Source organism: Melanerpes formicivorus, unplaced genomic scaffold, assembly GCF_026170545.1.
Source record: "Melanerpes formicivorus ecotype bairdi unplaced genomic scaffold, bMelFor1.0.p_v2 SCAF_12, whole genome shotgun sequence".
NCBI classification, from domain to species: Eukaryota; Metazoa; Chordata; class Aves; order Piciformes; family Picidae; genus Melanerpes; species Melanerpes formicivorus.
Window position 1 is genome coordinate 18,251,708 of NW_027142364.1, and position 144,179 is coordinate 18,395,886.

A 144,179-nucleotide genomic window follows, 5' to 3' on the forward strand; every position below is an offset into this window, starting at 1 on the left:
GGGACTGGCGGAGCGCGCAGCGCCCTCCCGTCAGCGGGAGCGCCCCGAACCCCGCAGCCGCTCGCAGCACCCCGCGCTCTGTCCTCAGGTGGCACAGCGGGAGTGTTTGTCCTGCTCATGAAAGAACTCAGTGTCACCATTGGTGCAATCGTGTACAGCTTCACCGATGCTTGACAAACAGTAATGCTACTTTAAAATTTCATCTTTATTTAAATTCTAAGGTAAACTTGAAATGCTTGATTTTGTTTACCAGTTGGTACTCTTGACCCATTTTAGTAGCCTTTTCATTCTGCCTGTGAAAGATACTCTTTAAAAGGGCTGTGGCAGAGCTCACAGTAACAAGCTCAATACTTGTGTGTTTGTAGGAGCTGGGCCAAAGTTGTTTGAGAAAAGAAATGAGAAGTCAGTATTCTTATTGACTGCAAGACAAATTGACATTTTAATAAATGTTTACAGAAGCCACGTTGCCAGCGCTGTTGGATGATGACACACAGATTATCACGTCAATAAAAGACAATTTGTCTTTTAAGGATTGTTTTAAGAGGTGTCTGCCCCTCTTGCATTGTGTGGCTCTTCCTCTCTACCCCTCTTGCAGAAGGCAGGTCTGTAGTAAAGTGTTCAGGCACAGCCAACTGAAGCAAAGACTGGAGGAACTAAACAGAAATTCTGCTGCATGCAAGGCAGAATATAAATCTAATCTCTTTGTTTATTTATTAAGTACTTAGTATTCCTGTTCTTGCAGTCCCTCTCCCAGGGCTTTAAAGAAGTGCTGTAGATTAGAGGATTAAACAGAAAGGGGGATGCTGCAATTTATTAGGCGTAAGAGCTGTACTCTCCACAGTGCTGGATGAAGAAAGCAGTCAAATCACCATGGATCCATGCTTGCTGAATTTACAAGATTTGTGTGGGAGAGATGTGGCTCCTGTTGGGACGTCCCAGATTTTTGGAGGCAGCCTGCAATATGGCTGGTAGGAGGTGTCAACAGCCTTCCTGTGTGCACAGAGGCAATGGAAGGGCAGAGGCTGATGTGGGTGTGGGTTTTGCAGAGGCCCAGGCTTTGGGCGAATGCAGGTCTGGTAGCAGGCAGGTGAGAGTGCCTGCCCTGTGGCCCTGAGGATGAGTAGCCCTGAATTCCCTTGTGTAGCTTGAGGAAGGAGACAACACATCTGAGCAAGGGTTGAGAAAGGACTGGGACAGGGAGCCCAGCCCACAAAAAGGGGGCAGTGGAAACAGAGAAGATCATAAAGTGGTCAGAGCAGAGATGATATTTACAGCTGTGTTTTGAACTGATTTGAAATGACAGAAATGGGAAATAGGAAAACTAAAAAAGAGGCACTTCATGATCAGCAGGGCTCTGTTTAGCAGCTAAAAGTTTAACCACTACTACTAGGTATGCTGGTTTTAGTCTTGAAGGTAAAGTAATGTTAATAAAATCTGCTAGATGTGGAAGTCATTGTATATGACAGAGTTGTGTAACCCTCACACCACAGATACATGGTGTGCTCCTGCTCCTCTTCTCTGAATATCAACATTTGTTAAGTCTAGAGAAGACCCACTATTTAAAAACACAAAAGTATTTCAGGCCTTATATCCACTGAAGAGCTGGCATCCATGCAAACCCACCAACAAAACCTGTTAGTTCCCATGGATTACATGTTGAAAGACTATTTTACATGTGACTGCTGCAGACTTTCAACCTTTTCCAAAGGTAGTTTTAAACTTCTGAACAGTTAACAGGTTCTGCATGGCCACCTAAGAATATCTACAGAGCTGTCAGCAAAGAAAGAATTCAGGCCAAATGAGCAAACCAAAGCAGAGAACAGGCTGCTGGGAAAGCCCCCCACGCCTGTACGCAGCATGTGCAGCCTGGCTCTTCCACCTTTGCCATATCAGGAACAACAGCAGCAGCATTCCTTGACACTGGCTATCAGGGAACACACCCTAAATTACAGGCTACAAACAAGGCACTCAATCTAAATTAAACTGTGTTTACCAAATATAAATTATATTGCTACAGAAAATTCACCCACGAACTAAACCAGACACCTGGCTGCTTTCCATCAATAGCTAAAGAAGGAACAGTAAAATAAAAGACCAGTAAGTAGTTGCCCATAAATGAAGGTGCTAGCGTTGACATTAACCTTAAGCTAAATTACTGTCTCAGGAACACAAAAATGGAAGTGACCTTTCTTCTTCACCAAGCCCAGTCCCCTACTGTTACAGAGAACTAAATCAAAGAAAGCCTTTCATGAACTGGTGCTACTTCATTTTGAAGTCAGGGAGCTGCTCAGTGGTATCTATTAGAGTCCTTGTCTTTGCAGGATAGAACTGTGAAATGCATCGTTAGGAACTGAATGTAGGAAATGAATATAAATTAAGCTATAAAAGTTTTAAGCTCAAAACCAAGAGATGACAGATTTACAGTCTCATGCATTCTTAATTATGCTGCTTTGTGTGTGTATTCTTTGCATAAATGATGCATAGCTTATGCGACAAAAATAGTGTGGAGCTGCACAAGCAGAGTCTGTATTAATGTGCACACAAAATGTCTCACTTTTGACAGCTGGCTTTGAACACACATAACTTCTCTTTCTTTTCTACCTTTTCAAAGGCAGAGCAAAAGCCTTTATTGTTACGTGGCCCTGATGCATGGCATCTACAGACGTGGAATGATGAATCTTCAGTGATAAACTATTTAGGATTTAAACCACAGAGTTGTGCCATAGCAATTATTAACAATGCCCCCTCCCTTAGGGTGACATTGTCTCCTGTTGTGGTCTAGCAGAAATGCTTTCCTGGACTGTGCTAGTGATGCTGGTGATCCAAGGGTGAGTACTTCTCCCCATCATTCACTGAAGAAAGATATTTCATACACAAATCTAATGAGACAGTTTTCCTAATGAATGTCTGGCAAGTGTGACCTTGTCTGCCTGAAGATGAGACAACTGCTGAAGTGGAAACTTCTACCTGTAACATAACCTTGGGTGGCAGTCTGTCACTGAGATGTTCTTTGAAAAGCCTGTGAAAATGATTGTGCTAGGAGTGGAGATGGTCCTGTTCTTCCACATGTCCCTCTATGCATCCCTGATGTATTTCCTGTGACAAATCTAATAATTATTTTGCTATGCAGCAGCTAGAACTGCCTGGTGCTCTGACTATAACTGAGCTCTCCACCTAAAAGCTTGCTTTGTTAATATTTATGCTCCACCTTTCAGACTTCTCATCAAATCTTTTTCTCTGTGGAGTCACCTGTAAAAAAATCCCTTATATTATGACAAGACATGAGACCTTTAGTAGTCTGTGTTTCTGCACAAGTCCTGTTTGCTGGCACTGCAAAAGGATTTGAATGCAAATGTTAATGCTGTCAACAACAGCTCTTTATTTCATTTGAATCATAGAATTATAGAATGGTTTGCACTGGAAGAAACTTTTAAAGGTCAAATGGAATGAGTAGGGACATCTTCTACAAATGAGGTTTCTTGAAGCCCCATCCAACTCAAGCTTGAATGTTTCTAGGGAAGGGAAGGGGCACCTACCACTTCTCTGGGCAACATTTTCCAGTGTGTCCCCACCCTTTTAAAAAAGTTTTCTTCCTTATATCTAGTCTGAATCTACACTCCTGTAGCTTAAAACCTTTGCCCTTTGTCTTATCACAACAGGCCCTATTAAAAAGTCTCTCCCTACCATTGTAGTAAGTCCTCTAAGTAGTGAAAGTCTGCAATAAGGTTGGTCCAGAGACTTCTTTTCTTCAGGCTAAACAATCCAAATTTTCTCATTGTGGTCTTGAGTGCCAAAACCTTGGTATTTTCAGTTCTGAAAGAACTTTGGTATTTCCTGGAATTGCAAGTTGTTCCCTTTCAGAATACCACTAGATAGCATGCAATAAAGAGGACAGACATATCCCTATTTTCTTCATAATCCTACCACCTGATATGACTCTTACAAACTGATATACCCACCCAGTTCCTAGGATTCCCAAATTTTCTTTGGTCTGCAAGCAAGGATTTGTCCATATTATGTCTATAACTGAATCTGCTACTTAACAGAAACAAAAAAATACCACATAATAATTGTCCCTGGAAACTTGCAGAACCTCCACCCTTCTCTGAGCTGGAATTCCCACTCTTCTCTTTGTTTTTTTCTTAAGTAAAGCTTCACCCTCAGCTCATTTACCTAAAGACAATGAGGTTTCTGGCTTTATATAAAAAAATGGCTATGATGAGTCATAGACCTCCTCCTCCCTTGCTTTCTTTTTATATGGAGATACTAAGTTGTATTGGCAGTATTAGGAACTTCATAGAATCAACCAGATTGGAAGAGACCTCCAAGATCATCCAGTCTAACCTATCACCCATATCCATTCACCTAGACCATGGCAGTAAGTGCTTCATCCAGTCTTTTCTTGAAGATCTCCAGGGACAGCAACTCCACCACCTCCCTGGGCAGCCCTTTCCAATGACAAATCAATCCTTCTATGAAGAACTTCCTCCTAATACCCAGCCTGAACCTCCCCTGGTGCAGCTTGAGACTGTGTCCTCCCATTCTGTTGCTGGTTGCCTGGGAGAACAGACTGATCCCACCTGACTACAACCTCCCTTCAGGTAGTTATAGATGCAATGAGGTCTCTCCTGAGCTTTCTCTTCTCCAGGCTAAACAATCCCAGCTCCCTCAGCCTCTTCCTATAGGGCTTGTGCTTGAGACCCCTCACCAGTTTTGTTGCCCTTCTCTGGACATGTTCCAGTACCTCAACATATCTCTTGAATTGAGTGGCCCAGAACTAGACACAGGACTCAAGGTGTGGCCTGACCAGTGCAGGGGAAGAATAATCTCCCATGTCCTGCTGGGCATACTGTTCCTGATACAAGCCAGGATGCCATTGGCTCATTGGGCACACTGCTGGCTCATGTTCAGACTTCTTAGGAACAGAGCTTACCTTCCTTTTTTGTTTTTTTGGCTCTTTGCTAGCGTTACCTCAAGCAATAACATATTTAATAGAGTTGCAGAACTTTATAATTCATATTATCAATTAGCAGAGAGACCAGATGTAGTGCATTAATCATAAAAGTGGTAGCTTTTCAATATGGCCTCTCTAAATTACTGATGTCTGATCCTTTCATTTGTCAGTTTGGGCAATTCTTTTGTTAGGTTTGCTTGCCTCTTCTCTGCATAGAAATATAAGCTGATACCTAATTAATCTATTTTTTTTTAAGTGGGTTAATTCCTAGTGTTCAGTCAATTGCTTATTTGCAACTGACTATAAGAAAATATTGAGGAGAATGCTGATGATTTATCAGTTAGCTGAATAGGTTTTCATCATAAGTTAAAAGTGGTAAATTGGTCAACTGTAGCTAAACTGCTGGTATTCCTGTAACCAAAGAGATGTAAGAATTGTTAACCAGAGTGTCTGCTGTCAAGCAGGATACTTGAAACATTCATAATGCTGGGAACAGCTGCTCCATCACAGTGCATGCCTCATAAAGGATTGTGTCAACATTTCCAATGAAACGTCCAAGGGACCATTAACCAAAAGCACCTACTTACTATGGTCGTATCACAAAGCAGGTGAAGAAATTGCTAAAGTACTGATCAAACAAATGGATTCTAAATCAATATTTTAAAGCAAGAACTGTTTGCCTAATAGTGCATTTTGAACACATCAGTCCAAGGAAAATATTCAGTACATGAAAGGAACAGGAACATAAACCACAGAGTAGAGTAGAGGCTGAGGGAGCTGGGATTGTTTAGCCTGGAGAAGAGGAGGCTCAGGGGAGACCTCATTGCCCTCTACAACTACCTGAAAGGTGGTTGTAGCCAGGAAGGGCTTGGTCTCTTCTCCCAGGCAACCAACACCAGAACAAGAGGACACAGTCTCAAGCTGTGCCAGGGGAAGTTTAGGCTCGAGGTGAGGAGAAAGTTCTTCACCGAGAGAGTCATTCGTCATCGGAATGTGCTGCCCAGGGAGGTGGTGGAGTCCCCATCCCTGGAGGTGTTCAAGAGGGGATTGGACGTGGCACTTGGTGTCATGGGGTCTGTGGTGACAGGTTGGACTCGATGATCCTCGAGGTCTCTTCCAACCTTGATGATACTGTGGTACTGTGAGTAGAAGGCTATAAAATCAAAACGACAGAATCCCTGGAGTACCTGCAGGTACCGGTGAGCCAGGCAGTCCCACAGCTGAATCTTGCAGCAGCAGACAGAGAGGAACAAAACATTTCAGTTTCTGCAGGACAGCTTCCAATCCCCAGCACAGAGCAGGGCATCATCAAGTATCAGTAAATGTTGTTCTTATCTAGAGAACTGTAAAACCAAAGCCACATCAGCTCCCCAGTCAGTCATTATCCCAGGCTCAATGTAATCTAAATCAGCAAGTATTCAAGTAGGTAATATTATGAAAGGAAATTCCAAAGCAGATTCTCTTCACTTTGGCTGATACAGGAAAGAAACATGAGAGCATTAATTATGTTTGTGCAGATGGAAGGAAGTATAAGAGAAGTTAGAAAATTGTGTCATTAAAATAGAAAAGAAAAAAAAAGATTTTCTGTTACTGGTTATAAAATAGAATTACTTTTATGAGAGTTGTATCACACAAAAAAAATCATCCTTGGATCCATTGTCCTCATGTAAAGACAAGATTTGCTCACATCTGGATGTGAACAAGTTTCTTGAGACTCAGAGCAAAGCCTGCTTTATAGATTGAGGAATGAAAAGAGCTTGTATTCTGAGCACTCTACAGCACGGCAGTATCTTCCCCCCTCTGAAAACACCACTGCCACCAGAGGCTTTTAAGTTAAGCCCCGACCTGAATGAAAGAACTTGAGTGAAAGTGTGGAGTCATTGTGTTACATGACACGCTGGGTGGTGCTAACAAACCGGGGATGGTGACAGCCATCTTCCACTTGGCTCCAAGTGACACTGGAGGTGTAACGTAGAGGTGCATGTGACTCCACTCTGAAGTGGGAGGCTGTCAGGATCTGGAAGTGCTGAAGCAGGGAAAGAAAAGCTGGAAAAGGTATCGAGGCTTTTTCAGGCTGAGAGTGTGCTTTTGGGATGAACACTGTTACAGAAACAACCACCCTGAAACCATGAGCAAAGAAGCTGCCTAATTTGTGTGTGTGCTTTAATTTTCTGGTATTCAAGAAAGAGAAAATTTTGCATCCTCTATAAATAAGCAAGTTTGTATTAAGGCAGCTAGCTTCAATTTCTTGGGTTTCTTCCATTCTGTCTTCTGACTCTTGTAGTTGGAAAATAGAGGTATTTTTTTTAAGAGCATCAACTGTGTTCTTCTGCCATAATGCTATTGCACAGGTGATACCTGGGACCTGAGGCTCAGCTTGCAGTTTCACATGCTGTAATTAATTAACTGTTGCTGGCAATAGAGGCTGGAAATCAGACATTAGCCCTGTGAGGAAAGATTTAAAGCCAATAATCTCATGGCTTTTCCTGTAAGGCTATGCATAAAAATGAGAACAGTTTGATTTAATTTCTCTACAGCGAATGTCCTTAGGAAGAAAAGTGTTGTTTTAGTTCAGCCAACTAAAATACTGTTCTCCTACTGATAAGAAAATTCACTATCTGCTTCCAAATACCAAAAACTCTTGGGGAGGGGACAATGAGGAAAGAACTTTTACAAATTGTGCCAATGCTATGGCAGCCTATGCAACAAGAGATGGCAGAAAGAAAGGAAATTACCATCAGATGTCATAATTCCTGCCCTTGATCTCATGACTTGAAGAGGAAGCCCTCACTTAACTGAGAAGCTCAACAGCTACATCTGAATGATAAAATGGAGAAGGTTAAATCTGAAATAATTTCTTCAAAGATTAAGATCTAGAACAGGGGAATAGCCTTTCTTGGACAGTCCAGTTAGATCAAATCAAGACAGCTGAGGGAGGGAACATCTTGATACAGTCGTTCTCGGGTACAGCATCATATTGATGATACAGAAAGACTCACTGGATTATTCTTGTTATTTATGTTGTATCTTTGTCCTTATTCAGTCTTTGGAGCATGGAGTCCTTAGCAAGAATGAGAGTTTTGCACCACTGATGTAAACTGTAAATGAATTATTGTCATAGGTGAATCACTTCTGAAGGGAACAGAAGGCCTAATATGCAGACCAGACCCATTTCTTAGGGAAATCTCCCTGGCACCTGGGTTAATAATGTAAGGATATAGCCCTCAGATTACTATCCATTATTGATATTTCATGTAGACAATTTTGAAGTAGCAACAGGAGGACTAAGGAGAATCTCTGTCCTTTATTGGATGCAGGGGGGAATGTAGTGATCAAGAATGAGGAAAAGACTGAGATGATATTCAATACTTTCTTTCCCTCAGTGTTTAGTAATAGGACCTGTTAATTGTTGGATGTCCAGGCCCTGAGCTGGAAGATAGGGCTGGGGAGCAGAATGGAGCCCTGTAATCCAAAAGGGATGGTTCATGACCTTCTGCACCACTTAGACCCACACAAGTCTATGGGGCCAGATGGCATACACCGTAGGATACTGAGAGAAGTAGCAGAAGTGCTTACCAAGCCATCTCCCAGAATTTACCATCAGTCTTGGCTAAGCAGGGAGGTCCTAGCTGACTGGAGATTGGCAAATGTACCACCCACCTACAAGGAGGAGGATCTGTGGAGCTACAGGCCTGACCTCAATGCCACAGAAGGTTATAGAGCAAATCATCTTAAGTGCCATTGTGTAACACATACATCAGAACAAGATGATCAGCCCAGTCAGTGTGGATTTATGAGAGGCAGTTCCTGCTTGACAAACCTGATCTCCTTCTACAGCAAGGTGACCCAGTCAGTGGATGAAGGAAAGCGTGTGGATGTTGCCTTTGACACTCTCTCCCACAGCATCCTGCTGGAGATACTGTCTGCTCATGGCTTAGATGGGTGGATGCTTGACTGGATAAAAACTGGCTGGATGGCTGGGCCCAAAGAGTGCTGGTGACTGGAGTTAAACCCAGCTGGCAGCTCCTCACAAATAGAGTTCCCAGGGCTCAGTGTTAGGGCCAGTTCTCTTCAATACCTGTCAGTGATCTGAGTGAGGGGATTCAGGACACCCTTAGACAGTTCTCAGATGACACTAAGCTGGGAAGGAGTGCTGATCTGCTTGAGGGCAGGGACCTGGACAGGCTGGATCAATGGGTTGAAGCCAGTTGTTTGAGATTCAACAAGGCCAAGTGCCAGGTCCTGGACTTGGGTCACAATAACCCCATGCAATACTACAGGTTTGGGAAAGAGTGTCTGGAAAGCTGCTCACTAGAGAAAGACCTGCAGGGTGTTGATCAGCCAGCTGAATATGAGCAGTGTGCCCAGGTGGCCAAGAAGGCCAACAGCATTCTGGTCCTGTATCAGGAATAGTGTGACAGGCAGGACCAGGGAAGTGACTGTCCCCCTGTACTTGGCACTGATGAGCCAACACCTTGGACACTGGGTTCAGTTTGGGGGCCCTGACTACAGGAAAGACTTTGAGGTGCTGCAATGTGTCCAGAGAAGGGCAATGAAGCTTTTGAAGTGAAGTGAGACCTTTTTGTTCTCTCCAGCTCCCTGAAAGGAGGTTGTAGTGATAGCCCTAGTACAAGTGATAGAATGAGAGGAAGTGGCCTCAAGTTGCACCAGGGGAGGTTCAGATTGGGCATCAGAAGAAACATTTTCACTGAAAGGGTTATCAAACACTGGAATAAGTTCCCCAGGGAGGTTGAATCCCCATCCCCGGTGGTGTTTAAAAGATGCAGAGATGCAGTGCTAAGGCACGTGGTTTAGCACTAGACTTGGTAGAGTTAGGTAATGGTTGGACTTGATGATTTTGAAGGTCTTTACAACCAAAACAATTCTATGATTCTATGACTCTAAATTAGGACTGTCCCTGTGCAACAGTAAATTGTACCAGGGCTGGGCAGTTCTGACAAGGAGAATTACAGTCAGCCTCTCTGACCTCTGTCCCATCAGAATACAGGGGTCATGGAATGCAAAACTGAGGCCAGATTATTTCACTGGTGGCTGGAACTCAGCTATCTGCCACATGCATTACAATGGTACGTTTACTTCTTCTAAATGCTGAATTACTGCCCTGGGAGATGCACACTTGCATTCCAGGATGGAGTATGGACTTTAGCCTAATATTTTGTTTTTTAAAACACATCTGGGATCTGTTATGTTGCTGGGTAATGATTTTCACAGAATCATCATTGCTTAATATATAAAGAAATGCCCCTGCCAGTATCAGTGTCAACTGCAGAGTAGCACAGTGCTTCTTGCTGTGAACAAAATACTATAGGTCATCAAAATGATAAAGCATTAAGGCCAAGAGTTATAAAAAATGCATGGAACCTATATGGAAATTCGAGGAGCCAAGTCCAGAGATTTCCAAAAAGTAGCAGTCTTGTTTAGAAACTGTATCACAAAAGTAACCTAAACACTGGAAAGCTTTCTTATCTTATGTACTTGATATACAAATCCTTCTGTGGTTTTAGTGTTATGGAAACAACTGTGTGAAACTTCTGTGCAGCTCTAAATCAGCAGCAGTCCTGCAGTACTTTAGGAATCGAAAGCACAGGGCCAGAATCAAAACACTTCATGCTTTTTGTTTTCCAGGAGTTACTTGTTTTAATCTTTTCAAGAGCCTCACTCAGACTATTTTGGTTTTAACAGTCTCTGAGGAAGTTTCCCATATCCACCAAATAAAATAAAGGCCAGACTGAGTCAGTAATATTGTTGCTTAATTCTGGTGCCTCTCAACTAAACTTCAGTTTGGAGCTGGACAGTTGAGCCCAGGCAGCTGTTTTGAGAGAATCTCTATGTTCAAGTGCTTCAACCCACTTGTTGGAAGGATACTTTGGGAAAAGACATTCTAGATTCTAAGTCTGGTCTTTGACTAATGTTTCTTTTAATGCTTGCAGGGAAGGAACCAAGAATGCCTACCTCTACCACAGAATGTTTTCTAGTGAATGTATAGCATCTCTGAATGAGGAAGAGCATCTTTAAATGAGGAATCAGAGAACTTGCAAGGATTAGTAAGTATTCATTTAAATTTCTATTGTTACCTGTTCTACATTTTAAGAGCTGTACCACTGTAACTCCTCCCTTCAATGAAAAGTATGCCTGGCTTTCACTGTGTATGAAAGACCAATCTGGCTCTGTGTATGCTATTATTCTTTAAGAGGTGCAATACTTTGCCTGAGGTATGCTGAGCCAGTGTTCCCTTTTACTTCCAGATGCACTGCAGTGCACTGAAAATAATTACTCTGCACAACGTCAAATAGTAAGAAATGATTTGCTGTAAATAGGTACAGATGCAGATACATGATGATAGGTATGCAGATTCTTGAAAGGGAGTGAGAGGAACAGCTTTATATGGAGCCCAAGTTATGAATGCAACCAATAGATGATGATTATTATACTATCCATCCAGGACAACAATTTTGTATTCAGTTTTCCAGCTAAGTTTACAAAGCTCTTGGTTCTTAGGCTCTTAAACTCTGCTATTATTTCTCTCTGCCTTGACACCACCCTAAATATGCCTAGCATGTTTGCTGGCCTGTCTCTTGGTTATCACCCTGTCATCATTGCAGCTTTTACCCAAGTGAAATTGTGCTTTTATAGATTCCTGAATAATTTTCTGCTATTACTAACCCCAGAGTCTCTTCTTAAGTACCATTATTCAATTATCTGCCTGAAATGAAATGAAATTCAAACACATCTAATTAAACTAAGTGGATTCTAAACTCAGTGTATCTTCTGAAGCACTTCTATGTCTCTGATCTGCTCTGGATTTTTAATTGATGGATTTACAGCTGTAGTATCACTTCTGAATTTTCTGTAATGTAGAAGGAGACTCCAACATAGATTCCCAGGCAAGTTCTAGTGCAAGACATACACAAAAGGTTATCGCTATCAAAAAATGATCATAAGTCCGATCCAAAGACAAAATGTTTTGAACAGGTGGTTTGATCATATTACATCCTTACTGTGTTCAAATTTGACACATTTTGGCAATTTGACTCCATTTCAGAATCTTTCAGATACTTTGTATTCATATAAGAAATGAGTTAAACATGCCATTCAGATTCGGGTAGTTTGGCGATCCATTCCACTCCTAATCCCAGTTTGTCTCTTTGAGTTTAGTGTTTGAATTGCCCCCAAACTATTAATCTATTTGTTAACTCACAGGCTGTATTTAAGTTGTGAATATTCCTAAAAGGGATGAAGTCAGTCTAAACACAGTACAAAACGTGAAGGCAAGCTCAATAGTTATTAGGAGCACAGGTGTACAAAACACAACTGAAAATAGAGAGCCTCTATTATTTGTTAAAAAGCAATTGTTAAGTTTGGTGAAAAACTTCAACAGACCCAAGCAAAAGCAACCAACCAACTCTTGTTTCTCAGAAAAAGCACTCTGTCTCTTTTCCTTTTTTCTTTCTTTTTTCCTTTTTTTCACTTTTCATATCCAGCATCTAAGTCCAGAAAAGATCAAACCAAACAGACCTTGTGTCCTCTTCTCTCCAAATTCATATTAGTGTTCTGCCTCACAGCAGCGACCTGACCACCAGCCCCTTTGACTGAAACAGTCCTACTTTGTAAAATACATTTAAATATTCATGGAGCCAGCTGGTGAGAGAGAAAACAATGTTCTAGTTTGGTGGTTCAGTAACCCTCCTGGAGAAGGTGAGGGTGTTAGTCCCAGTCCCAGTGAGTGTGTAACTATTTGTACAAAATAGAGCAGTGTCAACAGGAGAAGTGACAAGTCCTGCCCCCCCCCCCCCCCCCCCCCCAAATTCCTTGCAGTAATGAAGAAAGCTAAAAAACCAATAATGCATTGGTCAGAAATCTGCCAGATATAGTTAACAAGAGTTTAAACAAACTCTTAAAATAATTTACACATTATTCCTGAAATAGCAAAGCTCTTGGATGAATAGCTGTTCTTCCACATCTTCGAAAGATGTGGAAAGAAGAAGAACCTTGTTTTCATATTAAGTGAACAGACCTTTCATCCTCCAAAGCAAAACAGCTCTTAAAATAGAAATAATTCAGAGCATATTTTAAGAACTTAGCATCTCATAACATCATACCTCTAGCCTTGCTCCTATTGACATCAATGGAAGGAAAAACAGTATTTATATGTTCCACAAGCAGATCAGTCTCTTGGAGAATACTGCTCTATAATAGTTTGTGTCTGACAGGAATAAAGAACTCTTGAGACCTGCCTGCCAGTTGAATAGTCATGGCTGTATGGGGCTCTGGTAAGTAATATTTTTGCAGCATGATTACCAAAGACATCAAGGAAGCCAAAAATCTTAGGCAGAGATGAGTTTTCATTGGATCAGCTAAAAAGACAGACAATGTTTCAGAGAGCAAAAAAAGACAGGAGGAGCATGCTACATGCAGGCTGAGAAGAACTGCTCTCTGTCTCGATTTGTGAATTAGACAATGTGACACTTCTCTAACATTTCTTCACAGCTCATACAAGTTAGCATTAGAGAACTCACAAAAAAGCATAGGTAGTTCCAGTGCATTGCTGTGATTTCACTAATGTCTAAACCTTAGAGAGATATTTTGCATGTAGACATTTAACTGTTACTGACACAAAGATGGGGTCTTACTGTTTGGTTGGATAGTTCTGTATTTCTCTTCCAGACTTGTGTGTAAGGTGTCCCCTAAGCCAAAATTGTCCTGATGGTGAGCATACAACAGAAGTAGCTGTATGATGGGAGCAATGAGTAGGATAAGGGTACAATCCGAACCACTGATTTGCACTTTAAGAAGGTTGGTCCCTTTGACACCTCTTCCACCACTGCATTTGTGAAACCCAGTGCTGAATGGCTGAGAAGCCATGGGTTTTCCAGTAGTGTGTCTCTGCTGAAGTCAGGCATCAGATCCATCAGCCTGGCTTTTATGGCAGTGGTGTTACAACTACTAGCAGAGGAAGGGGAGACAGACATCACTTCTCTTTTTGGCCTCAGGCAACAAGGCCTTCAGAGATTTTAGAGAAGCAGTAGCAAGCTAGGATGGGAAGTGTGCTGAGGGCTCTTCATTGTTCACAGCAAAGAGAGATTTTTTTATCCAGAGATGGGGAGGTGGTCACCTCTGAGTGCCCCAGCCTGAAGTCCTTGGTGCTGGCATCTTGTTTGTCACCCTACCTTTAATGTCCTGCAGATCTCTGCTACCTTTTAGTTGGGCTGTCAGGCTCCACGTGCTGGCTTTGGGCAGCTGGACACCAGATGCAAACAATGCAGGGTATAGCACAAACACCATATCTGGTGCCCCTCTGTTCGCCTTCTCCCAGTTGGATCATTGCCAAAAACATCTGAAGGCCTGTACTGGGTGACATTTGGCTGCATGTTAAATTTATCCTGGCAAAAAGAGCCACTGTTACTGCAGTGAGCTATTCAAGTCTGATATAAGCTAATTTCTTAAGCCATCAAAGCAAGGAACTTGAAATGGGCACTTTTCTTAGGGCTTCCAAGCAGTGAGTTTCACTTTATATGTCTCGCCTACAGACCTCCATGCTCAGTCTGACAAAAATTGGCATCAGGAATTAGAAATTCATCACCACAAGCTTTAAGGATGGAGTAAAGAAGTCCTAAGAGGTTTAAAGCTTTAGTCACCAAACCCAGAGCTGTCTGGAAATTGTTTTTAAAGCTCAGCAGTAAGTGGTGTAATAACTCATGTAACATTAAGCATAGAGTCATATCCCTTTTGTTAGTCATATATTTTGCCAGTAAAAGTACTCCTAAAACAAAACCCTCCCACATCACAGAGTGTGGAAGGTCTTCCAGGCACAATATTGTGTGATACCTGGAAGGAAATTCTTGTCTGCAGAACAATACCATTAAAAACCTTTTCAAAAATATTTTTTTCAGGTAAAGCACTTTCCATGACACTTTTGAAGGAAAGATGCTGTAAAAGTAGAGAAGTTTCTGTCTTGAAACCTAGAGATGGAAGGGACTGAACAGATTTCAACCTCTGTACAACTTATGTAAAATCTATGAAAGCACAAGCATCTGCCATCAAGATGTAAGACCCCACCCAATGATATTGTGATGAAAGTTAAGGAGTTAAATCTTCCATAGCTCTGGCAGATGGAGGTAGAATAACTGAGCAGCAAGATCTGCATAGAACCTGGTATATGTAGCTGATAGAACAGATGAGCAAGTTAAAATTGGTGCATGATCTATGTTAAGACAAAAGGACATGCACTGTGGAGACATTAACCATGAGAACCAGCTTGTAGAGTATCCCAGTATGTCTGTCCAGATTTTGAGCTAAAGAGATGCAAAACATAGATGATTACAACAAATGTATAAGTATTAATACATCTAAAACCATGGCAAAGAGGTGCAGAATTACTGAATCTGCTGACATCTTTCCTGTGTTGAAAGGCCTTTTTCTCCAGGAAGAAATCACAAATTCAGTCAAAGAGGGACTGCAGCAATTGCAGTGGTCATGAAACTAGATGGTACACATTTTTCCAGAACCACATTCCTGTTGAAATTCAGTGTGAAACTGGCACACAGCTGTAGCTGGTGTCTTTTGAAAATGCTCCAGTGCCTCTCTATTAACTTACTAAATTCCTTGAAACAGGGGCACACAATTTACCCAGGGTTACAGAGAAATGGAGGCACAGTGGCACACACCTATTCTGAATATAGCACACTTTACTTTTGCAGTCTGAAGCATGGAAAAAGTTAATTGCAGACATGACAATATGTACAAAAATGCAGTGAGCAAGTGTACTGGCTGCATGTGTTTGTGGAGGAAGCGTTTCTCTGTTGCTCTTGCTGCTCTGCTGTGTTTATCATAGCACCTTCCACAAAGCCCAGCCTAGACCATGAAACAGACTTTGGGCTAAGGGGATGAGAGCACCTGAACTTCAGAAAGGAGTGTAGTGTGTCACTGCCACCTGTCAAATCATTGTTCAGCCTGGCTGTCACTGGCCAAGTGCTGCAGAAAACAAACTCCTCTCCTGGTCCAGGTCCCTGGCGTGCAGGTACCGCAGATTTAAATCCCTGCAAGTCTGCAGATTGGGTTTGGGTTTCTGACAGGAGTTTTCAACCACAACCTCCTAACTCTTCAGCGCTGCTCCTGACTGTGGGCTGTGACTGCAGCATAGATTTAACCTGCCCCAGCTGGTTCTGGTGGTAGAGGACACAAACTGGGATGATGGGGCCGCACAGCAGAAAGCATGAGGCTAGGATATGGGAGGATGCCATGAGGCCTAGCACCCCTACATCAATTATTTTTCTTCCTGTAAGTCTCTGGTGTCACACACATTCTGTGCAGGCTTAAAACTACTATTTAAATGAGCACTGGTGAGAACATTGCACTGTAATGCCAGCTGGACCAGAGAATTAATCTGGAATACTACCTGCAGTAGTCCAAGCTGAGCAACAGCTTCAAACTGTTTTGGTTTGTTTTGGTTTGGTTTGGTTTTTATTTTATTTTTTATTTTTTACTTTTATTGTATTTTATTTTGTTAACAGCTAGTCCCAAAGCAACTGATGCTTCCAAGAGTTGATCTTTGCATGAAAGTAATTTAAGGGCCTGTGGACATTTTCAAGACAATTCTTTGAGTTAAGGGATAGTGTTGGAAAAGCTGCATTCCCCCATTAGCCCCCATTCCTTCCATTATGCTTCCATCATAAAATAAAAATCTTTGCACAGTTACAAGTGAGGTCTGAAACTCAAAACATAGCATCAACACACCCTGTAGAGGATTGTCCTTCCTGCTTACAAAGGGCCATATGAAACCCCCAGTGTTCAGTGCATGCTGTGCTAACGTGTGGAAGAGGAATTGTAAATCTGTCACTGAAACTCATCCTGCTAAATCCTCCAGAAGACTGGTAGATGAGAAAACTTTCCAACATGTGAATTCTTTCTCTTCTTACCTTGTCACCAGAAAGAGTCAGTGTTTACTGCATTAAGTCACTGCTTGCTGCATTAGCTGTAATCTAACGAGAAGCTTCCTGCAGCAAATCCAGGGCTGGAATAGCTTGAACAGATTGTGGCTGTTCTATTATTAGAAACCTGTTATGTTTGACATTGAACATAAAAGATTAGAGCATTTTTCACGCTCTTAGTTGAGGACAAATCCCTGCAATTGTTATCAGAAAATATGGTTAGGCCTCTGGAGTCTCATTGATCAGACTTGCAAGTCAGTCATGTTGAGATATGTAAAATCTGTTGGAAAAAAAATAGATGACTGATAATCCTAAGGACAAAATCTGATGAGAAAAGATGTTATTACCAAAGCAAATTCTATGGAGTCTAGAATTTCACCCTCAAGGACATTTTGTATGTAGACTTAGTTTGTATAGTTTGTCTGAAACAGCCAGAAAACTTTTACCTGTAGATGATCTGCATGAGGAAGTCCATTCAGTTTTCAATGGCATGTCAGAATAAACTAATTGTTATGTTATTACTGGCTTCAGGTAAACTTTCAGGCAAGACTGCATGATGCCACATTTTGACCATCCTTCAGGTGGGATGTAGAGTTCTTTACTCTTCTTTAGTGCTAATACAACCACTCATGTAAGAGAATAAAAAAAAACTATTGAAAGGCCACATTAGGTAGGTAGTTGTATGTCATCTGCATGACAGCTGTACACATAGCTACACAATGTTAACAAGACTCAGGCAGGACATTGGTATGGCAGTGGCAGAGGGAGAAATGTCAGTTATACAGCATGGACACTCTTGCTATCTGCTTCACTTTGTTTTTTCTTGGAGTACTTCTACCTATATTTGAGGCAGTTGTTAGGGTTGCCCTGAAGGAGTCAGAGCTAAAGAAATATTGCATCCATCTTCAAATTTGCAAAAAGAAAGTAATGGCCTAGTGAACTGGGGTTAGAAAGCATGAAGAAATAAATAGCTGGGGAAACAGTTTTGAAAGAAAGAAACTGGCATAGTAAAGAAATTCAGAAATACTTTGATGACGTGCGAGCCGTGCAGCAGGGCTGCTCACACAGCTTGTGCCAGCACAAGATGCAGGGGTCATTGGGCAGCTCACACAGGAGCTCACACTGTAAACCACTTTCCTGTCTGTTAAATGAGAAAGGAGCTGACCTGGCTCACTCATATCCTAGCTTTGACAAGGACTGTGCAGATCATCTGACAGCTTCAGGCTCTGGCTTGTGCCTGTGCCCAGAACAAGATTATTCAAAGGATAAATAGTGGACAGAAGAGCACGGCTGTCTCAGAGGTGCTGTGTGACGTTGGCTGCAGACTGGGAGTGAAGTCTTGCTGGCCAAAAGGAGTTTAGTGGCCAAAATGGTTTTGAACTTTTTTGGTTTAGGTGTTGAAAATTGTAGCACAGGACCTATGTGCATTGTTTGACATTAGCTGGGATTATGGTAGGTGGGCTGTACAAACATGGACCGGGCTGAAAACTGAATGGCAGAATAAAAAAGCTGCTCACATCCAGTAGGTGACAGGTCAACTGTGGCAGAGTAGATGTGGCATCATGCCAACCACGTGTGTGCCTTATGACTAACTTGGGCTTTACTGGGGCTGGTCCCACACACTTGTCCCAAATTTGTCCTGAGAAATCATCACAGAAAGCTCTGGGCCAAGACGGAGATATTTCTGAACTGATGACTTTGAAATTCTCAGCCTCGCAGCCCTCCAGGTGCTGGAGGATGAAATCCTGCACAAGGGGGTACTTTCAGAATTTTTTTTGACCTGCTGTCTCTTTTGTTTCTTTGCTTGTTTAGCACACACTGGCTTTAAACTGATATGTAACTCTCACAGGTATGTTAATCTCTATCTGCTATGGTATGTATGTGGCAAAGGAAATAGAGCAAATAAACTTATTTCAGTCAAAATGTTGAAGTAAAAAGTCAACACACATACTCTTGCTCTGACTGACTCACTCTTGGTTTAAGTTCCAGGAATGCCTAAGTGGGCAGCGTCATCCCTTCCAAAACAGCTTTCCTTTTCATATGGGATTATATCAGCAAGCAGCTGCCTCTAAGACATTATTTTTGCCAGACTATCAGGCTATTTGTGCCAGCTTCTCCCTTAAAGCATTATATGGATGGAGCATCGCTTCCAAATAAGCCTGGGGGCAGTGGAGATGTCCAGTAGTGGGGAACCCACAAAGGGCAGTGCTTTCATCAGCTGTACAGCATCCAGGGAAAACAGGCCAGGGGGCAAAGGCATCTAGTGAGTATTTCTGTATTCCCCTGTGCGAGCTACAAATGAGAAACACAGCAGCCAGCTACCATGGAAAAAATGTGTCCTTGCTGGAGCCATACAGCTTCCCTCTGGCTTTGCTGCAGGGACATCCCTGCACCCCGGAGCGGTCTGCGTGCTCCTCCTGGTGGCTCTGCTGCCCAGCCTCTGGCCTCACTGCAACTGTCAGACCCACTGCCATGCCAGCTGGCTTCCAAAATTCACTGCAGCCAGTTTTGTTTTGTTGTTTTGGTTTTTTTTAAATAGACACTGTGGCACACTTGATTTAATCTTCACACACACTGCTGTGCAGGTCTGTGCACTGACTGGGGCAGATAAAAATAATCCGAATTAACTTACATTTTCCAATATATGTGAATAATTAATTTTGCCTTGTTTGAATGGCAGGCTGGTGAAATACAGGGGTTCAAACAAATTCTGAGATTTTGGAGCACATGGCTGAGTTTGAAAATTGAGGCTTGTTTTCTTAAAACTGAGTGAGACCAAACCTTGTCTAGGAAACTCGGGTTGGTTGACCTCAGTGTCCCCCACAGGTCTCCTGGGCAAAGGCTAAAGTTGCAAAATGTGCTTTGGAATAGCAGGTCTGAATCTCTTTATTCTGAGGTTCAGTTGGCACAGTAGGCAGGCAGGGCTGTAACTGCCTGGTTCTCAGGCTGCTTGGACTCATGTGTGAAGGGGCAACCCTGGTGGGATCACTGGGGGCACTATGCTATATATGGACTAGTGCAGCACAGAGGAGATGTGCTGCGTCACTCTGCATTCCTACTGCATCCTCTGTGCCAGTAAGGGAGTGATGTGATAAGGGATTAAGTAGGGTCGGAGGGCTGTTTACCAGACAGAATTATTCTCCAGCCTGTTTGTGCCTTCCACACAAAATGCAAAGGGAAGAGAATTGAGTCTGGTGCTTGTTTGTGAAGTTAGCTCCTGAGTCACTCCCACTAATCTGTTATAGAAGGAAGTTTTCACTTCAGAGGCTTCATTTACCAGACTGATTTTGCAGGCTGTTTCATTCAAGAGATACTGAGTGACTGAAATCTTTTTTAAAACAAAGAGAGCTTACTGTTGAGTAACAAGCTCGAAGCCACTCATATCCAAGACATATTTGGCAGTTCTATCCTGACACTGAAGCTAGGAATCAAGACACAGCCTGAAAATCCGAAGTATTTATTAGCCAACACATCAACAACTAACTGCATTTTATACTACTGGGTGGACATCCAATACTTTCCCCAGAAGAGAGGCACTCCAAGCCACAACTGCTGTAAAGGTGAGACAGGCAGATTCCTTGTGGGTCTTCAGTAACTCTGCTTGGAGAAAGTCACTGTGACTTTCCTAAGACAGTGTAGTGATTGCTTCACTTTTTAATATTTGTAAGTCCACCAGTTCATTTGCTTTGTGCAAACCTATGCAGCAAGTTTGCCAGCAAAAGTCAAACCCGGCAATTCTTTTCAACTCTCTAAGATTAGTATTTCCATTTTCTTCCTTTAATAAGTAAAACTTAAAATTTCTTGTTGCTAACAGCTGGAGACCTCAACTGAAGTATGTAGAGCACTGCTCTTTTATAAATATTGCTGTCTGAACACATTTACCATGTAAGTAATTGGGCCTTAAGTTTGACTACAGGAACATACTCTTCACATTGCTGAGCTAAACGTGACTTTGTGATCTTGCATTTGAGATTTTCCACTCTTGTATACCCTCAGTTCCCCATTTTTCTGTTGTCCAAATGTAACTGAAAAAAAAGGGGGGGTGGGGGGACATCCTTCTGTTGGAGTGGAGTACTCAAAGCTGAAGGAAAGTGATATTCTGCACAGAATATTTGGCTTCTGTGTTTACTCTTTGAGACTATGCAATACAGAAATTAACCAGGTTGGCTAGTGAATGTATTGTGTAGTGTTCAGTGAGCCTGATTGCTGTTCCAGACTGGTTTACTCTAAGCTATGGTTTTCTACCAGACCACAAACCCCAGAATTTTGTTATTCTAACTGCTGCAGCTGGAAAAGTTGTGGCTTTATTTCATGACTTGGTGCATTTCTAGCTTTTACATGTGTAATTTACTCTTTGTTTCCTATTAAAATCTTTCAGACAATGGTCTGAAAGGAGGACTCTTCAAAGGACTACAGCAAAGGAGAGAATGTGAGTCCTGGGTGTTGGGGGGTAGGTCCCTGCCTTTGGGCTGAATGACACGATTTGCTGTGCCAGACTCTTGCTGGCAGCATTTCCCTGGCACTGTCTGCTCATTAGGGCTCTGCTTCTATAGCACACTTAAACACAAGGAAAAGTTCACCCCTGTGAATGAACAAAGACAAACATATATTCATATTGAAGTGAAGCATGTGCTTATGAGCTGTGCTAAATTTGGGATTACAAAAGAGTGAGAATGCCTGTGTGTACAAAAGCATCAGAGAAGCTATCCCAGGGACCTGCTCATTATTTACAGGATTTCTGAGTGATTCAGATATTGGTTCTTGTTATCCAGCCCACTGACATTTCATAGTTGTCTTTCCAAGTGCTGCTGAAAAGCTGAGATTTTGGGACACTACTGTGTGCCAGTGATTGAATTCTGTAGCCCCAGGACTGCGGATGCAGAGAGCTCAGCATATAAAGAGGAAAACGTTAGAGGTTTTCTTCTTGTACAAGTGGCATTGCCCAGTTCCTCAGGACAACAGAGGAGACTGAGAATAGATGCTTAATATCAGAAATTAAGGAAACTTGTATTTTCGTATTTCATGACTTGTGAGGAACACAAAAGGATTAGAACCTAGGGGCAGAAGAGACTCAAAGTAGTCTATAAAATTCTTTACTTCCCAAAAAGATTGTGTGATGTTGTTGTCATTCTCCTGCTAAGTATATATTATATACCTAAGGGCTGTGTTCCCTGGCAAGAGAAGTATTTCTAGCTCCCCAGTAACAGAAGTGTACTGCCACTCCTGATGAGAAATCTGTCTTGCAATACAAGGCTTTCTGATGCAGTAGAGTGCATCTCTAGTGTCTGCCCCAGAGGCTCTCCTTACCAAAACCAAAGACTTAGCCTTAGCATTAATTTGCATTTGCTTTTCATTTTTACCAGTTTTTTATTTTTCAAATGAGTTTCATCTCCACTCATAGATCTTACTAACCAGGCATTACCCTGCAACAACAGAATAGAATCTAAAGGGTAAAGCTGTGTATTGCATGTCCCTTTCTTCCTCCACAAATAACAGTTTTAGAGCCTTTTGTCAAAGAAGTGATGTCACAGTAATAAAACCCAGATTACCTTCAGATTTCCAGTTGGTTATCAGAATAACTATGGTGGCATCTCAATTAAGGCCGAGGCACTGACCTCAGTAGATTACCTGTCCTAGCAGTGACTCCTGTTGCTTTCCATTCTGCTCAGTATTTTGCCATCCCCAATATTCCATCAGTGTGGTGATGTTTGTGTCAGCAGTCAGATCCAGAGTCCACTGATAACTTTATGCAAGGTCTAAAATGTCAACAGCAGGACAGAGTTTTCTGAAGCATTTGCAGGACGCAGTCTGTTTGTGTGGTGGATGTTTTTGCTGGGCTCATCAGACACTTTATTACCATATTTCAAACAGGCTGTACAAACTCTGCAAATAAAAGCTCTCAATGATTTTAGAACTTCTGAAGGAATTGTAGGAACCTCATCTACAATACCCTACAGTTTTCCATTGTGTCCAGCCTTAGCAGTAGCAGACAGTGCCTGCAGTTACATTGGGATACACCATGTCCTGCTGAATTTTGACACAGAAGGCTTAAAGCAGATACTTTATACAATTGCAGTACATTGAGAGCTTTCTGGTGCCTGACTTGGACTGAAAACAATATTCTCCCACTTGGAACATTCCCAGTCTGCCAAACAGGAGGTTTTATTTGATGCCAAATAGACCTCTTCATTTTGCAGTCAATATTTTGCTGTGATTCTTGCCATAGTTGTTGCTACCAATTTAATGACTTTTACAGTGAGCACTGTAAGCAGAGCACTGATCTCCTTATACACACTAATGAATTTTAACATAACAGGGATGCCTATCATTAATTAGCATATACTGGAGAACTAAAAAGGCAATGATGCTGTTTTATTGCTTTAAAACATAAAAGGCAATAAAATGACAACACTTTTGCTGTGCTATAGTTTTCAGAAATACCAACACCACTGTACAAGAAGTGGAAGCTCCTGTACTTGTGCTAACAGCATCTGTGTTTGAAGAGAACTACATTCAACACATTTCTGAGCCTACAGATGTACACTGATTTATATGATGAGAAAAAAAAAGAAATCCCTTTATAAACACATTTCTGCAAAAATGTACTCAGAATCAACTTTATTTATAGCTCACACCCTTTTTGCTAAAAATGCATAGTCATTACATATACAGTAGTCAGCATCCAAAAGTGTACAAAGAGTAAATTTTCAAACCCTCCCAACAGAACTAAAGAAAATTCACACTTTTTGTTCAGAACCAGACAAAATTCACACTTTTTTGTTCATTGCATGCACAGACCCTTAAATGTGCTATCTCTTACTAAAGCATGCTTTAATCTCTAGCAGACAGAACTGACTGGCTATAAACTGTTTCTCCATACTATTAATTCCTAGCTACAACCACAAATCCTAAGGCGTTCACGTGAAATAGCGAAGCCCTACTTCAGAGCCCTCAATGTTCTGAGCATGGACCAGGAAACAATTGCCCTGAAAGCAGAAGTCTGCTGGTGGTTTTTCCTTAGAGGGGACTTTGAGCAAAAGCCTGCTTCTTTTGTCTGGGTTGTTAATTTATTACTGAATTCAGTGGAATGAAGCAGCATCTAAATAAGTTGTGAAAATAACTTAACTTTATTCCACGCCCAGCTCCAAGACACTAAATGTCTTGAAAGGAGGTCTGTGTCCTTCAGTGCACGTGACATTTCCTCAGCCTCTTACATCTCATCTGAGGAGAAGGTAATGTCTCAGCTGTAACTTGGGTGTTGGTTGTGTATCCCTGACTTGCAGGTGTCTAACAGAAACTAGGGATACGCTTGGATAGGGTGAATTTCTAATGGCAGATGTTTAGACTTAATGAACCCCTCAAACCCTTTGATGTCTGTGTTTTGTCTGTCTCTGCTACTGCTACTCATTAGAAAAGCTCTTAAAAACATTGTCCTCTACTCAATGGTACTGTTTGTATCAGTCCTTCCAAGAAAAGGCAAGAGTGGGTTAGCAGTATGCTTAGTCAGGGCTCCATGGCAAAGGAAGTGTAAACATATGTGATAAGAAGATCCAAGTTCAGTTTTCTGTCAAGAATAGGATTGGCCCTGTGTTGTTTGTTTTGGGGAATGGGAGGGGAAAAGACAAACTTTGTCTGATCAATATAATTTTATGTTCCCAAATGATTACACAGGTTTACATAAGAGATTCATTTATTTAAGGTCTTTTTGCTCTGATAAGAAGGAGGTTGAAGTAGGTTAAAATTCCCATTGGCGACTGAGACATAATCATAATCTTATGGACACTGATGGGAAATCCTGCTCCATTGTTTCATGGTACCTGAAGTACAGTCCATGGTTAAAAGAACAACAAGGCCTCATGTCAGCATTACAACTCTCCTCAGTACAAGTCACCAGTGAGAATTTCTGAAGAATACTTAACTCATGGATGTTTTCTCTTTATCCTGACCCTCAAACATTTAGTCAGCCTGTTTATTACTGCTTAGGTCTTGGAAATTTTGCCATCCACTCCAAAGGACAAACCTCCTAGGAGCATGGCAATGACAAGGGTTTGTCTTAAGAGTTCATGATCTAAAACTGTTCATGTTCCTCTTTCTGTGAGATGAAGAGCTATGGAAAAATGTAACATTCTCTCTGCCGGAGTTCAGTAATATTTCTCGTAGCACCTAGGAAGGTCTTTGCATTTTTAAGTGCTTTACAAACATTAGCTAGTCTTCAGAGCAACCCTGCGAGGTAGGTAAGGTATATTCTCCCCATCTTACAGATGTGGAAACTGAGACACCAAGGGTCAAATTCAACCCTGGTACAATTCCAGTGTTTTACATGAGTTAAATTCATTCGAGATGGACAGAGTTTAAACAACTTGCCCAACATTACAGAGCAGATAGTGGCAAAGCAGGGACAAGGACCCAGGAGTGCCTGACTCCTCAGTTTGTTAGCAGCCACTTGGTCATTTTTACTCTCATAGACAATGAAAAATGGTATAATCTGGGCAATTATTACAGGTATGATTTGCTTCTGTAAGACATGTGGATGGTAATCTACTGAGTTAAGTGCAATAATACTTTATGAATGTGCTACCTCAGAGAGTTTACTTAAACAGGAAGTAAAACTTTCATACTGTCATTTTTTGCAGGTGCACTGTTGACAAAGTCCCAACAGAGCAGCTGGATTCAGCAAATAAATAATAAACACAACACTTGGACAACTAACCCAAACTATCTTTTTACCAAACCCCAATGTGCTTCTACTTCTAATTGCTAAATTTCTACGAGTGCGCATGCAGATGAAACCTTTCCCTTTGCTTCCAGATTGCAGACTCCAGTCTTGACAACAAAGCAGCTGAGAGCTGCGTGGGTATCCTGGATGGTGACATTCAAATGAATACACTACAGAAGAAGCAATAGTGCATCACCACAGAACACAGGATAATTGCTGCAGACCAGGCATGCTGATCTGACACGAAGGTAAGCTTGAAGCTTACAGGTTACTTGGAAATGCCCAGAAGCTGGGCTTACTGAATACATGCCAATGAGCAGACTGCAGTTCTAAGCACGTGTTGATTGCAAAGGGGAGCATCCGTACCACCAATACTCTGGGAACTGGCCCCATCAGCAGTTAGTTCACATTGGCACAGGTATGTCAGACTGAAGATCAGTGCTGGACAAAGATGGAAAGGCCCAGAGGCATTTTCAGTCCTTACCTTGTCCTCTTCCACACAGACTCACACACACACACAAACACAGAAGGCCTGAAAAATCTTCTAGGTTTTAAAGAGGAGCTGTGGAATCCCCAGTGTAGACCTTATGGCAGATACCCAGGCAATAAAAATGTTATCACAGGTACTTAGGCAAACATTTTGTTTTCTAGGGGGTTCTTATGCATCTAGCCTGCAGGTTAGGCCTTGTTTTTAAGCTCTGGACATACTTACAGATGTTCAGCCAGATGTGCTTTCATACCACAAAGAGATCTCACTCCCTTACAAGCCACGTCAATGTTGACATTCACTTCTACACAAAGTCAAGCACTATAATTATAGATCTATTGTTCCAGTTTTAAACTCAGTTTTGTTCTGTCTGTGTTTACAGAGACAGACTAGTGGACATGGAAAACAGAGCAATTATCTGCATACATGTCCTTCACTGGGTAAACACAGGCACTCAGGCATTTCCCTAGATATTCTCCACACTTACTGTAACTTTTTGATTTGTAGCCACATTTTAAGCAAGCAAACAAACAAACACACATAAATTAGAACTCTTACATTCTCATCACATCGCCCTGTACCCATTCGCTCCTGATTCACATAGCCTGCTTACAGTGGCTCAGAGAGCAGTACTTACAAATAGCATTGACAAATAATTCCACAAAGTGCTCAGGCCCATACATGTGCCTCAACATTTTGCCAGTAGAAACTTGTAAATGAAGAAATATTCTTAACATCAGAGCCAGGTGCCAAATCTGCAGCACGACTGGGGCTTACAGGCAACAGCAGTAAGAGTCCACTAAAACTGCAGTTGCTTGCAATCTAACCTTTACACTGTTATCTGTTGTTGAGATATATATATAGATGACCCTGTGTGGCCTAACTGCAAATATCAAATGTATTTTTGTAAGTTACCAACAGCCTTTTTTAACACTGCCTCTTGAAATGCCCTCTACATCGTGAATGACAAGCACTAACATAATTCATTATACAGTGTGCTTTAAAAGCCCTTTCTTTTTTTTTTGCATTTGGCTTTTGCTGTTTCTTTTCTCTCCCTGGCCTTTTTGATTTCTTCCTTACTTTTTAATTGCTAGTTGGATGTGCTAGTGGCATCTCCCTGGCAAACACTTTCTACATAATTAGTTTTGAAACTTGGATGAGTCATGGAGCTCTACTTTGCCTCTATTATTTTAACTTGAATACAGCACATCTCAAAGACTGTGACCTCTTTTTGCAGTTGTCAAAATTCACAGGATGACACTGTTACAGGTCTTGATCCATTTGCTTTCTGTTATGAGTTTCCAGTGCTTTTTCACAATCTAGAGCACATTTCAAAGCACAACAGTGTTGTGAACCAGCCTCCTCTTCCAGTAGCGCAGATAATTTTCTGCTTTATTGGTGGCTGAATAAAGTAATGCCATATTTGCAACTCAAGTTAATTAAAAGATGTGAAGTTTAAAAGGTTTAATTTTCTTTTAATGCAGGTTGGCAAATGAAAATAGACCAGTGACAGCCACAAGGGGCCATGCTGGTTTTCATGGCCTATCAGTGGTAACTCAAAGAGGCCACAGTTTGAGAATTGCTGTTTCAGAAAGAACTTGCCAGTGTCTGTAAGAGACCACATGTGACCCTACCACAAATTATATACTGTCAGAATTGTGCCTGGAAAAGGGTGTTATTGTTAGGCCATTCTCACAATTCACTAAGAATCTCAAAGGCACAAACCATCCTAGTTAAAATGGGTTGTGATAAACCCAAGTGGGTGTAGTTTCTGTAGTTTCCTTTTAGGTTATGCTTTTTCATGAGCAAGTTTCCACAAAACTGATATTGGTACAGGAGGTATCAGTTACTGGTTTCTGTGATTATTCTAACCTAGATTAAGGATTTAACTGAGTCATCTCTAGATATGGTCCTTCCCATATTCACATTATAAACAAAGGGGGCTTTGCCTTACAGAAGACTGGGGGACTGGGCTCAAAATATTTTCTTGGGGTTTGGATGCCATATGCATGAAAATGGGAAAGGCCCAAGCAGAAATCCCTTTCAACTATATGGGCAAAAAGGCTGAGTTAAAGAGCCAACACACTACTGTGCAGTACGATGCCAGTGTTTCCTAGAGGAAGTATCACCCTTATTTTTTTTTGGAAAATGGGGCATACAAGTAGTTTCTCTCCAAAACTTCAAGTTGTAACCCTCTTGTGTAATGCTATTGCACATTTGTCACTTGTTCTGTCAGAGAAAAATCATAATACACGTTTAAAATTTGCAAGTAATTTACACAAATGTCTCTGATCTCTAGAGACAAAATTCAATCTATAGTTAACTGTTTGTCATGTGAGAAGGACAATACCTGGCTCAGTGTGAAAAGATTTGGAAAATATCTCATAATTCTTGCCTTTGAACTCCCTCAAAACTTCTGAATGAGGTCTTCAAACTCAGCTGCAGCCACAACTAATCCAAAGAAGAATAGGTGGGGAATGATGAGAAAGTGCCAGTATTGGGTACTCGTACAGAGAGATTTCAGGTCCAGAACTCAGATTAAGTGGTACCTTATTCTGCGACTAATTTTAGAATGGTAAATCTGAGAGCATTCTAATTAAAGAGCAGAGAAACCAGTTCCATGTCATTCTTTAAAAGATCCCGAATGAGACCCCATGCATCAGCTCCTCTCTTTACATCCACAAAACTCCTACTGAGCTTGGCAGGGGCTTATAGAAAGTCTGGCATCTGACTTTGACGCTAAAGGGCCGATTTGAGAGTGATTTACCGGGGAAGATAAAAGGGCCCCTTAGCAACCTCCTTAACACAACAGATGTTCCTGACGTGCTGGGAGAAGAGCTATGCCATTATGCAGTGCCCTTCTCCCCCCTGCCTCCACTCCAAAGTAGTTTGGCCCCTTTCTGGTTCAGTTATTTTACCTATCCCTTTATATTATTTTAGTATCTGAGTGGCTACACCAACCACTCACTGTCTAATTAAAGTCTCTCCATCAGCTGGCAATTTTGTAATAATTCACAGCTGTTTTTCCTCTCTCTGCTAAATCTATTGTTCCCTGGCTCAAAAGGCTGCAAGACCTTAAAAACTATAGATAGCTATTGATTTGTTTGCATTTATAATCCAGTATGTGGCTGCAAAGGCTTGTTGAAGTATCACAGAGGAAGATAAATGCCAGTGCATAATCTGCTAGGAAATTTGACGTAGGAGTTGATTAATCAAGTCTGAGTAATCATTGCACAAGTGTCTTCAGGTGTGTATATATACACACATATATATGTAGCTAATAAATATATAGCTAGATATATAAATATATATATGTATATCCAAGAGCTACTGTAAATCTAATTCTTACAAAATTAGTAAGTGGCATTCACAGTCCATGCATTCTTCCTCGTGGCAGAGCTAAATTATTTCAGCTTCTACTCTAAGCAGTAACGTACCAGTAAGTGTTTACTTCCCTTGGTAACCTAGTAGTTTAAAGAGCACAAGCAGTTTCACCATGGTCATTTCCTCTGGTAACATCCTGCAAAAGGGACGTGGCTCTTCCACAGGTGCATTTCCCCGAGGCTTCACAGCATCTTTCAGGACATGACAGGGCCAGTCTGAGGGTTGCTAGTCTGAGGGTCGCCAGTCTGAGGGTCATCAGTTCGAGGGTCTCCAGCCCAAGGATGAATGGTATGGCGGTTGCTGTCCTGAGGGTTGCCAACCTAGCTAGTCTTGCTTGCAGAGATCTGCAACATTGAGGAACCTCCTGACGACCATGGCCAGGCAGATCGTCAGGAGCAGCATATATCCCACAGTGCCCAGATAGGTAGGGGCAGCCTGGGGTGCCTTGAGGAACTCAGCCAGACCATCCTCCACATAGTGCATCTGGTCATATATGCTGAGAAAGGTAAAGATGTGGAAAAGTTGATGGCTATGCCCCACAATGTCAAAAAGCCCTGGCTGGATGCGCTCAGGGATTTTGCTGACGTTGAAGAAGGCGGCCACCAGCAGCCAGAAGTAGCGTCGGTAGAAGTAGATGAAGAGAGTGGGGTTGCGGGTGCGAAGGTCAAAGAAGAGGCTCTCCAGCATGATGGGGCAGGCCATGCTCAGTGGCATGGCGAAGACAAAGGTGCGCACAGCAAAGGGGTAGGCACAGCAGGCAGTACGGCTGCGGCAGCAGGCAGCTGTGCAGCCCACGGCCAGCACCAGGGCCACGGGCAGCACCAGGGCACGGAAGGCCGCAATGGGCAGGCTGCAGTCCAGCTGCCAGCCCAGCTGCTGCTGCACGTAGTGGCTCATGGCGTGGGCATCCAGCAGGCTCAGGCCTGGCAGCAGGTAGTAGGAGTAGGCCACGGTGCTGGCAAAGCCATAGTAGCTGATGGAGGCATAGTCCAGGTAGAAGAAAGTGGCGCGGAGGCGCGGGGAGAGGCAGCTGAAGAGGTGGGCCGTGCAGCTCATGGCAAAGGTGAGCAGCACCCCCGAGGCATAGCACCAGAGGGGCAGCAGGGCCGGGTGATGGAAGGGCACATCCCCAGCGCCCCGCAGCAGCAGCCGCCCGAAGCGGTTGAGGAAGAGCAGCAGCGGAATGAAGTGGGTCCAGAAGTTAAGAGTCTCGTTGGTAGGCTGCAGCACCGAGGCCAAGCACTCCTGCGCCGAGCAGTGCAGCCGCCGGTAGCCCGAAAGGATGAAGCACTCCACGAAGTCCTCAGGCACCTCGTCCCACCGCAGCAGGGCGGCAGAGCGAGGAGGTGGCAACGCCTCTTCCTTGTCCCTTTCCCCCGCCGGCATGCTGCCGGCTCCGGGCCCCTTGTCCGCCCGCAGCCTGCCGCCCGTCGTCGCGCCCTGCCGCCGCTGCCCGGCCGAGGTACAGCCGCTGCTCCCGCAGCCACCGGCGGAGAAGCCGCGGCGGCTCTGCGCTTCTCCTCCTCCGCCACCGCCCCCGGCAGCATCACTCATTGCAGCAGGGGTAGTGGCAGCGCTACCGCGGCTCCTCCCGCCCTACCGCCCGACATCGCCGTAACTGGAAACCGGCGGTGCATCCAGGGGGAGCGGGGAGAGACTCCTCCGCCGCCCCGGTTAGGGTGTCTCGGGGAGGGAGGTGGTGGACACCCGAGCCGCCGTTAATTATTGATAAGGCCGCAGGGCGGTGCGGCCGGGCGGGCCGGACTAGAGACAGCCCCGCGGCTGCCCTGGCCGAGCCACCCCGGCAGCGGCCCCGGGGGCAGGCACAGCCGGCACGAGGATGCGCGAGCAGACCTCCTCGGGGTGGCGGTTTGCTGTCAGAAGCACAAAGGATGCGTCCGCACCGGCTGTAAGCTGGGCTGCGGAGCCTGCTGCCCAGCCCTGCGCAGCGGCTGCGCCAGCGCGGGTAGCAGCAGAACCGAGAAAGGGCAGGGTGAGGCCGCTGGGTCCCCAGCAGGCGGGACAGACCTGAGAGCCCCAGACAGGGGACGTCTGGCAGCTGGGTGCGTTTCTGCCGTGCGTGCTTCAGCGAGGCTGTCTAAGATCTGGTTTCTTTGGTGACATTCTACGCAATGAAGGCAAACATTACCATAGGCTGAACGTTCCCGGCCGGGCTGCAAAGGGTGGGCGTCACCAACACTACAGCACCCGGCTTATCTCCGTGCTTCAGGAAGGTGGCTGGGAGGGAGACTCGGTAACGGGCTGACAGGAGCTGGTCTGTATTGATGCTTAGGTAAATCCTACATTTAACGGCGGTGCGGTTATGCAAGCAGCAGAGTTACATAATTGGGATATAAAAATACTGGGAAAAGCACTGTGCGGGTGTTACTGTACCGTAACGCATCTGAAGTAAACAATAGGCAGAGCAGAGAGGTGAGTAACTGTTGCAGGCACAGGTAAGAGCCAGAGTGAGGGACTGCTCTCTGCTGTTTCAAGGAATTTCCTTTTTGTTTGCTTTCAGATGGTCTTAAACATCTGACAGCTCTGGGTTTTCAAATGTACGTATCACATAATGATATTCATGTATACATGTATAAACCAAGGTCCAGTATAATTAGGACATTCTGCCCAAAGCTTTTTACTTAAAAATCATGCCAATAACGAATCATGAGAACATGAAAAATCTGAACAAGGTAATCAGATAGGTTTTTAGACATTGGTACCAAAAAAGTAGTTGAAGTATGTGGCAGAAAATGATTTTTTTTTCAATTGATTTTTCATTACAGTAAAAATATTGATTTTATGGAACTGTCAAAAGTGGGGCAGGCTGGGGACACTGTTTATAATGGTTACAAAAGTTACACAGGAATCCTGCTAGGAAAGTAAACACCACTACACAGTGCTGAAAAGCCAAGAAGAAAAGTAAAATATTAAGATAAGAGACTTAATTTTTAGATAATGTACTGTGAATTTTAGAGGCGGTACCTGGTGGTGTGGAGGGACATACCAATCAGACTCTCCTCGAGGAGTGAGACTTCAGTCAGTTCACTTCAGGGGTGAGCCAGAAAGCTTTGTAGAACCTCTCTGCAGTGCACTCTGGCTACACCAGGACCAAGCCAGGCACGACTTGCCACGGGCTGTGCAGTTTGTGCCTTAGGGATTTTTGGGATTAGTGAAAATTACTCGGGCTCTAGTAGAGGTGAGGCTTCTCATGGGGCTGCTCTGTACAGAGAGGCCACCGTGGAAATAGTCCAGATGTTGGGAGTGTTTCCTGCATCACCATAGACATAACTGGTAATGAGGGGACTGTTAGCTAGAAGATACTGCATTCCCTGCCCTGCTCACACCGCACAAACAGGCACTCCCAGGGCTGTGGTGACCCTAGTCCCTATGTAACAGGGTGGTCAGTGTCCTTGCAGGCCTGTTGAAGAGGACAAAAGTGACTGTGATCTTTGCCCTCCTTTGTCAAGGTTAGATAAGGAGAAGTAGTTGACTGGTTTTAGACCTGCACTAAAGAGCCTATTGGAAAGCCACCAGCAGCTGTTCGAACAGATGGTGTCTGAAGAACAACAGCATCCCCCACTGACTGGGAAGTGCTGGCCTTGCACTGGCAGCAGGGCTCGTTTGACACGTTCTGACTTTCCTGCAACCTCCAGACTTTCAGTGGTGTGGGAGGCATTCAGCCCTTTTGCCTCAGGGACTACTGGGGTATTGCCTGGCTTCCTGGGACATAGGCCAACCGGGACTGTAGTTTTTTGGGGGCAGCCCAGGTTGGGAGGAGCAGGTGGGGTTTATTTGTTGCTTGACAGAGTTCTGGTGGTCGCTGAACGGCCTGGGTATTAGTGGAGATCTGTACTAATGCTGCACAGATGATAACTGTCTGGAAATTTCTCCCTATTATTGATGTCTTCCTGTAATAGTTAAAGATATCTTACAATAATATTTAGAGGGATGAGGGCTCTACAGAGCTAAGAATCACCTGAGAGGCTTGTCCATACTAGTTTCTCTGGAGGAAGCGCAGGCTCATGGTAGCAATCTATTTTTGTTTGCTTTGTCCCTGGTGGGGATCTGTAAACACTGTGTTACCAATAAATACAAGCAGTATAAAATAAATAAACATTTCCTCTTCACTGCCTCTTTGTGAGGATTCACCTTTGGCTTGTCTAAAGTGCTCTGCTTATGTCACACACATAACATGCGTCGTGCCAGAAAGATCTGAGAGCGTTTAAGTATCGTGTTTCACATCATTGCCAAGTGACAGCAATGACACTTCAGCAGCCACATTAACGAAACTCATTACTAGCAATCTGGTTCTTTGGCTTTTTTAATGACTGTCTTCTCACAGGGAAGAACAGTCTTGGGAGGACAGGTTGGACTTTCATACAGGCAGACATCTTACACCAAGTTGATTATTCTGTTCCCAAGCCACCTGTGGAGTAGTGTACTGGGACCCCGACAATTTAAAGCACTTGAAACCTCAGAACAGCTTCTTATTCATATGTAGTCCTTCCAGGTTAGTACTACATGACAGGTGGTAGGACAGGGAAAATCACGGCATTTGGAGGTCACAGAGGAGTCCATGAAGAACTCCTCTGCATTTGTCCAGAGTTTATATTTAGAAGGCCATGGTCAGCATATACCAGGATTTCCTCTAGCAAGTGTAAAATTTTATTCAGGTTTCATCTCCAAATAACCTTTGAGAAGACTCTCAAAACACTGATGAAGTCACTGTCTAATGAGGTAAGTAATGGAAGATAATTAATGCTCACCGAAGACTCAAGAGAAAAAGGTGTGCTAAAATATATGTATTGTTTTATTAATTGTTGAAGTCCTTTCACAAGGTATGTATTTTTTGTTTCTTAAGTATCAACCCCCCTATAAGATATTCTGAATTACTTCAACACTCTTGACTGAAATGATGTGTTTGGTTAGGGAAGAAAAGCTAATTTTATCTTTTGCACTCTAACGTACTCAGCACACTAGGGAAGCGGTCACACTTAGCCATTGCCTTTCTGAGTGAATAAAAAAAAAGTAACTTAAATCTGCCACTAGAGAGAAAGTTCTCTTGTGAACAAGAAACAGTGGGTGTGGAAGATTTAAGGTTCTTTTGAAGGCAAACCTTTAGCCTCACCAAATTCAACCCATTCACACTGACAAACATCAATCTTAGGAGCTCTTGCTTGACAGTCCTTTACCATACAACTCTCATTTCTTCTTCCTTTCTATATCTTCACCCTCAGGACAGACTTTACTGATTTCTTTTTTAGTAAGAAGTTTTATCTGAGTTAAAACATTTAACCTCTTTGTTTGCTCTGGGATTTTTTTGTTTGTTTGTGGGGTTGGGTTTTTTCCCTTTTGTCAGTAAAATCTCTTCAGTAAATCTGATTCTGTTTTGACATCTTCCCTGGAACCCCACTGACCGTAAGTGAGGGTAGAACTTGGCTACAATTTAGAAAGAGTGGGGGTTAGATAAACTTCAGCCTCAGCACACACTTGCACTTTCTCTGGAAGAACATCCTAAGGGATGCAGAGACATACACACATGGTCTTTCTGTTCTTTGTGATTATTATTTTTTTAACCCTTTCTCAAGTGTATAACAATCCTGTGAAAACAGCATCTTGCTCTATAATTTTCTACTGCAGCCATTACAATATTTTCTAATAATTTCAGCAGGCACAGTGTTTTGATCTACTATTGAAGAGATTAATTTCCCTTTAAGAGATTCTACCCCATTATATTTTTCGGACCGGGTAAGCAAGAATCCTTGCATCATTTTCTCCTTCTCATGTAACTAATTAAGGACAACTATACTTTGAAAACATAATTCCTTAACACATAAAGAAAAAATGAGGGATACTTTAATTTTCAAAGCCTCACCTGAAGGTGAGAAACTCTAGTCAATAAAAGTCAATAACTGTTATGCAATGTTAATTTTAACCTCTCATTCACCAGGAGCTTCCATTTCTGCCCTTTTTGCCTTCAAACTGAGTATTTTCTGGTTTGTTGTCTATATGCTTTAAAACACAGCAGTAAAACCAATCTGAAATAATCTGAAGACTAAACATAGCAAGCATGTTTTTCCTAAATATAGGAAAAAATACTGCACATTTTTCTGCATGTTTGTTTTTTGTCTTTTTAAAAACTCTTGTTCTTGAATGATTAGGGTTAGAAGTTGTTTTCATGGACAGCAGCAACTCTCTATTCGCTGTTGTAAAGGACAGCATATTGTGTGTGTGTTTCATATGTTTTCTATAGAATCCTTACTTACCGGGGACTCACAGCAAAAGCAGAATACAACTTGCCATTTACACAGGGTCCAGGACCAAACCCTCACTTACACATTGTTTTGTTTGTCTATGTTGAGTGAGAGTGCTTTCCAGAGCAGTACTTGCTACTCACTGTAAGTAAGCTGAAAGAGAGACTCTGGGTATGGACAAAAGAAAGGTTGGTTGGTGGTGTACTCATCTTGAACTTCCATGCCTTTAAACAGCTGAAAAATTTGCCCAGATGGGTTCCAGCCATGTAGGGTAATTGACAAGAAGCTACAGGGGAACTTCCAGAATTAAACCTTCATTTGATAATTGCACAAATGCCTGGAAAAGAACATTACAAAGTACTGATTTTTCTCAGCCAGACAGTTGTTACTGGGTGCTTCAAACCCCCCTTCCCCCGTCTCCATCACCGGAGGTTTGATGGGGGAAGACGAAGGCTCGAAATTGCCTTCCCCTTCCCCTGGGGGACAGGTAAAAAGCCTCCATTCTTCCCGCCAGGAGATGAAGTTCCTTACATGTATTCACCTGTGTGGGGAAGCCCGCAATGGGATTTGAAACTGATTGGCTGGGTTCTCCATGGCCAGTACATATTGGCACTGGACACATTGTCTAGGAAAATCATAGAGTGACCAGAAAGTGATCTGCGCTCTAATGTTTGGTCTAATTTTTGGGTAAGTTTTGGCATCATTTTGGACTTGCTCTGGATTTGTGGCTAAATTGGAGAGATCAGCACTCAGACCTGGCTTCTCCCCAGACCTGCCCACCCTGGGATCCTGCTCCCTGCCTGCTGCTGTACACTCAGCCAGCTACACTTCTGATCAACTCCTGATCTCCCTGCTTCCTGCTCTCAAGCATGCTTCCTTTGCTATAGAGCAGGGAACTTCCACAGCACTTTAAATCTTTCCTATTTCCTCACACCCACCTTTGCAAAAAAAGACTGCAGCAGTTCAGCTGTGTTTTGGTCTGGGAGAAGAGCAAGGGAGAGATCTCCCAAACTGGGGAAAAAACAGCCATAGAAAGACAAGGGTAATGCATTGCAGCATGTCATGTACTTAAGTGTTAATTAATTTGTTATTATTTTTCCTAGTATATTGCCTAATAATAGCTCTCATTGTAACAGCAGTTAATAAACAGGTCTACATGCAATGAGGCCAACTGCATTACAATGGAAAATACCTAGTATTTCCTTTTAAATATTATTATTAGCCTACCCTTTCTGTCATTAACTCTCCATAGATTTTTGCATCTTCCTCTCCTTCTGCACCTTCCCTCTCCTCTCCCACCCCTTTTAATTTGGTGTAGTTCATTAATTACAGAAGAGTGTAGAGGCTGAGGAGTAAGCAGAGGATTTAAACAATGAGGTGGATGATTAAAAAACATTAACGAGGTGGATTAAATAAAGGGATTGAGGCCAAATAGAGAATAAATTTTCTAAACATTAGTGGCCCCAGAACTCTATCAATCTCATTCTGAAACAGTACAGTCCTACTTAATCAGTCTCTAAAGCTCCTTGACCAACACTACTCCTGTGGAAGGGCTCCTCTATGGGCAAATTTGGGGCTTAAAAAATTCAACAAGGACTGATGAAATTGTCCCCAAATCCTGCAGTCGAGATGTGAGTTTTAGTTCTCCCTCCTTTTCTTCCGTTTTAAATCTGTGCAATGCCTTGGGGTGCTCACAGAAATCTGTGCAGGCATTTGCAGAACTGGAGAGCTCCAGAGTGGAAAGGTTAGATCCTATGGTGTTGGCTGTGCTTTAATTGCTTACTGCTGAAGGGAGCTCAACAAACATCTGATATGGCTCGATCCTTAGCTGCTAATCCATTACCAGTAGTTTTCCATACTATTTTGAAGACGCAGGAGCGAAGCTTGAAAGGCGAGGAGCAATGCAGTGTTTCTGCCATGCCTCCTTCACCTTTACCATAGCTGTACGAGCCGTCCGCTCAGCCCCTCATATATAGTTGCCACGTAAAGCGGAGCGATTATTATTGTACTATTTTGTGTGACTTAGGAAGTAGAAACCACGTAACGCAGGAACCTTACCGCCAATCGCGCCGAGGGAAGAGAGGCCGACCCCCGGCTGGCGGGCGGGCGCGAAGGCCCTGCCCTCTGCTGGAGCCTGCGCACACCGCGCTGGGCGGCCTGCGCCCGCCTCCTGCTGTCCGCCGCCTCCTGTCCACCTCCTACTGCCCTTGGCAGCACGCTCGACGCTGGAGGCATATGGAGTGGTCCTGCTTTGTACTTTTGACAGCGCTACTAATCTGGGCTATCGATCCGTGCTTCCCAGCTGTGAAGGAGACTTTGCTCCCGAGTCATTGTGAAACTGTAGAATTGCTTCCACCAGCTGCCTGCTTAGTCCTATTGCGACAGCCAGCGTCGGGACGTGTACAGTAGCCATGAACAGATAGCTCCAGGCAGAGCAGCACACTTTCGTTGGACTATGTCCCCCATGCAGCTGGATGCACACCTGCAGCAGGCAAGGTTTCCTGAGGGGTTTGCCCTCCTCTGTAAACTTCTAATGCTCAGCAGTTGCCCCTGCCCTCTTCACCCACTCCTTTTGCCTTTCTTTTGCCTTTCTGGGAGCTCCCATTTCATCCTATGCTAAGAAATGTGGGAGACTCTGTTAGTATAGGCTCTTGCACCCTCCTGTTGCTCGCAGGGCTTAGGGAATTGGTGGATTTAGAACTTCAATAAATAAATTTCTGTGTATCTACTGCCTTTTCCTTAAGTATTATCTCAGCATCTTTAATATTATGATGAGAACCTGTAAAAGCATGGAAATGTGAGACTCATTATAAATGTAATGTGACCTCTGGTTATAATTTCTAGTTATGCACTGTTCAATAAAGCTGCTTTAGCCATGTGCTCTCAAAATCAATAGCTGAGAATTTGCTGTTGTATCATTTTCACTACTTATTCCTGGGCTTTACTGGATTTCATGTAGCACTTCCACATTGTTCAAAACATCACTGTATTTCATTTTGCTAGGTGTTTAAGAGCAAGCCCTGCCTCCAAATTGTGTGACAGTGCACTTGTTCAGCGTCTGTGGCCATGGGAGCAGTGGATGAGAAGAGCTGAGCAGAATGTCTGAAGCACAGGAGTCTGCAGCAGAGCAACACAGCGTCTGTCCTGCCCAGACTGGTCCTGGGTGATGGTTTCCCATCTAAAACACATTTCAGGCCCTTGGTATGCACCAAGAGCACTCCAGGCATTTCCACATGCATAGCCTGCAGGACATGTACACCATCCACTTCACAGATCCCAGCACCCTCAGATAAGTCCTGATACTGCTCATCTCTCCTCTGCTTACAGTGATGAGGTTAATGAGCTGTTCTTAATCTTCACCTGCTGATGTCTTGTAGGAAAACATCTGGTGATTTAAAAGGCCTCTGTATGACCTGAATGACCCTCTGCCTTCCAAAGGACTCAAGCAGCGTTGGTCACTGCTTTGTGTTTGAATGCCGTTCGAGTTTCCCTATCGGGACCGCGACCTCCTCACATGGGTTTAAATGGTGATGCCGCCTCAGCGCAGGGCTCAGCACCATGGCCCGTGCCTGGGTTCAGCCTCAGGCCGGCCACCGAGGGACCGAGGGGTTGTCAGGCTTGCCGTAACGCAGCTGGTTGTTAGGCAGATTTGGGATGCCTAGCGCCTTCATTTGGGTTTTCTTCTGCTAATGTAAGAAGAAGACGCCCCGAGGAGATACAGACGCGGCCCGAGCTGGTCCCGCCTCTCCGCTGAGCAGACAGTGGCGGGCTCCACCCCGTCCAGGCGGAGGCCGCCCCATCGGTGGCTCGGCCATCGGCTTCCCGCCTTCCGCTCGCGGGCTCGGTGGGATCGGTGATCGCTTTCTCCCCTCCAGGGCTGAGCGAGAGGGAAGGCAAGATGGCGGACAAGGCGCCCAGCAGCTCGCAGAAGGCCAGTGGGAAGGTGAGGCCGTTTTGCGGGGCGGTTTGCCGGCCTGCTCCGCCACCCTGGAGCATGGCCGCCGCCTGTCAGCGCAGCGACGGGGCCCGCAAGTGGCGGGGTGGTGAGGCGCGGGCAGCGCGGCCTGCTCTGTCCCTGCTCTGCCCGGGTTGACTGCGGGCCCCTGGAGGGTGTGGGGAGGCGGGAAGGGGGCGGTGCGGCGGGGCTGCGGACCCCGGACCCCTCGCTGGGCATCCCAACTCCCTGAAACCGCCTTGGGCACATCTGTACCCCGGCCGGCGGTAGCAGCCTCCTCGTGTCGCCGGCGAAGGGACGCATGGGCGGGCAGTGCGGGAGACCGGACTGTAACTGTAGGCTCGGGTCGTACAGTTTTGGTCGGTCCCTCCCCGGTTTCGAATGCAGGCGGTTAGTTAGCCCCAAGCTTACTCGTGCCCATGTACGTATTTAATTTCTTCTGAGCTGGGAGTGCTGGTTTCCCCGTGGCCTGAAGCCTGCGTGGAGTCACTTTCCAGTTTCAGTGTTTGAAGGAAAACCATAATCTGAGATGAGATCCCTTCATTTCTTTGCGACGGAATTACACATTTCACGAAGTCGGCGTGGCATTCCCCGCTCTTCTCGCTGTATCCGGTCTATTTCCTGTAGTTACTGTTTGTTGGATTTGTAGACCAGAAATCCAGGTAGTGCAGGAGTTGTAGAAAACTTGTCCAGAACTGTGTGCTGAAGCCAGTGCTTGGTTGGCTGCGGGTAGTAACAGCACAGAGCTGCCTGCTCTCCAAGCGTCCTCTCCTGCCAAGAGTAGAGAGCAAGATGTGTTTTGGGGTATGCACAGGCAGCTCGACGGTTTGAGAGGTAGTGATTAGTGGCACTTCTTTCACTCGGATTTATGGCCGGTTTTGGGCCAGAAAAGTATCTAGATCCTCAGGTTGTGGGATTTGTGTGTGTGTGTATGTGTAAATCAAGTCAAGGGAGAAACCACGTTTTGGTTCAGGAACTTCCAGTGCATATAGAACATCTATATAAGGTATTTTTAATGCATTTTTGTATTCAGCTAATGCAGGACTTACTATTTTTGCTGCTAGGAAACTAGCTGAAATATAAAGGCTGAGAGCCTTTGCTCATTTACCCAGTTGGTGTTACTAGAGTAGGAGAGTTCTTTTTTTGTTTCCTTTTTATGATCTATTTCAAATATTACCAGTAAACTTTTCTTTTTGTGTCATGCTTGGAACTGCCAGTGAGAGCTGGACAGAAAACTTCAGTGGGTCTTACTTTATGGAGAGTGGCTTCCAGGGAATATGACGTTTTGAGATTTCGAGTAACATTAGATGGAGACTAATAATTTATTTTTGGGTACTGTGACCGGTACAAAAAAATCAACCCAGATATGAGCCATTTATTTTCTATTACATCATAGACATTTTTGGTTTATTATTATTATTTCTATACTGACGATGTTCTGTTTTTTTCAAACCATAGGATAATAATTTGATGGGTTGGACACGATGATCTTGAAGGTCTCTTCCAACCTGGTTTGGTTTATTCTATTCTAATAATGGTTTATTCTAATTAATTTGTAAGAATTGTTTTCTGTCCTGGATTTCAGTTCTGCAGAGGTATATGCAGACATCTGACTCTTCATACTGTCATCTGTCCCATTGAATTCAGTGGGACTACTAGAGAATGTAAGGTTAAATGTGCATTAATCTGTTGAGCCCTGCTGAGGAGGTCCTGTATCTTACCATCTTCATGCAGTTCCCTCTCAACCCTTAATTTCCCATTGCTCATGGGATGTGTTTCCAGTAGCCTTTTCCCATTCTAGATCTTACTTGTTTTGTGCTGTCAATTTTTATTTTGTATACCAAAGAAATGAGTGATAGTATGTACCTGGATCTATGAGCATGTTTTGTGCTGAAAAGTGAAGTTTTCCTTCAACCTCAACTTTCTTTGGGAATACTGAGGTGTGTTTTGCCATTTCATGAGTGCTTGTAATGTATGTATCCATAGAGATAGTTTTTAGACATTTGCAGAAACAAGTATGACATAATGCTAATGAAGTTTGTAATATTTATACTTAATTATTCATGCACAGATAAAAATATGCGTTTTTGGTTGAGCCTCTATGAAAATATTCATTCAGTGGCAATACCAAGATGTGCTTTTGTTGCTTTCTAGTCTACCTTCTGGGAAGACAGAGTGACTTTCTATTTACTGTGTTCTGTGGAGAGCTGTGGCCTAGCAGTTGAAGGCTTTAATGCTTATAGTAAGACACAGATTCTCCTCTTCAGAACTTACAGTATTTGTTCTTCAACTTTAGTGCTCAAGTACTGATTTTGAACATCTAGCCAGTTATTTTGTTTCACAGTGTAAAATCAAGGTTGTTTCAGTCAGGCATTATCTGTTTGGTTTACTGTTTGAAAATCATTGCTGGAACGGTCACAGTTCCAGGAGAACCCATTGCCTGTGTCTCTGTGGTGGTAGTCAGTTATCAACTTCTGCATAAATTTGATAGTCTCGGATGTGGAATGTGTTGCCAAAGCATTATCTATTCCTTTGTCACTTTGAGATTAGCATAGCAAGAGAGATGCCTGAGATTTCCAGAAGTATAGATAGGAAAGAAGGATGAAATTAAGGAAGGGAAAATAGAGATTCCCTGAGACTGCACAGCAGGCCAGTGTGGGATATGATTCTGAAATGGCAGGTATTAATTATGTTCACTTGTCTTTGTGATTTAATGAAATATTAGCTGCTCAGTGACTCTACCATTTTCTTATTTTATGGGAATAGTGATTATATCACTGCTCTTTCATATAATACTATATTAATTTGGTACAATGTGGACAATGTGGACCGAGTGGGTTTCCCTATTTCATTCTTAAAAAAAAAGTGTTTTAACAACATTCATTGATCTTAAATGCATTTGTCAGGCTTTTGAGTAAGTTAGGTTTTAATTACATGTTGAAGTATGCTAATTACTTGCTTGTGAAGGGACAGCTTTCCTTGGTAACTTAAAGTCTAAGATGAGCGGCAATGTAAAATCTGTATGTGTTGAATTCCAGTTAGATGATGAAACTCATCATCTTTAACTTCCCTGTAATACTGTTCAGTGGATGATCAGAAGCATAAGAAAGTTTGATAGAGAAAGGAAGAATTAAGTAGACAGGCAGTGCTGGAAGCTCTCTGCCTTTACTGGATACTAATATCTTAATTTAAGTTGATTCTGTTTGTTTTTCCTTCATGTCAATGCTGACACAAACCAGCCCTACTCTTGATACTTTTCCCTTCCCAAATATTGTCCTCTTCAATTGATTTGGTATGATTTTTTTGGCGTGGAGGAGCCTGCTATGACCTGGAACTGGCTTGTCTGAACCTCCCCAGCTCTTCTTCCTAGATGGTCAGTTAGATTGGGAATAGTGATTTAGGTTCATGTGACCAGTGGTCAAGTATGGGGGCAGAATGAGTGGAAGGTGTTGAAACAGAGCAAGAATCTTACATTAGAGTTTCTTCTAAGCACTCTACCCTGAGGCTGTTAGGTTTTGCAAGGGAATGTTTAAGTTGTAGCCATTACAGTTGTAAAAGTGGCATTCAGCATTTGGAAGGCCTTGGGATTGTCTTCTGGGCTTCATTGGCAGCTTTTGTTGTTTTTTTGTTTCACTAAATGGCACTGGTATGATTAAAAAAAAAAAGTTATATACTGTATTTTAAATATTTATTAAATAATATGATCATACCAGTTTTGCTCAGAGATTGATACATTTGGAGAAACTTCTGAAAAATTGGAATTTTGGGCACTTGCACTGCTGACAGGAAGGAGAGCAGTTAGAGTAAGTGATAGAATGGAATAGAATAGAATAGAATAGACCAGACCAGGCTGGAAGAGACCTTCAAGATCATTGCGTCCAACCCTTCAACCAATCCAACCCACCTAAACAACTAACCCATGGCACCAAGCACCCCATCAAGTCTCCTCCTGAAAACCTCCAATGACGGCGACTCCACCACCTCCCCAGGCAGCCCATTCCAATGGGCAATCACTCTTTCTGTACAGAACTTCTTCCTAACATCCAACCTAAACCTCCCCTGGTGCAGCCTGAGACTGTGTCCTCTTGTTCTGGTACTGGCTGCCTGGCAGAAGAGACCATCATCTCTCTGTCTACAACCTCCCTTCAGGTAGTTGTAGAGAGTGATAAGGTCACCCCTGAGCCTCCTCTTCTCCAGGCTAAGCAATCCCAGCTCCCTCAGTCTTTCCTCATAGGGCTTGTGTTCCAAACCCCTCCCCAACTTTGTTGCCCTTCTCTGGACTCGTTCCAGCAAGTCAACCTCCTTCCTAAACTGAGGGGCCCAGAACTGGACACAGGACTCGAGGTGCAGCCTAACCAGTGCAGTGTACAGGGGCAGAATGACCTCCCTGCTCCTGCTGGCCTTCTGTTTTCTTTGAGAACTGCCATGAAACTGGAAGGAAATTTAAACATCAGAATCTGAAAGAGGGCTGTCTGCTTTGGCTCTCTGATAACAATTTTTCATAAATCTCATTTGTATGGTCCTTTGGGGATTTCATAAAATTAGTGTTTTTTCTTTTTTTTCCCCCTTTTTTTTCTTTTCTTGAGGATGGGGTAAACTTGGATAGACTAAGTAATGGAGCTTCGAGTGACCTAACCTTTAAGACCGTGACTGTATTTTACTGCAATGCTGTTTCAGCAGCCTGCATTGCTACTTGGTTATTCTGGCAAAATTCTTTGAGGGACCTGTGTAGTGAAAGCCATCCAACGGGAAAATAGTCTGATTAAAACAAAAAAGACAACAAGAAAGATAGGTTTCATGCAGAGTGGTAGAGGCAGTGAATTGGGAGCATAGACTGTTTATGCTGGCAATGACTGAAATATGAACTCATCACATTTTTTCTGTCAGTGTTTTGAGCATGAAGGAGCTATCATATCTCCGACATCATTGGGTGCAGGACAGAGCGTTGGGTATGCTTCTTTCAACAGTTCAGCTGAGCTACTTAACATGATGAGAAGAGATAAAAATAATCCTGTTCCAGTTTTCAACACAGATGGGCAACATCTTCTGAAATGCTCCTCTCTGTGCCTGTTAGAAAGACACTGTGATTCCATGAAGTCAGCTCAGCTGGTGTAACGCTTAAGGAAACAAAATTGCTCCTTTTTTTCAAGGCAGATAGCAATGGATGCAAAGTGCAGTGCTGAGAGAATTACTTTTTTGTTTTAATAACTGCCTTAAACGCTGGCAGATAGCAATGTATAATTTTGTCAAGAATCTTCATCTTGTGATTTGTGGGTACAGTTGCTTGGATGGTCAGAAGCAGTACCAAGTATATGACACAAACTTATGGATAAGAGAAGGAGACCTTAAAAATGGTAGAAATTCTGTTGTTCAGCTAGCGCTTGCAGTGGCTTGCTTTACAGTGCTGTTGGTGGTTTGGAGAGCACTGCTGTACTGCTGGCTCAGTGACTTAGCCCACAGAATCTCTGTGTGCCAACATGTATTGAAAGCCTTTCTGAGCAGTATCATCTGCTCTGGTGCTGGAAAAAACTTTTATGTTCCTCTTCAGGGTATTGAGTGTTGGTACTGTTTGTTACCCTGTGTAATGCTTGCTTTGTTGTCCTTCAGCACCCATCCTTGTTGGAGGGTGTTGCTTTCCCAAACTTCTGTAAATGAAACAGATGTGGAGAAGTGAGAAACTAATTTCATCCTGCAGTTGCCAAACAACCTCCTATCCCCATGCAGTGCTAGATCTTAACACATTTAGTACACTAAACCAAGACTTCATTTTATTGGCCCACCTTTGAGATTTATTTTTTTAGCTGCAGGTCTGAAATCTATTTTTTGAAGGTGGAATAGTAACTGATGTGTTAGTTGCCACAGGGTGGCAGCTGGCAGGAAGCAGACTGCAGTTGTCAGGCTCTGAAATTCTTTTGCACAGTGTCTTTCTTTTATCTGTGTGATAAAAGATTATCTATCTGTGTGATACATCATAAACTCTGAGGGAGCACAGGCTTTGATGAGTTCACTTTCTGCATACGTAGAACTGTGGATGACAGGTTACTGTTACTGATGAGTGCCACAGGCATTTCTGAAGCACAGAAAGTTTGACATGAAATAGAGGAAAAGTGCAGTCAGTGATATTAGTAAAAAATTACTGTGATACTTGCTTTCACGTGTATTTTAATGAACTCTACTGGTACATGTAAACAAAAAAGTATCAACTTCTGTGCAAGGATACACCTTGTGAGTAATGTATAGTGTTGTAGATAAGTAGATAGGGGAGGTTATTGAGAGTAAGACATAATTGCCGTGGTTCTGTTTGAGGTTTCTCCCTCCCTTTGTCTTAAAATGCCAAATATATTCCTACATTGTTTTTGCTTCTGCCTTTTAAGAGTTCTGTCTTTGTGTCTGTCTTTACATTTGTGGACTTAGTGGACTTATCCATAGGTAAATATCTCTGTCTTTGTTGATGAAAAAGCATGAAAACAAGAAAACAAGGTCTAGTAAATTGTCTTCTTGAGTAGCACTTGGTGCTTGTCCCTTTCAGAAGACTGGAGATGAGCACTGTCTATTATTATTTCTGGTAGAAAAGTACTGATGTTCTGTAACTAAAGAACAGATTTGAGCTAATGGAAGTGTTCTGTTTTGACTTAAATTTCAATTTAGATATGAATTGTTTCTCTGGCAATTATGTCTTAGTAGTAGTTACTGTGGAATTTGGTCATTAAGTCATTTAAAAATGCATTCAGTCCTGCTTGTTGGAACGTTCTCTGTCACTTAAACTCATTTAAAACCTGACTTTAAAAAAGCCTGTGCAAATTTTGTATGTATGCTAGCTTATACGTGTGAAGTAATGAAATTAATCAGGAAATACAAATTGGACTTAGTGTGGTTGAAGTGACCAGCTTCCATCTATGCCCAACATATTAAAAGCAGTTTTGGAAATGATTTTTTAGTAAGGCAAGTATAGTCAAGCACTTCATGTAATCTTTAACAACCTTTACTGATAACTAGTGCAGATTAAGTGTAATGAACATGTCTTTTTTGTTTTTTTTTTTTTCCCCTTGCAGTGGTGTTAGCAGAATGTTTATAACATCCAGCTGTGGAAATTTAAACGTGCTTAATGGTAGCAAGAACAGTCTCTCTTTAATCTCTTATTTCCCATGTATTGACAGTGATAATGCTGTGCCCTTGTTCATATGTATCATTAAAATGCATGACGTATCTTTGTTCTTGTATGCTTGGACATTGAAGTTGAAATGAAAGTCACGTTCGGAGAACTGGTTGAAAAACCCCTGAGACTTTGTGCCTCACCTCCGTTTCATTCTCTCTTCAGGTCAGAGCGCCAGATGCAGTACACACCACTGGATCTACTGATGCACATGTAAGTCCACAATATTTTAACAGCAGCAAGAACAAGAAACCAAAACTCAAGGAAAAATACAACCAATCACCAAAAAATCCAGCAAACCCACATGCTCAAAATAGGCCTGTTCTCTAAAGAAAACTTGTTGCTGCAGGTTGGCTCTGGTGCATTTGGGTGTCTAATCTGTAGGAGTTTGTAAATGAACCATTGATTTTCATGTTTAAAAATACTCCTTGAAACTTTGAAACAACGAGTAGTGTAGGAAGCTCTGCTACGTGATACTGCTTTCAGAATAGATACGTGAACAGGAGAAGCTGTAAGGAGTCTGGATATGTTTATCTTTTCTACTGAGGTGATTAATTGTAAGAGTCATTGTATATTAAAGTGTATGTTTTTCTCTACTTTTGTCTTCTCAAAAATAAGATAGTGTGGCCCTGATTTCATCCTTCTCCTTCCCTTTCTTTTTTTCTCTAACAGAATAATTACCTAGTTTCCCCCTCCAGCCTCTGCAGGAGGCTTTGCCTAGTCATGTGGTTGGTACCGTACTTGGAGGCCTACCTGTGTCTGAGCTAAAATGAAAACAAACAGAAAGAACCAACCAGTGCTAATACCAGACAATTCATTCTATGTTTTGGAATTTATTCCTGATTTTTATTTGGTTTTTGTATATCAAAAAGTCAATTACCAGCTGTTAAATTGTTTGTAAGCTGAAATTGAAGTTGTGATAGCAGGAACTTTTTATAAAGAAATAGGTTCTTTTATTGATTTGATTACTTGATACAATTTAGAAAATTACTCTCAAGTCATTGGAATGTGTTGTTAATGGAACTAGGATTTCAGTGCTTTGTGCCTTCTTCTAGTTAATGCAACATTACATTTAGTCTGCTTTCATACAGTGATGATACCTCAGCTAGAAGTTTGCTCTTTGCTTTCAGCATTTGCATTAACCTTTTCACTGTATTATTTTCCACTTTTTGAAGGAGGAAGGCCTTCAGGTCAAAACCCATAGCTGTCACAAATTCTGTGAAGCTGCATAAGGTTAAATAGAATGTTATAATAAGGTACTGGAATGTAAATGTACCCCACAGCCTGATCTAGTGTGGGGTGTCCCTGCCCATGGCAGGGGGGTTGGAACTAGATGATTCTTGTGGTCCCTTCCAACCCTGAATGATACTATGATAAATAAGAGGCACAGATCAGTCCTATTGACTTTATATTACCCCAACCACCCTGAAGGTGGTTTTTTTTTTTCCCTTTTTTATTTCCTGAGACCCTTTTTAAACTGGAGGAGATCTTAGTGCTAGAAGTCATGTTATTTTATAGTTGCTTCCCATATGCCACTAGGACATGTATATTCATGTGGTTGAACTGTGGGTATCCTGTAACATTACTGTGAGAGGCTGTTTTCTGATGACAAGATAAGCCTTGGGCAGGAGTGTGGTATTTGTTTTGTCCGAATTGCTGTGCCGTAGCAATATGGCTGTGTTTTGCCTATGTTGTATGTTGTCTATCATACCACAATACAAGCTGATGTATTTCAAAGAACAGGAAAACCGGTTTCTATCAACTTAAACATACAGATGCATGAAAAGCTCCTGGTAAACCGATTGCAGCAGCTTATGTTGACATTGTGTCTTAAACCAGATAAATCCACTGACAACACTGCATTAATTTGTAACTGATAGTTTCCCTTTTAATGATGGAAGGAACATTTTTCAAAGACCTACGAGTTACTTCAGTGCTATACCTGGCACAGGTGTAAGAGATGTTTGTGATACTAATCAAGGATTACAAACTGAAGGTGTTTCAAACAGTTGTTTCTCTCAGTGCTTTTTTGGGTAAACATTCTGAAGCTGATAGGAGAAATAAAACTCTTGACAAAATTATTCCTAGAGGAATCTCCTTCTGTAGCTGATATGTGGATTGAATTTATTTTAATAATATGGCAACTGATTTGTTCACCTTGTTTGTCTTGATGCTTTATTAAATTGAAGGGTTGTATTGGTTGGTTGGTTTTGTTTGTTTTGGGTTTTTTGGGTAGTTTTTAAAGAGCTGTCATCACAGCAGTGAAGTGTTAGTTTTAGGCATCACTGTGTAATACCATCAAAAATATTTTGAAGATGAAGGTTAATAGGTTTTTCTTTGTTCTTGTTATGCTTTTCTGTGAATTACTGCGTTAAACTGGGAGTTGTTTCCTTCCCATTGCCCTTCTCCTTTCCTTCCCATTGCCCACGTCTTTTGAACATGTATTTCCTATCTCTGTGCTTTACTGTCTGTTAGCTACCTAAAGAGAATCTTACGAATTCTAATTCTGTACTCTTCAGGGATGACTGTTACACGGAGTCCTTCCTACAGGATTTCAAGAAGTGAGGAATGGAGGTTAAGCTACCTAAAATACAAGCTTCATGTGAGGTCTTTCCCTTAACTAGTAGTTGAAGACCTTAGGAGCATGTTGTCTTTCCCAAGCAAAAATACTACATTTAACTTTGAAGTACAACTGAAAATTAGCATCACCTTTTGTTCTTCAGTTACGCTTCTCAATCTTGCACAAACATTCTTCTCACCAAAAATAGTCAGAAGAGCTTTCAGAACCTTTCTTTGGTTTTCTCCCCGCCAAAATTACAGTGATCAAGAAAGAGCTGTAGTGCAAAGCATGTATTTCCAAAGGTTTAGAAACTGTGTTCTACAGTGATAAGATCTCCAGGTTCTTTCAGCAGGTACACTTCAGATTTCAGCTGTATTTGAATGGTGCATTTAAAACCTAATTAAACCAAGGGTGATTTAAGAAACCATACATTTAATTTTGTTGTGTTAGATAATAGCAAGTTCAGAAAGAAGTATGGAAAACCTTTTGTTTGGATTAAATAATTTCAGGCAGAAAGTTTTTTTGTCTAGACCAAGGTAAAAAGGAAGCATTTTAATTGTTTTGTAAACAGTTTAATTTTTGCTCTTTTTGCAGCCTGTAATGGAAAGCAAACTCAAAGCATTCAGTATTGGCAAAATGAGTGCTGCCAAACGGACTCTGAGCAAGAAGGAGCAAGAAGAATTAAAAAAGAAGGTAATGGTATATGGTGAAAATTGTATGCAGAGCTGAAACAAATTTGGTGTTAGATTGCAAGCAGCTTTACCACCAAATTTCTTTGTTTTGGTAATGTAGCTTTCTATGAGTGGAAGTGAATTATCTTTTAAATGTTTGATTTGTTCTTGATATCTGTGGCGTTAAGATAGAGAGGCTTGCTTCTCTTTTGCTTCTGTGTGAGAAATCAAGTTCTCTGGGCTCCTGAAATACTGGATTACAACAGTCCATTGATGTTCTGTTGCTGGAAATGAAGGCAGCTATCTTTCAGCTCTCTATACCTAGCATTAAAGTAGTTTCTCTTCCTCCTTTGCTCTCTGGTAGTTCAGTAATCAGAAAGTGTACCTGTCATCTCTGAAATTGTTTCAGTACACATCCATGTTATCTTGTAAAACATACCTTTGTCTAATGACTTGTTTTAATTAATAAAAACATTAACATTTGATACTGAGTTTTGGGATACTCAGAGGTGTCAAGTTTTAGCAAATATGTTGCTTATCATTTGTAAAGTGGAAATTTAAAAAGTATTGGTCTTTGAACTCTGCATACAACTTTGACTGTGTTTCAGTGGGCTACCTCTTCCTAAGTTGTTGGAAATGCTATCCTAAAGAAACACAGTAGTGCTAAATTTAGTCTCTCCCTCATTTTTATTAAGTGGTTGCATTAACTTCTCTGGGAAGTACATAAGGGTGATCCTGTTATTAATATCCTTCAGGCATGTGGGCTGATTGTAATGGGTAAGATGGAACAGCTACTGTTTTCTGATGCTTGGGTCAACAAAACTTCCGTCTCATAATGCTGGTCTTTTATGTGATCTTTGGTGTTCGGCATCTTTTGAATCTTAATTTGCCATGTACACTCTTGTAAATGAACAGTCATATTTGAGCATATTTGCTTGACATAAATGGGAAGAACACAACACATCATTTCTCAAAAATATGAATTCTGTCTAAAATGAAAAGGCATTTGATGTAGCTTGTAGCATGAACTCTAGAAAATAGAAAGTAATGTCACACAGCTCATTTAAGAATAACTGTAGTGAAGGTTGTTCTGTGATGATGATAGTAAATAGATTAACATTTGCTGTGTAGGAGGATGAGAAGGCTGCTGCAGAAATTTATGAAGAATTCCTTGCTGCCTTTGAAGGAAGCGATGGTAATAAAGTGAAAACGTTTGTAAGAGGAGGCATCGTTAATGCATCTAAAGGTATAACTAATCTTACATTGGGGGTGGTGGTTCACTTGGCTTTGAGTAAAGATGAATATTGGCTTTAAATTGTATTTCAAAATTAATACTACATTAGAAGCATCAAAGGAAACTTGATGAGAAGAATCACAAAATGCATCAGGTTGGAAGGGACCCTCAAATGTCATCTTGGACAAACCCCTGCAGTGAGCTGGGTCATATCCAACTAGATAAGGTTGCTCAGGGGCCCATCAAGTTGTCTTTTAAACTTCAGAGGAAAAAATGCTTTGCTTTGAAATAAATATTTGTTCTTTTTCTTTGTACTAAAAGATGCTAAATTATGGAAAGTTGGTGTTATCACTTCTTTTTTTTTTTTTTTAATGAAATAATATCTTGAATTGAATAGACAAGACCACAGAAGACCAGCATTCGTTTGAATGATCAATATTCTGCAGCACTGGTTAATAAAATTTGTTTTGAATTTGCATTTCATTTCAGAGGAGCATGAAACAGATGAAAAACGGGGTAAAATCTATAAGCCTTCATCACGGTTTTCAGATCAAAAAAATCAACCAAGCCAGCCATCTAATGAGAAGCCTCCATCCCTCCTAATGATAGAAACGAAAAAGCCTGTAAGTTTCTTATTTGAATGTTAACCCTGTACTTGGAAAGTATTTAGAAGTGCTTAGAGAAAGGCGTGTGATCTTGCAGACTATTTTGATCTGCATTTATCACATACTTAGAGAAGAGAAATTTTGATTTGTTCAATCTCATGGCAAATGACAAGATGATGAGATGCACAGGTCCAGCAGCCCTGTGTCCAGCATGGTGTACCTAGTACTGTGCTTTGATTGGGCTGCTGTATACTTCTGCTCTTCCTGCTAATTGAGACAGACTTCTCATGAATACAGATTTATTGACTGTTGCAATGTAACAGTCTCTCCAGTTCTGAGAATTTGAAGTTCTAGAAGCAGTTCCTGCTGCCATCTGTTTTTAGGTTTTTGTGACTTACAATTAAAAAAAACCCAAAACTTTGCATTGATCCAAGTTTTTTGAATTTATTTTTTTTGTGTGGTGATGCTTGAAAGTCCACATAGCTCTCTTGAGTTGTTCCAGAGAAGTCGTAGAACAACACCTCCTTGTTATTTAATTTGACTTCTGCATGGTGTGATACATTTTATGGCTTTTTATGATGAAATCTCAATCTAATGGAAATATTACCAGAAACTTAACCTTGAAGTCAGATGATAGTTATAATTACTGTTACTAATGTATATGTGTAATGTGTAATTAATGTCTTAGATGTCTTTAAAATGTCTTATAATAGAGCTTACTATAATTTTTAAGGTGAAGTGAGAGATAAATGGTATGGCCTGTTAGGGTGGGGAATGATATGCAATGTGATAATTGTGGGTAATCCCATCCTAGCCTCCTTCCATCTTTGAGCAAAACTCAGATTGAGATTAGTGGGGTAATACTGGATGGCAGGTTTGATTTTCATCGTGTGTAAATCTCTACAGTTACAGAAATTGTAGCATTTTTTATTATGCTGAGCTCTGTTCTGTCATATGCCAAGTGTTTGTACTGTGAGAATATTAGCACTTCTCAAATTTGTCATAAATACTTACCAAGTAATGCAGTTTACTCACTTGCCCTGTCCAATGGTAATTGAAGATAATGAGGTAAAAATGATTTTATTTATTTGGCAGACCCTCCCCAAAAACAAAAACAAACAAACAACTTTGCCTGGGGTGAGTAGGAAGTCCAGTTTTTCCAAAGCTGTAGTGTGTAACACAATAAATATTTTGTATGTCTGCCTATTGGAAACGTTTTTCATTTAAATTTCGTTATATAAACCAATGTTGTTGAAGATAAGAATTCATAAGAGTATTAAAAAAAAAGAAAGAAATTACCATATCCATATTCTTTGTCATTCAGGAGTGTTTTTTTCTGAGGATCTTGAACTGTTTAGAGTAACTGTTTCTTCAGATCTGTATTTATATCTGAAGGAAGCAAGAGAAGAAAATTCCTTTCTCAGAATATTTGTGGATAAAATACTTGAAAATATATATATATATATATGTAAAGTAATTTACATATATATGTACACACATCAGTTCAATTAGAGCATGATGGTTTGCTAGGGATGTATCCACCTTCAAAATTTCTGAGTGGAGCAAGCTGACAGATGCTTAAAATTTGTTCCAGATAGAGTAGAAAATACATGCTGCGTTGTAATAATGAGAAGTTACAAAATTAGTTTAAGCTATCCATAATTTTTCTAGCTTTGTGTTTGATAGTACTTGGTCTTAATGTTTTCAAGTCTTATTTGTTTGTTGTGGTTTTTGTTGTTTTTGTTTGTTTGTTTGTTTGTTTTTTTCTCTTGTAGTCTACTTGGTTTGAAAGCTGTGGGTAAAATATGCATGGAGATTATGTAAAATTCTGTTATATACATGAAATTCTTATTTTTGTTTAACTTTATCTGCTCAAATGTTGGCTGATGTATCTTTAATTTCAGCCTTTGAAGAAAGGAGAGAAAGAAAAGAAAAAGAGTAATTTGGAACTTTTTAAAGAAGAATTAAAGCAGTAAGTTTGACTACTTTTTACTGTAAATAAAGATGACACTGTATTTTTACCGTGTTTTTATTATTATTCATGCTAAACTGTTCCCCAAATGCTTGTGGAGTGGCATAACTGAATTCAGTGGCAATCATAACTAAACAGGGTAGGAGCACATGATGGTAGATGCTCAGTGTAGGTGTCTGATTTGTCTGTATAGGCAGTTGCCATCTAACTAGATCTCTGGTGTTCCTTGATAATTCTACCCTTTCTCACACTGATTTGTAACAGGAAGTGTTTACCACTGTTGCAGTAAAAGGACTGCTGTTTTGAAGTCTTGCATTGACCAGAGGCTATAAAGTGATCAAAAAACCCAAGAAAGCCCAGTATGCTGGCTTAAACGTGTGTTGAAATGAATGGAATTCCTTGCATGCCAGAGATGTTTGATTGTGACCTTTGAAACAGCTTGGTACTGCCTTCCTAAGCAGAATATTAGAGTAATTATCCAAAAACTCCATATGAATGTGTAAAGTATTCCAGAGATCCCACTAAGTGAATGGCTGTTTCCAAAGCTTTGGAAGATGGTTTTTGGATCAGTTAGATGTGAGGAGAAGCTTCGATGATTGAAATAACCAACCATCTACCAGGATTAAAAATGGAAACCTAGGCAATTGCTGTCAAGTATGTTACTTACAAGTGGAATTCAGGATGCAGTTTGCTATAAATTGGCAAGTGTGAGCCTGTAAATGAGAATACTTGTGAACATGGTCTCATTCATTGTTAAAGTTAGATACAGCAAGACAAGTAGGTACTGTGATGGATGAGGATATTCAGGTTTTATGTGTTGGCTTTTGATGGGTATGCAGCAAACAGCTTAGTAGCAAACTAAAATGTGTATCAGGCTTGGGAAGAATAAGCTTTGCTAGCATCTCTAAAACTATATCCAAAGGAATTGTAGTATGAAGTTGGGCTTTTGTATTAAGACTTGTGATTAAAGTTTAGAGATGTATTTCAGCTTGCATAGTTTTCAAAACAAGCTGAATAGTGGTTCAAAAAGCAGATTCTCTCTTTTGAATGCATAATACAACAGAAAAGGCAATGTGTATTGAGTGTAACTGAGTGGAATATAAAATTTGTACTGCATTATAAATCCATAAATAGCTTTTGTGAGTAGCATCTGAACTTCACTAGGTGATGTGAACTAATTTGGCAGCCTTCTTTTCCTGGTATACAATATCACCGTATTTAAGAGACTAAGAATTGAAAGTCAAACTACACAGAACTGAGTAGTTATTTGTGTGACTAGTGTCATCAGAGGTACAAACTGAGATAAGGTCCTGTATGTTCTAGAAACAGTCATATAGGGGTGTCTGCCACCCTACAAGGTGACAGCCTACGTGAACAAATTTCTTAGGAAAGTTAGGAGAAGAAATAGAAATTAAGGAGTTGTGTGCATCATGAAAAGTCATCTTGATGGTCAATGGATCTCAGGCTCTTGGATGTGGAATTTGGTTCTCTTTTTCAGGGAACAATTCTTATTTCTGGTTAAGTCAGTTTTGTTTGAGATTAAAACACCCTGACAGTATCCATGAGGAACCATGCAGGTGGAATAATTCTGGTAGATACATTCCAGTTGATTAAACAGAAATTCAGACATACCAGCAATTTGAAATTTTTTGCAAGCCTGGTGTTCAGTACTAAAAATTCTTCTAACTCTAAAGTAAATTGAAAACTTCAGAATAAAGGCCTCTGAATGGTAGTAAGGTGTGACTTCTGTTAAACTTTTGTAGAATACAAGAGGAGCGTGATGAAAGACACAAAACAAAAGGTAGATTGAGTCGGTTTGAGCCACCCCAGTCAGACTCAGATGGCCAGCGTCGTTCAAGTAAGTGGGTGGGGTATTTTATGTTTGCTTCAGATGCAAAATTTGTAGACTAAAGTATATGTATTTTTCTTCTGTTTCTTCAGTGGATGCTCCTTCAAGAAGAAACAGATCATCTGGTGGTAATACAGTTTCTTTTTGCACTCAGTATAATATTGTCACTTAAATGCATAGTAAGTACTATAACTTCTTTTTTCATTCTTTTTCCCTTCCATCATTGCAGTACTGGATGATTATGCCCCAGGGTCACATGATGTTGGAGATCCAAGCACAACAAATTTGTATCTTGGAAACATTAATCCTCAAGTAAGTTTGGAGACAAGGAGTAAGGTGCAGTATTGGCATATTTGAGTCTAGCTGGATTTTTTTCCAGTGGCAATTTTCTCCCTTTTTTATTTTAAACCATACATATATATTTAAACCCATATACATAATGGAATGAAGCTGGAGGTGGGGAAATTCAGGCTGGATGTGAGGAGGAGGTTCTTTACCATGAGAGTGGTGAAGCACTGGAATGGGTTGTCCAGGGAGGTGACTGAGGCCCCGTCCCTGGAGGTGTTTAAGAGCAGGCTGGATGAGGCTCTGTCCAGCCTGATCTAGTGTGAGGTGTCCCTGCCCATGGCAGGGGGATTGGAACTAGATGATCCTTGTGGTCCCTTCCAACCCTGACTGATACTATGGTACTAGGTAGAGTTGGTGATTGTAGAGACAATATCTGTTTGAATGTCCTGTACATGAGGCTGCAGAAGTTAAGGTTTTGGCCATCAGTTACAAAATGCAGAAATGCTCAGTTTAAATTGTTTTCCTGTGTATATCTCCATGCAGGGTGAATCATATCTTAAAAATGTGAGCGTGCTCAGTTTTAAAATGCTGGGTTTGTAAATGATTATTTTGCATTAGATTGCATTGGGAAGATACCAATGAATTGTTTTTCAAGAAACTCAGAAACTCCAAATCTTGACAGTTGGACAATAATATGAAAGAGTATCTTTAGAAATACAGTGGCAAGATGCTAATTCTTACCTTTATTTCATGTAGATGAATGAAGAGATGTTATGTCAAGAATTTGGACGCTTTGGACCACTGGCCAGTGTTAAAATTATGTGGCCAAGAACTGACGAAGAAAGAGCAAGAGAGAGAAATTGCGGCTTTGTTGCCTTTATGAACAGAAGAGATGCTGAAAGAGCATTAAAGAATTTAAATGGTAAACAGATTTCTCAGTTTGGAATTATTAATCATCTGTGTAGGAATATTGAGGAGTAACTCTAGGCATATCTGCAAATGGTTTTATCAGGTTAGTGGTAGATATGCTGTAACTTCAACAGATACTACGCTGGGAGTGGTTTTAGTTTACCCTATTTTGCTGACAGCTGAGTGCTATCTAACTGTACCATGGTCAAGGGCTGTTGGCTTTTGCTGTGGGTAAAGATGTCAGATTTCTGAGTGGGAAGTAACATTTGGTAGTGCATAGGAAATAATCAATAATCAATGATAAATATGTGATGTTCTTTTTAAAAATGGCTACATTCCTGCTACTGAAGTGGTAACTTTAGTATGCCAAACATGTAATCTTGCATATGGACAATCTTGTTTATCTTTTATATCAAAACAAAACAACAACAACAATAAAAAAACCACCAAAACAAAAGGCAAAAAAAATCTTGAGTGATGAAGAAAGCTATGTCAGGAAGTTCAGGAAGAATCCAAAAATCAAAAATGAGCATCCTAGGCAAGAAGATGGAAAAATAGAAAGCTGCTTCTTGCATAGGTTACTCTAGAATGGTCCTTTACCAGGCCTATTAGTAAGTAGGTTTGTACTATGCAGTTCTAATTGGTTATTGCATAATTGAAAATCAGTTATTTCAAAGAAAACATTTTGAAGAACTGAAGCACAGAAATATAATTTAAGAATTGCCTGGTTTGTTATGATTTGCTGAGTTGATGTTGAGTTAAACCTCCCCCACCCCCCCCAATGAATCAATTAATTGTGTTCTTTAGTCTCCTGAAAAGAGGCACTGGAGAAAGATTAACAAAATAGGCTTTCATTTGCACATGCTGTACTCTGATAGGTGTGCTTATGTTGCTCATCAGAGTAGACTATGGCAGGCAAACCTAAACATTACCTTTAAAGAGAGAAATTTTGAGTAATGCAGAATCGATTTATAATGTCATGGTGGTTTGCTTTTGTTTTCTGTGTTGTGTTTTCTTTTGATTTAATTTTTGTGTGTGTTTTCTTTTACTTTTTCAGGCAAGATGATTATGTCATTTGAAATGAAGCTAGGTTGGGGCAAAGCTGTACCTATACCACCACACCCAATATACATTCCGCCTTCTATGATGGAGCATACCCTCCCGCCTCCTCCGTCAGGACTGCCTTTTAATGCCCAGCCTAGAGAGAGATTGAAGAATCCTAATGCTCCAATGTTACCACCACCGAAAAACAAGGAAGATTTTGAGAAGGTAACTTACAGTACCGTGGGCCATATCTCGTTGTTAAATACTACATCTGTGGCAGTTTTTCAGTGGCTTCATAGATTTGCATTGCTCAGGCTGACTTTGGCAGCCCTTAGCGTACAAGTTCACTGGCTCCCTGCCGTAGCCAAAGGGAACCGACTTAATTCCTGAGCTGTGTTTCATGTCTTTGTTAGGGTACAGTATATTTGCTCTTGATTTATTTTAGTGCTGCTTTAAATCTGGCGATCATTTTCCTCCTCCAGGCTCCCTGGATATTTTTCTCCTACGTCCCTTCTTTTTGTTGGCTGCCAAATTGCAGTATCTAAATTGTTTTCTTTAGATAAAATAATACATTTTAATTTGGGTAGCGTTATTTTTACACTAGAGGAGTTGATACTTTGTGTAGAAGGTAATTAATCTGGACATTGAGTAAGTATTTTATGCTACTTATGGAGTCAGTTTTCAGATTTTTGTTTCTGGAATATTATCTGATTAAAGGGTAAGTATTTTGTAATCACAAACCAACTTGATTTACATTTGTAAGATTTGGTTGGTTCTTTGAGTGACACTTAAATGTTAGGGCTGGGTTTTTTGGTTTGGTTTTTTTTCTCTTGTAAGACTTGGGAATAAAGTAATACCAACATGCTCCAAGTCAAATAGTTTAGAATCTTTTCATAAGCTTAAGAACTCCTTTCTTAATAATATGCAGTGTAGTACCTATTCAGTTCATCAATGTACATTCTGACAGGAATGTTCTGATACTTTGCAATTAGTGAACCTTTACAGTTCACTGACACGACCATTTACATTTGTGTAATTGCTTAGTTATAACTTCACAGCAGTGATTGCCTGCAAAACTTGTGATAGATGTGTAGTATTTTCATTGCATATGTATATTTTTGCTTGTTACTTGTTAACAATACTCACATATTCTATGTTTATTATCTGATGTGACTTCATATACAGACTCTGTCGCAAGCCATAGTCAAAGTGGTTATCCCAACAGAAAGGTACATGTTTTTCTTTATTATTACTGATCTAAATATAGAAAATTTCCCCTTCGGAATTTTAAAGAAAAATGGTGATGTTGAGGAAAAGGTAATGGCTTGACTGAGCAATAGTTCTTTTTTCCCATCACTCTTGAAAGAAATGTGTGTGTTTTACAGTCTTATTATCCTTGCCTTAATAATTTCTTTTAGTGAGGGTATCTTTGGTGTTTAATTATGAGCAGTAGAAATAGTTGCAGGGTAGTTCTGTGAGTGAACACTAGGGTTAAACAGCTTGTCTTAGAGATGATGACATAAATCTCTGAGTACTTCCTAGCTAGAATGCAGCTGTCTCCAGTGTGGTGGTGCTGTGGGGCTTTTTTCTTTACTTTTATTTGATGGCTTTTTTGACTTGTAGAATTTGTAACCCATTCAGTTAAAAAATGCCTTGCGATTTCTGCTCTATTGTTTATTTTTTTAACATGAAACAGTTAATTTTGGGCACTGAAAATGGTAGTTCCGTATTGCAAGGGTATTTCTGTGTTTTGGTCGCCCTCAGTGCTCCTATCTTCACACTAGTCTAGGTACACTCTTGCTCAGTTAAGCTAAAACCTTTTCCCAAACATAGGAACACAACACTGTTTTAAAAGTAAATAAGCACAAAAGATTACCAAATTCTCTTTGACATTGGCCTTGGTGAGCAACACCAGCTGAACTGTCTGCGGCAGCGGGGGACCAGGAAAACATCATGGGATGGATTGGGAAAGTATACAGTTTTTGACCAGACATTGGTACGATCGGCTCCAATAAATGTGGTTTTATGATAACTGAAAAACTTCTTTTTTTTTTCTCTTTTTTTTTTTTTCTTTTTCCCCCACCCCTCCCTTTTTTTTTTTTTTTCTTTTTGTTGGCCAACTTAAGCTAAATGACATTTTGAAATAATGCACTTAAAATGATCATCCTTTTTAAATACACTGTTTTAATTGTCACAAAGTCCCTTTTTGCCTTATTTTTTTTTTGCGTGTGTTTGGGGGCAAGAAAGATTTGTGAAGCTAGTTGTAGTACTGTAGTAACCTGTTTGTCAATAGATGCTCAAATGCAGTAGTGTTTTTGATTAAATTTTAGGAGAGTACAGTTTTTGTTGGGTAGAGACATGACTAATGAGGGCGACCAGGAGTCTTGATTGGAGAAGCATTGAGTAGTAGAACAAGTACTTGTAAAACTGTACGGTGTTTGCAGAGTAATGTAGCTCTCAGAGAAAAATGTTCCCATTTTATTTACTGTAGCATTTTGAAAGCTCCTATGATAAGAGAAGTTCATGTTAATTGAATTGTATTTGAAAATAACTCATTTTTTTCTGATGCCTTTGAAAGGTGCTAATGCCAGCTGCTAAGACTATTGCGCTGTGCATCATATCCTGCCAAAATTTGGACTGAATTCAGTGGGATAATACATTTAATTATTCTCCTTTGAAAACGTTCAGTAGTGATTTTAACATCTTTTCTTAGTACTTAGTAAATGGGAAGCTGTGAATATACACAATTAAGTCTTTTTCTGTGAAACTAACTTCCAAGTAGTCAGCCAAAACACATGTAACACCCTCTTTCAAATACGGGATGTATGGAAGGAGATCTGAAGGCTGTCCAAAGCAGATGTCCTTGTGCAAGCATAATCTGCTCTGTCACAACTTTATTGTACTCAATGAAAAAATGAATTTGATAAAAACCAACAATGTGATTCTGCAGGAAGCCAGAAATGATCACATTAAACTTGCCATAAAATAAATGCATGGTGCAATAGCTCAGAGGCTTGAAAGCTAACTGTCACTTTTTCTTACTGATGTTTTCAAATACAATTAATGTAACAAGAACAATCTTGCTGTTTAGTCTTTCAGAACACTGCTTTAAATAAAATGGCCACAGAATGACTGGACTGTGTCCTCTTTACAATGTTTCTGGGATTATAAAAAGCAAACAAGAAAATTGGGCTGTAGGTAGCTGTGTGGGTTTTTTTTTTACATAATATTTGAGGCAAATGTAGATTTCATGCTATCTGGTATTAACCAGAACATTTGCTAAGTTTGCAGATGGCAGGGGCAGCTTTTTATTACCCTTTTTAAGTTGAAAATTGTTTTCGATCTAGTACATTTTATCTGGCAGAACCTTGGGTACTCCTGCTAGAAAAATCACCTCATTACTGAGTAGTAGTAGAAAGTCCTGCAGCTTTTCAGTGTACCAGTTTTAAAAACTTTAATAATGGAAAACTTGCTGGAAGGAGAGAACCAAGATCTTGCCTATCCAAGAAAATATCAAAATGGAAAAAGCTGTTTTAAGTTTTTTCTTTGCTTGCATCGCATTCAAAGGATATGTATATGTTTTTGTAGGTAATCTGTAGTTGAGAATTTGGGACCCTGTTTCCAATAAACCCCCACAGGTTGGAAACTGGTCTTAACTATTCTTTCCAAAGCTTATTTGACTGTCTCCTGTTAGTGCGCTTCCAAGTGGCTCTGCATTTTCAGATGTGACGCTTCACATCTGCTTCTTGCCTGCCTCACGATGCAGTGCTGAATAAACCAAATACAGATGATTTTTTAAATGTTGTAATTAAAAAAACAAGTGATTTGATTCATTTGAGTTCATGAGAGAAGAATTACTGAATGGTATGACATGAAGTGACGGGTAATTTTGTTCTATGCCAGTAGTTGAGTCTTGACCAAATAGGGATTATGTAAACTTCGTAAAATCATTACCCTGTTTGGCATCAGGAAGGCTATTTGCCTTTCATATTGAATAGGTTGAAAGTTAAATGCAGTTTCTATTGAATGTTCAAAACTTTGTGTGTTTAATTTTGAGCATAACATTCAGCCACTTGTTCTTCCGTAAAACTTCAGTGGATACTTCGGTCCTAGTGCTAGAGAATTTAGGTGAGGGCTTAGTTTTTAATCGCTAATTGTACTTTGGTGTTCAGTTGTCCATTTTTATTGATAAAGGACTATTAAGCTTCTGTTAAGGTAGAGATGGTTGTAGACTAAGCTGTGGAAATTCAGGAAAAATAAGTGTCCTCTTAAATTCTCATTCCACTGCTCCAAGGCATGTTTTTATTCTAGAATGCCCGTGTCTTTGATGCAAGGCTATAATATGTTCCATGTTACCTTATCTTCTACACAGTTTTCTTAACAATACAGCAAAATAATCTCCTGCACAGTTGTAGTGTCTTAGGTGGAGTGTAGTTTTATATAGTGTTAGGTCTGAATCAATTTTTCTTTAACTGTGTTGTTGTTGTAGGAATTTGCTCGCTTTGATACACCGAATGATAGAGTTTGTGGTACGGGAAGGGCCTATGTTTGAAGCCATGATCATGAACCGAGAAATCAACAATCCGATGTTCAGGTGATTATGACATTGAAAATATTTAGTGCAGTTTATTTGAAGCACTGCTGCTAATACCTTGCATTTCTGAAATACTAATAAGAGTTGGTATACTTTGTCTTACATTTATGTGCAGGTTTAAATTTTACAAATGCCTGTGCTATCTCTTTATGAAGAATATGCCTTTTTTTTTAACCAGTTGCATCTGATGTGTGCATATAAAATACTATATATTATGTATAAATGCATTTTATAGTTAGGTATGATAAATAAAATTACATTTAGCACCTACTTTTCTGAGGAATTCTGAATCATCAGTGGAAGTGGGAACATTTATTTCTTAAAAAGAAAAAGAACCAAACCAGACAGACCAGCTCAATCTAAAGTCCAGTCTTCCTGGAGCCTGATTTTTAACCTTTAGTAAGATCTGGGGGCCCTTTTTCTTTGATGTCAATGCAAATAGGGTTAAAATGCAGAGGACATAGTGAAGCTGTCAAGATTTCCAGCTCCTGTCATTAATGGAATAAAAAAGGATCAGTTTCCAGTTTTTCTGTAAAATGCAATTTCTGAAAAACTGTTTCAGGGAAATAATAAATGACATTTCAAAAAGACAAAATACAGAGGTCAGAATATCTTGGCCATTAAAAGTTAGCTGCTTTTAATTATTTTTTTTTCCTGGCCTTGTCAAGAGCATTGGAAAACTTCAGGCCATTTAGCATTTCATCTGTGCAGCCTAAACATGTAACTATGTTTCCCTACACCACTTGTACTGAGGCTGCAGTTGCTCCCATACTGTGCTGGTGATGCTTCTGCTTTACTGTGGGGCTGCACAGTCACTCTTTCTGACTGTGTTCTGCTTTTAACCTCTGAGAAATGCTGTGTTTTTGTGGAATTCTGCTCTCTACTTTGCAGATTGCATACATATGTGTGTGGAGCGGTTGCACTTGTTCTGCTCAGCTGTGCTGTAGGTGTATGTGATTTTTAGCTATCTTGAGCTCACTTGGTAGCTGACTTGGAATTCTAAAAAGGATTTGGTTAAATTTCTTTATTCCTTTGAATTTGCTTTATAAATAATTTGTAATAAGTTTTCTTTCTCTTTTTTGCTCTTTGTGTTTAGGTTTTTATTTGAAAACCAGACTCCAGCCCATGTATATTACAGATGGAAGCTTTATTCAATTCTTCAGGCAAGTAGAATTTTAGTGACAATTCCTACCTTGAAACACAGTGAAATAAAAGAACACCAAAATAAAACTGCTTTTGTTTTTTTGTAGGGAGATGCTCCAACCAAGTGGAGGACAGAAGATTTCCGAATGTTCAAGAATGGATCATTTTGGAGGCCGCCACCATTGAACCCGTACTTGCATGGGATGTCAGAAGAGCAAGAAACAGAAGCATTTGTGGAGGAAACAAACAAGAAGGGTGCACTTAAGGAAGAGTATGAACTTCTATCAATTTATGATGCTGTTTTAACTGCTTGGATTTTTTTGGCTGTTGTACTTTTGTAGTTATGTCATCCCTGAGACATTACCGTGTTGGGGATAATATTACTTAGAAGCTCTCTTCATCTCAGTGCTTTCCAGTTAGTCTTTTTTTCTTTTAATTATATTTGTTGCTAAGAATAAGTTTTGGATTTGATTAGATTTGTCATCATTAAACAATGAGTCATTTCAACCCAGTTGTTAACCCCTTATTTGAAGGGCCTTGGGAAGGTAAGAGTTTTTGCCCATTTTTCTGTACCTAGCTGTTGGGGGCGGGGGAGTATATAGCACCTTTCTCAACATTGTTATGGTCTTGAGAAGTAAACAGTAATCTTGAGAGCAGTTACTAATAAGCAGGAAGAGGCAGATCAGAGTTCTTTGCTGTGACTTCTGATTGTGTTTGGGATGGGTATGGTAGTGGAAATACGGAGAGGATTTTCTTAATTTTGCTGTTACTGTTCCAACTGTGTCCTTAGCATGTGGTTGTTTTTTTTTCTTTCATTCTTTTCGTCATATTTCAGACATGAGTCATGGTTCTGGAGGTTTTAATACATTATTTATTGTATTTTCTTTTTGAAAGGCTGCAAAATTACTCTTTTGAAGAGTGTTATCTGTGTATGATGGTCAGGGAAAACCTGAAATAATTCTTTCATACTCGCTTTCTGAATCTAATGTTTCTTACTCTATGGCAGAAATTACTTGCATGCTTTAGATTTATCCATTTTGGTTTGGCTTAAACTAACCCCCAAAAGATAATTACTTTATTAGAGATACTGATCTTCAGCATTAGGCACTTCTGAGTTATTTTTCCCTGGTTTCTGTATGCAGTCCAGACTGGAGGGGGAACGTTTCTGCACTTTTTATGTAATGTGGATGCACATGTTCATACATCACTGAAAAAAGCAACAGAATGCAGACATATTTAAAATTGCTTTTGTTCTAAAGATGGAAAAATTCCCTAAAGCACTGTTAATGTTATATTGAAAGTATTCAAATTCCTGGTGTTTCAGACAGAGGGACAAATTAGAGGAAATTCTGCGTGGATTAACTCCTCGGAAGAATGACATCGGTGACGCAATGGTTTTCTGTCTAAATAATGCAGAAGCTGCTGAAGAAATTGTAGACTGCATTACAGAGTCATTGTCCATTCTGAAGACACCTCTTCCAAAGAAGGTGTGGTGATTTTACACAACTTTGTATTCCGGGGGAAGAGCTGGCTTAACAGCACACATAAAATGTACAAGCAGCCTAAGTTTCAGATAGCATTGAAGTTCTGCGTTAAAATGTGGGCATGAATTTAAGTATGCTCTTTTCCTGGGGGGTTTTTTTAGATACTTTTATTCTTTCTGAACCCACTTCACCTTACTGTGAAATTGAAGCCAGCAGAATAGTGTGTTCAGATAAGGAAATATAAATTGGAATACTATGGTCTGTCCTTTATAATACAGTATTATAGTGGCTAGTACCCTGTAGCATCAGGGGACAAATTGTGTCTCAGCATGTTTATTAACAGTATGACTGTGTTCTAATGTGATATTTCTAGATAGTTTAAACTATCTCATGTTCTTTCTGGAAAAATGCATATATTTTCAGGGCAATTTAAACTCTGGAGTTAGATTAATTTGGACCTTCTTTATTGTAGATTGCAAGGTTATATCTCGTGTCAGATGTGTTATACAACTCTTCAGCTAAAGTTGCCAATGCTTCCTACTATAGAAAATTGTAAGTATAGTGTTTTAGGTGACTGATGATTTAAAAAAGGAACAACATCCTAAGATTCAGTTTTGTACATCCCTGGATAAAAGTGTTGTATAGAAATTCACAGTTCTCCTGTTAGGATACTGTTACAACACTCAAGATATTTATATCTCTTTGCATGTTACTGTGTAGGGTTGCTTCCTAATGCAAAATGAAGTGTATATCCCTTATGCAAGGGGACCACTTGCCTGGAACCTCTAGTCATGAGGTCTGTGTTGATAGGTTGGACTCGATGATCCTCGAGGTCTCTTCCAACCTTAGTTATACTGTGATAAATGAGAGCAATTCAATCACCTTTTACAGAAACGGAGCGTGTAGATAGTAGTCAAGATAATGATACAGCAAATAATCCATGTGAAGAAGTAAATTATTGAGATAGATTTTTGTTTTTAAGGCACTGAACAGAATTTAGGGAAAATCTCAAAGGGAGAGTACCTTTGTCCTGTTCAGATATTCGATTCTATTTCCTGGCATTTCCCTGATGTGAGGGCGAATATTCAGCATGTTATGAAACTGTAGCGATAGCAATTGATGTTTTATTGCTGTAGTGTCATTGCTGTGCCAGTTTACTTCTTGCACATTGAGAGAAGCTCAAGGGACACTAGGCAGCTGTTATTCCCTGTGCTTTCATTGAGTAGATCAGAATAAAAATGTAACCAATAATTTTTTAGAAATAGAAATTTAGTTTTGAGACAATTCTTTCATTGTATATAAGGTGGTAAAACTCTCTTTATCCTCCTCCAGTCTTTTAAGGCTATATCAAGGGACTGCAGCAGATGTGAAGATCTCTCTTCACAGTTCTGTTGTTGTCCAAGGTGTTTTAATATGTAGTAATCATATTTGCTTTGTAGTTCAGTTCATGGCTACAATAGGGATCAGAACCCTGTGCCTTTGAGTCCTGTGTCCCAGGTATTTTCATGAATTATGTATGTCCAGAAAGCATCTATTACAAAGTTTAACTTAAGAAATGTATGTTTAATTCTAGTTTTGAAACAAAATTATGTCAGATATTCTCTGATCTCAATGCTACTTACCGTACAATACAAGGCCATTTACAGTCTGAAAATTTCAAGGTACGTATTTCATTGTTCTTTACGTGGTATACAAGTCAAATAAGTAAATATTCCTGCACAGGAGATTACATACTATGATAGGTGGCTTAGACCTCAAGCTTCCTAGCTCAGCTTTACTTGTTTTCCTTGTTTGGTGGATTTTTTAAATTGTTTTAAATAAAAAGTCTGCTCTCTTGCAAAAGTAGCTTTGAAATGAAGGAAGGAAGTTAGCATCTTGCAGCTGAAGTGTACTGGTAGGTATCTAGCTGTGGAGTTGAGACAATAACTATCTAGTACTTTAATTGCAAACAAGGCCTTGTAGCTTTCTAATTATTTTTGGACCATCTGCATTTGAGTTTCAAAAATAAGTCTGGGCAGCTCAGTGTGGCAAGAAGCTGCTAGATGTAACAGTGTAAAGTTACTTTTCATCTTTTTGATGGCTAGTTAGGCTTTATTTGTTGAGGTCTGGGAACGGTCTGACAACGGGTAGTTGAGAGCGATTTTTGAAATGCAGTGCTCTGCTTCTCACTGCTCTCATGCTCACCCTGGCTTTTCCTTCTGTTTTAAAGATGCCTCTGCCCTTTTGTGTTTTTTCATATTTTCTCCCCATTTAAATCATAAGCTTTAACTACAAGGCCTACAGTGTAGTTAGTTTTTCTGTATTAAGGTCTCGATCCTGCTTGTCCTACCTTGGAGACTGGACGCGGCACTTGGTGCCATGGTCTAGTCATGGGGCCTTTGTTTATAGGTTGGACTCCATGATCCTTGAGGTCTCTTCCAACCTTAGTTATACTGTGATACTGTGATACCTTCTTTACTCTGAGTTGCTCTAGATTGAGAGTGAGTTTTAGTGTATTGTAAAGACAGGCAGTAGAATTAGAGTTTATTTTTTTACATCTACATCTCCAGCTACATTCAATGTGTCCAGCTTGAGCTTAATCCTTTCATTTCCAATATGCTTAACTTCTGCATAAAAATGAAAGTAGGAACATAATCTCCATGTGAATAACCCAGGGTTAATTTTAGCTACATTACAAAGGAAAGCTATTTTCTTTCATGTTTAGTAGAGGAACCTGCTTCATACATCTGGGCAGAATGCAGTTTACTATTGGTATAGGAACTCTGAACGGCTGAAATAGATAATGCAACAGGAATTGGAAAGGAAAATGGAACTCAGTGAGTTGTTTTTTTTTTTTTTAAGTAGTGTCTATATACATAATTTTAAAACATTACTAATCTTGCTCAGCATAGTGTCATTGTAGTATATTCTGGCATGGAACTAGTCAGGAGTGTCTGTCTGCAGCAGTAGTTCTCTGTGGTGTATTTCCAATCACTTCAAATGTCTTAATTCAAGTTTATTAGCATGGCGTGTGTTTTTCTTGCTCTTCCTTCTAGCAACGGGTAATGACGTGCTTCCGAGCCTGGGAAGACTGGGCAATCTATCCAGAACCATTTCTCATCAAGCTACAGAATATATTCTTGGGGCTTGTAAATATCATGGAAGATAAAGAAACAGAGGTAAGTGACCTTGATAGTGCTGCTAGCAGGTGGTGTGGGAAAGGGTGTATATACAAAATAGGTCTAGCAAGAATTATTTTCATGTTCCTAGGTGAAGAAACTTGCTTTTTTTCTTTTTTTCTCTGACTCCTGCCTCTTTAATACAGGTGTAAGGGATATTTTCAGAAGCAAATACAGTCTAATTTGTTTATGCATTTTTTGCATGTAGATTGGGTGCTGTGATGTAGTTACACTGTGAAACATTTCAGAGCAAAGACCAGTGCACGATGGCAGGTATTTCCTTTGTATTGGAAATACTCTGTAGTATCTGTCTGTGAATTTTGAGTTAGACTCTTGGGTGTTAGGCTTAATTTCTGAGAGTTCTAAGCAGCTAGGCATCTGGCTGCCTGAATCATCCATTTTAGTTTTGTGAGTGCCACTCTTGGATGTAATACTGCCATCAGCTCTTGAGAGGAAGGTTATGACAGGTCATTTAAACTGGTGGTTTAGTCTTTGCTGTGTTGTATTGGAATAGTTAGTTCTTAACTTTCTAGTTATTCTACAGCACTTAAATAGATTTTTGTTTCTTCTCTACAGAGGTTATTTTAAACAGGATGTGTAGTGTTTTAGTTATTGTATTTAGTTAGTGTAGGGTTTTAGTTATCCATAGTATATTCAATAGACACTTGGCAGCAAAAATTGTTTTGGTTTTGGGGTTTCAGGTATTTTTAAGGCTACTCCTGTAAAAAGAAATTAATGAATAGTTGGAGTGAAGTAAAGAAAAACAGTGTAGATTTTATTCTTGAAATTACTATTTGCTTTCAGGAAGTACCAGATGATCTTGATGGAGCTCCCATCGAGGAAGAGCTTGACGGTGCACCGCTAGAAGATGTGGACGGAATTCCCATTGACGCCGCTCCCATTGATGATCTTGATGGAGTCCCAATTAAATCATTGGATGATGATCTCGATGGAATTCCTTGTATGAAATATTTCAGCTTTACTTTCAATTTGAATCTTCAGTTTTTGATGGTTTTTTTTTTAATTATTTATTTCCCTCAAGTAGTTTTAACAAGTACAGAGAGAATTAACACTGCATGGAGCATTGCAGGGTGTTGAATTGATCAACTAAATTTCGTGCTAGGAAGAATTAGTTTAAAAGCTGCTTTTAGGTTGTAATTGCTTCAGACATACAGTAGGTATCTTCTGATGTTGTGCACATGACATTCCAAATCCTAATTTGCTTGCAAGCAATAAACCAGTAAAATATACTGCAGTATTTAAATCTGATTGTTATATTAGATTTTCCCATTTGACCTTCTGAAGCGCTTTAGAAATGATTTTTCTCTGTCTTTTCCATCAGTGGATGCGGCTGAAGACTCCAAAAAGAATGAGCCTATATTTAAAGTTGCTCCTTCTAAGTGGGAAGCGGTGGATGAATCAGAACTGGAAGCTCAAGGTTAGTTTTTAAAGTATATATTGAACTGTGGTTTAGGTGCAGCTGATGGCTAAGCACCATGCAGCTTCTCAGTTCCTTGCCACCCTCTTCTCCTGCCCCATTGGGATGGGAAGGAAAATTGGGAGGAAAAAGCAAAGCCCTGTGGCTTCAGATAAGGACAGTTTAATCAAGCAACATAAAAAGAAACAACAGTAATAACAATAATGGTAATACAATAATATATAAAACTAGTGGTTTGCAATGCAACTGCTCACCACCCAATCTACCACCCAGCCTGCTCAGCTCCCCCTCTATATACTAAGCTTGTCTGTCACTGTGGTGTCCAGTGTACCATTAGCTGGTTGGGTTTGGCTGTGGGCTCTTCCCAGCTTCTTGTGAAATAAGAAAACTCAATGTTACTTAGCTATTTTCAGCTGATCTGTTGAAAAATGCTAGTGTGATTTCTGTAGTAATACACTGGATTTTCAGTTACAACTTTTTTGTTACAAGTGCAGAAAATAGTGTGTTCAATAGCTGCTTCAATAGTGTGCCAAACTTTAATTTCCCATTCATTAAGAATAAATATAGAAGAAAAATCTGGGTATGTGATTGTCAGTCTTCCAAAATATACTTGTCTGCTTTTGAAGGATATGCAGTGTAAGTGAAGAGTACCTATTCTGATAACATCCACTTTGAGTGTTTCTATCAAATAGTCTGTATTAAGTGTTAAATGCTGGTAAACTTTATCACATAGTGATTTTTAGTATATCCACAAATACTGATTTTTCAGATTAAGTGATAGCTTTTTCTGTTAAAATTGTCTTTACTATCTCTTCTAGCTGTTACAACTTCTAAGTGGGAGCTTTTTGATCAACATGAAGAATCTGAAGAAGAGGAAATTCAAAAGTAAGTACTTTTTCATTCTGTTGAATAAATATTCATTTTCTGCCTCTAAGGTTGAATGTCTTCAGAACTCCCTGTAAGATATCCATGTATTGAAAGAGCAGAATAAAAATTCAATTGTGAAAGTAGGAAAATAAGGAAATAGAGAAAAGTCAGAATTTTAGTGCAGCATGCTTTTGGTCCCTCTTCTTTTTCTTTCCCTCACACAAGAAATTACACCTTCTGGTACAGCTGTTAAATCAGCATCAGTTTAAAGATTGAGGTTGATAAATAGTAAGAGCTAAGATAGTTGTATTTTACATCTTGGAAATCTTGCTGTCAGATATGTATGAATGTATCTACACCTCTCCATTTTGCTTTCAGGGCAGAAACAGTGAATAATGTTCTGATCTATATATTTCTTCTGTGCCATCTGTTGCTTTTGAGCAGTCCTTTTACTTTGTTTTTCAGGCCATTGAGGGCATCCCTTAACAATGTTTTGAGCACCTTCCTGGGTTGCACATAGATCTGCAGCACTCTAGTGGCCAGTCTGGGAATATCACTAAATAGCTGCCAGGTCTCAGTTTTGTCTCCAAAAAGCAAAAGTGTAGTAAATTTCTTTTTGTTCTTTCATAAAAGAACAATCAGAGCACTTAAAGAGATTTGGAGATAGTGGACTGATTATGTAGCTGAGCTAGATAGGGACTTGATAACTGTAAGTTTCAAAAATACTTCTGTAAATTATCTGAGTAATAAAAACTAATGATTAATTGAAATACTAAGATGCTTGTCTCACAGGTAGAGACTGTAGCTGCAGACTTTTACATAACAATCTTACTTCACAGATTTTGAAACTAGTAACTAATTGCAGATGCTAAGCAGGAGAGAGAGGTAACTGTCTTAAATACATCTATGTTAATTCTGTATGTTTTTTGTAAAGTCAAGAAGAAGAAAGTGAAGATGAGGAGGACACACAGAGTTCCAAGTCAGAAGAACAGCACATATATTCCAATCCCATTAAAGAAGAAATGCCTGAATCCAAGTCATCAGTCAAATACTCAGAAATGAGTGAAGAAAAGCGTGCCAAACTCCGAGAGATAGAGGTCAGTATATGGTGTTTTGTGCCACCCTTCTGTATCTTTCCAGTCCTCCTGCCTCTGACAAGTTCCTTCTATAAAATGGGGGCTTATTTTTACTGAAATCATTATAGCCCTGCTAGATAGTAGGCTTTTTTTCAGTCCAGTGTATTTTACACAGGTGTGTTTGTTTACAGCCTATCCTTCTTTTGGCTTTTAAAGCAACACAGGGAAAAAATGAAAAGTTATATGAAGGGCTACTGCGCACTGAGAACTACTTGTCTTTTCCAGTGTCCTTTTTCAGTGTCATTGATAACCTCAGATTGCTTGGATTCCTCCATGCTTTCCTCCTCTTGGCAAGTGGGGAGTGCCTTTTGGATGTGGCCTTAGTCCTGTGCCTTTCTTGTTCTCTCATGTCTCTTGCCTTGAAGTGTCCATATTTTATTGCATTTAAAAGTTGCTCTTTTCACTGTGTAAGCCATTAAACAAAATAGATGCAACTAAACCAGGTAGTCCTGGAAATGGAGCATTTTAATTGAAAACCTACATGCACTTCAGAAGGACTACTACTTTTATTCTTTCTCCAAGCATAGATAGTAACATAGATGTCAAGGTGGTTGAGTACAGTTTTTTGTGTCTTCCTGCTGACCTCTGAGCCTGTGACTGACTGAGAAGGTAACTTGAATTTAGCATGAGCTTTGTCCAGCAGTGTAGCCTTTCAGCAATACAGTGCCATACAAAACCAGGTTTAAAATGACATGCAGTTTTCCAGTTTGTATTCAGTATTAAAGCCCATACTGAATATTAGAATTGTTACACCTCCTCCTGGTCAGTGCATTAAAATGGTATTAAGACACTGCAAAACTCCTTGTTGCAGTTGGAGCATCTCCAATTGACAGATTATAATTTGGGTAATGTTTTGAAGGTAGAATTGTGGCTGTCTACCTGTTCATGCTGTAATGTTAGCTAAAATCAGATGTTAGCAAACTCCCATAATACTCTTCTAAAATGTACAAGCAGTATTATTTTAATGTTACAACTATTGTTTCTCCTAGATATGCTCCTGTTTAATAATTCAGGTTATTAAAATTAATGGACTACAACTAAGCACTTAGAAACCTCTTGCTTTATAGCATTTTGAAAGTGCAGGATGCATAACCATTTGTGAGTTAATTCTGAATTTGAGAAAAGCTAAATGGGATTTATGACTGACTTGACTTGTAGTGGCAGTAGTTCAGTAGGAAATACATAATGACTGACTGCTGAAAGTACAAGTGAAGCTAGTTTTCATTTTGCTGTAATAATGATTGTAGCAGTTATGGAAAGGGCACCTGTCAGACTGAGTGTCTGTTTTATAGATGTTGCCTTGGCAGTTGTGGAGGCTGATTAAGAAGTGATTTAGTTTAACCATTGTCAGTTTTACACAGGCACAAGTGCTGTAAATTGTTTTATCTGTAACAATTTTAGTGGTAAATATTTGAGATTTTCAAGTGCACCATCTTTGTTCTTTATGGTAATTAAATTACCATCAGAGTTTCCACACTTGAAATCACTTGAAAAGGGTAGTGGTTTTTTGTTGTTGTTGTTTTCCTAACACCTCAGACATTATGTAGAAGTACTTAAATTTGAAAATGTATCCTCAAGTTTGACAGGAAAGTACTCCCTGTACTGCTTTTAAAGCATTCACTCCCAGAATTTCTTATCCACTACAGAATGAGTTGAGTTGGAAGAGACCTTTAAAGGTCATCTAGTCCAACCTCCCTGAAGTGAGCAGGGACACCTTCAAATAGGTCAGGCTGCTTAGAGCCCTGTCCCAACCTGACCTTGGATGTTTCCAGGGATGGGGCATCTGCCAACTCTCTGGGCAGCCTGTGCTAGTGTTTCCCTACACTCATTCTTTATAGCTAGTCTGAATCTCCTCTCTTGGTTTAAAATCATCTCCTCTTGTCCTGTCACAAGAGGTCCTACAAAAACACTACCCTCATCTTTCTGTTAGTCCCCCATTAAGTACTAAAAAGCCACAAGAGCCGCCTTCTAAAAAGCCCCAGAAGCCTTCTCCAGGCTGAACAGCTCCTTACTTTCTGGAACAACATGCTGGCTTTAACCTGTGTGGAGCCAATCACATGCTCTCTCTCAGTATTTGAGGGATGTCTGCTTACTCAGAGTGATTAGAAGACAACCTGTGCTCCCAAGTCCTAAACTGGAATAACACTGACTACTTTTCAGTCAGCAGGGACCTCCCAAGATTTTGGTAGGTGATCAAGAAAGGTCCTGCTGTAACATCTGTCCAGCTTCTTCAGTACTTTGGGATGAATCCCATCAGGTCCCATGGACATTTGTCTGATACTATTTTAATGTCTACAAAGTAACAATCACTGTTCCTGCAGTTGTGACTCTACAGAGGACTGGGCAGGCCCACAGTGGCCCCATGGGCATTAAGCTCTGGTGCAGACAGGGGCCGGGTAATAGGTGTGGCCTCCGAGCGACGTGAGAGAGGAGTAACAGCACAAAATTTGTACTTGAGATCCAAGTGGCCGAGGACACATGAGGGGTGCACAGGAGTGGGCCACCAAAGGGCAGGGGCAAGCTTTCTAGGCATAGGGACTGCCTCAGGAACAGCACTCCAAAGGCTTCCTCTCAAGGGTGGTGAGCAGAGGGGAGGTGGGTGAAGTGCCAGTGGGTGGGGCTGTGCATGGAAGGCACATCCCCCTGATGGCACAACGCCATCACCTGGCAACGGTAACACGGCAGTGCCAGTGCCCCGGGACAGTATAAAAGGGAGCATCCTCCTGTACCTGCTGCCAGACCTGACCTGGGAGCAGCCCAGAGAGGAGCAGCCCAGAGGAGGCCCTTGAGGAGCCAGTAGAAGTAGTTGGTGAGGGCTGAGGGAGGAAGGCCAGAAGCTAGACAAGGCTGCTGCTGATGAGACGAACTGCCGGTTTCTGGAGGTGCCTGAGGGAATGAGGATTTTTCAGGTTTGAGGAGCACTGCAGAGCATCCCTTCTGGAGCCAGTAGTTGTAAGAAATGGGATATAGAGATGTTGCCCCAGGGAATCCAGGCTAAGGGAGAGTAGGGCTTGGGCATCTCTTGGGAGGCGTGCCCAGCCTGTGGGAGGAGGAAGCAGGTCTTGCTCACATGCTCAGGGAGTAGCCGATCGCCAGTGCTGGGGTCAGGAAGGAATTTTTTCCCCCGGGGCGGATTGGCACTGGTCCCCGGGGGTTTTTTGCCTTCCTCTGTAGCATTGAGCAAGACCACTTGTCAAGGCTCCTCTGGTTCCCCTTGGCTGGGTTACTGCCTGCTGCTCATGCACCACGCAGATGGCCTCTCGTGCCCTGCGGCTGGGGGGAGGAAGGCTTTTTTTCCCCCGAGTGGGCTAGTAAATGCCTGTGGGGTTTTTTTGCCTTCCTCTGCAGCACAGAGCATGGTCCCTGGCCAGGCCTCCTTTGGGCCATCGTGGCCAGGTGCCTGCTGCTTGTGCTTCCACGAAGGTGGCCTCTCGTGCCCCGCATCCGGGGGGAGGAAAATGTCTTTACTCCCAGGATGGGGAAGCTTCTTGGGTTCCCCGGGAGCTGCTTTTTTTCCTCTGTAGCATTGAGCACAGCCCCTTGTCAGGCCTCCTCTGGCTCTTCTTGGCTAGGTTCATGCTGCTGCTCATGCACCACAGGGATGACCTCTCGGGCCCCGCATCCGGGGAGAGGAAACTTTCTTGACTCCGCGGCCGGGGAAGCTTCTTGGGTTCCTCAGGAGTTGTTTCTCTTCCTCTGTAGCACTGAGCACAGCCCCTTGTCAGCGCTCCCCCGGGCCCTTTTGGCTCGGTTCTTTGCTGCTGCTGCTGCTCATGCACCGTGGAGATGGCCTCCTGTGCCCCGCATCCGGGGGGAGAAAGCTTTCTACGCTCCTAGGATGGGGAAGCTTCTTGGGTTCCCCTGGAGCTGCTTCCTTTTCTCTGTAGCATTGAGCACATTCTTTCATCATGGCTTCTGTGGACCCTCATGGCTTGGTTCTTGCTGCTGCTCTTGCACCTCCAAGGCACCACTCGAGCCCAGGCATCAAGTCTGAAACAGGTGAAGAAAAACAAAAATAAAATCCTCTTTCCACCTTTAACCTTTGTGTTGTGTCCTTGAAAGAGTTTTTGGAACTGAACACCTCCTGACATTTCAGGCAAAGGGCAGTCTTACTGATGCACAATTCACAGGGAGTGGGGGAGCTGAATGGAGGGAGAAACTGACACAGGTCCAAGGGCTCCATGCAGGAGAGCAGCTCTCAGCAGTTAGGAACATTTCTAAGAGAATCCCCAATCTGGTGTGGCCATCAGACTATCAACTGCTGCTGAGACCAGCAGTTCCCTGGACACCTAGCCCCATGACCACAGAAGGGAATCAGAATGAGGACATCACAATAAATGACAAAGTGGTCAGTGATCTGCTATGCCACTTAGATGCACACAAGTCCATGTGACAGGATGGGCTACACCCAAGGGTGCTGAAGGAGCTGGCAGATGTGCTTGCCAAGCCACTTTCCATTATTTACCTGAAGTGCTGGCTAACTGGGGAGGTGCAAACGGACTAGAGGGTGGCAACTGTAACACCTATCTACAAGAAAGGAAGAAGGAAGGATGTTGGAAATTATAGACCTGTCAGTCTGACTGTATCAGTCTTTCCAGTCTTCTCCAGTGACCTGCTTGAGAGCAGTGAAGGGGAAAAGACCTAGGGGTCCTAGTGGATGGGAGATTGACCATGAGCCAGCAATGTGCTGGTGTCCAAGAAGGCCAAATGGTGTCCTGGGTTGTATTAGAAGGGGTGTAGTCAGTAGATTGAGAGAGGTTCTCCCTCTTTTCTGCCCTGGTGCGGCCACATCTGGAATATTGTGTCCAATTCTGGGCCCTTCAGTTCAAGACAGACAGGGAATTGCTTGAGGGAGTCCAGCTCAGAGCCATGAAAATGAATAAGGGAGTGGAGCATCTTCCTTACAAGACAGACTGAGGGAGCTGGGGCTCTTCAGCTTGGAGAAGAGGAGACTAAGGAGTAACCTCATTAATGTTTATAAATACGTAAAGGGTGAGTGCCGAGAGGCTGGAGCCAGGCTCGGATTGGTGATGCCCAATGACACGACAAGGGGCAGTGGGTGGATGTTGAAGCCTAGGAAGTTCCATGGAAACGGGAGGAAGCATTACTTCGCTGTGAGGGTGACAGAACACTGGAACAGGCTGCCCAGGGCGGTTGTGGAGTCTTCCTCTCTGGAAATATTCAACACCTGCCTGGATAGGTTCCTATGTGGCCTGGTATAGGTGACCCTGCTCTGGCATGAAGGTTGTACTAGACAATCCACTGAGGTCCTTTCCTGCTCCTAACAGTTTGTGAGTTTGTGGAAAGCTGCCTGGTGGAAAGGAGCTTGGGGGTTCTAATTGACAAGCAGCTTGTCAATTAGATGAAGCTGTGTGCCTGAGTGGCCAAGAAAGCCAATGGCATCCTGGCTTGGATACTCCTATGTCCAGCAGGAGTAGGGAGGTGATTGCCCTCTTGTACTCAGCTCTGGTGAGGCCACGCCTCAGTACTGTGTTCAGTTTTGGGCATCTCAGTGCAAGAGAGATGTCGAGGTACTGGATTGAGTGCAGAGGAAGGCAATGAAGCTGGGGAGAGACTTGGAGAATAAATGTTATGTGGAGTGACTGGAGGAGATGGGGTTGTTTAGCTTGAAAAAGAGGAGGCTGAGGGGAGACCTCATGGCTCTCTACAAGTACTTGAAAGGATGTTGTGGAGAAGCTGCTGCTCATCTCTTTTCACAGGTAATTAGTGATAGAACAAGAGGGAATGGCCTCAAGCTGTGACTGGGTAGGCTTAGACTGGACATTAGGAAACTTTTTTTTCACAGAAAGAGTGGTCAGGTATTGGAATGTGCTGCCCAGGGAGGTGGTTGAGTCATCAACCCTGACTGTATTTAAAAGTCATTTGGATGTGGTGCTTGAGGATATGGTTTAGGGGTGAACCTTACAGAGTAGGGTTATCAGTTGGACTCTGTGATCCCAAGGGTCTTTTCCAATCTTGATGTTTCTGTGATGTAACTTCCAGCCTCTAACATTCTGTGATTCTGTAACAGTTTCAGCCTTTCTTCATAGGAGAGATTTTCCAGCCCTCTGACTGTTTCAGTGGCCCTCCTCTGGACCTGCTCCAACATGTCCATGTCCTTCCTGTGCTTGAGCAGCTGTATCCAAAGCATACATCCTGTTCTGGATTTCAGGCCCTGTGTACCTTTGCTGAGAAACTGAAGTTCTGTGGAGTTTCCATTCTTTGTTTCTCTGGGTTACGGTGCTTAGTGTGTAAAATACTCACTTTTGTGTATTTGCTCATCAAGTCATAGGAGCTGAGGCTTGTGACCATGACTAGAACAATATAACCCTTTGGTCCTCACAGTCTGGAGGCTTCAGTACCTGGTTTATTTGAGGCCATTGCAAAACAGCCAAAAGATATCCAATTAAACAGCTTACTTATCATGGCTTAATAACAACAGATGAGACAGCTTGGTTTTTGCTTTACCAATAGTTTTCCTATTTATAGCAGTTGCTCTTTAGAAGATAATTACTGTCTTAATTTAGCAGATTGTGGTCTATTTTAAGACTTGGAGTCTACTGTTTTGCACAAAAACAAAAGTGAGGAATTGCTTAGCTTCAAGACACATGGCGTCCTGTGAGGGTTATTGAGTGTGCCTGAAGTGTTATGGCTGAAGAGATACTTGGCATGTGTGCATCAATATCGCTGTCATCTGTTGTTGATAATATGGTAGCTGCAGAAATTCCACTGCTCATACATTTGCTGGAGAGAGCAAGCTTTTGAAGAAACATTTTTCTCTGCTTCTGGCAAAGTCTAGGTCTTGTTGCAGCTTTTGCTGGGGCAAGTCTGTTTTAAGGAGAAACAAACCACTTTGCTCTGCTTTGATGCTGTCCTGTCTGTAATCAGTCTTGATTTGAGTGCAGTTACGTGTCAAGCAGAAATTCCTATCGTTCATCAGGCATCTGGTGATTGGTTTCCTAGTTAAGCATAGCATGTAGTATGCAGCTAATATATCTTAAATAAGTTGTGTTTGAATCTGACCATTTAAATTCTGAGGCTGTGAAATTCTGGAATAATCTCAGGTTAAAAAGCCATTTCCCCCCCCGCTGTGGACAACTGTGTATGGACTTGGTATCAGCAGAACATTAGAAAGCCATGAACAGTTTTTAATGCATGTAAGACAGGGTGCTGAAGTTCAGCATTTCTTTGTGTCTGGATTAGTTTAGCAAGTAAAGCTTCCTGATCAGTTTCCTAGTTTTCCTTCATTTTGGGTTACTGTGAGCTATAGGCTTATACTTCCTTGCTTTCAAAATATGGTTAAACAGAGATGGTGTCACAGCTTTGGCTAAAAATGTAAAGAAATATAACCTTGTGAGGATGGAGTTTTGTTCTGTGTTGGTGTGTTTGGGTTTTGATACTTTTTTTTTTGGTTGGCAGCTTTATGTACTTTTGTGTGTATGTGGTTTTTGTTATCATCTTTCTTTGGGTGATGTAGTTGGGAAAACAAAGTAGAAGTCATAGGGGCATGACAGCCCAAGAGGCCTTCTGATCAGCTAAGCCTCCTCTGTATTCCTTCTGTTCAGTACTGAGTGTGCTAAGCAAATAATGGCCTTGGAGTTGATGTGATTGTAGAGAATGCAGTCCTGAGTTCTTACCAGAACAGGTGGTACAGGGTGACTGAACATGTGGTTCCAAGAGGTATTCCTGCTTTTGAAACTTCTGCATTTGAAAACAGAAACACCTTAGGGGAGATGGAGTGGTAGGTGACAAATGCCAATGTCAGGTTTTCATTGGCTGCTGACTATTTAACTGGTTGAATTGTAACTAAAAATCGAAATTGCTCAACCATAGTCTGGAAATGAGGGAGGTAAGCTGAACATCTGGCAGAAATTTACTGTGGTAAACTTCTCCTTCTATGGAAGAAGATCCTGTTCAAAGTCATGCTGTTCTTGCCTGGATTTTACATATCTTAGCATATTTGATCTTCTGGTTAGATTGTTCTTGCAATGCCTTTCTTTTTTGCTCAGTCAGTAACTGCAGGATTAGAATGTATAGCACCTTCATGCCTTGTCTGGCCTGATGCTTTTGAGAGGGGAGAAAAAACCTTTAGGATTTGATTTTTAATTTTTTAATGTACTTAATTCACACTAGGGATTTGAGGACCTGGAGAATAAGAATCCTTTCAGATATTCAAAGAGACACAGTTGCAAAGTCTTTTCCTTGGTGTGTTTTCAGTGTGGAAAAGTTAAATGTTTCTAAAGAGGAAAATACCTTTTTGTGTTCACTAAAAACCTCAAGCATTGGAAAAAAATCTGCTCATGTATAGGACTGTGCAGGTAGGGCACTGGACCAGGAAATACAGGAGGGTCAGAGCACAAACATTTGGAAGGGAGATGACAAATACAAATGACTTAGTACTAAACTCTTATCTCACTCCCCCCAGAAGAGACACCTCCTCATCCAAAAAAACTGAAGGATTGTTTGTAAAAGGCTAGGTCAGCAAGAATAAAGAATGGACAAATGATAGATGAGAGTTAAGTTTTATGATGTGAATCACCCTGCAGAACGGTTTTAGTGTATCTAGAACAAAGATCCACATGGAAAAAATCTGACCTTGGCTTAACTTAGTGACTAAATTGTAGATTACTGAATTTTGTTGCTAAGCTTGATAGCACATGAGAGAGTATTAAGTTAGTAAAAATGACTTGTTTCAAATCAGCCACTCTCCTCATTATGCCAGTCATTTGATTTTAATATTTAGAGTTAAATGGGAAAAAAGGCAGTTTCTGAAGGAAAATTTGGAGTAGCCAAGTTGAATAATATATAAGACACATTTAGTAAATTATCTCATTTTGAAAGAAAAAATAGATAACTGTCTAAGAAATACAAGGGTCAGTGTTCTAACAATGAATTTATTAGAATGAGAAAAGCATTCCTTGGTTTTAGTTCTTGCCATGTTTGTAGAACCCTGCAGGTGTGTGCAGACAAGTACCTGGTTCTGTTGTATTGATCCAATTTAGATTAAGTTAGTATCTCTTTGTGCACAAACTTACAGAAAGAATGAAGAACACAGATCATAAATCATGGAAATTTCATTTTCAGCCACCTGCCTAACTGGATAATAAGCCGAATAACCTAATGGTCAGTATTATTTTCACAGCTTAAGGTGATGAAGTTTCAGGATGAGTTAGAGTCTGGGAAAAGACCCAAGAAACCAGGCCAGAGTTTTCAGGAACAGGTTGAACACTATAGAGACAAGCTGCTTCAGAGGGTAAGAAATGTTCTTTATGTTTGGCTCTGATTCTGTGATAGGCTTATATTGAGTTCATCAAATATTAGGTGGCATTAAGTGTAACAACATATGGTTCTTGTTCAAATTATGCTGTAATGTCAAACTGCATGTCTTAAGTTCAAGTGCTTTCTACAGAATAAATAAATCTATCTGTTAAATCAAAGTCATGTAGTACTTCACACTATACAGATGGGTATTAGTAGACTGTATTGAAGCCTCAAAGAGGTCACTTCTGGATCACACAGAAGTGTTTGCTTACATAAAGCAAACTGATAAGTGTGGGAATGGAAAGGGAGAACTGTCAGTTGAAGATGTTCATCACATTTTTCATTTTGCTTGTAGTAATTGATCTGTTGTGCTAAAGGCTTCTAGCATATGTGCTTACCATTCTCCAGTGTCTTAAGATTTCCTGGATAATTCCAGCTCATACTGTCACCCAAAAGTGAATAATTCTGTATCATTGCTCTTTTTTACTAGACCTCTCTGGACTGTGTAGTCAGAGTGGCTTTGAAAATTAGCATCATGTATGTGGTGTCATATGATCTTGAATCTTTGAAACATAACAAAAGAACAAGGAACTTGTTTGGACACTGCCTTTAGAGAGTAACAGTTGCTTCTGTAATGTGATTTCACACTGACAGCTCACTGATGAAATTAGGTACCCATGCAGTTTCTTGGAAGCTAAGTATAAATAGGTAGTTTCCACAAGGTCTGTCAATTGTGCTTTGCATTACTTGATACGCAGTATGTGACTCATTCACTGAGGTAATTTTGCACAGTACTTCGAAGAAAGAGACTTGTAAAATTCAGAAAGCTGATCCCTGAAGGACATTTACATATTTGGAGGTTGATGTTAGCAATTAAGTCTTTTAAATACAGTTGTATGCTAAAACTTAGCACTTGTGCAGTGTTTTCTGTCATTGGAGAAATGAGTGATTTGTACAGTAAGCACAGGATGTTTAGTTAGATTAGACAGTAGCTTAAAAAAACCCCAGAAATCTTAATCCCAGTAGCTTTTTTTAGATGCTGTGTGTTGAACTAGTTCAACTGACTTGCAATACTTCAGAGTTTTAGTAATTATCTTACTTTCACCTTCAACAATAAAGAAACATTTAATGATGATTATAACAGATTACTGAAAACAATAATAATAAGTTAAGGGAATAATTTTATCTTTTGTTTCAGTGCCAGTTAGTCTGTGTAATATTAGCATAATGCTGGTTCTGATTGAATTTCCCACAGTCTTGGTGGCTGGTCATAGTTGTTGAGCTTTTTTATCTAATTTATATAGAATAAGCTTTCCAAGAGTAATTTTCCTAGTACTGTTGTGTAGTGTGAAGAGAATAGAGCTACCTAAAATACTGTTTGTTCAGGCTGGATGAGGCTCTGGCCAGCCTGATCTAGTGTGGGATATCCCTGCCCATGGCAGGGGGGTTGGAACTAGATGACCCTTGTGGTCTCTTCCAACCCTGACTGGTACTATTTATTAAGATTAAATTATCAGTCATGTTATCAACTAAGCTAGGCACATCTTAAGAGGCCATTGATTTCAGTGGAATCTCAACAGTAGTTTGCAATACTAGGTATAAGGGACACTAAAACTTTACTGCTAAGTCTTTCATGTAATGAAACTGAGTCTAGATTAGTATAATTGTCCTGCTGTTTCTTATTCTCCTCTTCCTTTTTTCTTTCTTTTTTTTTTCCTTGCCCTTCTTCCTGTCATTTGGCTAAATCTCCCCTTCCTTGTCTTTGCTATGGAGTGTACAAAAATACATTCATTCTTGGTTTTTGCCATGGGAGGAATTCTCTGTCAGTACTGAAAGTACATCTCTGTGTTTGAACTTTACTGATAGTTTGGGTTTATTTTGCATATTAGATTTTCTGCTTCACAGACAAATGAGATGCACCCAGGGTATCCATTTTCTTTAAAAATGGTCCTCTTGGCATATAGAAATGGACCAATATTTGCAAACTAGATGTTACTGTAGACTTCTCTTTTGTCTGGTAGTTAAGAGGGTTTTTTTCAGTTTTCAGTCTGGCTCAGTGAAAGTAAATACGTATATTTTAAGCAGAAAGAAGTTCCTGATATTCTTTCAGGTTTAGTTGAGTTTAGGAAATCTATTACAGCAGTAATGCTTCCCTGAAACGTGTAAAATTTAAGACTGTCCATTTCCAATTAAATATTCAGACTTGCTCACATAGGGTGACATCTTCTATGGTTTTGCCAGTGTTTGTGTTGCAATAAGGATTTTTGCTGTGCACAAAGCAGTACTAAAGATCTGAAAAGCAAGCAAGGTGTGACCATTGGTTCCTTTCCCAGTTTCTATGCTGTATTTCTTCAGTGCTCACTGCTTTTTAGCTGCTTGTGATTAGCTTGATTGGCTTTACTTAATAGTTAGTCACACTTCTAATGCTTCTAATGATTTAGGAGAAAGAAAAAGAGTTGGAAAGAGAGCGGGACAGAGACAAGAAGGACAAGGAAAAATCTGACACCAGGTCCAAAGATAAGAAGGAAAAGGAGGAATGTACACCAACAAGAAAAGAGAGGTATGTCTTTCTGTGGGAGTTTGAAGGCAGATCCTCCCTTGCCTCCCACTGGGGCAGAAAAATTGAGAGACTCACACAAACAGGTTGCAGAAGTGATGGAAAGTTTAAATGGAAAAGCAGTGAGTGTTTTACAGAAAGCTACAAGCACAGTGACTAAAAAGATCCCAAAGCATACAGAGTCCCTCACAGCACGCCCAGAAGCATTGCAGCATTCCCTTTCTCTCTACCTGAGGGTACACCCAAAACCCCCAGGACTCTTTCTTCTCCCCCTCCACTGTTAGGCTAATCTCAGCTGTCCAGATCTGAGATTGCCCTTCCCCTTCTCCTCTTGGCCTTAGGCCTAGCCAGACCTAAGAGGCTTTGTGATAACTCCCCTTTCATTACTGGATAGAGCATCTCCCACGGGAGCAGATGAGGGAAGAAAGAGGAAGTGTGAGACCTTGCAGATGATTTATAGGGAGCAGGACATTATGGGAATGAAATAAGTATTTCCTGTGTCCACCCACTGGGCTGGATACCCGGGACAGCAGAGGTGTATCTTATGTGGCAGCAGCAAGAGGCACCCAGCCCAAACTGCCACACTTTCCTTGGAGTCAAGTGGATGGGAGGAGAAACTTCACAGTTAGTTTCTTTGTGTAGAATCGCAGCCTTGAAATGACGTTGTGTCACACATCGTATTTTAAAAGAGAACCACAAAACCAGCCAAACAGAAAAACCCCACCTAAAAACAACCACAAAAAAATACGAGTTTTGGATGTTAAAACATGCTTCAAAATTGTAGAAGAATTGTCATTTTAATCTTGCCCTTTCTGATCCCCTTTTGGCTCATTTAGGCCCTGAGAAAACACGGGAAAGTAACGACCAGTTGGAAACAGGGAGTAATTAAATGGTTTTTAGCAGTAAATTCACTGTAGTGTATTAGTCAGAAAATCATACTTAAGTCATACCAGAAATTATTTGTGGTGACTCAAATGTTAATCATCTTACAGTGCAAGTTCTTCAAACTGGCCAGTTTTAGCGTAGCTGATTGATGATCTTCTAATATTGTATAGCCAAACTCTTGCATGGCATTAAGTGTAGATGTGGTAAAATGCCTGGCTTCTCAGGATACTAGGATAGAATATTTTTACAGTGCAACAAAGATGAGTCACAGGCCTTAATATATTTTTTTTCCTCACCTAGAGAAAATCTGGTGTACATACTGAACTTTATTAAAAAAATCCTACCACACTATTTTTTAATGACTTAAAAGGCTCTAATGTTAGACTGACAAAAGAAAACACCTACAGAAAGCAATCCATTTTCTTAATACACATTTTCCCTTCTCTGTGTGTCTCTGCATGGGTGTGTAACTGCACTTGCTTTCTTTCCAAAGGAAAAGACGACACAGTGCTTCCCCCAGCCCCTCTCGCAGCAGTGGCAGCAGACGAGCGAAATCTCCGTCACCGAAGTCGGAACGCTCTGAACGCTCCGAACGCTCCCACAAAGAGAGTTCTCGTTCTCGGTCATCACATAAAGATTCTCCCAGGGATGCCAGCAAGAAAGCCAAAAGGTAGGCTGATATTTCCTCTGTTCCAGGTTATAGGAAAGTTCATAGTATCATAGTATCAGTCAGGGTTGGAAGGGACCACAAGGATCATCTAGTTCCAACCCCCCTGCCATGGGCAGGGACACCCCACGCTAGATCAGCCTGGCCAGAGCCTCATCCAGCCTGGGATTAAACACCTCCAGGGACGGGGCCTCAATCACCTCCCTGGACAACCCATTCCAGTGCCTCACCACTCTCATGGTAAAGAACCTCCTCCTCACATCCAGCTTGAATCTCCCCACCTCCAGCTTCATTCCATTCCCCTTAGTCCTATCACTACCTGAGATCCTGAGCAGTCCCTCCCCAGCCTTCCTGTAGGCCCCCTTCAGATACTGGAAGGCCACAATGAGGTCACCTCGGAGCCTTCTCTGCTGCAGACTGAACAGCCCCAACTCCTTCAGTCTGTCCTCATAGGAGAGATGCTCCAGCCCTCTGATCATCCTTGTGGCCCTTCTCTGGACACGTTCCAGCACCTCCATATCCCTCTTGTAATAGGGGCTCCAGAACTGGACACAGTACTCCAGGTGGGGTCTCACCAGAGCTGAGTAGAGGGGGGAGGATCACCTCCCTTGACCTGCTGGCACATTGGTGTGGTTTTGTTGGGGATTTTTTTGTGTGATTTCTAGCAAAGCACATTTGATACACGAGTGTTTTATATCATCATGGACTGTATTGCATCTTCCGGGGTAGTAGCTTTGGGTGTGTGGTGTTTGAAACGTATACAGCTGCCTGCCTTGAAAGCTCAAGATTCTTCACTTCTGTGTTCTTGCTGACCTGTTTACTGACAATATTGAGAAATGCTGCTTTAAACCAAAGCACCTTGCTGCTTTACTAGCTTTTTATTTCCAAAGGACAAATCTTCTGTAGCCCCTAGAACTTAGAATTATAGTGCTTACATGGGACTCCTCTCCTATGGTTTGTTTTTGTAATGAAAAAGCAAATCAAAAAACATTAGATACAGCTTGTGGGGTTTTGCTTCTGAAGTCACTATTTCATAATTTCCAGACTGACACAAATAGGTGTTTCTGGTAAATGTCAAACTTGGGGTGAGATTTTATTACCATATCGATGCTTTTTTAGCTCAAAACTTTTCAGCTTCCATTTTTTAGAGGTGTAGAATATCTTTAGTGATACAAGATGCTTCAGACAATCAAATTCTTGTTCTGTAAGTTATGACTTCAAATAGAAGTAAAAAAGTATTTGAGGTTGGTTTGGTTGGTTTTTTTTTTTAGAGTTAATGTGATAGTTTAGATGATACCAGGTTAATGTGTAGGTTAGCTGACAAAGTTTATTTGGTGTGTGTTCTTTTTCTGTGAGGTTTAACATGTTTGATTAGAAACAAAAATTTCAGCCTAACAGAATCCAACATGAATTTTCATTTGTGTTCTTTTCTATGTGGCTATAGACTGCTATTAATACAAGGGCTGGGGTGGTTGAGGCATATGTGGAATGTTGTGATTTCCTTGTGCTGGTTTAGGAAGGACATGAGCTGCTGTTGGTTTTCTTGTGGATTCTGATTGAGCACTAAAGGCCAAAATACATTAAAAACCTTACACTGCAAAATTGTCTTTTTCTGAAAAGCAAGATGCTGTTCTGTCACTTCCCCTTACTAGGGAGAAATATTTTTTTCCCTTTTTTAGTTCAGTAAATGGATGTCACATAAGTACAGAAAAAGTATGTTATCAATTCGTATTTGACATCATTTTATCTTTTGAAGGTCACCGTCTGGCTCCAGGACACCCAAAAGATCAAGAAGATCACGATCCAGATCCCCTAAAAAGTCAGGGAAAAAGTCCAGGTCTCAGTCCCGTTCACCTCACAGATCTCACAAGAAGTCAAAGAAAAGCAAACACTGACAATGTTAATATTTTTTATGATGCTGTCACTTACTGGAAATGCGGTTTTGTTTTTGTGCCTGAACAGTCTGTTTAAAAAAACAAAAAAGCATTCCTGATTTTTTTAAATTGTTCTTTCTGTTTGTTTGGTTGGGCTGTTTGGTTTGTTTCTTTTTTGTGAATGCACGTGTATACTCATGAGTATCAGCATCTGTAGACCTGTCATTGTTTTATATTGTACAAAATACCTTCATTGTGACTATTTCCCCAAAGAAACATTTTTGTGTTTAGAGGTTTCATCAGAAATGTGTGTAACTGATCTGCTGGCAGTAGTGCTATTTTGTTTTAGAATGTTGTGACATAGCAGAAATAACTCAAAATGTTCCCCCTTTTTTGTAGCTTGACAATTTGAATTAGATTTCAAATAAAATCTGAACAGAAAATTAAGGTGGTGTTTTCTTGCCCCATGGATGAGACAGCTCTCTAGAGGAATTCATAGTCTGTTTGGAAGTACTGTGTATTTCAGACATACTATGGTGCTTAAGTCTTTCAGTTTAGTCATAGCTTTGTTCCTGTTCTGACTCGTTTGACTCTCCAGAATAAAGACACCCTTTGAATCCAGTGGATAGGTTTTCTTTCCTGCCACGATATCTAACTTAAGAACAATTGAAGTGTGGTACCTACCATGATAAGCTTTGCAAGTGAATCTTTGCTTCCTCTTTCTCCATTTTAATGGCAAGGAATATTTGTGACCCCCAATATTTTGTTGATTTTTTAAAAAAGGGGCCTCTGCACAGATGCATCATGTGTATGTGAATATTTATATATATGATGTATCAGTACCAAGCCATAGCCATGGCAGGCATGGGGAACAATAAAAGGACAGCAAGCCTGAAGCTCTGTGACTCCTTTGTTCAGTATAGGCACAGTAATTGCAACTTACAGTACACTGCTGTTTGCTAAAATTGATTTTTATTCCAAGATGACAGACTTTACATTATTTTATTGAATTTATGTCCTCTTGTGGATCTTTAAAGTGGTAGGGAAAAAACATATTGCTACCTATTTCTAATATCTTGGAATCAGTAGGCTGTTTACCTTAATGTTAGGCTTTCGCTTCTCTTGATCTCTTCTGTGTGTTAGGTGTTGATGTGGCTTTAAACCCTTTCATGGTGATCTCCTCTCATGCAACCTTTCTGTTGGGGCAGAGGTATGAGAAATGAGGGGGGTTCAGTAATTTATACTTGAAGGTATGGGGAGATTGTAATAAAAACATAAAAGGGCTTACTGCAAATTGTTTCTAAATGCAAAAGCTGCACTTAAATACATGCCCAGAGTGCCGGCTGGTGGCCTGCTATGACACTTGTGTGTCTACAGGTTTCATGTTGTTAGCATTTTGTAAATGTGCTGGGGAAAATCTTCTGTTGTATATAGCCTAAGAGGGAACATTTTCAGAAGTAGGATCTTAAAAGGTCTTTTGAAAACCATGCATATTTAATTAAAACCAAACAAATGTTCTGTTTGTTTTCTTTTCTTCCTGATGGGAGACTTTGTTATAAGATTACATAAATTATTGCAAAATGTGAGAGTTAAGTGGAGAATTCCCTTTGCTAATGAGAACTGAGAGGTGAGCTGGGATGCTGAAAACACAGAGAATGCATGTGTACTGTAAAGACTTCCTAGTGTGAGTACTGAATAGATGCATTGATAATGAGAAAAGAAGGCACCTTATATCTGTTTGTATTACATTATAAAGAATCTGGTTTAGAAATACACAGAGTTTATTATTTGTATTTTACTTTATTTCCCCTGTAACATAAGCTGTCTCAGATGTACAGGTTTTGGTAGCTAAACTATTAGAAACTAAGGGTTTTTTTTGTTGTATTTTTTTTTTCATGTTGTGTATTCACACCTGGCATAAAGTATAGATAGGTTTTCTAGAGCAAAATGTAGGTAACAAGTTTGGGACAGGGAGAATCTAAATTCTGCAATAGGAAGAAGATAATTTGGGATAGGAGTAACTTCTTTAAAACTATTATTTTCATCTTGTAGCTGTTTATAAATGGAAGAGTGATAAATCTAATTCATTTAGGTAAAGAGGGACTAAGGATGGTATCAGAGGTAAATATTTATGCTTCAGTGCTTATGTCTATCCAAAGCAGACAAGCTCAGTACAAGAGTTGCAGTGCTGCTGAGTAACGCCCCCTGCAGCCTGAGGTAGGAGATGGTGAGGGCTGTCTTGGTGTGGGATAACATTAGAACTGGAACATACATGGTTTATTCACAGGTGTGCTGGAGAGACTGTCATGCAGATATGTTTTCATGAAACCAACCAAGCATCTCTGTAGGATGTCCAGATATTTATATGGGGCCTTCTAGGTATGGAGCTGGAAGTTCATCTGTTTGGTTATTGTTTGTGGTTCCCCCCCGCCCCCCAAACCAATCTGGACCCAATGTGAGGATCTTTGTAAGACTTAGACTCACACTCTGAGCATGCAGGCTCTCTCAGTTGAGAAAAGCTACTCAGTTGCACAGACTCACCTTCCAGCAGCAATTAAAACTTTTCCTTAGCAGTGTTACAGAAGTGTTTATATCTGAACTGCCTTTTTTAAGTTGTGTCACATCCTTTGGCTTCTCTGCACACCAGCTGCATATATCTTTGGTAATACTATATGAGGAAGAGTTTCTGAAAGTCAGTGTCAGGCTATTAGGGTGCAAGGCACATTATGTGTGTTCTGCCCCCACCTCCCCCTTTGAGGTTTTTGAAGTGTAAAAATAAGCCACCACTTGTGAGCAAGGCTAACAAATAATGTTTTCCATAGCATATATTTAGAATTGCACCTATTGCTAATGTGAGTTCATCTGTCCCAGTGACACCAGATGTGCTCCTGCTTCCTGCACTTACAAAACTTCTTTTCTCCTAATAGAGCAGCTCTGCCTAAGCACGGGTGAACAGTGCTGGATTATTGTATTCCTTCTGTATTTCTGCACATAAAACTACTGCTTTTTCAGTTAGGGATTTAGGATTAACCCCCTTCCCCCCCCCCCCCCCATTAGGCTAGCTTTCAAATTTGTACTGCTTTTATGTAATAAATTTCTGGGGCAGATGGGTGCAAGTGTGGAAAGTTTTAGCAGGCCTCCCCTATGACGTGAGTAATGCCTGAGACATCTTAAGTTAGGGAGCACCAAAATGGGAAATGGGTTTTATATTTAGGGGGCTCTTGGGGATGAACCAGTGTTTGAGATGTGTTCTTGGCATACTGGGAGGGAAGAGGGAAGGGGTAGTGCTGCCCCTGAATGTAAGAGGAGGGTTTCTTGAAGGAGTTTGTGTAACGTGAACTAGAATCCTGTCATGAGAAAAGCAAAATCAGCCCAAAATGGCAAATTGGTTCGGAGCTTCATTGATCAATTTAGACAGTTCAGTTTTGGGTTTTCCCTTCACAAACATTTACAGTCCTTTGGTAGAATTAATACTTCTAATAAATAAAAAATAGAAGCATTATTGTGTCTCTGCAGAGGGATTAAAGTCTGAACGTTGTGCCTAGTTTTAGATTGCTGGCTTGCTGTACTGTCATACAGCCCCTGGAGGAATTTGGGGTGAGGCGTTTCTTAACTTGTGGATCCACACCAAATACTGACATGAGGACACATATATTGGCATTAAGGTAAAGGTAGTTTTGAAGGATATTTGAATTTCTGCCTTTTTAGTAAAGATTGGTCTATATTCTATGCATTTTCTTTGTTGAAAAATCTAGATTCCAGGGCAGTTACCAAGGTCCAACAAGAGAAGTGAGTTCTCTATGGCTGAATGAATACAGCAGCAGTGGAATAACCTAGATGAGAATTTTACAGTTCTCTCTCTTAGTCAACTGTTCAGCATCAAGAGAATTATCAGATGATAAACTTGATTATTAGTAGTAAAATCCTGACTTTAGAGTTTACTTTTTGAGTAAGGCTGTTGAGGTTATAAACTTACTTTATTAAAACAGCTCATAGTAGCGTTGGACAGTTTCTCACTGCTGTTTGAGCTGTTGCAAGACTGTCAGTGTACTGTTGGTTTATGCTGCTGCTATAGCTGCTGTCCCTTGGTCTGTAAGCCACTCTTGTAAAAATCGTCACTAAAATGCTAATTTAATTTTGTCCACCTGTATTTTTCCCATGTAGGATGCAGAAGTCTTAAGTAATTGCATACTATTTTTCCTTCCACCTGCTTCTGTCAGCACAGTCAGTTTTCATGTGTAAGCCTGCTCCCATTGCCACTTCTGATGGCTAGCCTTGTGTGGGGATGTTTTACTCTGTAATCATCATTAAGCTGGAAAGTTTTCTCTTTGTCATTATTTAAAGAGGAAATGGTAGTTTCACATGAACGTTTTAGTCTTACTTGCCTTTGGTTTTGTATTTCATGCAGAGATTTTTCCAAGTGACATCACAACAATAAAATTGACAGTTTGCTGATATCCAGAAATGGTTTTCTTTTTGACCTGGAAAAGAGCATTGTTTGTGTATGTTGTGCTAAGGGGCAGTTTCTTGGCCTCACCAGCTCTTCTGGTGGTTGATGCCCATTCTGCCTGTGGTGTTGAACTGTAACTACTGCTGTTCTGCTTTCAGTGGTGACCTCTGTGTTTCTCAGGAACTCATTAATGAGGCATAGGTTGCTCACCATATAGTTGCTTTCATAGTCTTCTATTGAGCAGCAAAAACTCCCACTTGGCACTACTGCTGCTCAGATACTGGGCCTGAGTGGCTTTTCAATACCTGAAGTGGTTTGCAGAAGTGTCAGGTGAAGGACATGGAGCTCATGTCATGCCATAGTGTGAGGTTGTGTTAAGGCTGGGCCAGTGTCACGAGCCTGTTGCAGCTGTGGCATCCAGGTCCTGTTCTTCCCTTCCCTGTGCCTCCTGGTCTCTTGTTTTTCTGTCTTTTCTGTGTCTTTTGTGCCCTGTGAGCAGCCAGTTTAATTCATTAATGGGAAACACTTTTTTTGTGTGCTTGTTTTCACTTGGTTGACTTTCTGATGGCTTGGTGAGTTGAATTGGCTCAGTGCAGGTAGCAGGTCAGATAGTGAACAGTATGGTCCTCATTTTCAGTAACAGTTTGCTTGTAATATGCATCTCCATGCACAGCATTTTAATTTGGAGTGTGTGTTTTGATAAGATGGGCTGAATTAATGCTGCACTCTGCATCCCCACTCACTACTGCTTGGGTCATGTACACTTGTTGCTTTCCCACCACCAGCCCTAGCACGTTCTGTGTACTTTCCTTGTGGAAAGGTAGAAAGAGCACAGGGTAGGCAGGTTTATGTGATGAGGTGCATTGGAGGAAGGAAATGGAGGACTGGGACCATCTATCTCAGCCGCAGTGAACTTACGCCCCACTCATCTCCCTTTTTTGCCTATGACGCTTGAACCCATCCGGAGGAGCAAATGCTTCTGAGATAATTTAGTTTGCACAAGACCTATGAAAGGACGAAAAGAGGAAAGAGATCTCAGATGTCCCTGCAAGATGGGAGAGGTTGAATATGAGTTCCTTATGTTGTTAGAAGGCAGAGCATTCATTTAGAGAGGTTACAAATCCCAATTGCAAAGTCTCCACTTGGTGCTCAGAGTTGGGGAACACAGTACATTGTGATATGCCTGGATCTACTTTATTTTCACTCGTGAACTTGAAATCTTCCTATAGCTGCTTGCCTTAAATACAGACCTTCAGTTTTACTCTTCAAAACTTTGTTATGAGGTTGCTTGTGAGCAGGTGTGGCATCTCCAGTTCTGCTTCCTGGGCTTCCGAGGCTGGACCTAGGTCAGAGTCTTTGGCCATTGGAACTTGTGCAAGATAACAGTACCTGTAGAAAGGTAAGCATGGAGAAAGGGTAAGTCTGAGGTCTATGTAATAGGGCTTAGAAGTCCTTAATGAAAAGATTTAACCTAGCAGAATAGGTTAATTCTGTTTGACAGACTGTTCTGGGTATGAATTTAGCTGGCCTGAGAAGAGGAGGGTGGAATTAATGCGTGAAACTTTGAATTTCCTGTGTAGTGAGAATTAGTCTGTGCTCAGAATTTGACTTCCAAGATCATTTCCAGGAATCAAGATCATTGCCAACGTCATCACTGGAGGAAGAAACTATTTTTAATCCTGTTAGCTGTGCTACAAAGGTACACTTGGATGCTTCAGGAATGATTTAGCTAGATGTTTTTACCTGCTAGGTCCTGTGAGTGCTAACACTACAGTGTTGCAAATAGAGAAGTTCTGAGACCAGAGGTAAACCTTCTGAACTTACTATGGTATGGAGGTTTCTATTACAGCTGATACTGGTCATTTTCACTATAAAATCTGCATCTCTTGGGTTGCTGGTGATTTATTTTTTTTCTGGTGTTTTAATTTATATTCCCAGCACTACAGGGAAAGAATTGCATGGAGAATATTACCTTGGGCAAACGGGGGGGAAAAATGGATATAAAATCTAAAGCATGACAGTAGGACTCAATTCTGACCATTGTGTAAAATGAGGTTCTGTGGATTCTCATCTTACCTTTTTACAGAGCATAACTCTACTAGCTAATTAACAAACCAAGATACAGTAAACTCTGATTTCTAGGCAGTTAAGTTTCACTAGAGGTGCTCATCTTTCATGCCAACCTGTAGGAAGTCCTCACTATTGATGATCTTTGAGGTCTTTTCCAACCTTACTGATTCTATGATTCTATGATATGGAGTAGTAGTTTGATAATGTTACAAAGAAAGTCCCTTTTCCTCAAATCCTGAGGATTTTAAAGACTTAATAGTGAATTATTTAATTGTGACTCACTGAGTTCAAGAGATGCAATGGATTAATTTCAAGATTTTCCCTAGACAGTCGTTTATAGCATGTTAGTTACATAAGGAATGCTGAATTCTCACTCTTTGGTCCTAAGCTCTAATTTGAATCCAAATCAAAACTGGTAGCTCTCTTCCCTTGGATGTAAATTTGTCCAATCTGGAGTCAAATGAGGACCAGCTATTTTGCTCCGTTATCTGAACGTTTAGATCCAAGGAAATGTGGTTGTATGGCTTAGGTTTCTTGCTGTCCTCTGGGTGGCAAGAGGCCAAGTGAGGCCTTCAGCAGCACCCTGCAGCACAGGAAGAAGTGCAGTGTGACACCCTGCATGGCACCCAGTACCTGGGCAGAGATGCCAGTATGGGATGCTAACTAGGAGGAGAGGTGCACTGACCAGCTGTAGAGGTGTAGAGGTTCCTGGGCACTGCAAACCATGGAGGTGGAGGGTGGTAAGACATTAGTTAACCCAGGTTCATGGTTTTGGTTGTAGACAGTTTAGAGATACCCTAATGTGTGTGGCTGAGGTAGCTCTTATGGGTGACCTGTCTATTGTTTTAAGGCACATGGTTATAAAAGCACAATCTCTTTAATTTCCTTTAGTTTATAAGCCAGTTACACAACAGCTGAGAAAAGATTTCTAATTTTAACAAAAGTCAAATAGAGACTGAACTACACTGCAGTGTCCTCAGGACATTCATAAAGTTCTGGAATTCCTTCAGCTGAACAAATGGGAATTTGTAAATATTTATTGGAATCAGCTTTGTTGGAAATGTCATCTGTGCAGCTGGAGGTGAATATAAAGGAGAAATTGGGGAGGTGGGGTAGGGGAACAGCTTGCTACAGATAGGTTGTCAACTTTGCTATATACTTCTGGTTTATGAGTAGCTGATTTAATTTTGGTCCATGCCAGCTGCTTCTGCAGCACAGCTTCTGTGTGCACAGCTCAGAAAACATCCAAGAGACAATGAGTCAGGAAGTGTTCCAGCAAGGATCAAACCTTTTGCAGCCCCATTGCTTAAGTGAAAAGATGTTAGGGGGAGAATTCTGGCTGTATCATTTAACTAGGCAGGATTTGGGTTGTCTAAAGAGTACACATAAAAATCTTAAGTGCTAAATATAAAATATTAAACTAATGCAAAAAAAAAAAAATGAGGGGCTTTTCCTCACAGTTAAATTGGGGAATTTTAATCTTACCCCTCACACTCTACGTTACTCACTGCAGAGTTTGAGGTCAGTACAGCCACCTTATTTATATCTGAGGGATGGCTGGATTGTAGTTTGTAACTACCTGCACAGGAAAAGATCCATTCTTCTCTGCTGTGTCAAAGCAAACAAGATGTAATGCTTAAAAAATGAAGCTGGCCTAGAAATAAATGGGAGGTGGTGGGATGGTGGTGGTAATTCTTTTTTATAATGGTGAATTTTCCCTCTTGAGGAAAGGAAAGTCTTATTATATGATGTATGTGATCTAGTGTACTTACACTGAGCCTAAATTAGACCAGCATAAAGTAAAATAGAGGGTGGAAAATGTGTGCTGAATAAATTTGTGAAGGGCTGTATCTGTGCAGCTGTGGAATGTTCCTCTTTCACACACTTAGCGTGGCTCTTACCGCTTTTGGTTTTGCACAAAGAAAAGATGGCAGGACCATGCAGATCCTGAACCATCTGCTGAGTTACCATGTGCCCGCTGAGATATCCTATACTGAGATACCTTAGTCAAGAGACTAAGCAAAGCAGTTTACCCTTGAAATTATTTGAAAGGACATAAAATAACTTTTTCCCTATGGTGCTGATTTTAGTTGATTTTTCAGTGAGCTTCCAATATATTTGAGCCCATGGTTCAAATCAAACAAATAAGTATTTCATTGACATGGGGCTCTGCTTTGTGGTAGCTTGGTTAGTGTGTGTTTTTAAGTCTGGGACAGCTGTAAAAGTTGTATAGTGGGATAAGTTGTCAGAGTCCTTTTTGGTGAGGATCTCACCCCCTGGAGTTGTTACAAAGCCCTGCCCCATCACTTTCTTTTCAGGGCAAAAATCAAGAAAAGTCCTTACCTGCCAGCTGTTAGCACGTGGAAAGAGATAGATACAACCTCTGTACCTTTTTACAAACATGCCTTTTAAACGTGGGGGTTGTGTGTAAACTTCTCAGCTATGTGTGGGAATTAAAATGACTGTTACAGTCCATTGCTGTGGCTGCACACGCTGCTTTGCCTTATCAAATAGCTGATACCTGCCAGCCTGCAGCACAGCCCTTACCGCTCTTGACGCTGTTGCCCACTTGCACACTTACTCTTGAAGACAGCAAATAATGTAAATACCAGACTGTAGAAGGAAAAAAAAGCAAAACTGAGCTTCTGTAGAGTTCTTGGCTCAAAATAGTGTATCTCAGCTTCATCAGTAGATTGGCAGTGTGAGTGAGCTGGGCTTTTGCTGTCTGTGTTTGTAATGCTTTGCATTGGATGTGTAGATGATGAAAGAAACCAAACCAAACAAAAAGAAACTCAACCCCCAAACGAACAATCAAACCAACCAACCAAATAAAAACCCCAAACAAACAAAACCAAACCAAATGCCCCCATACAAATCCAGACTTTGTGTGAATAAAAAGTTGGCTGCAGAAGTATCTTACATATAAACTTATTAAGTAATTTGTTGATACTGAGTTACTTGAAGTGATAGCTTGACTACCAGGTCTGAAACTTGTGCTGGGAGGATAGAGTATTGCAGCTGTGCTGAACTGGATTGATTTCAGTTGGGTTCTACATGGCTGCTTGAGTCCACCTGCACAGAATAAATACTTGTATCACTCCGGTTTTGAACAACAAGATTCCATTTTGCAACATGTAGGTCGAATTACAGAGCTGTTCAGCCCCATGTTTTCCGAGGTAGTGAATGCAGTGTTTCTGCCAGTGCTCATCCATTCACTGATTCAGAGAAACGTAACCACTGTGTAACAGCAGGGAGAGTGCAGACTCCAATTACAGCTTTCAATGTTTGGCTTTAGAGATTAGTTTTGCCATTTGAGATGTTATACTTGCAATTCATGTTTGCTTATCTTTATTGGTTACTTGCTAAAATTAAATTGTGGAAGAACTGGAGATGGCTTTTTAGGTTTCTTACAAAATTTCATACTTGTCTTCAAGTGAAATTGAAAGAGGGATTTAATTTGAACTTCATGGTATTTTAATGATTTTTTTCCACTGCTATAACTTGGGTTTGCTCCCTGTAGTCTCTCTCCTTTATTGCATTAGTGCTGCAGTACAATATTGGAGGAGTTACTTGTTGTTCTTCCCAGTTCGGGGGCAACTGGGTGACAAATGAAGGCACTGCTCTACAGCAGTGAGATTCCAGAAATGCAGAGAGCAGAGAATCTCAGAATTCCTCCCAGAAGTCCTTTATTGCTGCATTGTAAAATCCCTAGCACTACAGAGTCTCAGAGTCCCACTTACAGAAGTAGTCCTGGAAGCCCTTAACAGATGAGCAGCTAACAGAAGTCCTAAGCATATCCCTCACAGCATCCCTACACAGAAGCCCTTGCCAGAAGCAGCAGCTAACCAACAGAAGCAGAAGTCCCTGACCAAAGTTGTTCCTAACCTAAGTTTCTAAGCCTGGATAACTATTGCTCAGAGTGGCTGTTTTATATATTCTTTGTTACCAATCACTTTACCAGTAAAGTCCAACAACATAGATAAGCTAAAATCTTCCCAATAAGAGATGCCAGCATGTCAAGGAGGTGGCTTCTGCAGCATGTTCCAGTCAAAGGGTGCCAAGGTGAGGATGTTCTTGGCACACATGTAATGTTACTGTTTCGCTCTACCCGGTGTGCTAAGGAATTGGTCAGCTCAGAAATCATGCACTCTGCATGCATCCGGCGGCTGCCCTCAGCACAGGGGCTGCAACAGTTACTGTTTTATGAACTACCCTGTTTCAGTCCGGTGTTGTTACTTGTCACTTAAAGTAGCCTAATTGATGCTATTACAGAGCACACAAAACCAAAACATTTCTGCTTTAGCTGGGTGAAGGTCACCTCATCTTCAGTGAGCATGTAAAGCCAAGCAAGTATTTGATCCATAGTTTTATATAAGGAATAGAAGCAGAAGTCTTTTTGTATGTGAAGAACTCAAGGATTAGGTCTATAGTAACTGCAAGAGTTTTATGCTGCAAGGTGCATCAGAGGTATATCCTTTTTATGTTATATATTATGTTTCAAAAGTTAGAAGTCTGTTGTTTTAAGGTCATCAGGCTTAAACTTTTCATTTATTTGACCAGCTAGATAAAAATTTGTTTTTGCAGACTGCAGCTTTAAGTGTTTCCTCTGGAGTGCTGCAGATAAAAAATGGCTTCTCCTTCTTCCTCACTGTTGAAATACTGACTTTTCTCAAATATTTAGTGGTTGCTTAAATTCTGCTTTTAACAAGTTATCTCTGTATGAAAAGTCACAGTAATATTTTAATACCATTGACCAGTCATTGGCAGCTTGTGAAATGATTCCATGTGGTTCGATTGCGGCATCTTATGCATGACAGCAGGGTGTGGGTGGCAGCAGTGCCTCAGACTGGGGTTCACTCTCTGCTCCCCTCATGCTACCACCCAGCCCTGCAAAGCTTTGTGACTTGGAGAAGTGAGCTGGGAAGAGTGAAGTCCTCCTGCTGTTAATGTTACCCTTCACTTTGAGGCTGGAAGGGGCTTACAAACTTTTCTGTAGAGGCAGCTTGGCTGTTAATATCTCTGTAGAAAATCCATGAGCAGTCCAGAAATCCTTTTGATAAGGACTATAAAGATTGCTTACACATTCAGTGCTTTCTCCCCATTGTACGATTTTCTTCCCTTTTTTAACATACACACACCAGATGGATTTGTATTTGATCCACTCTGTGAGAGTAAAAGCATGTGCTGTAGTGTTGGATCCATGCCATTCAGAAAATAAAGATTCCAGCACAAGCTTTTGTCGGTGCTGTCCATTATGGAGGGGGCAGTCTGTGCGTGAGCCAGGTGCAGCCCTGCGCAGCTCAAACTTACCACCTCCCCTACAGAGGTGGGCCATATACAGCCTGTGAATGGTGGGAAAGGCTGCAAGGATGAGAGAACTGCTGCGTAAGGAAAGCAGTGAAAGAAGAGAGTCACCAAATGCTCCTGTAACTCATGATCACCTTTCTACCTGCTCCGATCTCCCTTAGGGAAAGTGGGGAAGCTCTGAGACATTCCTTGACATCACAGAATCACTGGGCACTGCCCCAAGCCCAACAGCTTGGGAAGTCTGAGCTCCCCTAAATGTTCCATCCATGCTGGACTTGTTTGGTGCTGTTCTTGGGTGTGTTGAGGGGATGTGTATCTTTATAGCACCTGTGCTGCCTGGAGCTGTACTGCTGGTTGTATTGCCTTTCATACAATGCTGTGGCTATAGAGCACACAAGTTACAAAAATGTCCTTCTAGTACTTTGTTCAGTTTTAGGTGCTGCAGTATAAGAGAAACAATGAGTTGCTGGAGCTGGACTTGAGAGTAAATCTTACGAGGTGGAGCAGCTGAGGGAGCTGGGGTAGTTTAGTCTGAAAAAAGGGAGGCTGAGGGGAGATCTTACTGCTGTCTACAACTACCTGAAAAGAGGTTGCAGAGATGTTAGTATTGTTTTTTTCTCTCAAGTCACAACTTACAGGATGAGGAAATGTCATCGAGTTACGCCAGAAGAGGTTTAGGTTAGGTATTATAAAAAACTTGTATACTGAAAGGGTTATCAAAGACTGGAATAGGCAGCCCACAAAAGTGGTTGAAATGCTGTCCCTGGCTGTATTTAAAAGCTGTCTCTATGTAGTTGGCGCCCTGTCAGATTTAGGGTTGGACTTGATGATCTTAAAGGCCTTTTCCACCCACCGTGTTTCTGTGTAAGTGATAACCACTCTGGGGTGGTGAGTTCCTCGGTATAGTGCCAGCCAGCTGCTGAGTTGGGTGTCTGGTGTATGAGCTAGGGCAGCGGAAGTCTGTGCTCTTGGTTCTCACCGAGCAAATGCAGGAATTTGGAGGATGAGCTGTGGCTGTGGGGCTCGGCTTGACCTTCTCCTTGCTTATCCCTAGCAGAAACTCGCCTTCCTGTTGAGTTAGTCAGCCACTCGGGCTCGTAGATTGCAAGGAATGGCACTTGCCACAGCCTGGGGGAGCAAAGGATCCAGCACGCAGGCGGGAGCAGCGGTGCAGTGCAGCGCAGCGCCAGACACTCGGCAAGCTCCTTCATCAACCCCAGTCAGCTCAAGAGGACTAAGGGACAGCTGGAGACTGCAAAGTGACTGCGCCGTTGTAGGGGTTATACTGTTTGGAACGGCAGGCTGCGTTTGGGTTTGCTACTTTTGGAGGAGTTATTAAAGGACCTTTGTTTTTGTAAATACCAAGTTAACGATGATGGGAACCAGAGCTGCGGCCTTATCCGTTCCAGGCTTTTCATGGGTCTCCCTCTACCATGCACAGAGACAACACACCGACCCTTAACAATAAGGGGGCAATTTCTAACTGCGCCCAGGGCACCCTACCGCTCAGCCCCGAGTGGGGCGGTCTCTCCGGAGAAGGGAGCGTGGAAGGAAGCGCCGCAGACCGACGCCGGGTAGGGGGGCAGCAGTGGGATCAGCAACTCCGCCGCCTCCACCGCCACGGGGCGCACCGGGTACAACCGAGCACGGAGCCGGCAGCAGGACTGCGGACGGAGCGACGGTGGCGAGCGCCAATGGAGAGCGCGGGGCGGGGCTCCGCCATTTCGGGCCGCACCTCCGCGGCGGTTCCCTGCGCGGTGGCGGCGGTCTGCCGAGCTCTCCCCGCTACGGCGAGGAGCGGGGGCGTCATGCGTGTTGGCGGGGCGGTGCAGCGCAGAGGCCTGTCCGCCCTTCCCGCTCGTCGCCCCTTGCTCCCGCCCCGGCGCTACGGGGCGGAGCGGAGCGCGGCACCGCCTCGCTCCGGCGGCGGCCGCGAGTTGGGCTGCTGCGGCGCCCGCGGCTGCTCGGCGATGGCGGCGCGGAAGAAGCGCGGGCGGACGCGCGGTTGCTAAGTAGGGCACCGGAGGGGGGTGGAGGCAGTGGTGGGGCCGTCGCGGCGACTGCGCCATGCAGGCTGGGCGCGGGGGGCCGGCCGGGGGCCGGCGCCGGGGGCGGTGCGCCCTGCTGCCCGCCACGGGCCCCGGGGCGCTAGGGCGCTGAGCAACAGTTGGCCCCGTCGCTGCCCAGCATGAAAGTGTGCCGGCGAAAGGCTCTGGCGCTGTGCCTGGGATACGCCGTCCTGCTGGTCCTCGCCGCTCTCAACCTGCTGGAATACAAGTGGCGGCGGGGGCCGCGGCGCTGCGGGGAGCCCCCGACCGCCCCCCGCCACCGACCCCCGCCGCCCCCGCCGCCTCCGGCCGGGAGCCGTGGTCCGGCGGGCGCCCGGCGGCAGCTGGTATATGTCTTCACTACCTGGCGCTCGGGTTCATCCTTCTTTGGGGAGCTCTTCAATCAGAACCCCGAGGTCTTTTTCCTCTACGAGCCGGTGTGGCACGTCTGGCAGAAGCTGTACCCCGGGGACGCGGTCTCGCTGCAGGGGGCGGCCCGCGACATGCTGAGCTCCCTGTATCGCTGCGACCTCTCCGTCTTCCAGCTCTACAGTACGGCGGGTGCGGGCAAAAACCTCACCACGATGGGCATCTTTGGGGCGGCCACCAACAAGGTCATTTGCTCCTCGCCCCTCTGCCCGGCCTACCGCAAGGAGGTGGTGGGCATGGTGGATGATCGGGTGTGCAAGAAGTGTCCCCCGCAGCACCTCAGCCGCTTCCAGGAGGAATGCTACAAGTATCATACGTTGGTCATCAAGGGTGTCCGTGTCTTCGACCTGGCCGTGCTCGCCCCGCTTATGCGGGATCCAACCCTAGACCTCAAAGTCATCCACCTGGTGCGAGATCCCCGGGCCGTTGCCAGCTCCCGCATCAAGTCCCGGCATGGACTCATCCGGGAGAGCCTGCAGGTGGTGAGGAGCCGGGATCCCCGCATCCACCGCATGCCATTCCTTGATGCGGGCCACAAGCTGGGTGTAAAGAAGGAGGGAGGGGGTAGCTCGGACTACCATGCCCTGGGTGCCATGGAGGTCATCTGCAGCAGCATGGCCAAGACCCTGCAGACTGCTTTGCACCCTCCTGACTGGCTCCAGGGCAACTACTTGGCCGTGCGCTATGAGGACCTGGTGGTTGAACCCATCAAGACTCTGCGGCAGGTATATGGGTTTGTCAACCTGTCAGTCAGCCCAGAGATGGAGAAGTTTGCCCTCAACATGACCAGTGGCCCTGGCTACTCCTCCAAGCCTTTTGTGGTGTCAGCCAGGAATGCCACTCAGGCACTGAGTGCCTGGAGGACTGCTCTCAGCTACCAGCAGATCAAGCAGGTTGAGGAGTACTGCCACCAACCCATGGCACTTCTAGGCTACGAGAAGGTCAGCAGCCCTGAAGAGGTGAAGGATCTCAGCAGAACGTTGCTCAGGAAGCCACGGCTGTGATGGGGCAACTGGTGCCCACTGACCACCCTCAGGAGTGGCTGAGCCTTGCCAGGGAGAGGAGCCACTCCTGCTGGCTTGAGTGAGGGACGGATGTGGGAAAACCAGCCTGGTTTCCAGTTTGCTCCAAAGACTGCTGAAGGGTAACAAACAGTACTGTGATTTCTCTCTCTCTTTTTTTTTCTCCCCCCATTTCCCCACCCCCTTGCATTGGGTTAGATGCAATTAAGGAAAAAAAATAAAGTGTAAAGCCTCACGCTCCCCTAAAATGCCAGGCAGTGATTCTGTACCAAAATACTGTTCGTGAGTTTCTTGTGGATTTGAAGACAGTAACAAAAACTCTGGCACAATTCTTAACACATCTTTATCTCCCTTGGTGTGGAGGGGATGCCCTTGGAAAGCATAGTGCTGAAAATCGGACTTTTGTATGGAAGCAAGTGTTCAGACAAGATAGTAATAAAGAGAACCAATAAATGATATTCATTTTTATAATTACCTCAATTGTTTGGGAATTACAGTGTTTCTTATGTACAGCTTGAGGGAATGCTTGCTTGAAATAGCAGCCTGGACTTTTGAAAGGCTATGGGTGGAGGGCTGGAGTGCAACATTTGATGTGCTCGAAGATTGTGAGCTGCTCTCGCAGGAACAAGTACAGGTCTCACAAATGTAGTGCAGGTTTTATGACTGTGGCAAAGCAGATTTCTATTTCACTTAATGTCTTTCATGTTGTATTTAAAAAGTCTTTCATGTGCTGCTGTATTAGTGTCTTAAGAGAGTTTTAAAAATGTTTTAACATCGCAGCAGTATTTATTTTTGTCTTGACACGTACGTCCAGGAGTTGCCGTCAAATAGAAGTGGATCTGCAGTCTGACAAGAAGTGCAAGGATTTAAAATGTCATTTATCATACTGGAAATTTTAGCATGTGTGAAAACAGAAAAAATAAAGTTATATCTATTCTATATATAGTGCTAACAATACGTAAGATATGTAAGATATTTCTTGACGTTGATTGGTAACAAGCGCAACAGGGAAGCATAGAAAAATGCAGAAAATGATTTCCCCCCCCCTTTGTCTAAGTATTGGAGGGTATATTTATGTACAAAGAGGGAGGAAATGTACAGCTGTGTGTTTATAATGAAGCTTTTACAGACTCAACCTATCATTTGATTTCAGAGCACTGGTTAGATGCTTGTTTCTTCTGAATTGTCATGCTCTACAATGGAGCCAGATGGTGGTCTGGCTCTTTCTGGGAGCTTTGCCTAGAGACTCTGTCCCATTGTTAAAACTTGATTAAAAACAAAATAGGAAATTTTACTACTTCTGCTTTTATAATTTCCTGAAAAAAAAAGTCCTGGTTTATTAAAGGTTAAGTGGTGTGTTGCATGAGAAGTGCAGACACCTCAAGCAGTTTTTAATCTTGGCGGTGTTCTGTGATGCTTTTTGAAGGCTCATTTTGGAACCTGAGTTTTTAAACAAAAGTGGTTTTGCCAAACCAGTCTCTTAGAAGATTATAGACTTTTCTACAGGAAGTATGTTTTACATTGCCTATTTGGGTGTCGTGCCTTCAGCAAATGTGAAGAGTCCGAGTAGGTAAAAAGGAAATTGATTTGTGAAAATAAACTGATATAAACAGGATGCTCCTACGTGTGTGTGTGTGTGTGTGTATGTGTGGGGTTTTTTTGGTGATGTATAATATGTCTGTTTCTTGTGTTAGTACTTTAAGTTAAACGGGTGATGATAACTGGCTACTCAGTTCTTTGAGTTCTTGATGAAATTTTGGTATTAGACATTGAACCTACTCTGAAAAGGAAACAGATTTAATAAACTAGTTAAAAGATGATCGCATAATGTTGCCTGTACACTTGCTGAATGACTGCATTCACATGTCTGTTGCCTCAGTTTGTCTTTACTACCGGTACAAATGAAATCTATGTATGAGAGATCTTGCAACTGGTATACCCACATTCCAGATAGCAGTGCTAAAAATGGGATTTAAAGTACAAGTTAAGGTACCTCTGAAATGTGTTTTTCCTTCCCACTGCAGAGGGGATTTTGGATGGCTAGGTTTGGGCTGTATGGTCTGGGTTCTTTTTTTTTTAAACTTTCAGTCAGTGTGTCCTGGGGCAGTACTGGAAAATATGATGTGCTTACAGAGCATGTCACTTGCGTTTTGTCTATCCACTGCCTCATCAGGCACCCCCGCTCCCCAGCGCGCGGTCCTGCCTGGCTGCCTGCTAGCAGGCGCACATGGAGCGTGGCAGCTGGGCTCTCGGCGGGGCGGCCGGGGAGCCGCAGAGCCTCTCCGCAGAGCGCTGTGCGGTGTGCTTCCCGCAGGGATGCCGGCCCCGCTGCCCCTCTGCGCTGGGACACGATGCTGCAGTTTCGGCTCCTGCTGCCTTATGGATGAAACGTTGCTGTAGTTTCTAAGTGGGGCTTTCTCATGGCAGCATGTTAGAGCATAATCTCTTTCGGTTGGCGGGGGGGGGGCGGCTAAAGCACAGTTATTCATGCGTGCAGAATTCCATGGTCTCTTCTGGGAAAGTTTTCTGGGTGAGGAAAGTGAACGAGAACTAATTGCCTGGGGATAGAGGAGACTAAGCTTCCAAAAATCTCATTTGAATTCTAATTATATTTAAAAGCTCATTCTGTCGTTGCTGCTCTTCTAATGATGCTGCCTTGCAAGCATCTGCTTTGCTTTACTGATAGGAAAGGCATGCCAGCAGTTACAGCATCTGAAGCTGGTCCATAATTGGAGCTCCACCTACTACATTGCAGCAAGGAATTACCCAACATACTGTACAATTGCACCTGGGCATGTTTTGGTGAACAGGAGAAGTAATGCAAAGAAGATAAAGGACTGCAGTTTTGTTCAGGTGAAGTTTCAGGAGAAGTGAATGAGATTTTGCTTGCGTAAAATGCAGGTGGGCTAAGCCCTATGTTTAATGCTGCTCCAGTAAAACAACTAAGTGCATGATCAACTGGCACTTAAAAGAGGCCATTTTTAGTCCTTTTTTATATTCAGAAAAGAGGATTAGAGGGATTTTAAAAAGCCAAAAAAGTTTTGAAAATGTGGAAAGTGAGGAAAAGAGGGTTTCAGAAATATCATGAACGTGGTTATAAAAGACCTCTGCCTGTTCTGAGGAGGAACATCCAGCTAAGGTCAGAGTATTTAAATATAACTTGACTCTTATGCTTACATATACTGCCTAGGTTGATTTTCTCTCTGATTTAACAATTACAGTGTGCTTCTTCAGCTGAAGCTAATGGTTGTACTAGCAGAGAATCGATAGCATACAGAAGATACAGGGTGCACCAAGTTGCACTTAACTGGGAGGGAGGCTTTTGAAGACAGCGAGTCGTGCCAATGGAACGGAAAGGCCAGCGTGCAACCGCGTGTTGGTTTCTGCTGTGAACAAACACAGAAAATTGTACAAGTGCTGTAAATGACAATCACTGAGCGCATCAAAACACAGGAGAACCAGCTGTCCTGCCTTGAATGAACTGAAAATACAAAGCCTGTAAAAAATGTGCAAGTTGCTGCAGCTGACCTAAATTCTGATAACCAAAAAAAAAAATGGTTGGGTAAAATCTTTCTAACCAGAAGAGAGAGTTGTTAATTTTTCCAATCACTTTGCAATTTTTTTTTTCAGGTGTGAAACTTCATGCTCTGACTGGGAAGGGGAACATAACTGACTTGATGTAAACTCAACCCCCCTGTCTTTCAGTTGTGATTTGAACTGAGCTCCCTAGAGAGGAAATGCTGGCAATTAAAATAAATTCTCAATTTTTTTTTTTCATCTTGTGAGCAGTGAGATTATTCTTTATTTCCCTCTTCGTTTCTACTTTCTGGGGTGTGTTTTAAGTGTCCTTGAAAATGAAGAGTGTTTAACATGACCTTTTTGCACACTGCAAGGGCTGGTCTTAGAGTTTGTTTTTCAGGTTTGCTCCTGCACATCCCTTCGAGTGTGGTCAGGGTCTCTCTGAGTGGTGAACGCCAGTTGTGTGAAGTTGTGTGGGGCTGCTTAATGTGAATAGACCGAACATCAGGCAAATGCTGCTTGTGTTACCTAACCAAATGGATCAAAAATATTTGTGTTCCAGTGCCATTTCAATTAGGGCTGTTGTGCCAGGGTTACTCTGCTGGAATTATGCATATGAATAAGGCAAGCAGATTTATTTTGGAGACTGTGAGTGTGCGACTGCTTGCTATCGATGTGTTCCATTTTGATGGCTGGTGCTTTCTGCTCGTTATCCTGGCACTCACTGGATGTGGTTTTACCTTTTGTATCCTGAGTAGGATCTTATGAAAATGTGCATGTTGTAAAATAAAACAAGAAATGCATGGAATAACTTTTCAGCAATGTTCATTGTATTGCACAATGTTTAAAGTAAAAAAGTAAGATTTATCTTATTTGTTTAGATTCACCGGTACCAAATGAGTTCTGTTAATGTGTTTAAATAAGAGCTTTTGGCTGTCCTGACATCCATAATTCTTCACTTAATGATTTTCAAGAATACCTTCATTTTCATTGGAGTGGTAATACGCAGGAGTCAGTGGGAATTATATTTCAGGGTGCCTCTGAAAATCACGGCCTTGTAAATTCATATTGGAAGGGTTCTTGGGAGGTTTTTGGTCCAACCTCCTGCTCAAAGCAGGGTCAAAATAGAGTGTTCCAGCTTTTGTCCTGGTGAGTCTTGGAAAGCTCACATGACAAAGGCTGCACAATCTCTCTGAGCAACCTGCTGCACCATTTGATGGTCATTGTGGTGAACCATGATGCTTCAGCAAAACTGGCTCCAAATCACTACTTATGTTACATATATTTCTTGTCCCTTAATTTTATGTTTAGCCTATGACTACTGATGTGGCTCATGTCCTCACTTCCCTTTAACTGCCAAAGATGTTGGCTGCAGCTCAGCTGGTGTGAAGGGTCAGCAGCCAATGAGTGGTGATCTGTGGAAAAATGGGGATCTGCAACTGGAATGGTGCATCCAGCAATGTCTCTTGTGTTACCCAGAACTGACAAAGAGAAAGCAGAAGGAAAAGAAATTAATTTAGAAGAAAGGAATGGGATACAAAGTGGAGCCTATTGGAAGCTGCTCTTTCTCTGCTATAAGAAGAAAGAAACACTGTTCAGAAAAATGGAAAGAAAAAATTATCCCACACAGCAAGGTCAGAAGAGGATGAATAAAGGCATTTGCATGTTAAAAGCAGATAGAATAGAAACCTGAAGGGTATAAGATAAAATGTGCTGATGCTGTGTGCTGTAACCATTTATGATTAATCATGAGATGCAGAAATAATTTGTCACCTCTGACATAGTTTTAGATTCACTGGTTGTGCTCATAATGCCAGGATGAATTTCAAAAGGGAATAATTTTCATGATTGTTTAGGTACTTCTGGTGTTGCAGTTTGGTTTGGGTATAGATAGAAACAGAAGAGCTGACCTTTTGTCTAAATATTCCTTTCTTCAGACCTCTGTGCATAAATTATCAGGAAGCCCATGGTCTGCTAAATTCTTGGCACCCTCTTATTTTCCATCTGCCAGATGGTTCCTTCTCCCACCAGTCAGGATTATCAGTAATTATCTGTTTCAAGCCATGTGACTATCTCATAACAGTTTATCATGGGAGACATAAAATGGAAAAGGGACATATTTATTGTTTATATAACTTCCAGAATCACTTCTGGCAGCTTTCAGTATTTGCTTATTTGCCACTGGTGGTTCCTGTGGGTGCTTGCTATAAAGGGCGGGGATGAGCCATTCAGATCTCACATTATTTGGTCCATTTACTAAACCCAGGCACTTTACACACTCAGTGGGCAGGTGGTTTTAGGTATGCTAACTTTGTTGGTTGAATGGTGACCCGTTTCCTCAGCACACCCTTAGGCTTGCTTGCCCTCTCTTCTCCCAAGCAACAAGCAACAGACTACAAGAGGAAATGGCCTCAGCTTCATGAGGGAAAATTTAGGTTGGCTGTTAGGAAAACTTTCTTCACCAAAAGGGTTATCAAGCATTAGAACAGACTGCTCATGGAAGTGCTGAGTCACCACCATCCCTGGAGGTATTTCGAAGATGTATAAATGCAATGCTTAAGGAAATGGTTTAGTGGGACTTTGCTGGGTTAGATTTACAGTTGGACTCAATGATCTTTTCCAACCTAAATTATTCTATGATATGATGGGTACATCAGATCCTGCCATACTGGGGTGGTTGGAGACATCTGGAATCTCTCAACCCATAAAGCAGAGAAAAAGGTCTGACTGCCAGAGCAGAGCTTGGGGTTGAAGCTTGCTGACTTCCATGATGCTACATGCTTTTCACCTGCTTTGCTTGCTGTAGCTTGAGCTCAAAGCATCAGAACTGGTAGAGGCAAAGTATATCTGTCTCAAAGAGGTTTTGTTACAATAGGAAAGAGTAAGCAGTGGCAAACAGTTATTTGTGCTTCTTTGCTCTGCTGTGGTAATGAGCATGAAGCAGCCACTGCTAGCTGTAGCTCTTTATAAGAATTTAACATCTGGTCTCTAGTGGCACGTTCTTTCATGCTGAGCAGAGATGAAAATCTGCAGTATAAAAATGTGATATGGCTACTGCCTAGAGGACACCTGTTGTGCTGTTTGAATCCAGGAGACCTCACTGCAGAGCACAACTCATGCACCCATGAGTCCCCTCCATTTTATTTTGCTTTGGATAGAAAATGTGGTGTTTGATGCCACACAAGGACCTACCCATGACTTCTCAGTGCTGATTAGGAATGTGGACACCTGATGCAGAAAAGGGACACCTGAAAGTAGTTAAGGGGATGGAATGCTGATGCCTGATGTAGAAAAGGGACACCTGAAAGTGGTTAAGGGGGTGGAATGCTGATGCCTGATGTAGAAAAGGAACACCTGAAAGTGGTTAAGAGGGTGTGTTGCTAAAGCATTTTGCCTCCCAGAAAAATAACAGTTTCTTGGGAGAAGAAGATGAAAGCAGTAAGTCTTCCTTGGGTCTTCTTGGGTTACATGGGGTTAAGCTGCTACCTCCTTATTTTATTTCTCTTTTGATTAGTGCTGAAGCCTGCTAGGTGGGTACCAGCCTGGTTCAGTTGGCTGTTGGTACCCTGTGCAGTCAGCCTCATGGGGGGTGGCTGGCAAGTGGAAATCACCTGGGTGTGGGCTTCAGGGAGAATAAATGCAGGATGGCAGTGGCTCTGTGGGGTGGGTTTGTCTGAGGCATCTTTCAGGGGAAGGGCTGCTGCAGACCTCGGGTACTTATGGCTGCTATGAGTCTCCAGGAAAGAGTCTGAGTAAAAGCACTTTTCAGTCTTGAGGTTGGTGTTCAGGCCCTGTTGTGGGGGAATTTGGGTGCTGGCACATCACTGTGGGCTGGATGATAGTGCCGGGTCCTGCCTGGTACCACAGGCATGCTCTACTGCTGGACACTGGATGCCTGAGGACACCTGCTTACATCCATCTGTTCAGGACATGGAACAACTCAAGTGAATCTCCTAAAGGTAAGGACAGTCTTTACAGCTGATGATACCTCACACATGTAAGTACTGACTGAGAGAAATCTATGCATTTTTCCTTTCTGATTTAAGTCTTGTTGGGGCTCAGTGTGGAATCCTTTAGAACATCCACTGGCAGACCCATGCCTGATGTTGTGGATGGCTCACAGAAAGCGTCTCTGTCTCTCTTTTTCTCTTCTTCCTCAAACAGCCATAACTAGCCCTGCTGTCTCACCTCTTGCACAGGTGTGCTCTCATCTGTCTCATTCAGGACCTGTAGGTGATCAGGTTCCCTGTTGCTAAATGAGTCCTTTCATAATGAATAATTTGTGTAAGTGCTTTACTCTGAATGGTAGCCAGCTGTTTATCTTTGTCACTTCTGCCTGAATATAGAATTATTTTCAAGTTTGGCACTTGACAATTGCTTTCACTGTGGCGGAGCCTGTAAACTGTACTTAAATTCCTTAAATCATATCAAGAAACTGATGGGCCTTTTTCTCACTGCAGGCTTCATACCTGTCCTGGGTTAACACAGCCTGCTCTCCCAAGCCCAAATTCCTCCCCACACTGGCAATACTTTTGTACAGTGTCTGGTAATGGTTCCTCATTTTGTTTTATGAGCCTCTGCATAGGAGGTGAGGTGCTGAGAAAATGCTTGAGTGTGTGGGCTCACAGCAGTCTAACTGCTCTGAGCACTGTGAATGTGTCTCTATAATCTATAACTCCTGGCTGAAGCAGTAAATTAGTCATAAATGGTTTTCACACGTTAACCTCAGAGTTTCTTGGTTTAAGTGTAGAGGCAACATGCAGCAACCTTCTGCGCAGCTGCTGAATTTATCCCTGTGGGGAGGTGACATAGAACAAAATGAACAATCTAAGCTACATAGGTAAATGGTGCATTTATAATGCATTTTTTTCCCCTTTTCTTTTGTTGTTGTTTAAAAAAACCTCTCCTCATACTATTTATTGAGTATTTCTGTTTTGTCATTAAGACAATTACCTCAAGTGCTCTCAGCAGTTCTGCATTCGGTTACTGAAGCTAAACCAAGATGCCCACTCTTCTTATTTCTTGTATGGCTCATCTGTAAAAGGCTCAGAGGAGAGAGTGAAGGGCTCCCTAATGCTGCTGTTGAAGGCTGTTAGTACCTGGGCCTTCCATTTTCAATGTTATGCAGGTGGGGTCTGAGAAAGATGGGGGGGGGGTGGGTGGAGATGTCCTGTGATATCCAGATTAGGAATAAGCTCTCTATACTCATGCTTGCTATGAGAAAGTGCTCCAGCATCCTGTAGCACAAGACTGTCCTGAATGCTCTGGGGAGCAATGAACAAGTGGGGTGGTGAGAAGATGATAACATATCTGACAGTATAAACTGTAGTGTTGTCAAAAGCATTATTCTGATATATGTTTATTCTAATGTGAATATTAAATATCTTGGCACACAGAGCTGTTTCTAACTCGGGTCTGCAGTACTTCTGTGAAAGCAGTGTATCTTTTGTGTCTGCTGGGCTCTACTAGGGGCAGAAACGCAGCACACTGGCAGCCTGATGGATGTGCAGAACACTTTATTAGTTGTTTTTTTTAATTTTGGCCACTGGATTCATCACTGATGCAGCTCTACTTGCTTCCACTGTCTATGCATTTAGCTGTAAAATCTTATTAACTCTTCTAGTGGTGGTGTGATCTGGGAGAGATACCTCAGGGCTTGTGTATGACATCTTTTCCTAACCTGAGTGCAGTTTTCTGAAGAGAGGTTATGCTGAGGGGAGAAGAAATCATATTGCTCTGGGTCTTTGTGACCACTACAACTGGTGGCAGCTAGGACCTAGAGCAGCCTGAGTGGCATTTCACTTAGTAGGGGGATTGTGTCCAGAGCTCTTGGTTTCTGTCCCACTGTCTGGAGAATAGCCAAGGGGTTTGAGTCAATAGCTCTAGTAATACAGTCGATCACCTGAGAACAGTTTCAGGTGGTCTGTAAAAGTATTCCAGTAATGTTGCTAGGTGCATTCCAACTATCCAGGCCCGGCCAATGTGATAAACATATATAGGGCAGGTGCTGCAACACTATTGTTTTTGTGGTGGGTGTTTTTTTTCCCCCCAGTGGCTGGAGGAGCAGGAGATGGCTAGGCACAGGGGGCAGTTTAGCTCACTGATTTAGCATACTCTCAGTTTAGAATCTATGCTTAGTTAAAAATGCTATTACATTAAGAATCTGATGTTAACTCATAGACACTTTATTCTCACATAGCTTCCTCTCAAACAAAAAGAGTAACTGGGTTTAATGTAATTTGGAAGGGGAGGAAGCCTTTTCTATGCTAATGCAAGGTATTAGGAGACAAGTGGTGCATGAGCAGGCTGAACAAAAGGCTGTGGTGTCTGAAGAATGGAAATGAAGATCACTTTGATTTATGTTGCTTATCAGACAAAAGAATCAACTTCTGAATTTCTCAGTTTCAAGGACTGAGAGTTGAGGTATGGGCAGGACTGACTTTGGATTTACAATTTAAGCTAGGTAAAGAAGTGACAGATAAGTGTTTTTTGTATAGATGTTTTAATGAAGCCTATTGCACAGTAACAACACTTCCTCTCTTCTGTTAAACTGAGCAGTCTTTGGAAGTATGTATTCCCCTTCCCTCAAGTGGAATTGCAATCTCTAATAATTGCTTTCAGATGTATTTGAATTCTAATTTAACCTTGCCTTTCTTCTTGGGTTTACCTTCCTTCAGAGTCATCTTGCCCTAGATACCCCTGTAAGTTGCATGCTTTAGGCTGAAGCCTCGTGTAGAACAGTACGTGTCCCAGCTCTTGCATCAGTCTGGAGCTATGCCATATGCCAGCAGCATCTCTGGTGGGCAATTGTTTCACAGTCTCATGCAGAGTTTCATGGCAATCTGTGCCTGTGCAGTGGGGATAGTGTTTACAAATTTCCCCATAATGGAGCTTTTGATAGCAGAAAAATACTTCTGTTGCTAGCATGAATTTAATGTGCTGTTGTGCACTGAAACTAGGCTGGATGACGTGAAAGTAAGGAGATGTTTTCACCTGTATTTCCAGCAATGTTTTAATTATTTTTGTCTACAAATGCAGTTTTTTGAGCACTATTATTTCTAAGAAATTGGCGTGGCTGATCATTTTGCTTGCTTTCTTATCTGCTGCTTCATCATGATTTCACTGTAGCATCATCTGTTGTCCAAAAGTCAATATAGTGTATTCAGGAAGAGCTATAACTGCCTGGGAAGTGGATGCATCAAGCTGAATGGTTGATCTATCAAGCCTGCTTGCAATGTTTCAACAACGCATTGCAGTCTGTGATTCAGTTAAGTGATGGTCTCGGCAGTCAGCTCAGTACTAGCTCAGGCTGACTCCTGTAGTTGATGCTAGAAAAATCTCTTCTGACCACAGACAAAATACTTGTGTTTAAGTGCCTGAAGGGAAACCAGAAAGTCAGGCTTCAGACAGGGAAAATGCAGCCCAATCCTATTCCTTCTATACCCTTTTGACCTCGTATGCCTGATACATGGATGGGGTTAGCTTTTGATATCAGAATATGCTTACTGAAGTGCTACCCTGAGGGGCCATGTCTCTTCACCCTCGGTATTTTTGCTGTTAAAAACCTGGAAAACACCTTTAATATGCAGATTGGCTCAGTGAAATGAATAACAAGGATACTTCCCTGCACTGATTTGGATTTGATTGTGTATTATATTACATATATGCAGCACACAATGCCTTGCATTTCAGTCTGTGAAATGGTAAGCGGGGAATCAGCTGTAATGGGCCATGAACTGACTCATTAGGCGATACATCTGGTTTTCACAAAGTGCATCTATTTCAATGGCAAGTTTTTGTTCTGATCAGAAGGAGAAATGTTCAGTAGGTCATATCTATCTATCTAATCAGCTGGTTATATGATAGAGCTGAGAAATGAACAGCCGCCTTAGTTCAGTGGAGGATGAATATTTCTGAATGAAGCTCATCAGCTTCACCAGATTCAAGGCTGGCTAGCTGGCTAGGTGTTTTTCTCTGGAAAACATTACTGGATTTTTCTAGAAAACTTCTGATGTGCTGACTCTGAGCCTCAGGTATGGTAGCTTAATTTAGTACACAGGTGGTGATGAAATGTGTGAGTGGAGTGCATTTAAAAACCAAATCACTTAAAAGGGAAATTAAAAAGCTCTTAGAATTAGCAAATTTCCACAGGAAAAGCTCTGCCCTCTGGGATGGTGTCTTTTCACAGGTGCTGTCCTAAATGTTAAGCTCTTCTATAGTCCTTGAGATTAGAAGTTTAGAATGCTGAATCTTTAAGAAGATAGATTAATAGCTAACATTAATGTACTTTAATTGGTTTAAACTCCTTTTACAATCATATGACTTGAATCTGGTCATTCTTATGTCTAATGAAGTTCAAATATTGAATAGTCCCTTCCCTTCTTGGAGAGGTGCTGGGTTATCTGTGGCTTAGAGCTTTCTAGCATGAACACCCTTCCAAAAAAGGGTGGTACATCTTTCAAACTGATTTGAATTTGCAGTGTTCAAAGTAGCCACATGATAGCTCTATGCATACCAGGTCCAGTGGAACAGACATTGGATTATTTTGGAAGATAGTAACAGAAAGGAAAAATGAGATTATGGAATAAACCTGTGGGATAAAGCTGTTTCTGTACTAAACATGTATGGCAGCCTAATGAACAATGGGAGACCAATTTTCTGTGAAATCAAATGGTCTTCAGTGCATCTTGAGTGCCAGCTACAGGAACAAATATCTTCTAAGAACCAGCAACCATCTGCTCAGCTCTGCTCTTTGTTTGTGTGACACACCGCCCCCACCAAAAGCATTTGCTGATGGAGAGCAAATGAGTTCCATAGTCAAATATGTAGATGAGCTTCAAGGAAGGGAAGCCCAGGATGGTGTTGTGCCAGTGCTTTGCAGCCAGCCACATGTGTATAATGTACCCTCAGCATATGTTGTGTTTCTGGATGCCAAACCAACAGCACAACTGTCTGTCCATCACTTCAAATCATCCCTGATTATAACTCTCTTTATAATGACTCGTTGGTGTGAGTGAGAGGGTGTAATAAACTTGTGTAATTTGTTTTCTTACTGTCAAGCTTTCCCAGTTGTAAATACCATGAATTAAATCATGTCAGTAATCTACTTGGTGTACACTAAATCAAATTTAACATATGCTTCAGAATTAGACTGCAGATCGAATTGGAACTCATTTAGGTAGTTTATCACACACACACAGACTATCACAGTTTTTTGCATATTGAAAAACCTTAAAAGCTGTGTGAAAATTAAGTTCAATATATACACTTTGCCCCCCTCCTCCCCTTTAAAATCTAGTAGTAAGCATAGCAGTGTTTCAGGTATATGGTTTTTTTTTTTTGGGCCCTAGATTTAATCTTTGTCCTGTTTGTATGCTGTGGGATTTGATTTGCTGCTTTTTTGTACTACAAGATTTTGGGGCAAAGTCACCTGAGCTTCAGTAACTTTGTATTCTTCCTTTGTAAAACCTAATGACATATGGCTTCTTTATACCCACTTGGAATTGCTGACCCTGGATGTATTTTGCTCACATACTCACACCATATGTATTTGTGGATAACCCCCCATGTGAATAGGTATTTAAGCAGTACCTTTCATTCCAGGAGTATCTGAAACTATCAAGGCATCTCAGTGGGGCAGCATCAGTCTGCAGCATTTAAGAAATTATCAGCAATTTCCTTGACTATAAAGATTGTCTTGAACACCTGGATAAACATCTACCAATGAAAATTTCACTTTGGGCAAAGGCTGGGGAGGGACTTCTCAGGATATCAGGTAGTGATAGGACTAGGGGGAATGGAATGAAGCTGGAGGTGGGGAGGAAGTTTCATAGTTTCATTCAGGGTTGGAAGGGACCACAAGGATCATCTAGTTCCAACCCCCCTGCCACGGGCAGGGACACCCCACACTAGATCAGGCTGGCCAGAGCCTCATCCAGCCTGCTCTTAAACACCCCCAGGGACGGGGCCTCGACCACCTCCCTGGACAACACATTCCAGGGTTTCACCACCCTCATGGTGAAGAACCTCCTCCTCACATCTAGCCTGAATCTCCCCACCTCCAGCTTGCACAGCTTGCACACCTCACACTCTCTACCATGAGAGTGGTGAAGCCCTGGAATGGGTTGTCCAGGGAGGTGGTTGAGGCTCCATCACTGCAGATGTTTAAGCCCAGGCTGGACGAGGCTCTGGCCAGCCTGACCTAGTGTGGGGTGTCCCTGCCCATGGCAGGGGGGTTGGAACTAGATGATTCTTGTGGTGCCTTCCAACCCTGACTGATACTATGATATTTGACTTGGGATGGACTAGATGCTCTGTTGACTGCTGTCACTATCTCACCTCTTTGTAACAAGCCCATGAGATGCTTAATACCCATTCAGAACAGGTCTCTAATCAAATCTTTTTTGATGAAACTGTCTGTTAAATCTGGAGGAGGAAAACAATTTCTGTGCTGAACTCATGTTTCCAGAAGGCCCCAGTGTTTTTAATTATGGAAATTTAATTGTCTCTCTTTTTATTGGCAAACAGCAGTATGAACCTAGGTGTTTGGATAGGATATGGACTACTGAATTCTGCTCTTGAAGCTGTTGAGTAATAACTATACATCTGGCTTGGCTTTTGGGAAGGCCTTTTACAACAATTCATCACACAGCAGTAGTGTGCAATGTATGGACTTAACCATTATGTAGCAGTAGTTTATTAAACAGTATTTAATCTACATATACCTTCACAGAGAGAGTTGTTAGCCGTTGGAATGGGCTGCCCAGGGAGGTGGTGGAGTCACCATTCCTGGAGGTGTTCAAGAGGGGACTGGACGTGGCACTTGGTGCCATAGTTTAATAGTCATGAGGTCTGTGGTGACAGGTTGGACTTGATGATCTTTGAGGTCTCTTCCAACCTTATTGGTTCTATGATTCTGGCCAAGTTTGAGTCTTTTGGCTGTAATTCCAAAAAAGATCTGAAGTCAGCAAATACAGGCTTCTTCATTTTAGACACTGGAAAGTCTAAAAGTTAGAATAAATTAGTTTTTAGGAGGGAAACACAAATGAAAGTGTCAGAGTAGAGCTAGAGCAGAAACGTCTGATATGGGTGCTCTGGGACGGTAGTGGTCACTGGTTTCCTGACAGGAAATACCTTATCTGCAATATTCCCCAGAATGTTCCTTCTACCCTTTGGTGGTAGACCTTATACAGAATTAAGTTTCTCATTGCACAAAGCTTCTTGGAAGGAGGGAGGGGAAAGGGCTTGAATTTTGGGTTCCATCACTGTAATAAATTAACTGGATGAAAGGACTGTTTGTGTTGGGCCTTATGACTTGTGCTGTCAGATGCTGCTGTGTTATGACTAATGCCTTTTCCCATTTTATTGCTACTGAAAGCAGTGTCAAAACTCCATTTATGTTTAAGAGCACAAGACAAGATTCAGAGTAAGTGAGAGAAACAAACAGATCACTTACAGCAGTGAGAGCAATCAGGTAAAGAACAGCCCTACCAAGCAGTACTATTGGAGTTGATTTAGACAAGCAAGTAGAGATCATTCAGTGTCTGACTCAAAACAAGATAAAGGCAGCAGCTATTGAAGGCATATCCACCATGCACCAAGAGGAAGTCTCTTCAAACATTTTAGCTGAGGGGGAAAAAGGTACTTTAATTCCAGATGGTGGTTATGCAAATGGTCTTTTAATTGGTAAGCAGAGGAGTTCCTTTTGCCCATATTTATTTTTTGAGATTAAACTTTCACTGTGCAAGCAGTGTCCACAGGCTGGCACAGAGCAAGGAACATATGTGCTTTTTCACATCATTAGCCTTAGATTAATTTTTCCTGGAAGTTTGAGTACTGGGTGCCATCTTTCAATACCTGATTTCAGCTGATCCATATTAAGGTTGGGTACTATCCATTCTCTAGCCAATTTTCCTCCCCAGTTTTGAGTCTTTCTCATTGGTAGCCTTTCATTTCATGGGAAGACTCTGGCAGATGTGCTGCCTTCTTGGGGTCTTGACCCTGGCAAGGGGTTGCCAGAGAGCAGCAGAGCAGCAAAGCCACCAATGTACCTGGCTCATGAACTGTGTGGAGGCATTGCCTCATAGGTCAGAAATTAGCTGTTTAAGGAGTTGCTCTGAATTTGGCCTCACCTCAATGTACTACCAAACACTGCTTTGCCCTCATGAGTTGTCTGTAGTCAGTCTTTTTTCCTCATGAAAATATGTGCACTTGGACAAGTGATTGCTGTAGCCATGAAACTGGGTTGCAAGTGGGGAAGGGACAAATCTGGCATCTGAGAAAGCTAGCTATTTAACATCAGCCTTTTGTTGTGGTTCATTAAAGATCTAAATCAAGTAGGAAGTTCAAGCCACTGCCTTCCTTGGTGTGATGCTACTGTGTTCAAGAAGTATAGGAGGAAACCGTAAGAGTGGGACTGTAGAGTAATCTCATTAGTGTCTATAACTAGGATGGAGATTAATATTGCATGCTTGACTTACAGATATGAATGGCCAGAATACAAACTGCCCTTCTGTGACAGTGTCGTGCAGGGGAGGTTTAAATTCTCCAAACTGCTACTTTTAGCTTATTGTGCCAAACGTATTAAATGGTTAAATTAGAAGTGATGCCAGGATCTTTGATATGACCCCTGCAGCTTGTGAGCTGCCTGGGCACTGCCCTCTGCATCACTGCATCTGCAAGAAAAGTTAAGAAGCTGTAGAGTGGACTGTTGAAATATCTGTTTAAATGTCTGAGCAGTAAACGTATTAGAGAGATGTCAACAGATGTTGGGGCAAATCTACCACCCAGCGTACCACTACCACAGATCTTGGATTTGGCTACTTAAAAACCCCTGACTGTTTGTGGATATGGAGCTGTCACCAGAAAATTTATTACTACTGTGTTTAAAATGCAGGACCTTAGTTTCTTCCACTGGAGTTCTTAAAATTAGTTTCTGGACCATGAAGACTCGCTGCTTAGCAATAGTGGATTACTCTACATTAGAATTGCTGACTTGCAAGAGAGCTTGGTGGAAATGGGCACAGAGACATAAATTTAATTTCTGGCTGCTGGTTCATTAGGAGAAACTATCCTGTATCTTGGGGACTAAAAGATGATGCAGGTAAATGACACTTTGGTGTAGACTAGCACCAGTGTTCCCAAGATACTTGGAGCTGTTGAGAGTTAAATGCCTTGCAGCAGGCTTTCTTGCATGTGTTTTCTGAAATCAAGGTTTTTGCAATTCCAGCACTTCTTTTTTGTAGCAGAAAAATAGTATATGAAATCCTGCCTTGATGGGAGGCAAGAACCTGAATGCTGCAGTGAAGACTGCATGGTGTCAGAATCTTGCTCTGTGAAGCTTTCCCCTTTTTCACCAGAAATGTTAAGCTGATGGGGTTGGTGTAACTTCTGGATCAGGCTGGTCTTATTCCAATGAGCTCAGCACCTGCATTTGGAAAGAAATAGACTATAATGTCACTTTGCTGAAGCACATGAGGCTTTTAGCAGCCTGACTGGTGTCTCATAATGACATTTTTAAAATCATGCAGTGTTTTACATTTGTGTCACAGTGGCTTGCTAGGACACTCAGAAACATACTAGGAATGGTGGAGATGTGGGAGGGAGAATAGGTGAGGTGGCACTTGGTCACCTCTGAAACTGAACTACAGTTCATGGCTTCTACAGTAACCCTGTGTTTCTCACAGCTCCAGCTCTTCTTCCTCCCTGATTGTGTCTGGCTGTAGCTTCTGGCCCTACTAGTGTTGCTATGATTGTTGTGGTGGGTTAAAAAATAAACCACTTTCAACCAGGATGATGTCACAAATCTTGTGAGCATCAGTTGTAGGGCCAGCAGACAGAGATGTGCATATCAGGGGTGTGGGTGTAAGGAGGAATGGATGGAGTGCTCAGGAGGCAGAGGTAGGAGTGGCAACCTGTCAAGCAGGCTTGATGCTGAAACCTTACTGTAAAATGAGATGCTAGGGTGCCACACAAGTTCAAGTGTGGGCTGTCACATTACTGAATTCAGATGTCCTGTATCAGGCAGGCAGCGTAGGTGGTATAGCACTCAAGATGAAGATGATTGGCCCTTAACTAACTATACAGCACCCAGGTTATATATGAGTGGTCATGGAAAAACTGTATAAGACAAATGATGCTCCAGTAGTCTGCGTAGGGAGGTGACACCACAGCTCATAGGAAAGGTAAGGCTGAGCTGTGCCTCACCTCCCTGACACTCTTGGGAGCTGTGTCAGGAGACCATTCTGGGAAGATGCAATTTTTATTCCCGGAGATACTGAGCAACGATCGTAATCTGTATTTGGTGCGATAGCCAAACTGTTGAAACAGTCATGGAGGTGGTATGGAAATGCAGGTTGATTCCTTCCTTGTTTGCCTAGCCACCAAAGTGAGCCTTGGAGAGGTACTCTCCTGGCCTTCTCTATATCTAAAATCTAGTTCTTGTGTCTGGAAGGAGGCCCAGAAAAGAATGCATTTATCATGACACCAGTGGCAGGATGAGCAAGAAATAGTGGCTTTGTAGCTTAATTAGAGCATTCACGTTGAAGTGGTCATTGGTTCCTGCTTAAAGGACTGTTAGACACTCAGTGAAATGTAATCATTCTCACAGGAGTGAAGCAGCCACATGTTCCACATTGTTTTTACCTGAAGGTATTCTTGCCCCAGCATCTGTAACATTGCTCTGAGTTTGCCAGTGCTTAGCAGCTGGCAAGTGGCTAATGGATCACGGAGAGGCAAGGCAGGCTGAAGAAAGGGCTTTTCTGTGTTAATGATTGATACTTGGAAGTCATCTGCAACAGGGCTTCAGGTCGAGCTGAAGGTGAGAATAATTAAGGTACCAATCTTTTATTTGGAACATTTAGCACAGGGATTTGTGGGCACAACCACAAAGGTGGACAGATGGATGCAGTTGAAACTGTAGACATGTATAACTCTGCAGAGTGTCGTAGGGTGAAGGAGTTCTACAAGAGTTCTGCCAGAACCACACTGAAAAGATGAAATGGTTAGTATCTGGCAATTAATGTGTGGTGATAATCCATTTACTGCATAGAGGCAGTATGGATGTTACTGGAAACTGATCAGAGAAACCAGTCTACAGGTGCTGTGTTTGGACATACCATAAATTGTGCTTCAACACTGCAGAAATCAGTGGGCTTTCAGTCTTGCTGCCTTTTGACCTTTTGTGAGTTATGTTTGGCTACTTCCATGCAGATTTTAAACATGCAATGTTAAATTAAAATGCAAAAGTTCAGCTCTGTGAAGAGGCAGAGGTAAGAGGAATAATGGCTGTTCTCCAGAATCATTGAGCATGTGTCTACACAGTGCAGTGCTTAATGAGCTAGATCTCAGGCACAGCACCAGTGCATTAACGCTTTGCTCTGCTTCTGCAAACCCTCCTTCTTGGCAGAGATAATTAACCTGAATACAAGTCTGCAATGATGTGTTTATACTGTTCCTAGGACTGGGGAGGTTTGACTGCATTTTTCAGTGCAAGCCCAGTTATCATTTCCTTGGGTCTCTTCAAAATTAATTTTCCCCTCTGCAGTGCCTTATGCCTCCTATTAGCAATACCTTCTTTGCTTTCTCCAGCTGACATGTTTTCAAAACAGTCTGGAGAGGACGTTCCTTGGTGATGTTAGTAGGAGCAATGCTGGTCTCGGAAGTCTCTCTAGACAGCTTAAGCTATTGGAACATACATAAAGTAATGCATTATGTCTTAATGCTGATTTATTATTTTTTAAAAGGACACTTTGTGATTACTCAGCCTTGTTTTTATAGCTCAGGACTTTCTGTACCATTAAAACAGCCATACCTCATATTAGTTTTGTATAGCTGTTCTGGTTAGGGATTTATTTTAATGCTTCTGAAGATACTGGCATGATATTGCATCCAGGTCCTACCATAGCTGCAGAAAGTTTTCCTCTAAAAATTCTTTTGTATTCTTGCAGAGAAATAAAACCTTGAAAATGTTTTCTAAAGAGGATGAGGTATTTTCTTCTTGTGAGCTTGTATGATTCTATCAAGCTATGTTCATCCATATTCTCTGTTTCATAGTTTCATTCAGGGTTGGAAGGGACTACATGGATCATTTAGTTCCAACCCCCCTGCCATGGGCAGGGACACCCCACACTAGATCAGGCTGGACAGAGCCTCATCCAGCCTGCTCTTATACACCTCCAGGGACGGGGCCTCGACCACCTCCCTTGACAACCCATTCCAGGGTTTCACCACTCTCATGGTGAAGAACCTCCTCCTCACATCCAGCCTGTGCCGCCAGTAACCAGGAATACTCACCTGTAAAACCAGTTGTGTTTCCCATACAGAGCATTGCTGTTTACTCAGATTTTGTGTCTCAAGGAAGTGATTAATGCTCCTTGTCAAGATAGGTCTGTTGCTGTTGGCTTTTTGTAGACGGCTGTTTAAATACTTAATCCATTTCTGTACTTTCAGTTTGCCTCCCTTGGTTTATTTCTCTTCAGATGAAGATCCCATAGCACAGCTTAGTTGCAGTTGTCCCACCTGTGCTTGGAATAAGACAATATTGAAAGGACAGTTTCAGTCTGGGGTGTGTTGTGAACAGCACTGCTCCTTTCTTGTCAAACCTATCAGAAGGCACAAAACTGGAGGGCTGTCATGCAACTCTGCTGACACAGTATGTGCCAGAGCTGTTGGTGGAGTGGCTTTTTGAGTGTGTTGCCAAGTGTGAGGTGCCATACTGGTGATTTTGGTTCATCTCAGGTTTGGGTCTGTTGAAAGGAGGTACAGACTGAAGCTATGTGCCTGCCCCTTTCAAGTGAGGTGCTGATGACTGTTGGTACTGACTATCAAAGATCCATGCTTACTGTTGCAGTCTTTGTTTCCACTGTTAGAGAAAACATGGCAGTGTCTGCAAAAATTTTCCTACTTTAATATTCCCTCTTTCATATTCCTGAGACACTTAAGTAGTTAGGGCTGTGAACCTGTCATTTCTCTGGAGTCCTAAATTAGCTATGAAAGGATCTGAGTATCTCAGTTGTTGAAATCTAGCACAGACTATTGTTAATGAAGATTTATCTGTCTGTCCATGTCTCATTGTCCTCACTTTCCCACTTCATGTCTTGTTATGGAAGACATAGCATTGACCTTTTTCAGTGATCTTTAGCTGCTTACTCTGTTTTCATGCATGGGTCTATTAGATTTTTATTATTGGTAGTTTTTCTTCTTTCCTGTGTCTGCCTTAGAGGAGGTAGCTTGCATTTATTTTTTTCTGCTGTTACCAGATCTAAGACAACATCTGACTGATTTGGTCTCCACTGACAGTGTATCTGCTGGCTTATGGCTATCCCTCTAATTTACAGACTTTACTGACAAATTGCTTCCTGATAAAACAGAGTTGTTACTGATGGTCGTCTGCTGGCAGAGGTCTGTTAACTTTGCTGGCTGTTTTTCACTGACAGCAATTTCCTTCCTTGCTTCCAAAACTCATTACCATCTTCTCTTACTTGGAATGTTCTTGGGAGGCTGATATTTATTTATTTGATTTATTCTTTCAATTTACATGAAACTGTGGCATCCCTCTGTGCTCTTGGCACCCTGATGGTTCTGAAAATTAAGCATCTCTGCATTGCCCAAACCCACATATAGAACCCAGTTTTTCAAAACATTTTTGGAAGTGCCTGGGTGTTGGGTTTCCCTCTCCTGCTTCCTTCCCTTAGTCTGTGGTGTGGGAGTGCAATCATTACTGTGAATCAGGCCTGTATTTTAACACTTTTGCCTGCTATTTCTCTTCAAAGCTTAGTTTTTGGTAGGGTTTTTTTGGTGGTTGGTTGGTTTGTTTGCTTTGCTTTGTTGTGTGGTTTTTTTTACCCCCCCCCCCCCCAACACATACTGAAGTTCACACTCCCTGCCCAAGGCTGAGAAGCCCACAAGCTCCTGTGAATTGGCAACTGTTGGGAAAGCAATACATAGTTATGGTTACTAAATACAAGAGTTCTGTGGTAATTCATCCAACAGAGCGTCCTGTCAAAAATTGTGCTCCTAGCTTGCTGGAGGCCTAACAAAGGAGTATGTCTCTAGAATTTGTGGGTTCCATCCTGCAGCACAGCTTCAGTATCAGCAGTGTGTGATTTCTTGTGCCTCATTTGACCAGTTGATCTCGGTTATAGAAATGACCAAATGGGAAAACAGTTGTTCTCTTCCTGTTTAGTGTCTAGAGTTCTAATGGCCTTTGTTTAATCTTGAAAATGAAATGATTTTCATTAGCTTACTCTTCCTGTCACTCTTCCCAGCTTTTGGGGCAAGAGTGAAGTGTTTTGCAGAGACTATTATTAACTATAAGGAGTTATGATATACTTTTTTTTTCATTATGCTGTCAGCTTTCTCTGTCAGTGTTAGCTCATTTAACTGAACCTTGTTACCTTTTTATCAGGAGGCTGCTTGGCTGTGAATGTGTGGGAAGATGATGGGGTTGCTGGTACGGTGTAGAGTGTAATAACATCACATTGAATGCATCTTGATGTTTTAAAGCAAATACAGTCTCAAGTGAAAGTTTAGTCCCCTTTAATCTAGTAGAGGACAGGTTGAAGTACAGAAGGCTGGAGGGGTACCATGCTGGCAACCTCCATTTAAAACTGCAGCTTTGGCCTCGAGGCTGGCTTAGTTCACCTAGGAAACTTATAGCCAAGTTTTATCATGGTTGTGCAGACACCATAGAATAAGCAGTCTAATGTTGCTTAATGGTGAATTTTTGTTTTGAAAGTCCATTTGCTGGTGAACTACTGCTAAGGGTAATGGGAGTTATGCCAACAAGCAGATCCCAAGGGCTTTCTTGAACCGTGGGTTGTTCAGATCTATTCTGAAGTCTTCAGCTGTTAGTGTTGCCCTGTCCTTAACATATGTTACCAGACAGTATATGGCATAACCCCCTTGGCATTTATTCACACCAACGCTTTCTTCTGACTGTTTTAGAACAATGCACAATCTACATCTTACATTCATTGGCGTTTCTGATGTCAGAGTGAGAGATTTTGGGAGCAACAAAAGAAAAGATTCGAAGTGGGGGGTGAGGGGGTGGGTGAAAAATGTACTGCATACCTGAGATGAGGTTTGAGCATGTTTCTAGGATCTTACCTCTCTGAAATGTTGAAAATATCTTTCTGTTGGCATCCTTTAAGTGGGAGCATAGGCTTTTAACAGACTGTACCTCACAACTTGTTAATGATAAATATTTAGAAGCTCCTGCTTTTCTAGGAGCATGTCAAAAGAAGGATGTGGTAATACAATTTTAGTAATTAATTTCCCCCCTCCTGGTTACTCTTTTCAGTCATTATGCTTCTGACTAGAAGATCTGGCATTCTTACTGCGTTGATTTTTATATTTTAAAGTATGGATAGGCTAATACTTGCATAGCAGTACTGGTAGGTCTGGAGTCCTGTAGTTATTCAGAAGTAAGATACAAAATTTATAGGTTGAAATGTTGTATTTTACTGGAATGGCTGATGCAGTTGGGGAAAAAAAATCAGAAAGCTTTTGGGCATGATACCCACAACAGGCTTGACAAAACCAGTGCAAACTCCAAACTAAGGACATCAGCTCAAGCTTTATTAGAATAAACCAAACCAGGTTGGAAGAGACCTTCAAGATCATCGTGTCCAACCCATCAACCAATCCAACCCACCCAAACAGCTAACCCATGGCACCAAGCACCCTGTCAAGTCTCCTTCTGAACACCCTCAATGACGGCGACTCCACCACCTCCCCAGGCAGCCCATTCCAATGGGCAATCACTCTTTCTGTATAGAACTTCTTCCTAACATCCAACCTGAACCTCCCCTGGCGCAGCCTGAGACTGTGTCCTCTTGTTCTGGTACTGGCTGCCTGGGAGAAGAGACCATCATCAGCCTGTCTACAACCTCCCTTCAGGTAGTTGTAGAGAGTGATAAGGTCACCCCTGAGTCTCCTCTTCTCCAGGCTGAGCAACCCCAGCTCCCTCAGCCTCTCCTCATAGGGCTTGTGTTCCAAACCCCTCACCAACTTTGTTGCTCTTCTCTGGACTCGTTCCAGCAAGTCAACCTCCTTCCTAAACTGAGGGGCCCAGAACTGGACACAGTACTCGAGGTGTGGCCTAACCAGTGCAGTGTACAGGGGCAGAATGACCTCCCTGCTCCTGCTGGCCACACTGTTCCTGATGCAGGCCAGGATGCCGTTGGCCCTCTTGGCTGCCTGGGCACACTGCAGGCTCATGTTCATCCTACCATCAACCAGCACCCCCAGGTCCCTCTCTGCCTGGCTGCTCTCCAGCCACTCTGACCCCAGCCTGTAGCACTGCCTGGGGTTGTTGTGGCCAATGTGCACAACCCGGCACTTGGATGTGTTCAATCTCATGCCCTTGGACTCTGCCCATCTGTCCAGCCTGTCAAGGTCCCTCTGCAGAGCCTCTCTACCCTCCAGCAGATCAACTCTTGCCCCCAGCTTGGTGTCGTCAGCAAATTTACTGATGATGGACTCAATGCCCTCATCCAGATCATCAATAAAGCTGTTGCATTTGGCATAATCTCCCTGTATTAATCATCTGAATAATTTCAGAAACATCTATGGGTGATTGTAGGTGTGTAAAAGTGCTGTTTTCTGTAAAGCTATTAACGTGACCTCATGCATTGAAGGGCTGTGAATGCATTTTGGAGACAGGCATAACTGCTGGAAAACAGCCTCCAGGGAAATGAATTTTCAGCTTGATATTTTAGGGCCATAGGCTACTTTGAAGCTAAGACTGCTTAAGGAGAATTCAGCAAAAACTACTTGTTGGCCAAAAATGGGATTCGCTGTGAAATGGGCCGTGTTTAATTTGCCATGGCTCAGAAGTCTCTTCAGGAGACCTCCATGTTTTGGTACCTTCCAGGAAAATTGCTTTGCAGCCAAATCTGAGTCTATGAATAACAGAATAGGCACTGCAAGTTGTAATACCACATTAAATTGTCAGCCGTAGTCAATGTTTTATTTACAATGAATTAAACTGTGGAGCTGTTGGAACACAGAGTTGGTCCCCAAAGGGGAAGCATCATACGTTCTATTTCATACGACTGAGGTTTGACCTGCTATTTTCACTCGCAAGACACAAATTTGAAGGCAGATCACTTGTTTCTCTTGTTTTAGAGGACCTTCTTGTTATCAGGGGGGGTCTTCCTTTGCAGTTAATTCCCCACCATTCCAGTGAAAACTTCTCTTGTAAGTAAATGCAGTTTAACATGAAGGCTATCACCACCAAATAAGTCACAAGAAACCAAGTTATTGTGTGTTGATTTATGCTAGACAAATATTGAAGTTAGAACAGTACCTGACTGTGCTTACTGTGTGAACCCATTTAAAAACATGAAAAGAAATATGCTGAAGTATTTAACCAATGGCAAACTCTACAATACTGTTCCCAGACTAAAAAAACACCAACACAGCAAAACATGTCAGCCTGACATCAGTGTTACAGTAATAATTGTTTATGCTAACAATTGTTTGGTGCTAGATGAAATGTATATGACAATTTTAAATGGAATATTCTCCAGTCCAAACCTAATCCTATGTATATTTTGGTCTAACTGATTCGAACTATGCCCTTATATATTTTTCCATCATGAAAATCATTAGTGCTCAGCTGACTGAAAGCTATTCTGTGTTCATAAGGGATCACAATAGAAAAGTGCCTCTGAGAAACTGGTATTTGAGAAGGCTGACGCACCCCCTTCAGCAGCCATGTGAAACAATTTCCTCTGGGAGCTGGTTCAGATCCTTTGCAGATCCCCCTGAGTAGCACTGTCTGTTCCAGCAGCCCTGTGTCTGGAGACTTCTGGGAACACAAACTTGACATCTAATCCATCTGAGCTCTGGAATGCAGGCCCAGTCACTCAAAAAACATAAGGCTGTTAGCAAGAAGTTATTCACTCTGTGTGAAGTGTCTCAGGAGAATCTCTCTATTTGAACTTCTGTTTTGCATCTGTGTGCTTTACTCTGTGGAAATATATAAAACAAAAGGCAGCCTAGAAGGACAGGTGGAAAGAAGATGGATAAGGGGAATGAAATAGTGTGGAAGCAGCATCAACAAAGTGCAGAGGCTGAGGGCTGTAGCGTTGAAAGAAGGGCAATTGCAGACTGTCCATGAAGTCTTGTGAACAGCAGACTTTTACTCTGCATACACTGATGTAGTTTGCAGTGCACTGGTAGACTCTCTCTTTCTTTTGTTTTCTGCCCTGCTCATGGTCTTGCTAAGACTTAAAGTGATCCAGAATGAGCCACAAAAAAATTCATCCAGAATAATGCAAGCACTACATCTGCTTTTACACAGGACCTTAATTATTTTCTAAGTCTAATGTATTATTTTTGAGACTGTAAGTCTACACTGTTTCCTTTCAGGAGAATAAAGCTGTTTGGATAAGGACAGTGTGATTTGCTATGCCAGTAAATAACCAATGAGAGACAACTGAAAGAATAATGTGGTCTTTTTCTGCCATTTAGAGTTAAAAATGTGAGAGCTGCATATACTGTTCCCTTACAACGTGAAAAGGCACTTCTAAATTTGTTAAAACAAATAATGTGAATGTGACATTGCCCAGTCTTGGGGGATGTCTTGGATCTGTTTCATTGCAGACCACATGGGCACCATTAGCACCATTTTGTCATTTATAAAAGGCAACTATGGGAAGGAGAATGCAATGCAGGAAGAAAACTGGCAGTCCTCTCTTTTCATTTTGCTAACAGCAAAATGAATTCTTCTCCAACTTGAAGACCTGAATGCTATTAAAAGCACTGGGATTGAAGCTGGGGTGGGGTGGGGGGTGCAGAATGTAGGGGAAGTGGGAAGAGTCTTCTGCAAGGCAGATTCTGTGGCCCATGTAAGTACTCATTACCACAACCCACCTGTGCCTTTCACATTTCTATTCTTCCTTCAAGCCTTTTTATATGTGATGAAGGGCATGTTTTTTTGTTTTATCTAGTTGAGTTAGGTGCTTGCATTAAAACTGGCATGCTGTAAGATGGCAAAACAGTTACTGCTCCCAATAAATGGAGCCTGAGTACACTGAGCACTGCTCAACATCCTTTCCTAAAGAGAAAGCCCACTGCTGAACCAGAGAAAGCCAGCTGAACTTGCAAAAAAACATTACCTTTTTATTCCTCGCTGGACCCTCTGAGATCGCTCCCAAATCAATTCAACACTGCAGAACAATGGAGCCATTGTCTCTAGGCTGCAGCAGTAGTTTGCACAGCTTGCCTCAGTGAATATTTTGTCAGAATGGTTTTTCAATTGCCAATCTTCTATGTTAACCGCCACCCCAACTTGGAGCTAATTAGCAGTGCATAACAGAGGAAGTCCTGCTTTGCTTTTCTTCTCTCCTAAAGAATAATTTGCTCTATGAACATATAATTCGTAGCACTATGAGAAGAACAGGCCACAAAAAGCTTTTCTTGAAATAGAGATGCAGCAGAAGGAACAGGCTGTGTTCTGGAGGTTTTCTTGGCATTATTTGTTATGTTGAGCACCATATATACCATGGAAAACAACTATGCAACTGCTTACGTATCTCAAATTGCCTTTTTCCTTCTCTGTTCTGTACTGCTATGTCAGAATTGGATATACTTATTACAGCTCTACTGTAAAACCAATGGTTCACAAGACCATGCTCTATCATGCCCACCATTTGTTCAAGTTCTTCCTTTGTTTCTCTTCCTTTCATTTCCACCCACACCCCATCACCTCTGCTAATTCTGCTGTTTGAGCCTTTTAGATGAGCATTTAAGGGCAAAGCAGTGACCTCTTGGGGTCTCTCTCTTCTGCAGATAGTAACCCATAAATTAGCTGTGTTTGTACAATTTAAGATTAATTCCTATTTTACAGCTAGAAATGGCTCAACTAAAAATCTAATTTCTAAGTGTAATCTGGGGGGGAAACAATTATACAACAAGGAGGTGAAAGTAGTGGAGGGGGGAAAGAGCAGTAAGCCCAAACAGCATAACCTAAATGTATGCTGTAAAAAGCCGTAGGAATTGAAGCAGGCAATATAATAATTTATTAAAAACTCTATGGGTTTTTCCTTTTCCTTGAAGGTAGAGATCTACTGTGCATTAATACTGCCCAGAACAAAGCTCTTTCATCTTTTTAGGGATGATTTTTTTTTCCCCCCCCCCCCCCTTTTTTTTTTTTTCTTTTTGGTATGCAGTGGTATTAAAATAATTCTGATGCAAATTAAAATTAAGGCTATATTGAAATCACCTAAAGATATGGTTGTCCCTAATAAGTCATTCTCCATATACAGCTTTTCATCACGAGGTATTGTGTTCTGTTGTAAATTGCACCCTTTCATTCAGGGAGAGTCTGGCTGCCATCTCGTGCCAGAGTAAGCCAGTAAGGTTGCTCTTGATTTTTGTCAGCATGAGCCAGATAAAGAATGTTTGCTTCCTTTATTAAAAAGTCCAGTTTATGGTGTTAATTACTGATGATAATGAAATGGATATAGCAGTAAACCTGAGCAGAAATGCCTATGTTTGCTGTAGAACTTCTGATAATGGTTCTTGGCTATTGGAGTTTTTTGCACTTCTGGTCTTGGATTATTTTGTGAAATATGGTGCTTGCTGAAACTGAAGAATGACTTCTGCAAGGCATAAAAGAGCTGTCAGGGGTTAATGTGAAATTTGTCAAATTTGGTGAGACTGAATACGTATGAGTTAGTGCAGTTTTGTTGCTGGTTGTTATCTGCGGCACTTTTAATTAGCAGGTTAATTAGACAGTAACAGTTCTTGTTAGTTTTAGTTTATTACATTGCACTATCCTCCCATTTGGTACACATCCTCTCTCCCGGCCAGTGTCAGGAATAGTGTGGCCAGCAGGAGCAGGGAGGTCATTCTGCCCCTGTGCACTCTACTGGTTAGGCCACACCTTGAGTACTGCGCCCAGTTCTGGGCCCCTCAGTTTAGGACAAATGTTGAGTTGCTAGAATGTGTCCAGAGAAGGACAATAAAGTTGGTGAGGGGTTTGGAGCACAGCCCTGTGAGGAGAGGCTGAGGGAGCTGGGGTTGCTTAGCCTGGAGGAGACTCAGGGGAGACCTTACTGCTCACTACAACTACCTGAAAGGAGGTTACAGACAGGTGGGGGTTGGTCTCTTCCAGGCAACCAGCACCAGAACAAGAGGACGCAGTCTCAAGCTGCACCAGGAGAGGTTTAAGCTGGATGTTAGGAAGAAGCTCTTCATAGAGAGAGTGATTGCCCATTGGAATGGGCTGCCCAGGGAGGTGGTGGAGTCACCATCACTGGAGGTGTTTAGGAGGAGACTTGATGGGGTGCTTGGTGCCATGGTTTAGTTGATTAGATGGTGTTAGTTGATGAATTGGACGCCATGATCTTGAAGGTCTCTTCCAACCTGGTTTATTCTATTCTATCATCTTTTTTTCCATGAATGCAAAACTTCTTCAACTTGACTACAATTTCAATTTAGCCTGATGCACTGAGTAAAAGTTTTTGTAAGACCCTAATGAAACACAGTTTTACTGAAATGGCTGTTGGAACGCAACAAAAGATTGATGAGGTAGCTACTCTAGAGAATATTTCCCTGAAAGCAATTCTTGGTTTGCTTTTGCAAACCTTTCTTCAGCATAGCTAAAAGGCAGTGTCAAAATGTGTTTGCCTCTTTCAAGTTGGATATTTGACAGGATCCAGCTGTAGTTGTATATGGCTGTGAATTATCAGAGTTAGGAGGCTGAAATAATAATAGAATTAAGAGAACAGGTGAACATCAAGAGTGACTGAGAACTTGACACTTCTGGCACTGAGAGAAACTAATATTGCCACAAGGGATTTCTGCTTCTAAAGAGTTGTATAAGGTATATATTGCTTTGATGGCATTCTTTAAAATCATAACTTTTTCTATGTAAAGCTTGCTGAGAAAGTTGAACATGGTCTGAAGATCTGGAACTCTTTAAGGACTATCTTCAAGCAATTAGACTTGAAGACGTAGCCCTGGAATCAGGACCTAGGACAACTGGAGGAGTGGGATTATTTCTGGTCAGTAGTGGTCTGTGGGGTTACATGGTTTAAGGCCAGAAGCATGCGGCTTCTGCCCAGACTCTGAGAGTAAAGCAAGTGTGTAGGATCCTTTAATTAAGACCTGATGAACAGACTGTTGACCATCCACTAAAAGTCTTGTCCAACCTGCAGGTGATCACCCTCCTGAAAAATAGAGCAAATCATTGTTTTGCACCTATTACATTGTACTCAAGGGTATCAGTATGCCTTGAAATAGTTCTGTATATTAAGTCTTCTGTCTGATAGTGAATACATTTCATGAAAGAATACATGGAGACAGAAATTCCATAGGATCAAATAAGAAATACAGAGTTGGACACAGAATTCAATTCCCCTCTTTTATCTGCTCTATAATTTCTAAGTGTGGCTTTCAATGATGCCGAATATTCAAGGATTTCTCCCCAGTGAATACTCAGTCACCTGAGGTACTGTGCCTTCAGGTGTGATTATTCAGTAGCTCTACTGCTAATATCAGCATTTGTGGGAGGTTTTTGAGCAGTTTCACAGGCATGTACATCATCTTGCAAGACTTTGTGCTTATAAGGAACAGGAATGCAAGCCTTCTAGTAATTTTCAGACACAGTTATTACACTGTTTTCTGTTCTTCCAGTTCGAGTTATCAGTTGTGGCATTAATCTGAAGTGGGAAGTTGTGGCAACGTGTCTAGGGTCAGCAATTCAGCTTTTCTGAGCAAAATCCAGATGCAGACTTCAAGGTACTAGTAGGAGTATGTCTTCACTGCAGTCCAAGGTAGAACTGATCCATGTGAAGACTCAAGGATGACAGCTGTGGTAAAGCTCCCCTCTCAAAGCAGCCACATGGTGGGGGTCTGGTCCAACCTACTGGGTGCCCACTTGGAATCCTCGATGGACTTGTGCAGGCCCTGGTGAATACCAGGAATATGCAATCTTCCTGCTATGGATTAGAGCCACCTAGCTCAAAGCTACTTTGAGTGTTTTCTTATGTGCTGCAGATACAGTTCTTGTCTGCTTTGCATGTGTACAACTTGCTATGTGTATATACATGTTTATTCATCCTGAAAGAGAAACACAAACTCAGTATGAAGTATTATCCCTACTGTATAGGCTTACAATGGCAATAAACTGATTTCCAGTGAAGAAATGTGCCTTATTTGTCTCAAACCAATAACATTTCCCAACTGCTTAGTAGGATATCTCGCAGTCTTGACATCAGCTTACATCATCTTGAAGATGAGTACATGCTTATGCACTGTAAAATAGTTGAGTAAGCTGTGACTTGCTTTTCTTTGTGTCCTGTGATACCAGTGTGTTGTGTGTAAGATCCTCACATTAGTGTTGGATGAACTAGACTCAGGTACTCATTACTCAGGTAATGAGTAAAAATTGGAGGGCATTGTGTATGCCCAAATTGTCAGTGACTGTAAAAAAAAATTAAGACTTCCTTCCTTATGGCCTCCTTTAGCTCTTTGAAGGTATTACTGTGTTTTGTATTTATTTTCAGTGAAGTGTTCAAGTATGTGTAACTAGTGGTATGCAGTGTGCCATATACAACCCAGTAAGGTATAATAAACAACTCTCCACTCCCAGCAGCTACAGGGTGGGGAGGCTTAGCAATCTACCCGAATGTTCAGAGCAAATCTTGTGTCTTTTCCTGTCTTGAAGCTTCTGAGAGCACACTATGGAGTGAGACTTAAAGTTCACCCTGTCTCTAATTAGTGACAGAGAAAAGAAGGTGTGTTTGTAGGTGTCAGCTGGAAAAATGTGCCTTCAAGGGCTCAGATCTGTTGATCTAAGATCTGATTTCAAATTGGCTGACTTGCAAAATGGTCTGCTTCAGAACAACTGCTGTCAAAACAGTAGAAAAAAAACAACAACAAAGTGCTGTATATTGAACTCTGTAGTATATGCAGAAAACAGTTCTAGGAGCAGTATGGCTAACTGTATTATAAATTATGTGCCATAGGCATCCAATGGTGTAGCTCTAAGATGACTTCCTCCTTTGTTTGCTGGGGCATTATCCAAACTCAACCATACAATATTTTCTTTGGATCTCAACTGCATTTTAAATGCTCCAGTGGTTTCATCAGACAGTCTAGAAGTGCAGTTGACTGCTATATATATATATATATATACCTCGAGTACTGTGTCCAGTTCTGGGCCCCTCAGTTTAGGAAGGATGTTGACTTGCTGGAACGAGTCCAGAGAAGAGCAACAAAGTTGGTGAGGGGTTTGGAACACAGCCCTATGAGGAGAGGCTGAGGGAGCTGGGGTTGCTCAGCCTGGAGAAGAGGAGACTCAGGGGTGACCTTATCACTCTCTACAACTACCTGAAGGGAGGTTGTAGACAGGCTGATGATGGTCTCTTCTCCCAGGCACCCAGTACCAGAACAAGAGGACACAGTCTCAGGCTGCGCCAGGGGAGGTTCAGGTTGGATGTTAGGAAGAAGTTCTATACAGAAAGAGTGATTGCGCTATGGAATGGGTTGCCCAGGGAGGTGGTGGAGTCGCCGTCATTGAAGGTGTTCAGGAGGAGACTTGATGAAGTGCTTGGTGCCATGGGTTAGCTGTTTGGGTGGGTTGGATTGGTTGATGGGTTGGACACGATGATCTTGAAGGTCTCTTCCAACCTGGTTTGGTTTATTCTATTCTAATGTTTATTCTATTCTAATATATTTGGAAATACAGGAACAGTCACACCTTTTTTGAACAGTGTTGATGGAATAGAGATGGGGAAGGTAACACTTGTCCACAAGAAATGGTAAGGTTTCAGCTGTGCAACCTCCAAAGCTGTCCCATGGAATTTCAACAAGCTGTTTAGCTGTTCTCCCCCCCAATATATCCATGCATTTATGAGATGATTCAGGCCTTGAAATGTTTTAACTTACTGCTTCTTTGGGCTCAGATTTTGCAAAAGTGTACTTAGGTCTTTAGTAGTTCTACAGTTATGAAGATTCTGTAAGCTTCAGAGCAGAGTGATGCTAGAAAGAACTGCTCAAACCTGCAATTTTGGTATAAAAATCAAATTGAAAGGCAAACCCATCACTGTTTAGATTAAGTAAACCTTAGTAATGTACTTTGCAATAAAATGGGAAACCAGCAAATGCTTTGGCAATTGCGCTTTTTTTTCCCCCCTTTGTTTTTGACATGAAGGAAAATAGATATATTTTAAAACAATGGTAATTTCTCCTTCCCTCCTAAGAACAGATTCTTAGATGATTTCAGACAAGTTGAGGACTCATTTTGAAAACAGAAAACCAAAGTAGCTTGGTATTTCCCAGGAGAATAACTTAATTAGGAAATGCCAGAATTAAGTATTGAAACCTCTATGCTTTTGTTTAAAACCTGTTTGAATTTGACATGGATTTGTGAACTATTCCCTCAGAACTCTGAGTTAGGTTCAGAATGGGGAGCAAATCCTGTTTGACTGTAGGCATATCATGCTCTCCATGTCTCCAGGCTTTCTGAGGAGACACTGCAATCATTCAGTTGGTGTTTTTTTTTAATGCAACAAGGCAAGAGCAGACCTTGTGGATTAGGTCTGTGGAGTTTCATGAAGATGCACATAGTGTTTGGAGGCAACAGAGCTGGAGAAGCAGTCTGGCTGATGCTGCAAAACAGAGGCATTATTCAAAGCAGTTCTGCATCTGAGTTAAGCTGCAAATTGTTATTGCTAAGCTTCATCTCTTCCAAGTATCTACATATGGGTCAACAAATTTGGGCTGGAGTACAAGTAGCCTGGCACTCCTGGCTTGGTTTCCTCCCGAAGAAATGGCCCACCTTCACACTTCAAATTTCTCTTTACTGCAGAGAAGCAGGGCATGACTTTAATATTCTGGATAACAAACAGTATACTGAATTAAAATCAGGATGATGCACTAGACAGGGGATCATTTGTGCTGCTCTTCTTGTCTCTCTTTGGGCTTTTTGTCTACTTGGCCAGCACCCAGGGAGCACAAACTGCTGCTGTTTGCTTTGGGAGACCAGCAACTGAGGGAAAATGGTTGGGAATTAAGTCCTGCTTCCCATTCCTGATGATGAGAGGCACTTACTGAGTCCATCAGGGGAGTTGATGGTCTGTCTAAGGAAAGCAGCTTGACAGGGCTCCAAAGGGAATGGCAGCAGCTCAGGGAGGAGGAGCAAAGCATTGAGACACAGTGACACGTAAGGTCAAGCCTACAGCTGTAACAGAAAATGCTATTTCAGAAATACTGAGCTGATTAAAAAAGGAGCCTGACAGACCAACTTCAACATGTAATACTGCTCTGAGAGACACCCAAAGCACTGGGACAACTGGAGGTCAGCAACTCTGGAAGCAAACTGAGCCTGGGAACCTCTCCCCAAGCAGCTTTAGTCAGAGATCCCATTGAAAGGACAAGGCTGTGGCATCACTGGGTGCTCACATGAGAGAGGACAGCTCATAGCTGCAGTTAGAAATTGAGTAGGTATCAGACAGAAGAGGCTGCTCTGTGCATGTGTGGGGCAGCAGAGCAATGATACGTGTGAGGCTGTCAGAGGGCACTCTGGAATTGTTTAATTGTAAAGGCATCCTCAAGGAAAAGAGCAAAAATGAAAGAGAGGAAAGTGAGTGAGGAAGGCTACTGATGTCCAGTATGATGCACTCTGTGAAAAGGGAGGAATGGAACAATGAGGGGAAAATAAACTGGAACATTCCAGCATAATGTACAAAAGGTATTTGGGAGCTGAATGTATCTTGTGGCCAAAAAAAGTATGCTTGTGGGAGTTGCTACTACAAGTGACTCTGACAGCCATTGAAAAAATAATGACATTCCTTTATGTCATAAGTTTCTTCCCTTCCTAGAATGGGGACATTGGCAATCTTCTGTCTATGTGCCAGTTACTTGTGCGTGGGAAGGCCCAGAAACCTCAGTCAGGGTCTGAATCTTATTTCCAAGTGGTGTAAACAGCAGAAGAGCCCATTATTTAAAAATAATCAATCTGCAATTCAAGTGTATTTATGCATCACTGTAGGGAAGCTGTTCATAAGAATCTCAGCAATGTGTTATGGATTAAAAAGGACATAGGTGGGAAGCGAAGAATAACCATGAAATGGCAATAAATAAATTGAACTCGTGGAATGGTAGTTCTTAGTCACAGGCAGAAAACAGTGGAAAGAGATTTCCCAGTATCTGGCAGAACTGAGAACAGTCTTTCCTGACCTTGCAGTGCAAATAAAGATTAAAAATAAATAAGGCCTGGGATACTTAGGCAAAAGAGTCACACAATTAGAATAGCTTATGCTGTTCTTTCTGTGAGAATAAAGGTGGTCATACGTTCTTGGTCCTTAGAGGGAGGATTGTTAAATGGGAAGTGGTTTATTGATTACTGTTTTCACAAGCTATGATAGCTTACCTTTATCATTATAAGAGGTTCTTGTTTTGCCCTTTCACTTAATGTAAGGTCATGGAACAATTGATTTGGCATTTTGTACAGTTTGCACTTAAAGGGATGGAAACCGTGTGTGAGGAAGCAGAATGGTTGCAGTGTTTGGCAGTTTAGCTTTTGGGTTGGAAAAGTGGAAGCAGCAGCCCTGCCAGCAGCTCTGTTTGACACTTTTGCTGTGACAAAGCTCCCTAGCAACCGTGCCTGGCAAGTGGGGTGTGCTTGCAGGGATGCTCTCTCCTTCCTCCTCAAAACGCTGCCTTCTGAGGGCTGGGGGAGGAAAATGGCCTTACTCTAATGCAGCCCATGTGCCTGAACAACTGGGGAACAGCTGTCTTGCAAATGGCAGGCACACTGAAAAGCTGCTCCTGTGTGAGCCTTGCTTTCAAGAGCTATGATGCTCTCTAGGATGAAATACTTTGTGATATGTATCAGCCAGTGGTATTGTCCAGAATATATCATACAGGTTAAAGATGCCTGTAAGAAACATTATTCTTGGCGCTGGGAACAAAAGTAAAATACAGACTGCACAGGTTTCTTTCATTTTCTTTATGAAGAGGGGTTTGTGATTAGAATAGTCTGTCATACAGCAGCTGCAAAAAGACAGCCCAACCCCTGCCATTTAGTATCTAAGATCATTTTGCTTCAACAAAACACTCTAAGGAACTAACTGTCTTTAACCTTATTTTCATAATGAAAATAGAGAGAAATCAATGAAGCCTTTTGTGATCAGTGATGCTCAGGCACTTAGGGCTCTCTGTTGCAAGCTAACTCAAACCTTTCTATGAAACCTCACTGTGTAAGAGATTACTCCTTGTTCCTTCTTAGGAAAGATTTTCTGTTAACAAGCCCTTTTGACTGGGTGCAAGGAGTTAATTATAAGCACAGGTTATGAGTTCTTAGTTTCCAAGAGGCTGGGAACTCTCAATACATTTCATAGGCAAGCAATTTGCTGTTACCTGTGGCTTCCTGAAAGACTACAATTGCTTTACCTTTGTAGGTGCTGGCAGCGAAACAGGGATGGATGATAGGAAAAGGAAATGTGTTTGGAAATTGTGCCATGAAACACATGCTGTGCACTTTCCAGGAGAAATGTCTTGATTTTTGTAACCCTGCTCTTTAAACCCACCTTTAGGAAAGGTAATTGTGTTTAATGAGGTCTACCTGTGCTATAAAGACATTTTCAGAGGAAATGTAGGAGGAGGTGGCAATTCCCTTACAGCTAGTGAAAAATGAATATGCAGGGTTATTTCTGCAGTTCATAAAGGAACTGAGCTTCATATTTATGAGAAAAGACAAGCTTATTAGTATTGCAGTAACCCATGGTCAATACAAATATTACTTCATCTTGCTAACTGCACTTCAGGATGCGGGGAAGGCTTATCTGTTTCTTGTCACACCTATCTAATTGCACCACTAATAAGAGCTGGTGTGTGAGGGCTATTGACTTTCATGCCTCAGTGAGAGCCTGAGATGCCTTAGCCCTGGACAGGATGGATGATTTTGGTTGTCTTTTGCTGATGAGAATTTAGAGTGAGACTCCCCAAATACTCTAGCACAGTTATGGTAAAAATGAGAAGAGATTGGACATCTCTCTTCCTCTTTTTTTCTTTCCTTTATGAGGGTATTTGCTATTGCATTGAAGTCTGAGTATGTGAATGATAATGACAAATTAATCAGGAAATGGATGGAGAACAACGTGTCAGGGAAACTGTCAGGAAATGGCAGTTAATATCAGCTGAAAGGAAAATGAGCTGTGTACAGCACTTACACAGCAAGAGATGAAAAGGAGAGGAGCAATATAGTTAATGTGGCTCCTCTCATCATATTTAATTTTTCGATGGGGATGAAAGCCTGAAAATAAGCTGGAGGCAGAAGACTTTCTTATCTAATCTCCAAGCACTTTCCCCTGTTCCAGTGTAACTAGGGGAACCTGGCATTAGTCATTACTTCAGGTGACTGGGGAGGAGGAGGGATTTATGGGTGAGGAGTGAGGGGTGGAAGTCAGTCTGATCACAGCCACTGAACTGAGCTTAATTTGAGAGCATTTGGTGTGTTGTTGGCAAGGTTTCTGTGTATCATAAACAGAGACACCAAACTAACAGAAATGCTTGCCAACCCCCGTTTTACCTCCTACACACACAAAAAAGAAGCGTTAAAAAGGCGAGTGGCAAAAACGTGTCTGATGCTGAATTAGTACTGGCAGGGGTGGGAGATCATCTATTGATCTGCTGCACAAAGGCATATCTGTAACTCGGGTGGCTGTGTTAAGATGAAACAGCAGGTACAGAGAAGTGGTTTGATATTGGGAGAAAAGGAATCTACCTCTAATAAGTATACACATGGGCAAATCTGCTTTCCAAACAAATCAAAGTGAAGAGTTTGATCCAGGTTCAACCCTGCAACTTCATCTAGGGCAGTAGTGTTACACCAAGGATGGATTTGTGTTTCAGACCTTCACAAAGGAGATGTTATTGAGGCTGGTGAAATGAATTGACAATATACTGAGTCTCAGGAGGGGACATTTAGAGCAGTAAAAGCCCTGGCCTTTTTTCGGTAGGCAGGTACTGCAGTTGGTGCAAAGGGCTCTGTGTTCCACGCAGTGCCACAGGGAGGGACCTTTCTTTTTTGTGAAAGGGAAAGGCAGTGATGAGAGAGATAAATGGCAGCCTACTTGCCTATAGGAGAAGTCATTGTCATGAGAGGAAATAATCAGCTCTTTGTCTGGTGGGAGGATGGGGTGGATGAAAACAGCCAGCAGCCTTACTAAACAAATGAAAATGTTTGGTCAGGTTATGTGCATCTCTTTTCTGGGGTGAGAAAGGGAAAGAGTTGGGAAGGCAGTTCAAAGCTGGCATGGTAGTGCTGTTCTTTTATTTGCAGTTCATAGTGCTTTCAGCTCCTGGGTTCTTTGGAGACAGCTCAATCCAAGCAGCACTAGACTTCCCCAGACAAACAACCTGCGTGAAGTAATTCTGTTGATTCAGTAAGTGGCACTGTTCTCCCTGACTCAGTCTGTGGCACCATGAGGTCAGGGGACGTGGTGCTGTCACTTAGATTAGCAGTAATCGTGAATTCTTGGTTACTTGTGACAGAAAAAGTGCCTGTCCTTCGTTCTGAAGAAAATAAATGAGAAATGCATTCATGCAGTGGGTCAGCTTCGTTGTCAACAGAAGTGTGGGTTACTCTAAATGAGATGTGTGTCCACTGCCTGTGAATGTATAAGGGTTAAATGTATCACTTTTCTGCTGAAATTTTCACTTTTAAAAGTGAAAGTAATGAGAAAGGCAATCTTTGTTTATCCTGCAGTTTCTTCCCTAGCTTAAGAGAACTTGGCTCAGGCCACTTAAAAACAAAACAAGCCAACAATAACACAAATTCTCCCCTCCCTCCCCAAACCAAGCAAACCACAAACCTTACCATTGGATGCCAAAGGAAAAATAAGGATAAGATCTATACAATTAATTGGATTGCCAATGGGATATAGAGTAGAGGCACAAACAGTTCTCTCTTCTCTTGCTTCTGCTTGCATCTTTCTCTTCCATGGCCTTGCCAGGGGTATCTCTGTTCTGACTACTGTGTGAGATAAGGGGAAGGAGGGAGAGGGAGGGGGCAAAGGTGAATGGGTCCCCTGGATCCATCCAGGAGGGTCTGAGGAGTTTCTGTGTTGTTTATGAATTGTAAATAAATCTATATTGTATATTTTGTACATATTCATTGCATTTCATATTTCTAGAGTTTAGTTTGCTTGTAAATACAGCTTCATTTGCTTCCATCCCAAACTGAGCTGGTCGGAGTGATTTATTTTGGGGGTAGTTTTCTCTGAATTAGCTGGGGGGTAATTTCATCCCACCACACCCCCTGAAACAAAACAGAAAGCCCAAATGTATTTTTGGTGAGTACACTGAAGCCTTCAAGTTTCTGAAGGGTGTAACTGCCAAAACCCCAGAGGCTTTGTTCTCATAATGATGAGGAACATGCTGGGAACAACAGACTGAAATTAAAGGAAGGAAAAATCTGGGCTTTGTATCATGAAGGCTTGTCTTTCAATGGAGCTGACGTGCCATTGGCACACTCTGAGGAGGAGGCAGAGCATGCTAGGAGCTGGTTCTTTTATAAGTGGAAAAGCTGAAATGTTGAACTGTGTAACCACTGGTCCTGGCAGTAACTGGAAGAGAGCTGGTGATGGCATGAAGGTCTGAGTCCTGCACATTCAGTGAGATTGAGGTTGATATTTTATGTTCCTTGTGCTCAGTGCTGGCATGTGTGGCAGAGCCTTGGGTTGTTGCCATGCTCCCCAGCATGAGTGATGCAGTGCTTTGCAAGCTATGTGCATACCGTGGGCATCTAGTTTAAGAAATCTGAAAAGCTATTAACTAGTTCTGAAATGAGTTATTTTGATTTTTAATTCCTCTTTGGCACTGGAAAGCTGAAATACCTAGAGGACATCTGGAGCTGTAGAGAGGGAACTAGGTGCATTGCCTTGTGGCAGAAACAAGGTTACACAGAGAAGGGAAGTAGTCAAAATGAGAGCTGCCACAGGAGACTGAAACTATGATGCTTAATACTTTCAGACTTGGGGTAGAGTCTACGTAGGTCTTGGTTCCTGGGATAAGGACTGGCCCCTCCAAGGGCTGGTAGCACAGGGTCAATTTTGTCCAAAGTGTGAGTATAATCTTGCATGCTGAGTTTTTGCAAGAGGAGTAAGAAACAGCCTTGATGCAATTTTCTCCTACCAGATTGAGTCATCTTTTATTTGCGGTGTTTAATCTCATCTCTCTGCTTGTCCTAATGTAAACCCACCACGATGGCTATCCATCTGCATGCAGGTTCTGCACCCCATCTGCAGCTTTTCATACAACAGGGTTAAGCAACAGTGGGGCTCTTTGTGTGTGTTTTGTTGTTGTTGTGTTTGGCTTTTTGTTTGTGGTGTGTTGTTTGGTTTTGGTGGGTTTTTTTTTGTCTTAGCAAATGGGATCCCACAGTTACTGATTCTGGCAAACACCATTTGATGTGTTGTTAACATAAGACTGAATTAATTCAAGCTGTGAATTTTGGTCATGAATTTTTTGAGTGGGGTGGGGGGAATAGGAGAGAATTTAAAAAAAGAGAAAAAAGGCAGGTGCACAACCCCAAAACCCAACCCCTCCCAAACCCTAAGCAGTGGATATTACCTCATTCAAGACTATTAGTGACCTTCTCCTCATTCTGCCTCCTCCTTGCTTCAAGGCTAGGAAATAGTGCAGGGATGCACTGAATTACATCTTCTCAGTGGGCAAGAAAACACTGGTGAATAAACCCTTTCTCAGAAATGTTCTCCTCTAACTGCTTTTAATAACTTCTCAGCTGTGTAACAACATTGCCTTAAGTCACTTGTCCTCCTACTCCTTGGGTTACTGACTTAGGGTTCATCTTCCAGTTCAGCAGAAAAGATGACTCCAAAGGCGTGCTCTCAGCTGTGTCTCCCTGTGCACAGCATGACTGGGTTCAGCTAAGGGCAAGCACAGTGTTCTCCATGACTGAGCTGCTTCGCAGCGCTGGCAAGGAGGCCAGACACACGCACGGTGGCATGCGGCTCAGATGCCTGTCCTGGTGAACTTTCTAAGCTACATTCCTCAAAATAAGGTGAAGACAAGGTACTATTTATTTATCTGCTCCCCAGATGCAAAAAGAGATGGTGCTTTAAGGTGAAAGGCAGATGGAATGTTTTCGATGATCTCCTCTTTAAGTTCAATGATCAGCAAGACTATTTGGTATTTGCCTTTTACCGTTTTTAAATTCCTGGTGTCAAACTGGTCTTCCCCTCCTTCAACAATAGCAGAAGTAAAGTAAATACAAGAAAAAAGGGAGGAAAAAAAAAGGGTGGGGGGTGCAAACCAGTTTCCCAGTCAGAAGGATTTATTCTCTCAGAGAAACCAATAGTCCTGGCTGTGCTGTCCAGACCTGTGCTCTGTTCAGCTCTTCAGATTGCTGTGAAATCTACTCTAGCTATTTGAATTCAAGCCACTGATGCAAGACCAGGGGAATCAGCACCACCACAGAAACGGAAGCACTTTCTGGGCAGTTGCCACTGTGTGTGGCAAGCCCTTTTCTTAGCACAGGAACACTGTCTGCAACTAATTTCTCAGTTACTATTAAAGTTTTTCATCCATAATGATAAACCTGCAGCTGGACTTGTGCACAGATCAAGACTTCAGCAGGTAGATCTGAAAATAAGATTGTATTGGGCCTCTGTCCTAAGGCGAATCATACTTGCTTAGCTTGCATCTGAGAATCAGGATGATTAAAACATGTATCATAGGGCTATTGTGAACATTGTCAGCAACATCTATCTTGTCAATGCTGGGAGGCACGTTGGAGATAGCTCCCTAGGTGCTCTGATGGCAGATGGATGGGTTTCCCAGTGCTCACATGCTGGGCAGGCAGAGCTGCAGTCTGTGAGCACCACTGTTCCTTCTCTTCCAGCACTGGAGTCTTAGTAATGCTGGGAGCCTCTCAAAGAACAAGAAGCCCTGGTCACAAAGTGCTAGAAGTGGCTGTATTAACCCTTCTTCCCTTCAAAAAACTCACTGCCATTTAGTTTGAAAATTTCCTAATTTCTCTACTTAATTGAAAAAGGGGAAAAAATGCAGAAAAATGTGAAATTGATGCTCAGTTACCTTTGCCTTCTCAGCTTTCTCTCAAGCAATAACAGAGTTAGATTTTATGGAAAGAAAGGCAATTTTTCCACTGGTTTGAAATAAAATTTTTAGCTTGGAATTACATTAGCAAATTGAAAAAAGTCCAAGGGAAAAGCTTTGAAGCATTTTCCTCTAAAAGCAGAAGCTCATGTTTTATTGGGGAAAGGATTCATAAACTTTCTCT

General features: G+C 41.9%; 3 protein-coding genes across 4 annotated transcripts; 2 read left to right on the plus strand and 1 right to left on the minus strand.

The window, feature by feature from the left end:
- Window positions 1-22,129: 22,129 nt before the first annotated feature.
- PAQR9 (progestin and adipoQ receptor family member 9) lies at window positions 22,130-31,829 on the minus strand. Its single transcript, XM_068145553.1, has one exon. The coding sequence runs from the start codon at window positions 31,041-31,043 to the stop codon at window positions 29,814-29,816; it is 1,230 nt and encodes a 409-aa protein (XP_068001654.1). The 5' UTR covers window positions 31,044-31,829; the 3' UTR covers window positions 22,130-29,813.
- Window positions 31,830-39,573: 7,744 nt separating this feature from the next.
- Window positions 39,574-91,515, plus strand: U2SURP (U2 snRNP associated SURP domain containing). 2 transcript variants are annotated; one of them, XM_068145554.1, is made up of 28 exons: window positions 39,574-39,689; window positions 47,020-47,067; window positions 50,009-50,107; window positions 51,217-51,331; window positions 51,809-51,942; window positions 53,020-53,061; window positions 53,829-53,896; window positions 55,660-55,754; window positions 55,838-55,873; window positions 55,975-56,057; window positions 56,790-56,955; window positions 58,000-58,211; window positions 59,172-59,215; window positions 62,476-62,580; window positions 63,677-63,743; window positions 63,831-63,994; window positions 65,048-65,210; window positions 65,680-65,759; window positions 66,781-66,868; window positions 68,243-68,365; window positions 69,170-69,326; window positions 69,708-69,803; window positions 70,622-70,688; window positions 71,605-71,767; window positions 80,949-81,059; window positions 83,509-83,627; window positions 85,003-85,179; window positions 86,933-91,515. In XM_068145554.1, the coding sequence occupies exons 1-28, from the start codon at window positions 39,645-39,647 to the stop codon at window positions 87,069-87,071; spliced, it is 3,006 nt and encodes a 1,001-aa protein (XP_068001655.1). In that variant the 5' UTR covers window positions 39,574-39,644; the 3' UTR covers window positions 87,072-91,515. The 2 variants fall into 2 exon arrangements, with proteins under 2 accessions (XP_068001655.1, XP_068001656.1); XM_068145555.1 differs by lacking the exons at window positions 39,574-39,689; window positions 47,020-47,067; window positions 50,009-50,107; ... (7 more) ...; window positions 56,790-56,955; window positions 59,172-59,215 and having other exon boundaries at window positions 58,064-58,211.
- A 9,384-nt stretch (window positions 91,516-100,899) lies between these two features.
- On the plus strand, window positions 100,900-102,832 carry CHST2 (carbohydrate sulfotransferase 2). The gene has a single exon (XM_068145556.1). It carries the CDS (start codon window positions 101,066-101,068, stop codon window positions 102,356-102,358), a length of 1,293 nt encoding a protein of 430 aa, XP_068001657.1. The 5' UTR covers window positions 100,900-101,065; the 3' UTR covers window positions 102,359-102,832.
- Window positions 102,833-144,179: the final 41,347 nt, after the last annotated feature.

Coding starts and splice junctions, on each gene's coding strand:
- U2SURP (XM_068145554.1), top strand. CDS start 39,645: ATGGCGGACAAGGCGCCCAGCAGCTCGCAGAAGGCCAGTGGGAAG. Junction 56,058..56,789: donor TTGGAAACATTAATCCTCAA/GTAAGTTTGGAG, acceptor TATTTCATGTAG/ATGAATGAAGAGATGTTATG. Junction 69,804..70,621: donor ATCAGAACTGGAAGCTCAAG/GTTAGTTTTTAA, acceptor TATCTCTTCTAG/CTGTTACAACTTCTAAGTGG.
- CHST2 (XM_068145556.1), top strand. CDS start 101,066: ATGAAAGTGTGCCGGCGAAAGGCTCTGGCGCTGTGCCTGGGATACGCC.
- PAQR9 (XM_068145553.1), bottom strand. CDS start 31,043: ATGAGTGATGCTGCCGGGGGCGGTGGCGGAGGAGGAGAAGCGCAGAGC.